This window comes from Papaver somniferum, chromosome 7, assembly GCF_003573695.1.
Source record: "Papaver somniferum cultivar HN1 chromosome 7, ASM357369v1, whole genome shotgun sequence".
NCBI classification, from domain to species: domain Eukaryota; kingdom Viridiplantae; phylum Streptophyta; class Magnoliopsida; order Ranunculales; family Papaveraceae; genus Papaver; species Papaver somniferum.
The window spans coordinates 28,057,087-28,201,265 of NC_039364.1; the positions used below are offsets into that span (position 1 = coordinate 28,057,087).

General features: G+C 37.2%; 5 protein-coding genes, 2 long non-coding RNA genes and 3 pseudogenes across 7 annotated transcripts in view; 3 read left to right on the forward strand and 7 right to left on the reverse strand.

Annotated features, from left to right (window-relative positions):
• Window positions 1-472, forward strand: part of LOC113294430 — a 1,590-nt gene extending 1,118 nt beyond the window's left edge. The window contains exon 2 of the mRNA XM_026542826.1: window positions 1-472. This exon is cut by the window's left edge and continues 428 nt beyond it. Within this exon, the coding sequence (XP_026398611.1) occupies window positions 1-472 (472 nt within the window).
• Window positions 473-39,006: 38,534 nt separating this feature from the next.
• Window positions 39,007-42,226, forward strand: LOC113296804 (putative SWI/SNF-related matrix-associated actin-dependent regulator of chromatin subfamily A member 3-like 1). The gene is made up of 3 exons (XM_026545151.1): window positions 39,007-40,270; window positions 40,831-41,113; window positions 41,286-42,226. Exons 1-3 carry the CDS (start codon window positions 39,290-39,292, stop codon window positions 41,612-41,614), a joined length of 1,593 nt encoding a protein of 530 aa, XP_026400936.1. The 5' UTR covers window positions 39,007-39,289; the 3' UTR covers window positions 41,615-42,226.
• Window positions 42,227-42,525: 299 nt separating this feature from the next.
• On the forward strand, window positions 42,526-50,057 carry LOC113300623 (protein arginine methyltransferase NDUFAF7 homolog, mitochondrial-like). Its single transcript, XM_026549828.1, has 14 exons — window positions 42,526-42,808; window positions 42,902-42,975; window positions 43,070-43,181; window positions 44,839-44,921; window positions 45,934-45,999; window positions 46,311-46,411; window positions 46,970-47,088; window positions 47,905-47,945; window positions 48,173-48,261; window positions 48,348-48,528; window positions 48,604-48,720; window positions 49,252-49,296; window positions 49,560-49,688; window positions 49,774-50,057. The coding sequence occupies exons 1-14, from the start codon at window positions 42,733-42,735 to the stop codon at window positions 49,906-49,908; spliced, it is 1,368 nt and encodes a 455-aa protein (XP_026405613.1). The 5' UTR covers window positions 42,526-42,732; the 3' UTR covers window positions 49,909-50,057.
• Window positions 50,058-50,694: 637 nt separating this feature from the next.
• On the reverse strand, window positions 50,695-51,779 carry LOC113293476. The gene is made up of 4 exons (XR_003332324.1): window positions 51,598-51,779; window positions 51,406-51,504; window positions 51,065-51,317; window positions 50,695-50,974 (listed from the first exon to the last, which is right to left on the reverse strand). It is a non-coding gene; the product is annotated as an uncharacterized LOC113293476 (long non-coding RNA).
• An 18,588-nt stretch (window positions 51,780-70,367) lies between these two features.
• Window positions 70,368-71,821, reverse strand: LOC113294431 (annotated as a pseudogene).
• Window positions 71,822-73,414: 1,593 nt separating this feature from the next.
• Window positions 73,415-74,585, reverse strand: LOC113300624 (annotated as a pseudogene).
• An 87-nt stretch (window positions 74,586-74,672) lies between these two features.
• LOC113300625 lies at window positions 74,673-75,629 on the reverse strand. The gene is made up of 3 exons (XR_003335855.1): window positions 75,581-75,629; window positions 75,163-75,213; window positions 74,673-74,731 (listed from the first exon to the last, which is right to left on the reverse strand). It is a non-coding gene; the product is annotated as an uncharacterized LOC113300625 (long non-coding RNA).
• A 2,459-nt stretch (window positions 75,630-78,088) lies between these two features.
• Window positions 78,089-81,127, reverse strand: LOC113296805 (LEAF RUST 10 DISEASE-RESISTANCE LOCUS RECEPTOR-LIKE PROTEIN KINASE-like 2.5). Its single transcript, XM_026545152.1, has 3 exons — window positions 80,255-81,127; window positions 79,837-79,887; window positions 78,089-79,408 (listed from the first exon to the last, which is right to left on the reverse strand). The coding sequence occupies exons 1-3, from the start codon at window positions 81,036-81,038 to the stop codon at window positions 78,237-78,239; spliced, it is 2,007 nt and encodes a 668-aa protein (XP_026400937.1). The 5' UTR covers window positions 81,039-81,127; the 3' UTR covers window positions 78,089-78,236.
• Window positions 81,128-91,214: 10,087 nt separating this feature from the next.
• On the reverse strand, window positions 91,215-98,355 carry LOC113294433 (annotated as a pseudogene).
• Window positions 98,356-135,359: 37,004 nt separating this feature from the next.
• On the reverse strand, window positions 135,360-137,734 carry LOC113296806 (transcription factor FAMA-like). The gene is made up of 4 exons (XM_026545153.1): window positions 137,518-137,734; window positions 136,548-137,408; window positions 135,882-136,340; window positions 135,360-135,763 (listed from the first exon to the last, which is right to left on the reverse strand). The coding sequence occupies exons 1-4, from the start codon at window positions 137,542-137,544 to the stop codon at window positions 135,680-135,682; spliced, it is 1,431 nt and encodes a 476-aa protein (XP_026400938.1). The 5' UTR covers window positions 137,545-137,734; the 3' UTR covers window positions 135,360-135,679.
• Between the last annotated feature and the right edge of the window lie 6,445 nt (window positions 137,735-144,179).

Sequence of the window (144,179 nt, forward strand, 5' to 3'; positions counted from 1 at the left end):
GTCTCTAACATCACAGATTGGAAAAAGGATGAGAAAACAGTTCGAAGACTACTGCGAGCTGTACAAAATCGATGGGGTAAAAATAGACGATCATGATCAATGGATGGATGCACCAATAACTTTCGAGGCATACGATGTGGAGGAAGACATGGAGGATCACAATGATCCTTTGGTCCTCACACTGCCCGTAGCAGGGTGCAACATCAAGAAAATTCTCATTGACGGAGGAAGTTCAGTCAATGTCTTGTTTTATGATACGTTCAAACGGATGGAGTTAAGCGATGAGCCGCTGATATCTTCGTACCACACTATTTATGGATTCAATGGGGCTCCCACGAAACCGTTGGGGGACATTTTTTTGCAAATAAATGCGGGACCAATGAAGATAAACACCCGTTTCAAAGTAGTAGACGCTCCTTCCCCCTACAATGCTATCATCGGAAGAAGATGCGTGCACAACTCAAAGGGATAGCATCGACTTATCATCAATGCCTTTTAGATTCCCATCACTCGAAGGGGTAATGGAGATCAAGGGTGACCAGGTTACTGCTCGGGAATGCCAAGTTATGCATAACCAGCTCAATAACGAGCTAGATGAGCAACAAAAATCCCGTAGAAGCCGGAACAAAGAATTTGCTAAGGAAAAAGCAATTGATCTTTACCTCGAAGGAATCTCAAGAAAAAGCCTGACGAAGGGGGGACACGTTCAATGCGTTGAGACAAGTACCTCAGCGGCCAAGGCGGTTGAGGAGCCTACCAAATAGTAATCAAAGAATGTCCCTCTCCTAGGGGAACCAAAGCCTACGTTTACGTCTTTGAAACCCGCTAATAAATCAACATAGGGACAGAGGAAGATCCTAAGATGATCAAGATTGGTACTTAAGTGGACAAGGAAAGAGAACTAGCCCTAACCAGACTACTCATAGAATACGCGGATGTCTTTGCGTGGAAATTAGGAGATATGCCAGGAATAGATCCAAAGATAATTCAACATGAGCTCCGTATAAAACCTGGCACAGCTCCTTTCGGGAAGAAGGTGCGCAAAATATCCACGGAGTATCATCAACACATTGAGAAAGAGCTCCGTAAGTTGCTAGAAGCAGGATTCATCAAGGAAGTGAAATACTCCACATGGATTTCGAACATGGTCATCGTTCCGAAGAAAAACGGAGGGGTGAGAATTTGCATCGGCTTCACCAACCTCAACAAGGCATGCCCTAAGGACAGTTATCCGCTCCCTAGCATCGACCAACTGGTCGAAGCTGTGGAAGGATACGAAGAACTGTCCTTCATGGATGGTTACTCAGGATACAACCAGGTTTTCCTGGCAGAAGAAGATCAACAACACACAACATTCTACACCCCTCACGGCTTCTATTGTTACACAAGGATGCCCTTCGGACTGAGAAATGCAGGGGCAACATATCAGAGGATGGTTGACGCTATCTTCAAACCATGGATATGGAATACGCTGGAGGTCTATGTAGATGATATGTTGGTCAAAAGTAAGCTACGCAAGGACCATCACCAGGACTTGAGAGACATCTTCGAGGCCCTGAGGAAACACAACATGAAAGTAAACCCAGAGAAGTGTACATTCGGTGTTACTTCAGGGAAATTCCTTGGGTACCTAGTAAAAAAATGGGGCATCGAAGTCGATCCGACCAAAATCCAAGCCATCTTGGAAATGACATCCCCGAAGAACTTGAAAGAAGTCCAAAAACTCAATGGATCCCTAGCAGCGCTAGGGAGGTTCATCTCAAGATCGTCAGATAAATGCAAACATTTTTTTCAACATCCTCAAGAAGGGATGCAAATTCGAGTGGACCCCTGAATGTGAAGAAGCTTTCCAAAAAATTAAGGAGTACCTGGCCACGATCCCCATTCTCTAGAAGCCGGATCCTGACGAAGTATTGGATCTTTATATAGTTGCGACCGAAGATGCGGTCAGCGCAATGCTAGTTAAAACTAACACGAAGATTGAGCAGCCAATTTACTATGTTAGAAAGACCCTTAACCCGGCGGAACAGAATTACACGAAGATCGAGCATCTCATTTTGGCATTAGTATGGACAACCCAAAAGTTGAGAACCTATTTTTTGACCCATTATGTTCGTGTCCCCTGCAAAGCTCCATTAGAAGCTATTCTCAAGAGCGCTGGGAAAGTTGGAAGGATAACAAAATGGAACACACATCTTGATCAATTCAACATAATCCATCAGATCCAACATTCTCAGAAATCTCAAGTCTTGGCAGATTTACTAGCGGACTTACCTATGGGCAATGACGAGGAAGTCCAAGGCATGCCAGAAATCGAAGATGGAAAAGACCCAGTCGATATTCTGGAACCTACAAACCGAAGGCAATAGGAAGTCTTCGTCGACGGATCCAGAAATCGGGAAGGTGATGGCATAGGCATCGTAATCACCACCCCCACCGGAGAAAGGATCGTCCATGCGCCGATACTAGAGTTCAAGGGGCATATCAATAACATCGTTGAATACGAGGCTGTGGTACATGCTCTTCGTTTAATAATAGAAATGGGCTTAACCGAAGTACGCTTGACAAGTGACTCACAGCTGGTCATACGGCAAATCGGGCTAGAATACAATGTCTACGATGAAACCCTTTCAGAGTATATGGCGCTAGTCCAGACACTGGCAGCCCAGATACCGAACATCAAATTTTGGCACCTATACAGAAAGGAACTCAGACATGCCGATGCCTTGGCATACATATCATCTATGTTAAAAGATGAGAGTGTGAAAGCAATCAAAGTATCCAGGGTATACGAACCTTCCATCATCCCTCAGCAATCCCTCGCTACACATCGCAAGGACGACATTAGGGAGGACATTGTTGAGGATGATGTAGGGGAGGATATTGCCGACGATTTCATGGAAGATGACATCGTAAAAAAAGCAAACGAGGATGAGGATTTTACCAAGGAAAAAGATTGGAGATCTGAGATTCATCTCTACCTTAAAGAAGGTACTCTACCTACAGATCTGAAACAAGCCAGGAAGATACAAGCCAAGGAAGGGAGATATGACCTCCGCGACGGGGCCTTATATAAAAATCTTTCCTTGTGCCATTACTACGATGCGTGTCAAGACAAGAAGGGCACCTTATTCTAAAAGAGATCCATTACGGAGATGCAGGGAATCATAGAGGAATGAGATCGTTATCGGACAAGGCGAAAATGCAGGGGTATTACTGGACGCACATGATAAGAGATGCAGCTAGGATGGCCAGAAGATGTGAATAATGTCAACGGTTTGCCAAAAGGATCCATGCTCCCGCAACAAAGTTGAATTCTGTAGACAGTCCATGGCCTTTCTCCAAATGGAGAATAGACATCGTTGGACCCCTGATCGAAGGGTCAGGGAAAAGACGATTCTTAATTGTAGCCACGGACTACTTCAGCAAGTGGGTGGAGACCAAGGCTCTGGATAGAATCCGTGACTCAGACGTGTTCACTTTCATCTTCCAAAATATCATTTGCAGGTTTGGTATTCCAGCGGAAATTGTCTCCGACAATGGCAAGCAATTACAAGGAAAAAAAATAGACATGCTTTTCGATACCTTCAAAATCAGGAAGAACAAATCAACACCAATCTATCCCCAGAGCAACGGGCAGGCCGAAGCCACAAACAATACTATCACCCCCATCCTCAAGAAACAATTGGATAACACAAGAAACGCTTGTGCGAACAACTACACAATGTCTTATGGGCCTACCGAACCACGCGTCGGTCCGCCAACGGTGAATCTCCATTCCTCCTTACCTATGGGGCCGAAGTGGTCATACCAACGGAAATCCTTATGCCAAACACGAAGACCGAGGCATGGGAAAAGAACCTCACCACGGATATGATGTTAGAAAGGCTAGATGACTTGGAGGAAAGAAGGGAAGCAGCGTTATAAAGGATGGAAAACTACCAGCAAAAGTTAGCAAGGGAATACAATAAGAATGTTAAGCTTAGAAATTTTTTAGAAGGGCAGTATGTGCTGAGAACTATACCCCAATACCAGCGAGAGAAGAAGTGGGGTAAACTAGCACCAATGTGGGGAGGACCATTTGTTATACATGACATCGCAGGAAACGGGTCATACTACCTGCGTAACCTTAAAGAAAAAGTCCTCAGACACCCTTGGAATGCTAAATATCTCAAGCCATACTATCCATAATGCAGCGAAGCTCTGCACCTGCGTGAAGAGTACCGGAAGAAGAAAGCAGTGCATCCGCTCGACATATTTCTATCTCCGGACGAGGAGTAGCAGCCCTTGATCTATCAATCAAAACAATCCAACTTTTTGAAAAATCTATCCACTGGGGAAAGTATTCACTTACAATCTCTCAGGACCCCCTATAAGTGTTTATAAGTGTAAGACCATGGGGGAGGCATCCAGCAGAAAGAGATACCCAACAAATTTTAAGGCAGCGGTTCAGCGGAATGGGTGTTTGTAAATATTTCAATAAACCACCACATATCCGGGGACGCTGCCTCGACCCCCACCGTCTGGGAATCCTCTGGCCCAGGATTAGCCAGCGGGGGATTGGTCCCAAGATGATCACGAAGGTGCACACCTTTGGCATCGCAATCAAACACTTTTATCAGTTAAATTTAACTAAGCATCTAAAATAATAACTGACCTAATGTTGCAGGTAGGAGGGAAATTGTAAATATACCAAAAAATGGTGATTTATTTCATAAAAGTTGATTACAAGATCGAGGAAAACACAAGAAAACAATATTATATCCAAAAAATGGCCTGAAGCCAAGTAATCAATAAAGATCAACTTACTATAACAAAAGAGAAAGAAATTTATTTTCCCTTAGATGACTCAGCGTGGTCAGTGGGATTCTTCTTCTGAGACGAAGGAACACTCCCACCCGAAGAAGGACCATAGGAGAAAGTCAAAGGTTCGGGCATGGAGCCACGGGGATAGTTCTTGACAATATTATGATCCCTTAGGAGGTCTTGCTCGACCCGTGTCAAAACCTTGTTTACCTCCTCAGCCAACTGACAGCGAGCCTTATGACCAATAACAGTAGCCTGAAGCTCAGATTGGGACAATGAAGAAGTCAACCGAGCCACTTCCTTAGTTGCCTCCGTTGCCGCTTCCTCACGAGATCCAGCTAAACCTTTGTAATACGATGTCTGGCTCTCCTGCTGCACTAGGGAAGATTGAGCCTTTTCAAGCTTTGCATTTGCAGCGAGAAGCTGTCCTTTGAGCTCTACACAAGGAAGGAACACATCATATAAGGAATTAGAGATACAAATTTACACACCAAAAAATAAACATATACCTCCGACTCTAGCCGAAGCTTCCTCTAAATCATAAACAACAACGTCGCGGCCTTCATCAAGAAAATCGAACTCATCGGATATTTTCTTATAATCCAATTGAAGATTTGAGAGAGTATATTGGCTCTCATCTAACTCTACCTGCTTCATAGAATCCTGGTGACGAAGGTGGTTAACTTCATCATCCACTTTTTCTATCCCTTTAGTAAGCCTATACATATTCATCTCGAGATTCCTCTCGGACTCGACCATACGGGCAACGTCCGCACGAGAAGCAGTCAAAGCATTGCTAGGAGCATGAGCTTCGGCCCTAGCATCGTCTCTCTCTCGAACGAGATGTTGTATATAATTAGTAACCTCAGGACCATGTGAAGAGTGAGCTTGATGTAACTCCCTTTCTAACTGCTCTACCCTGGCCGCCAAGCTAGAAGTATGTTCAATTGCCTCACGAAGATTCCCACGAAGGGTAATAAGACTATTTTGCATATCAATAAATTGGGTTCTCTTAGCCCGCAACCCAGCTAACAACTTGTTATGCTCGTCGGCACGAGCATTCCACTTGGTGGCTTCACTCTTGATTTTCTCCACTAACCCCTTGATAAGAGAGGCTTGCCGGACTCTCTCCTTCCGAAGCCACATCAACTCTCGATTGTCACCCGCTGGAGATAGGGTGGGACTCGGACAGAACACCAAGAAGACTAAGGAAGAAGACGAAGATAAGGTAGCAAAGAAAAACAAACCTTTAACTAACGAAGAGCCCTTGCGAGCTTCCTCCAACTCGCTGCGAACGAGGGCCAAGTCCGTTCGAATCTGCTCTTCCTTAGCGCACAGTTGCTCTTTCCCTTTCAATATGTCCTTCAAATCCTGAATCTCTTTATCCTTAGAAGAGATGAGAGACTCAGCGGTGCTCAACTCCTTTTCCCGATGACGAACTTGGCCTCAAGCTTAAGGGCCTTGGCCCTGAAAAACTGGTACATAGTGTAGTTGCAATGCTCACTCCTCATCATCTGATTAAGCAAAGAATGAGCATAAAGTAGAATTCAGATCTTATGCTCACGAAACATAATGGTGATCAATCAGAAATCCAGAGAACATACCTCGAGTACTCGCTGCTGAGGAAAACCATATTGATAGCCATCAACAATGGCCATCATCTCACCAACCGTAGAAGGAGGATCGACCAAAAAATTCGAAGAAGAACCTCTTAAATCCTTGTCCCACACTTCTGCAACTCGCGCTTCAGGAGTCATCTGCATCATATGACGGGTAAAGGCATCAGATTTTTTCTCACCGGGAACCAACGGTGCAGGGTGGGGCACGAACATCAGCTTTCTCTTCATCATCCAATCAAGGACGACATCGTCACCCTCAGACGTCAGCAACTTAGGAAATTCCTCTGAGGATGATTCGATAATAGTACCATAGATGACAACTCATTTTCCGGTATCAGGATTCTTCATAGATTCAGAAGTCTTCCGAACCTCCTTCTTCCTGTTAGCAAGAGCTTATGCATCTTCACCCTCAAAGTTGTCTTCCTCCCCAACGGTCTTGTCACCCTCACCAACGGGGTCATCACCAACCCCGCCACCGAGGAAATACCAATCATCATTGGGAGAAAGAAGAGAGAAATATTTTTCCAAACTCATGGCAGCGCCCATGTCAACCAGGCCACCCGAAGAGTAAATCTTTCCAAAAGAGAATTCTTGGGCGGATACATGCATTGAAGACTGAGGACCCGCTCCATCATTTCCTTGACTAACAAGAGGGGGGGGGGGACCAGGGCTCCACCAGGGGAAACTTCTTGCTGCACACCTCCCCCAGCGGCAACCTCATATTCTTTAGCACCATCGCCAGGAATAACTTCTTTTTCAGTAGAACCCTCACCAACATGCTTGGGCTCTTCATGCTCATGGGGGGAAGTGTCGGTACGCTCTTCATCATCGGATAAATCCTCCTCCATGAATTCTTCGTTCACTGGACTGTTCACCTCATCGGGCATTACCGGATCTTCAGCAACAACAGTAGAGGATTGAACGGGTCCAAGCTTTTTCTTGTTTGTTGCCTAAAAATCGATATGAAGTTAGTCCGATGAGTTTTTCTCCTCACTTTTACTAAAATGTCAAATTCAACAGAAAAGGGGCAAATACACGGCCTAACAATAAACCATACCTTGACGGCAGCGGAACTCTTCAGAGGAAGAGCAACATCAGAACTCTTCTCCTCATCCATATCAACAACGTCGCAGGCATATTCAAAGTTCATGCCCTCAAAGTTTAATCGCCACGGGAATAAATCACCATAGCGAGAGGGAAGAGTTTCACGAGCTTTGCTACCAACAACGGGATGCCAATCACGCGGACCAGGTATCCAACCATAAGCCCAAGGACCAATAACCTCAATGACGGTAGCATGCCACTCATAATCATGATCACGTTGAATCCTCTCACGATTAGGAAAAAGCCTCCGCTGGCCTGACCTTTCGGTACCAGGAACGTATTTCAGCTTGGTACCATACACTTCGCTTAAAAGACCAACACCACAACTAGGTGTCATAATGGTACGACGAACCACACTCCAAGGCTTGAGGTTCCTCCCATTAACATAATCTCTGAAGCAGCTATTAAAGTTCTCAAGAGTATACCATCCCCGCTCAGCCGAGTTAGGAACGTAGCAAGTCATCGTTGTTTTCCCCTTACTACGGAGATAACACTCCTTGAGTGCACGAAGATAATTCCCAGTCATCTGCACCACGGAACGACAGTGTGTAGAAGAAGTAGAACCCTAACGATTAGCCAAGGCGTTGTAGTAGAAATAATATCCAGATTTATACAAAGGCAACATCAACCCAGCCTTGATGGCCCCCACCGTAGTAAGCAGATGATACTCATCGTACTTATAGCTCGATATCATCTCAAAAGTAAGATCATCATCAGAAGCATAAAATCTAACATCAAAGTATTCAAGCTCGTGCTTCGCTTTAAAGGCCTCGAGATCTATGTGCTTGAAAGTTACCTTCTTTTTGGAAACGGAGATGCTCCGTATTAAGGGAAGGGCCTCGGAATCCTTGTCTTGATTTGGAGAAGACCCCTGCGGGGGACTTAAGTCCGAAGCTTTTTTCTTGAAAGGCGGGCTCTTGGATGGACCAATATTTGAAGAACCTCCTTTAATGGTCTTCCCTCTCATCGAAACGGCCAGAGGAGGGGGAGGCATCGTATCAGGAGCAACTGAGCGAAGAGGTTGGATATTCAGTGGCGGCTCAGCGGGATGATGAGAAGTAGGTGGCGCTGCTGTAGACCCGGCCCGTTGGGTAGCCACTGGACGACTAACAGTGTACCTTGACCCTTGAGGGCCCCTCGCTTAATCCCCCTTCTTAACAGAAGGAGTTCTAGAACTTGGGGAAGAAGAGGTCCTCTGGGCGCGAAGATCTGGATGCAAAGACCTAGCTGGACCTCCTCCGGGCGGAGATATATCTGGGTCCCTAGGAGGAGTCCTATGAGGGCTCGGCGGCGGAGTCTGGTAGGGAGCCCGGTGATGATCATCCATGTCTACAAAGGGGCACAGAAACAACACGAAAGTCAAAACGAAAGAAACCATAAGAATCAAAAAATGAACTTTGCAGGTTTTGTAAGCTCATCATGAACATCATTTGAAAACCCTAAAAGAAAACATCCAGCGGAGAACCCTAGACTGGTTACAAACATAAGAAGTAAGTTCAAAGAGCGAGAAGTTTGTAGGTTTAGTGATGAACAACAGGGGCAAGTATATATACTTTCATATATTTGTTCTTCATCACAAAACCAAGAACGCAGTAGCAGAAAAGCAAGACAGACACAATTGAAAGAAAAGGATAAAACCATGTATCTGCGGTTCAAGCCGACAGAGGCGAGTGATGAAAACAACGACAAGCAGACAAAACTTTGGAAGATCCTAGGATAATCTGTCTCTAGCAGCACCAGCAGTAAAGAACTAGAGAATAAAAGGAAAGAATAGAAGAAGATGATGAAAAGTCGGGAGTTAAAGACTGGCAGGAGAAAGGGAGAGAATGTGAATTTATATCAAAATTAACATTCTCTCCCCCTTTTATAGCACCAGGAGTATTGAAACCAACCCACGAATCGAGAAGAAGTTATTACAATGACGTGGGGAATGTGCCATAAAATCCAGGAGAAGTTATTGAAGAGAGATGGGAAGATTATGACGACAGTTATCTTCTAACTTTGACTAAACCCCACAATTAGAAGAAAATGGGCAAATTGTATACACATAATCCATCTCTCGACACGTGTCAAAATATCTACACGTGGAAGACATGCGGATCACTATATCAAGGGGCACTGAAGTTACGAACCCCCGAGAAGTAGGGAAGAATGCCCTAAAGTTTGCTTTACCCGATCTCGAGGAGAACCCGAAATCGACGGTGGGGATTAAACAGACTGACACGGGGGTGATAGGGCCTGCAGACAGCTGATTGTCGCATGCATACGACCCAACCACCCACATTAAATGCCCTAACCATAGGATACGTGTCAAGTTATCTGAGAAAGAGAAGGCATCGATCCAGCGGTATCAACAACAGTCGCTGAGGGCATCGGTTCGGAACGAAGATACCAGCGGGATTGACACAGAGAACAAGAAGATAAGGTTTCAACGGTCTCTGACAAGGGACCCCGCATATTTCCCTATAAATAACCTTCTCCACTAAGAGAGAAGGGGTACCGATTTGTAATAGAAAATAGAGAATTAGGAGAGAGAGAGGAAGAGTAAGTATGTTTTCCATTTCCTCAGTCATCGTATTTCACTTAAAGCCAATCGACTACATTTGTAACTCTTCAACACATAGTGAAACTCAACACCCCGTGGATGTAGGCCTTAGTACTGAACCACGTACATCTCTGTGTTATTTACATTTCAATACCATATTTATGTTTTATTACTTCAATCTAGCTTTGTCTTGCTTAGTGATCTTATAGGATGAATGATCTAACTCTATTCCGACTAGACAATGACGAGTCCGAAGACTCTGAGTCGACGAGTCATCGTATCTATGCTATTAATAACCATCATATTGTGTGTATCGCCTCTTATTTATGATTGCGAACATTGTTTGTGGATACATGGATGTCGTCGTGAATTATATGTTCACACCAATAATCAGATCAAATTTTTGGTAACCAACATCCAGATCATCCCTTGAGAAATCAATTTTTCTTAGTAACTATTCAATTATTCACATTCGATTACATGAATTAAAATTGCAGAGAAAGATAGATCTGATTTTTCTTAGTAACTACTGAATTAGTCACATACGATTACATAAATTACAATTCTTTTTATACATTTATAAAAATAAATTAATCTAATTTTTAGATATCATGAATACTCCGAAGTGAAAAAAAAAATCAATCCAACAGTTTTGGTCCGTAGTTGCAGAGAAAAATGGAAGCGGGGATATAGAGAGTTGTTTCGATATCACTGAGAAATTAAGAATCTTTGCACTAGAAACACGTGTTTGGCTATTTTGATTTTGAAAAGCCAAAATTTTTACTCCATGGACACGTTGGCCAAAATTTCTACTCCATGGACACACGTGTTCTACTAAATGGCCAAAATTTCGATGTCACGTGTTTGGAGAAGATAGACTGATGCTCCGGGCTCCGACGGCCTATTTGAACTTTCTTCCAGTGAACGTCTGCGTACATCTTTTAGATGCAAGTTTTATTTTTGTTTTTTGTTGAAGCGATGTTAGATGCAAGTTGTACGCACATAACATTTTTTTTTGTTTTCTTATTATACTCGGTTCATTATACTCTCATCATTCTGCCTACAGTTGTTATTTGCCTAAATAAGATCTTATTGGTCCATGTAAGATTTATGTTTTATTAGGCTTTTTTTTTCATGACTAGTTAAAATTAGTTTCTTCCGAACTTTTATGAACTAAACAAATTAACAAGAAACTTTTTTCTTCAAAAATTCTTCAAACACATTTGCTGGAAAAGAAAAGCAAAATAATTGCATCTATCTTCGGGGATTACAAATTTTCTTTTCATATTTCATTGCAATGGTGTTTCCTTTTTCTTCGGTTGGCCCTCCCATCGTGGTAGCGGTATTCTAGTATATCAGCTATCATCATACATACAAATATTGATCATCATTTATTCTTCAGTGATAGCTATTAGGATAATTGACCTCATAACCAAAGTTGGATTTAACCAATAAATCCAGAATTCTTATTAGATCAAGAATCAAACTTCCATATTCCTTCTTATGTTCTAAAGATGTTAAACTCATGATTTAACATTATAAATAAAATCATAAATAAAATAAAAAATCCAGAAAAGGAAAGCAATTAGATATAATTTTTGTCACATCAAACATGCTGTTTCACCCAAAATCCTAACCTAACCACTCAAATAAAACCAATAAATGAAACGGAGACGAAAAATGAAAAACCCATACCAAAATTGACTGACTACTATAAACAATTAAAATCAATCGAAAAAACCCAGATCCACGTATCTAAACCTTACAGAAACCCTTATTGGAGAAATTGAAATCAGATAAAATAATCATCTGTGTATACCTTTAATCATTTTAACTGTTACGACATAACCATAGGGATCACCTCGAATAATATCAAGATAATTGACATCACCACCCAACCAATTGAAGATAAGTTGTTCACTACAAAACCCTCAAAATTTAAATTGAAGATATTAGATGGTTGTGACAATCATAAACCAAGTATTATGAGAAAGTTGAAGAAGAAATTAGGGGTTTCGCATACCATTCACCTTAAAAGAAGAAGACGACCTAGAATGGATCTCTTAGAAGAAGAGATTGATTTGGTTTACTAGATTGTAGTAGATGCAACGGTTTATAGAGAATCATGGATAGAGAATCATTTATGTTCTTTAATGATTTCAGTAGATGTCTAGGGTTTGTTCTTTGATGGTTTCATCAGGCGATAAAATGAGAAGAGAACAGAGGAACGAGAGAATGGACAGAAGATAAGGGTACTCGAGAAACAAGGCATGGTTGTCTTGACTCTCTTGATATTTGTTCCCATAGAAAACCCTGACCCTCGCAGTCGTTACATAAATCCATCTAAAAAGACTTCCGCTGAAGCCCGTTATTTTAAGAAAGCCCATGGGAAGACGTATTTTCAAGGCCCAGGCAGACTCAAAAATCTCATTTTCCACTAGTGTCCTCTCCATGCTTCTTCTGGTGTCTTGTTATTCAAACTATTTGTAGGACATCTGTTAAGTAGATACACTGCTGTATCAACTGCATAACCCCAGAAATTCTTTGGTAAATCTTTTGTTCTTCTTATAGTTCTTGCCATCTCCATTATGGTTCTGTTCTTTCTTTCAGCTACACCATTCTGTTGAGGTGTATATCTTGCTGTTAGCTGATGTAGAATACCATGTCCTTCCATAAAACTGTCAACAACAGTATATTCTGTCCCTCTATCAGTTCTTCATATCTTGATGCTCTTACCAATATGTTTCTCAACATAAGCTTTGAAACTTTTAAAAGCTTTAAAAGCATCACTCTTTTGTTTAAGTAAATAAACCCATGCTTTTCTACTAAAATCATCAATGAAAGTTATAAAGTAATTGTTACCTCCATGTGATGTAACTTCAATAGGACACACAAGTCACTATGAATAATCTCCAACTATTGGTCAGCTCTTCTAGCTTTGTTAACTGGAAATGGATCTCTGTGCTGCTTGCCAAAGATGCAGTTTTCACACCTTGATTCTGGTACCTCAATAAAAGGTAAGCCTGACACCATCTCCTTCTTTGCTAAAGTTTGTAAACTGTTAAAGTTCACATGTCCCATTCTCTTGTGCCATAACCAAGTATCATTAGAAACACTACTACTGTAACAACTTTCCTTTTGATGTTCAATATTCAAAGGAAATAATCTGAATCTAGTCATCTCCACTCTTGCTATCAATCTTCTTCTTCTATCTCTGATAAAACAAACACCATTAAAGATATTCATACCATATCCTCTTTCAGACAATTGTCCCATGCTCAACAAGTTTTGATGTAATCCTGGTACATAGAATACATCCATGATATAAGTCTTCACTCCATTCTTGAGAACAATCCCAATTCTCCCTTTTCCCATAACTGGAATGGTAGAATTATTACCAAACTTCACTGTGGATCTTATAGATTCATCTAGACTCTCAAATAAGTCTTTTCTTCCACACATGTGGTTACTGCAACCAGTATCTAAATACCACTTATGTTGAGGCTGTTCTTCAGGTGTATGACAAGCCAACAACATATTTTCTTTCTTTTTTTCTTCTTCTTCTTCTTCTTCTTCTTCTTCTTCTTCTTGGCTTTATGCAATATTAGCTTTGAAATTTGCCTTATAGTTGTTATCTGTTATATTTCTTGGTTTTTTACATTCAACAGAAAAATGTCCAAAAATTCCACAGTTATAACATTGAACCTTTGATCTATCAACTGGTTTTATTCCTTGATAACCCTCTGTGTTAGATCTCCCTCCATTATTATATCTTCCTTGAAAACCTCCAGCATTAAGTTTTCCTTGATTGCTTCTCCAGTTTACTTGACTTTGAAGTGCTTCTTCAACTTGTTTTGGAGCAACTGTTTTCTCCAACAATCTTTGTTCATAAGCTTGTAAAGAACCCAATAACTCATTAAGAGTCATAGTTGCAGCAGTGTTACACTCTTCTATAGCAGTTACTTTTGCTTCATACTTCTCAGATAAGCTTCTTAATATCTTTTCAACAATTGCTGAATCTTCTACAGTATCACCATTGGCTTATTGACAAGATTCAATGTCCTTGAGAAAAAATCTGATATTGCTTCAGTAGTTTCCATCTGCAACAGTTCATATTTTTTTTTTCTAACCTTCTTGACCTTGTCAGATCCTGTGTAATAGCTTATCAAACCATCACATGCTGTTTTAGCTTGCTTAATATATATATAAATTTTTCCATGAGAGATTCATGAATGATGAAGAATATATGTAGCTTTAGAATTCGTCTTTCTGTTTTCAGTTAATAGAGTTTGGGCAGCTCCTTCAAGTACAACTCCTTCTGCTAGTTCTACATAACCATCCTTCACAATATCCCAAACCTCTTGGAATATGAATATATTATCCATATGAAACCTCCAGTGTTCAAAGTTTTTACCTTCAAACACCGGCACCTTGATTGAACTTAAACTTGTCATCTTCTTCAATTTAACTTCTCATACCCACAGTCCTAGTTACTGATACCAGTGCTCTGATACCAGATGTAAAAAATATGATATCAAAGACTTAATGAAAAACTCACAGAGTTAACTGAAATAAAACTCTCTCTTCTATTGTATTCGATTCATGGCTCAACAACCTATTTATATGAATAACATACTTAACTTTCAAGCAATAAAGACTTCTAAAAATAACCAAACTCTAACAAATAAACTTTTAGACAATTCTTACGTAAACCGATTCAATTACCAATAAAACTTGCAACTCAAGTTTACTTCACGGACACCGTACCATTGGATCAACAATACATGTTGATCCATTCACTTTGAATCAACTACAACAGTTGATCCATACCATTTTTCCTTATTGGATCAACAACACTTGTTGATCCACTCGTAATTGTCAACTCTTACAGTTGATCCATATCAACTGTATCAACAACACTTGTTGATCCCTCTTGTCTTCTTCTCAGTATCTTGGTTTATTCTTCAACAAGAGTTCAGACTTCGCAGCTGTTTCCAGGCATTTTCGTAAATATTTTTCAGTAAGAGATATCCAATGTTTACAAGTCGCAAAGCTAAGTCATCTACTTAGCAAACTTTGTTATTCCTGATTCTGTATACAAAACATCAAGGTGGTGGCTTAAGTTTTCATCAATCCAAGGTCTTCGGGAAGTTCGGAAAGAGAACTACAACCATGTAGTATCAACTTCTGCAGCTTATACAGACTATCGATTGATTCTTCATGCAATACGTCTAATTTCTGACATCTCGAGAGGTTCGGGATGAGAAACAACTATACCAGGGTGCCTAGCTGTATTAGAACTACTAGAATGGATGTGAAAGTGAGAGTCAGAGCAACACTTAAATATCTCAATGCATAATGATGAGAGGACTTTGAGTTTTATTATCAAAAACTTTTAAGCAACGAGCTTTCCGAAGCTGCCACATTGTAGCTGCCACCAGATTAGTGTTATAAGAATGTTGAAAGGAGACATATGAGTTGTAGTTTATCCAGGTACGCATCCATTGCTGAAGATTATTGACAGGTTGAAGATGGTGCAGAAAGTACTCCGAAGTGGCGAACGGAACTGCGCTTGCATAAATACACTTGATAAATTGATGAGTAGTGGTTTCATACGAAGTACCACACGTAAACTTATTTGAGCCTTCAGAATATTTAAACACAATAGAACCCACACTTAATGTCATGAGATATTTTCCAGAGAAATTGCTGTAGTTTGTACGGCGAAGGCATATGCCAAAGTTTGAGACAAATTTTTTGATGCTCAATAGAGATGTACTGAACCTATGACACATTTTCTAAATGAGCTTCAAATAAGTGGAACCAACAAGAAGTTACCTATTGTGGTAATTGAATATTTGTCTCTACTTTTGATGGTCTATACAAATATCCTTATCACACAATAAATATGTCCCTCTTCATCACTAAGCCCATCAGGGGTCCAATAAGGTTATTATTTCTTTCAAATTTGCCCTCTTATCTATTGTTTTTATCTAGGTCTATCCCTACTTACTTCTTCTTCTTCATTTAGCAGTGAACCCTCCATTGCTCCACCACCACCAGCAGCATCTCCATCGTCACCACCTCTGCAAATTCTCTTACCTTAGGCGCCGACAATCGAGATGTATCAGAAACATATGAAACCTTCTTCTTCTTCTATAATAGATTTTTAAAATCATACCCAAAGAAAACGAGATCTGATTTTTTAGGTTTTGAAATCAAGTTTTGAACAACGTTTGCGAACGATTTGGTGGTTCGATTCGATTAAGAAATGGGGATCTGAGAGCTGCTGCGATAAAATAGATTTCAAAATGGATATTGTGTGTGAATCAATAGGATATGTTGGAGATAATGAACTTGTTGTTGCTGAGAAGCAATGGGTGTGTTCGAATCTGAAGTTATTGATGCTTCTAATGGATTAATTGTGATTAAAATGAATAGATGAATGTGTAGGAATTACAGGGAATATAGAATTATGAAGAGAGAAGTAAGGATGATAATGGTAGCGGCGGTGGTGGTTCTGGTGGCAACGGTGGTGGTGGTTTGAATTGGTGTTGAAGCTTCATTGAAAACAGTGACTGTTGCTGCTATGGATTATAAATGGTGGTTGATGGTTTTGTTGGTGGATCTGAAACTGCAGCTGGTGAAATGATAGCATTTTTCCATCAGCATGGATAAACATCCATTGTTGATCCAACTAAAATGGATAAACTTGTACTGTTGATCCAACTGCAATGGATAAACTTCTACCGTTGATCCAACTGAAATGTATCAATTTCAGTTTTATGCCATTTAATGTTGATCCATCATCATGGATAAACATCCAATGTTGATCCAACTAAAATGGGTAAACTACTGTCGTTGATACAAAATTATCTGAACCGACGGTATCGGCGGAGACGGTGGCGGTGGTTGCTGCTATGGATTATTAATGGTGGTCGATGGTTTTGTTGGTGGATCTGAAACTGCATCTGATGAAATGGTAGAATTTTTCCATCAGCATGGATAAACATCCATTGTTGATCCAACTAAAATGGATAAACTTCTACTGTTGATCCAACTGCAATGGATAAACTTCTACTGTTGATCCAACTGCAATGGATAAACTTCTACTGTGAAATGTATCAATTTCATTTTTATGCCACTTACTGTAAATCCATCATCATGGATAAACATCCACTGTTGATCCAACTGAAATGGATAAACATCCATTGTTGATCCAACTGAAATGGATCAACTACTGATGTTGATACAAAAATATCTGAACCAGTGGTGGTGGCGGCGACGACAGTGGTGGTGGTGGCGGCGACGACGGCGGACTAGTGGTGGTGGCGGCGACGGACTAGTGGTGGTGGAGGACTGTTGATGGTGTAATGGTGGTGGTGAAGGAGTGGTGGTGGAATATTGGTGGTGGTGGCGGTTGGTAGGTGGTGGTTGTTGAACGGTGGTGGTGGAATGGTAGTTGAATGTTGGTGGTGGTGGTGTTAGTGGTGGTGGTGAAGTGGTATAAGAAGAAATTTGTTCCATTTTGAAATAAAAAAAAATATTACATGGGTGAGGGTATTAAGGTAATGTAATATTAAATAGATAAGGTTATAAAAAAGTAGGGACATATTTATTGTTGAATAAGGATATATTTGTTGGGTTTGAAAAGGAATGACATATAATTAATATACCCTTACCTATTCTGGTGAGGGACCACTATAAAGAGTCAGAAGTATTAGGAATTATAGTTGCACATGAAGAATATGGTGTATCTGATCTGGGCCGAAGTGTAGCTGCAAACTAAACTGATCCCAAGTATTACAAACAACCCAATGATGCTGTCATGTTTTTATAAACTGTCAATTGCCCACATTCCAGATATAAAATTGTTTGAAGATTTCCAAACCTTTGAGGATGCTCCTCCAAATCCAAGTCCCATGATTCTTAAGAGGATCAGAAAGAAGTTCTTTATTATGGAAATAGCGAGCTCGAATTCATATGGATGTCGGATCACTGAGTAATCGCCAAGCTAATTTAGCTAAAAGTGCAAGATTAAAAAGTCGAGGATTCTTAGAACCAAGGACTTAAAGTCTTTTGGTTAAACATAATGAATTCCAGGACTTGTAACTCGACTGTTTAGATGTTTTTTCTTATCCCACCAATAATTGCTTCGAAGTCTGTTCAGTTGAGTAAGTATAGTTTGAGGCATTAAGAAGATTGCTCTGCCAGCCCTGTGTTTTGGATACAATGTGTGAGAAGCATTCAATATTGTATCTAGATTTGAATAATCTTCTAACTCCTAATATATTCTCCAATGTTTTCAGGTAATTCTAAGTTGTTGTTTTTTTGTTGGAAAAAGAGATGATGAATATTTGCAAGACACAAAACAAAGTAGCTGAACTAGGCCTACTTGGTAATTCTTATATACAGAACATCAAGGTGCCTTTGAGTTTTTCATCAATCCAAGGTATGCAAGATATTCAGGAAGAGAAGCGCAATTTTGTAATATCAACATCTTCAGTTTATATACATGGAAGCAGGTAAACTCTGAATCCATGAACCACTCAAATATAACACACGCAAAATCTTACTACTCTGGATATTCCAACAATCACCCATTTCCATGCAATTTACTTGATGAAAAGACGAGGGTACCCAAATATACCTCAATCTAAAACTTTTCCTATCTATAAGTCTTTTCTCCGAAAATAATTGTATATGGACGAGTCGAGGCAATACAACTAATCGGTTCACACTTCGTGTGGTCGTCTATGGATATGAGATCGAGACAATACAACAACGAAGTATGTTTACTTGATAAAAAGATTCGAACTTAACCAAACACAATAGGATTACTTATCAAGTAAATAGGAATTAACGTTTGTGTATTTTACTTCTAATTATAATAAAAACAATTATAATTGCGGAAATAGAAAAGTAAAAGACACATCAAGATTTTGTTAACGAGGAAACCGCAGATGCATAAAAATCCCGGGACCTTGTCTAGAATTGAACACTCTCATTATTAATCCGCTATACAAAATCAAACCAACTTCGTATAGTTGAGACCAAGCAACTAAACCTATAGTTCACCTAGTTCCGTCTGTATTCCCACACCTTCAACTTATGAATAAGTCACGTACTTGGAACAATTCTTTTGGTTTGTATTCCAAACATTAAAGGAACAACAAATATGTTTGGTAGCAACTCTTTTCAACCAAGTGATGTGAGTTCGACAAAGGCTCTTCTGTTTATCTCAATAAACTCCTTCGTCAGGTTCTTAGATCCATCTTATGATCAACTACCGAAGTAATTGTTAAGATTTTGAAATCAATACTTTTAATCACAAAGAATTGTATTGATGTCGATCTACACAACTAATCAATCTAATCTACCACAAGGATAAACCGATTATAGTTGGATCCTCTATACCGAAACAAGTATTGCACACACCAAAGATTATTAAACCCAAATTAGAAATCTTCAATATCTTCTTTGTCTTCAAATCTTCTTAGATCTTCAATAAACACCTGCACACAACAACTTGGATCTCTTGTGATCAACCACGCACAGAACAGAGTCTGTTAACAATGGATTACCACAAGACGTCTTTAGATCTATTAACAGTATAAAGATCCTTGTCGAAACTTCGATCTAGTTTGAGTGAATCTTATATCAGAAGAGAAGATTCTCAAGCATAAACAAACTAGGTACAATCAATGTTCAACCACCGTTAGTCAATCAAATCAATCGAAAACACAAGATAAACTGCAATTATCTAGTTTCCCACCAACGGTACTAATAGAGCTTCTCAATCCCAAAGAAGACTTTAATCTGAGCGGCCATAAGAGATTTCGCCTAATTAGGTTACTCTCCTCTCCGAATAGGCGGCTTCACCAGTTACAACACAACCGAGGAAGTTTGTTGTCACGAAGGATTAGTTTGCTCGAAATGCAAACTTTCATATTTATAAACAAGGAAGTTTGGACACCAAGGAATTTCAAAAATCGAAAATATTCTCAAGATATGTAATAGATTCCAAATTAGGTTTCCATAATTCCTGGAAATGCTCTGTCCAAAATATTGACCGAAATCTCTTTGGAAAATCTCCAACTAGTAAATGCACATTACTAATTCTCATTGTCCTAAAATAAAATTAAAAACCTTAAATAAAAGATTCTTAACTTATTTATGTTTCGATTCTGGGATTTTCTTCCTTTAGCTATTAAGGAATAACTTTGAACAATTAAAGATTACCGTTATTGCACATGTTCAAAGTATGTCGACATCCTTACTTTGTAAGTCCTCTTTCATACTTACAACCTTGAAACCGATTTGCCACACTTCCAAACAAGTATAGAATTAGTTCATCCGACTTTCAAGAACTACGTGATTGATCAAGAACATTCAATCACAAATCATGGGTTCACGGTACTACCAAAACAAGTTTCGGTTCTACCTCCATGTGAGTACTATGCATAGTCACACTAGCTTTCCAAAAATACGATTGACTAGGTACTAGGATCGGTTCCCCACATATATATATGGTATCTAAATTGTACGTGTTGCACATGTCCATAGGATCGGTTCCCCTTTGCCAAAAAACATGTTGCACATGTCCGTAGAATCGGGTCCTCTTTCTGCTAAAAACTTGTTGCACCTCATACAAGGATCGATTCCCCTTTGTGATGTTTTGCACCTCTTACTAGGATCGGTTCCCCTTTACCTAGAGTCGGTCATACACAAAATCACAAACTCGATCATACCATCTCAGGTGATTACATAAGATCGGTTTCACTAATAAAAGTCACACCAATACAAAAGTCAGGCCTTTGTGAATAGTTTTACCAAGAACATAAACAAGTCATGAGCGGTTATACTAATCACACATACTGGTTGTTCACAAGATATGCAATGAATAACAATACCAATAACGCCTGGCGATTTCCTTTTCGATTCACAAAACAAGTTCATGAATTTACTTCCTTAAAACACATGTAAAACATTGTTTCCTAGGATGAAATCCTCACCTCATACCCATACATAATCACAATATCATTTAAACGATTATGTCGATGTCTTATCTACAAAGTTTAATGGTTAAGCAATAAACCTCGTATTGTATTCCTTAATACTATGTCTAACTAGAGTATTCATGATTCGAAGTTTTGTTTTAAATATGCACGACTTGAAAGATACGTTAGGGAATGAAACAGTTCAAGTCAAATATCACTAACCTCAAGTGGAAGGATGATGTTGTCGTTGTAGTTTCTTACTTCTTCACTTCTTCAAGTCTTCGCAATACTTGTAATGTCTCATATCCTAATACTTTCAAGCTAACCTATACGAAGTTGACTCTAGTACATAATCAAGCGACTCTTTAAATGAGTTTTGATTCACTAAAATATGACAACCAAACTTGACATACCAACGCTTGGTGGGTTCAACCGAGCTATGCTCTAACACTTGCATTAGTCACAATATAAACAACACCCATTACAAAAAATGCTCTAAAAATGTAAATGGGAGATTTCAGTATCCATTCAATTGAAACATTACCTCCTATAATCCATAAATATATTCTCATTTTTAACTAAAACATCAAAACATTGAATCAATTGATAGATAAATGGAATAACTACCTCTTCTGCCATTAATTACTTCCTCTTATTCTTTAAGAGTTTTACTCCATGAACCAAATTCAACCCATAGAATTCTCTCATTCTGTTTTTTATACCTTCTGGATCTTCCTGTCCAACCTAACTTGATACAATTTTCTAATGGAAATCGTAAAAACGCCTTATCACAAATTCCCCAGTGGTTCATGATATTTACTGTCATTAATGGAGGATCTAAGGAGCTTCATAATGGAAAAATCCAGAATTAAGACGAAGGAGAATGATACAGTGTAACGCCAAGTATACTAGATAATCAGATTTCGTCTTTGAATCGTTGGATCATATGCACAGATAACATCAGAGCTGAACAAGAACCAATTGATAATCCGGTCTTATATTCCCGAAGAACAACCTAGAGTTATCAATCACCTCACAACAATCTTAATCGTATGGAAGCGAAACAAGATGTTGTGGAATCACAAACGATGAGACGTAGATGTTTGTGATTAATTTTTATATCTAGCCTATCGGAGATATCAATCTCAAGCCAATCAATATGATTGTACTTGTACGATAGAAGATGCAAGATCAGATCACAAAACTACGATAAAGTAGTATCGGTCTGGCTTCACAATCCCAATGAAGTCTTTAAGTCGTTAATCTGGTTTTAGAAGAAGAAAACCAAAGGTTAAAGGAGAACCGACTCTAGCACGCAAAGTAGTATCACACGTAAGGTGTGGGGATTAGTTTTGCATTGATGCTAGATGTCCCCTTATATAGTCTTTCAAATCAGGGTTTGCCATTAAGTTACCTTGGTAACAAAGCAATCAATATCCACCGTTAGATGAAAACCTGATTTAGATTCAAGCTAATATTTCTCAACCGTTATATCGAAAACTTAGCTTGTTATACACAATTGAAATGCACGCTTCTAGGTTTGTTAACCATACCCAAACGTATGCACTTGTTGGTTCAATAATAGTTAACCAAAAGGTTAGCTATATGAGCATTTCATATTAACCATGTTCTTCTTCACCATAACTAGTTCACATGACTCAAATGAACTAGTTAGAGAGTTGTTCAATTGTAAGGAATTCTTATGTAACTACACAAGATACAATTGAAGCAAAGATGATTTGATTCACTCGACTCGGTTCATGAACTTTTATAGCCACGGTTTGCAAACTGCATTCCTTAGTCTTTTTAAGTTTAAGTTCAGAAATCATCTTCATATATATATCCTTCTTAAGTTCGCAAACTTGGTTCGCGGACTTAAGTTACCGGGAAGAGTTTACAAACTCCAGCAGAAATTCTCGGGATGAGAACTTCGCCGGTTCGCGGACTGAGTCCGCGGACTTAGCTTCACGCACTAGTTTGTCAACTCCAGCAGAAATTCTCGGGTTTGAGAACTTCGGCAGTTCGCGGACTGAGTTCGCGGACTTGGCTCACGTTATTCTTCCGGTTCTCTTTATCAACAAAGTTCGCAAACTTTGGTTCAAGGAATAGGACTTATACATAAATGTGTTTCCACAAAAATGCTTATGTCCACATTGGTTATGTAATCTAAACTATCATTACAATCATTGAAACATTCTTCGTCAAAGAAATTTTTAAAGTGATTAAAACATATCATGACTTTCGTCACTAGGTAAAGATAAACTTGGTCGAAGCAAAAAGCTTACCAACACATATTTCGAGATATAGATAGGCGAGGTATACTCGGCTCGAAATACCAACTGTGTATAATCAAAGTATATATATAGTATACGACTTTTTGTCTCAAGAAGTAGGAGATAGAATAGATAGACTTTTGAGTGATAGATAAGTTCAAGTCTTCACATACCTTTTTGTCGAGAAGTTCCACTGGTTCCTTGAGTAGTTCTTCTTCTTGTATGATGAATCTCCATGAAGTCCTTGAGCTCAACTACAATTTATATCCTAGTCCGAGACTTAGCTATAATAGACTAGAAATCAAGACTTATAGTTTTGATCACTAACATTGAAAAACATACTTGCGATAGAAACGCATGCGAGTTCGACCGAGCAATGCTCTAACAGAATCCTAACGAAATTTTCGAAAGAGACATTTCTTGACGAAAAGAAAGCAAAAATATCAACTTGTTATTTAGATGCAATCATAAAGTCGAAGCTAAATGCATTCATCAAGTAGTTTATAAAGATAGAAGATAACCCCTATAATATTCCACAAACGCACTCCCCACAAAGATATGGCAATTAAGCGCAAGTTCAAAAGAACTCCCCCCCCCCCCCTTAAATGTCATTCCCGAAAGAATAACAAGAGCGACCTTAATTTCGAAAGAAAAGAAGGATTTATTTGGACATAACAAATCACATACAAGTATGAATTTGAGTCCAAAAAGTTCAATTAAATTAACCACAAGAGAACCCGTGATTAATTTAATCGACAAATGCTCAAACATAAGTGAACTTATGGAGACTTAAAAATACAATTAGATTAACCACAAGAGAACCCATAATTAATCTAATTGAAATACACAACCAAACTAATCAAAAAAGTAATCGATTTAATTGGTCATGATCGACATAAGAAAACTTACGGAGCAACAATTAAATAACCAAACAAGATGATTAACTTAGTTGAAAATGCTCGACATAAAGTACCTCACGGAACAACAACATAACTAATCAAAAATAATCAACTTGGTTGTTTAATTCTCAACATAAGACACTTTACGGAGCCTCACATTAATACATAAAATATGGATCAGGGAAGATCAATTACTGCGGAATACAAAAGGATTCATTCTATTTTCCATCACTATTTGCACAATGACATACAATAGACATAATCCTTGTAAACACAAGATTTTAACCTATCTTCCATCAATAATTGACAATATAGGCTTAATTTTTGTATTTGTCAAAAGTCCATTCATTCTTTTATCAATACATGCATATCGACTTACGGAAGACTTTAATTTTGAAAAGATATGGGATTATCAAGTTCACGGACGTAAACACACACATCCCATAACAATATTTCAATATATAAAACCATAAAGATTAATACTATAAAAATCATCTTCCAAACAAATTTAGAATTTAAACCAATAAATCTAAAAACATGAAGATGAAAACGTTGGACATAGCTATGTGTAATCACAATAATGGTTATTCCAAACACTAGTTATTCTTCTAATAAAAACAGAAAATAGAAGATTTAATAGGCAATAAGACCTTTGAAGGATTCTTTATTGTCCTCGAACTCCTTGTCGTCAACAACCATTGGGACATAAGGTTCATTAAGGTAGGAGTTTATATCAATAAACCTTCTCGGCTGATGTTGTCGAACCAGGGCCTTTTGAATCTCATGAGTCTTATACACAAAAGCCTTTATTTGTTGAATCTCCTTTCACATCTCCTTCAACTCTTCAATAACACCACAAAACTTCTGAGAGTTTGAAGGAACAACTCTTGGCTTCCTCACATTCCTTCTTTTTATTTTCAAGGTAGGAGATAAAGGAGATTTTTCTTTTTCTTTCATGATTGATGGATTAACAATCACATTAACATCTTTTCCATCAGAAGACATCATGCTTGGAGTATCCATAACGTATAGGTTTGTGAGATGAAATCACAAATTGAACTCAACAAGTAGTCTTGAGACAAAAAGAGGTTTTCAGGAAGGAAAATGAATGTAGGGTTTCGAAACCTTTAAACAGGTTCGTACACGTCCAACTCACAACCCTATAAAGAGTCGAATTGTCGATAATAACCCTCCTTTGTTGATAGACAGGGACGAACAAAAACTAAGAAAAAGAAAGAAAACTTTTCCTAAAGCCCGAGAGGTACAAAATCATTTTCTCTTTTGATCAGGCACATGAGACAAGATTTTCAAATCAACACAATCAAGTTGCGTTGCGGTGAACAACAATTTGTCCACCATTTTCCTCTTGAGAGGAATCCTCAGACTTATGTCAATCAAACCGACTCGACCATACTTTCTTCTCTAATGGTCTTGGTTTATCCTTGGAAACTAACTTCTTAGACGAAGATAACATCCTACATACCTCAGCGGTCTTCTGAGCAAGTTTAAGCTTCCTTGCTAAATGATTTTCTCTTCGTTGAAGTTTGTTGACATGCCTCAATTGGTGTTTGTACTTGTAATACCTTGAAAGTTCATGACTCTTTAAATAACAATACGAGCACGTCAAACTAGGATAAAAGTCAGGCTTCTGAGATGTGCACACAGCTAGACACATGGTGGAACCTGAAACATTACAAATAGAGTTTCCAAGAATTGGGCCAATTTTTTCTTCAAGATTAGTTGGGTTCTCTTATGAAAGAATATCAAGATTGATGTATATATTGCTACAATTATCAAAATCAATATTTACACCAAGAAGTGCAACACTTGATTTCTTGTCTTCATTAGAATCATAGTTGTCAGACATTTCATCAAGAGTTGCCGCAAGACCTTTGTTCCCACTGTATTTTCTATAATTTGGACACTCGTTTGCAAAATGACCAAATCCTTTACACTTAAAGCACTGAGGCATATCCTCCTCATCAGTTTCATCTGTTTCCCTGTTTTTAGGAGGAATACGATTATGAGGTTTAACTGATGCCTTAGGCTTATCTCTGGAGAACTGTTTACTTCTCTTCAACAGAAGATCCATAAATTGTCTTGTGATCTTCGAGACTGACTTGTCAAGATCTTCATCTGATGAATCTATCTCAGAGTGCTCATCTTCAGAGATATACACTTTTTTACTCTTATCAAGTAATTTAGTGTCCTTGTGTGCTTTGAGCACAACATCCTTGGTTTTGGATGAATGTTCGTGATCAAAGATCTTAAGCTTCCCAACCAGCGTATTTCTGGAAAGATTATCAAGGTTATTTCCCTCAACGATGGCATGCTTCTTAGAATCGTATCTAGATGGCAGTGATCTGAGAATTTTCATCACAATGTCCTTTTCAGGAATAGTCTTACCCAATGCAAATGATGCATTAACAATTTCAGACACTTTGTGATTAAATTCATCAAATGTTTCCGGAAATAACTTGACGCAGAAACAAGCGCCCTAGCATAGGCACAGGCATTGGAAGCAACAATCAACTTTGCCAGCAAGTATAATTATCTACTAATAATAATCGAGAAGGACAATCTAGCCATAAATGATAAGGCAAACGGAGTTGAGTCCAAGCCTAAGAAGATGACTAGAAAGAAGATCATGTCAATGAATGAACCAATTTACAAGGAAGTTAGGTATCTTGTCGAGGAGCTTAATCTACTAAAGAAGGACAATGTTCAAGTTGTACCTAACTATTTCTTATCAGAAACAACTGTATATTTCTTGATAGAGATCCTACAAGTTTTAGTTTCATAATAGAAAATCCATAACTGTTAGTTTTTTTTTTATGTGTGTTTCTGGTATGTTTCTTGATAGAGAATCTATACAAGTTTTAACTTCTCAATAAAGAATCTACAAATGTTAGTTTCTTTTATGTTTCTGGTATGTTTATTGATGGAGATGTTATAAGTTTAGTTTCTTAATATAGATTCTAATCTAATTTTCCAGGATTTGTGTTTGTTGTTGTATTGAATTCTTAGTTGATATAAGATTTTTTTTTATTAAGTTGATATTAGAAATAGTTGTAATTCGTGTACATGTTTTTGAGTTTTCATTCAGGATTTTTATTTTGTGTTTTCTTGAATTGAATCGGTAATATTTTTATAATCTGAAAAAGCAGGGGTACAACAACCACACCCAACAATCCGATTAGCAATATTTATGGACAAACTCCAATATACTTTCTAGAGAATCAACTAGACAGTCAGACTCAATCTAGATAAAATTATATCAAAGAGTTTATATCTCAATCTCTCGATTTGATCTTTACTCAAGAAAATAGAAATCTGCGAGTCTTTATCAAAGAAAGATAACTTGGATGGTATCAAATACCAATATCCAAGTGTCAATCAATTTAAATCAACAACCAAAAGGTCGGATATTCTAATTGATTGAACAACGCACAACCTGTGATATTTCAATTATATAACAAAATGTAATGTGGAAAATAAATAAATAGACACCAGAATTTTGTTAACGAGGAAACCACAAATGCAGAAAAACCCAGGGACCTAGTCCAGATTGAACACACACTGTATTAAGCCGCTACAGACACTAGCCTACTCCAAATTAACTTCGGTCTGGACTGTAGTTGAACCCCAATCAATCTCACACTGATCCAAGGTACAGTTATGCTCCTACGCCTCTGATCCCAGCAGGATTCTACGTACTTGATTCCCTTAGATGATCTCACCCACAACTAAGAGTTGCTACGACCCAAAGTTGAAGACTTTAATAAACAAATCTGTATCACACAGAAAAGTCTACGGTAATAGATAAATCCGTCTCCCACGAATATACCTACGAGTTTTGTTCCGTCTTTTGATAAATCAAGGTGAACAAGAACCAATCAATAAACCGGTCTTATATTTCCGAAGAACAACCTAGTATTATTGATCACCTCACAATAATCTTAATCGACGCAGCGAAAAAAGATATTGTGGAATCACAAACGATGAGACAAAGTGTTTGTGATTACTTTTCTATCTTTCCTATCGGAGATATAAAATCTCAAGCCAATTATTTCAATTGTACTCGTATGATAGAAACAGTAAGATCAGATCACACAACTACAAGAAAAGTAGTATCGGTCTGGCTTCACAATCCCAATTAAGTCTTTAAGTCGTTAACCAGGTTTAGAAGAAGAAACCAAAGGTTAATGGAGAATCGACTCTAGCTATGCAACTAATATCACACGTGAGGTGTGGGGATTAGGTTTCCCCGTTGCTAGAGTTCTCCCTTATATAGTTTTCAAATCAGGGTTTGCAATCAATGTTAGCTTGGTAACAAAGCATTCAATATTCACCGTTAGATGAAAACCTGATTAGATTCAAGCTAATATTTCTCAACCTTTGGATCGAAAACTTAGCTTGTTACACACAAATGAAATGTCCAATTTTGGGTTTACGAACCGTTCCCAAACATTAACATTTGTTGGTTCAACAATAGTTATACAAATAGTTAGTCATATGATTACTTTCATATCAACCATATTCTTCTTCACCATAACTAGTTCAAATGACTCAAATGAACTAGTTAGAGAGTTGTTCAATTTCTTAGATCTTATGTAACTACACAAGACACAATCGAAACAAAAACGGTTTGATTCACTCGAACCGTTTCATGAACTTTATAGCCATGGTTTGCAAAAGCATTCCTTAGTTTAAATAAACATGAGTTCAAGAACAACCGGTTTTAGATATAACCTGCTCAAGTTCGCGGACTTAAGCTCATGGAAGGAGTTCACAAACTCCAGCAGAAATTCTCGGGTCGAGAACTTCCGCCAGTTCGCGGACTTAGTTCGTGGACTTGGCTCACGCCACTTCCATTTCTCTTGATCAACAAAGTTCGCAAACTTTGGTTCAAGGAATAAGGACTTATACATATATTTGTTTCCACAACAATGCTTATATCCTACCAATAGTTATGAATCTAAACTCTCATTTCAATCATTGAAACATTCTCAGAGGACGGATATAGCCGTTATTCACATACCATTTTTTGTCAGAGAAATTTTCAAAGTGATTGAAACATAACATGACTTTCGTCACTAGGTAAAGATGAATTCGGATAAAGCGAAAGCTTACCAACACATATTTCGAGAAATAGATAGGCGAGATAAACTCGTCTCGAAATAAAAAATGTGCATAATGAAAGTCTATATATCAAAACGACTTTTGTCTCAAGAGTAGGAGATAAAATAGATACACTTTTGAGTGACAGATAAGTTCAAGTCTCCACATACCTTTTAGTCAATGAAGATCCACCAGTTCCTTGAGTAGTCCTTCATCTTGTATGATGATTGCCATGGAGTTCTTGAGCTCAACTACACTTTCTATCCTAGTCCGAGACCTTTAGCTATGTACGCTAGAAATCAAGACTTATAGTTTTGATCACTAACATTGACAAACATGCTTGAGATAGCAACGCATGCGAGTTCGACCGAGCAATGATCTAACATAATCGTTGGTTTCTCGACTTTGGTTTTGATTCTAATGAAACTATTGTTAGTTAATTAATTATCTACTTTCAATTTGTTAAAGAAAGAATCAGTAGCTGATGTTAAACATATTATTTAGTGTTGGTGTTTGGCGACCCGAATATTTATTTTGTTCCTTTGTATTGAATAAATACCTAAATGTTTTTACATGTGTCAAACCACTATACTAACTATTGAAAAACTTGTAGATCATCATTAACTTAATTATGAAATTTGCGCCATGTATTAAAAATACGATAATTATTTATTTGTACAAGATATATACAAATTGATGGAAAATCAATTACTTTTGGTATTACAAAAATAAATAAATTTGTTGATATATACTACACCAAACCAAAATAAAACAATAAAACCAGTAGGTCGCATGGTGTAGCATGCCATAAGCTCCACTTTCATTATTACCTTACCCAGACTTGTGGTTGTGGTGAACCGTTTTTGTTTTGGTACACTATTATGTTTTTTGTCTTCCATTCTCTGCAATATTATTGTGTATTAATTCAACTGTTAAAGTAGTCCTTTTTTTATTGATGTGAAATTCTATCGGAAATGACGAGCGTATCCAAATACACCACGTTATTCGTTTCAACCTATAAGTCGGATATCAAGTGTGATCGTCTACGTACAAAGTCGAGACAATACAACAACTTGATATTCACTTGACAATAGTTACGGTACAAGACCGATTGACTATAGGATCAAAGTCAAGTGATTAGGATTAACATACAAGTGTATTTAATTTAAAATATATAATAAACAAGTATAATTGCGGAAAATAAAAGTAAATGACATAGCAAGATATTGTTAACGAGAAAACCGCAAATGCAGAAAAACCCCGGGACCTAATCCAGTTTTGAATACTCTCAGAATTAAGCCGCTACACACAAAGTACAATGCCAACTTCATATATTAGAGACCAAGTAAACTACCCCTAGTTACTTAGTTCCTTCAGTATCCTTGAGTCCACAACCTACTAGTCACGCACGAGAATCCCAAGACAGAAAATCACTATCTTGAGTTACTTTATCGATGTAAAGTCTTAAGCACTCAACTCCTTTTGATCGTCTTACAAATAGTAAAGGAACTAAGTTGTTTGGTAACTACTCCAATAATCTTCTAGAAAAAGATTCGTTGAGTTTGACAAAGGCTTTTCCATTCAAACTAGTAAACTCATTTGTTGAGTAAGATCAATCCAAATCTATTTTTCACATCAGGTTCTAATTATCCATATAACTTAGACCTTTAAATTTTAAACAAGACAAGTACTAGGTTAGTTAACTAGCATTTCTTGTTAAGCCATTCGATTAGACTTGAATAACCTTTAACCTCCACTTTGATAAGTCTAACTAAGACAAACTTAGTTTCTCTTATCCGGAATCGAATTGGACTAAACAATCCATCCCGTAAACCTTTTTCTTTCGTTAAGCCATAAACAATTCATACAAACTAAATAAAACAACTTGCATAATTATTCACCTCAACCGGAAGCAATTGAAACAACATAGACATTATAGCACCTTAATTGCACCGAAATTTTGTAAGCCTAAACAATTGATACCACACAATAAAGCAAGATAACAATAGTTTTTCTTAACCGGAACCAATTGGATCACACACACATCCATACACACATCATGGAATAAAACATCAATTGTACCGAAATTTTGTTAAGCAAAAGCAATAAATATATGAAATAAAAATCAGGCTTTTCTTAAACAGGAAAACAAGTAATTAACAACGTTATTACCTCAAATTTCGCATCCTCTTCTCCAATATGTTTGCATCTTCTTCCAGGGAGAATTGATATCGAAATATCATTATGTTTTCATCCTTATGCAAAACAAAAGAATAACAACAACCAACGTTTACCAGAGAAAGGTTGAAAACCGTTTTTTGATTATTGCAAGCAAAAGTTGAAAACCACCGAAACACATATGCTTTTATGCTAAACCAAAACCGATTCAACATATTGTGACTTTTTCACATATTGTTTCTACCAGAACCCCTCATGATCCTTTGATAAAGCCTAACAACATGGGATAGAACTTAATCCTGCTAAATCAAAAAGTCACCCAAACCATAAGGGTTCACAACATTATGAGATCGAATATCAAGGTTAGAAAACCGAAATCAAATATCCCATAAACCCAAATGCAATACACCATAAATATTCAATAAAGAATTAAGTATTGAAATTACCTCTATCTTGTAGGGAATTGAATTGCGAAAACAACGCAAAAAGAATGAGGTCATTCCGAGTTCGGACGAAGAAGTTATGGGAAAAACAGTTTTACACTTCTTCGTATGGGGACCTCTCACTAGGATCGGTTCCTCCCATTACACCTGTCACTAGGATCGGTACCCCAAGTGTTACTTGTGACGGATCACAACACTAAACTGTTTTTGACATAACTTTTGCTTACGATGTCCGAATTCAGTGATTTTTGGCTCGTTTTAACCATAAAACAAGAGCTACACATATATGATCAGTAGATATCAACATCATAAACTCACAATTACCGTTTATATCAAAACCTCAAATATAGATAGAGAAAGTATGATTATAGAAGAAAATAAATCTCCTAAAGATGTTAATTAGTCATATAATAACCGAGAGATCATGTGCTCAGTTTCATGTGCTTCCTCACCTTTCAAAAAATTGAGCACCAAGGTGAGTATGCACATTCTAACACAACTAGGTTGTGTTGAGTTGATCCTTGTCTTGTTTGTCACGAGTGACTAAGACAGAATCATCATTCTTGACCTCTTGCTTGGTTTGTTTTCTCTTGTTCCATCTCTTGTTTTTCTTCTTTTACTTGTGAGGAAGAGTGTCATTATCACAATCTTTACTAGTGCAAGAGATTTCAGATATAATGTCTTTCTTTAGTCTTTCAAGAAAACTCTTGTCATTATTGTCACCAACAATTAACAATTGAGAGTCATTCTTGTGACTAACTTTTGGTCCCTTCTTGGCTATGTAGGACTTGGGACCCATTTAGAGTTGGGTTTCGCATGAGCAGCTTTATCCTTCATATCATTAGGACGATTGTCCTTTTGAATACTTTGCGAAACATCCTTTCTCCAATTTGGAACATCAGATCTTGTCTTTGCATTTACAAAGTTATCTGTCTTTTTATATTCGGGTATTTTGTGAGATGACCTTGTCGAGCGATATGAAAAATTTGAACTATCATTATAATAATTCTTTTGCGTAAACTTAGGACAATAACGATCTGAGTTCTTATGAGGAGAAAACTTAGCCAATTCGTTTGATACAAAAATAAAGTGCGTCTTGCATCTTACGAACTTTGCATCCCCATTGCAAGTGTCCTTTATTACCACAATAATAACAATGCTTAGTATAAATATACAAAGTATGAGTTTTGATGTTACCTTTTTGTGGATCCTCTTGCATTGGAGCTCGACGAGTTTTCTTCTTCTTCTTCTTCTTCTTGTCTTTGTTCAACGTTGTTGCTTTCTTGACATTAGCAGAAATGCCTTCTTTCATTACTGCTAGTTGAACATTGTTCTTAGGCTTGACAGACTTTTATTCTTTACTAGAAATATGAGCATCTTTGTCATCAGTGGAAGCCTCTGGTTTAGAAGAATTTGTAGCTTTAACAAATTTTACCTCTTTGTTAATATTTGAAGCATCTATTCCCTTATATCCCAATCCTCGTGTATCACGATGATTTCTACTTTCTTTTAACATTGAAGTTAAATTGTTTGTGCTATCATTGAACTTTTTCAAGTTCAAATTTTCTTCTTCCAACGTCTTGATTTTATCAAGAGCACCAGCTAGATCAGCCTCAAGGTGTTTTTCTCGTGAAAGATATACACCTTCTTTCTCTTCAAAACTCTTTTGTTGAGAGTTAATCCTTGCATCAGACTCAACAAGTTTTTCTTCTAACAAGTGATTTTTTGTAAGAGCAACATCACGCTATTTCTCTAACAATTTTGTTTGAGAGAGACTAACACTGGCTTTTTCTTCAAGACCCTGTATTTGTCGAGAATTAAACATTTCTTCTGATTCGGCACGTTTCTTTTCCGACAAAAACAGTTCTCTTCGAAGATTTTCACATTCTAATTTCTTAGAATTTAGATCGTTTGGACGATCTTTAAGAAGATAATCACTGGTGCGGTAACCAATATAATATCCTTGAAAAACCTTCCTCAGTTTCTTGTTCTCACAACAAAGAGGAGTCATAAAACCAATAAAATCCGAAGTTCTCAGTTTTTCATTTTTCAAAGAATCCAGCAGTTTAGAGTATTATGAGATATCCTCTTCTACTTCTTGTTCAAAATCTGAGTCATCATCATCGGAAATTTCATCTAACCTTCTTGTAGACGTATTTTCCAGTCATCATCGGTTTCTATATTATTAACAAGATTAACTTGTCTAGTAGAATCTCTACTGATGATATCTTCAAATATTGATACGTAGATGCCATCATCAAGTGTTAATTCAAAATTCTTGATTCTTTCTTTACGTTAACTGAATCATTCATTAGATTCAATTTCTTATAGGTTGGATCGCACCAAACACAGATTGTTAGATCTTTTCGTGTTTTTCCGGCACTGATACCAATTCAAAAGGCGAGGGTACCCAAATATACCTCAAGCTAAAACTTTTCCTACCTATAACTCCTTTATATGAAAGTGATTTTCTATGGACCAAGTCGAGACAATGCAACTAATCGGTTCACACTTCGTGTGATCGTCTATGGATACGAGATCGAGACAATACAAAAACGAAATATGTTTACTTGATAAAAAGGTTCGGACTTAACCAAACACAATAGGATTGCTTATCAAGTAAATAGGAATTAACGTTTGTGTAATTTACTTTAATTACAAGAAAATAATTATAATGCGAAAAATAAAAGTAAATGACACAGCAAGATTTTGTTAACGAGGAAACCGCAAATGCAGAAAAACCCCGGGACCTTGTCCAGAATTGAATACTCTCAGGATTAAGCCGCTACACAAAATTAAACCAACTTCGTATAATTGAGACCAAACAACTAAACCTATAGTTAACATAGTTCCATCTGTATTCCCACGCCTCCAACTTATGAATAAGTCACGTACTTGGAACAAATCCTTTGGTTCGTATTCCAAATAGTAAAGGAACAACAAATTTGTTTGGTAGCAACTCTTTTCAACCAAGTGATATGAGTTCGACAAAGGCTCTTCTGTTTATCTCAAATAAACTCCTTCGTCAGGTTCTTAGATCTATCTTATTCTGAACTACCAAAGGTAATTGTTAAGATTTTGCAATCAATACTTTTAATCACAAAGAATTGTATTGATGTCGATCTACACAACTAATCAATCCAATCTACCACAAGGATAAACCGATTATAGTTGGATCCTCTTATACTGAAACAAGTATTGTGCACACCAAAGATTATGAAACACAAATCAGAAATATTCAATATCTTCTTTGTCTTTAAATATTCTTAGATCTTCAATAAACACATGCACACAACAACTTGAATCTCTTGTGATCAATCACGCATAAAACAGAGTCTGTTAACAATGGATTATCACAAGACGTCCTTAGATCTAAAAACATTCTAAAGATCCATGTCGAAACTTCAATCTAGTTTGAGTGAATCTTATATCAGAAGAGAAGATTCTCAAGCATAAACAAACTAGGTGCAATCAAAGTTCAACCACCGTTAGTCAATCAAATCAATCGAAAACACGGGATAAACCGCAATTATCTAGTTTCCCACCAACGGTACTAATAGAGCTTCTCAATCCCGATGACTTTAAACTGAGCGGTCGTAAGAGATTTCACCTAATTAGGTTACTATCCTCTCCGAATAGGCGGCTACACCGGTAACAACACAACCGAGAAAGTTTGCTATCACGAAGGATTAGTTTGCTAGAAATGCAAACTTCAAGTATTTATAGACAAGGAAGTTTGGACACCAAGGAATTTCCATAACCGAAAATATTCTCAAAATATACAATATATTCCAAATTCGGTTTCCATAATTCCTAGAAATGCCCTGTCCAGAATATTGACCAAAAATCTCTAACTAGTAAATGCACATTACTAATTCTCATTTTCCTAAAATAAAATTAAAAACCTTAAATAAAAGATTCTTAACTTATTTATCTTTCGATTCTGGGATTTCCTTCCTTTAACTATTAAGGAATAACTTTGAACAATAAAAGATAAACATTATTGTACGTGTTCAAAGTATGTCGACATCCTTACTTGGTTCATCTGACTTTCAAGAACTATGTGATTGATCAAGAACACTCAATCACAAATCATGGGTTTAACGGTTCTACCAAAACAAGTTTCGGTTCTACCTCCATGTGAGTACTGTGCATAGTCACACTAACTTTCCAAAATTCGGTTGACTAGGTACTAAGATCGGTTCCCCACATATATATGGTATCTAACTTATATGTGTTGCACATGTCCATAGGATCAGTTTCCCTTTGCCTAAAAACGTGTTGCACATGTCCATAGGATCGGTTCCCCTTTCTGCTACAAACTTGCTGCACCTCATACAAAGATCAATACCCCTTTGTGATGTGTTGCACCTCTTACTAGGATCGGTTCCCCTTTACCCAGATTCGGTCATACACAAATCACAAACTCGATCATACATCTCAGGTGATTACTTAAGATCAGTTTCACTAATAAAAGTCATACCAATACATAAGTCAGGACTTTGTGAATAGTTTTACCAAGAACACAAACAAGTCATGAGCGGTTATACCAAATCATACATATTGGTTGTTCACAAGATATGCAATGAATAACAATACCAATAACGCCTGGCGATTTCCTTTTCGATTCATAAACAAGTTTATGAACTTACTTCCTTAAAACACATGTAGAATATTGTTTCCTAGGATGAAATCCTCACCTCATACACATACATAATCACAATAGCATTTAAACGATTATGACTATGTCTTATGTACAAAGTTTAATGGTTAAGAAATAAACTTCATATTGTATTCCTTAATACTATGTCTATCTAGAGTATTCATGCTTCGCAGTTTTGTTTTCAATATGCACGACTTGAAAGATACGTTAGGGAATGAAACAGTTCAAGTCAAATATCACTAACCTCAAGCGGAAAGATGATGTTGTCGTTGTAGCTTCTTACTTCTTCACTTCTTCAAGTCTTCACAATACTTGTAATGTCTCATATCCTAAAACTTTCAAGCTAACCTATACGAAGTTGACTCTAGTACATAATCAAGCGACTCTTAAAATGAGTTTTGATTCACTAAAATATGACAACCAAACTTGACATATCAACGCTTGGTGGGTTCAACCGAGCAATGCTCTAACACAAATATACTCAATTTCTTAAGTGGTATAGCTTTAAGGAGTGCGGCACAACTGTACTATGATTTTGTAAGTAGTGCAGATCAATTGTACTATGATTTTGTAAGAAATGCATATCAACTATACTCTAAATTTTAAGCAGTGCAGATCAATTATACTCCGATCTTTTAAGCGGTAGTGCAAATCACCTATACTCTGACTTTTATTCAGCATAACTGTACTTTAAAATTTTGATAGAAACGTAGGAACTGCTTTAAAACAAAGGGTTCATGTAAGGGTTTCATGATGAGTATTAAGTATAAATCAACAAAACTATGATTTAGTAACAACTAGCTGCAGTCAATTATCTTAAAATCATAAACATCTTAATTTCCTGAATTGAACATATACAACTATTAGTATATGGTATATGTACATTAGGGTTATAAAAGAAATTTACCTTATATCTATGAAAATCAAAATATGATGTTGAATATATGAAGAACAAAAAAATACATTTGTACTGGATAATTTAGGACAAAAATCGAACTTCCGAATCAATAGTGTTGCACTACTATACCAGCAACATCAAAAGAGATACATCTAACATTATTGACAATTTAAATTACGGATGTTTTTCCAGTATATGATATCTGCACTATATTTGAATGTGCGAAATCAAACTACATGGTAACAAAAATGAAATAAACAACATAAATACAACACCGAATTGGTTTTTCAGTATAGTATATATGCATATATGTTTTTACTACCATATATGTTCTATGCCGATGGATTTTTGATTTCTAGGTCTATATAACCAATTGTTTTTTCAGTATAGTGAATCCGCACTGTCAGATCATGACAGAAACTAGCACAACATGTTAGAAAAACAAAATAAAATATTAAACATATGTTTTTACCAGTATATATGTTCTATACTATTGGGTTGTTGATGTCTAGGTCTAAAGTAACAATGAATTTTTCAGTATAGTGAATCTGCACTATCGGATAATAGTGTACGAAACTAATTGCGTGTTATTTCTGATGGTTTTCAAGTATAAAATATGTTTTTCTTCGTTACAAGGATATGTCTTGTTGGATTGAAAAATAAAAATGGAAAATAGAAAGTGAAAAAATCATATCTTATTTTGCGATGTAATTCTTCTCTTTTGCTGTTGTTGATTCTTCGAAATCATCTTCTACCGATTCATAGTAGAATTACTTCTTCTTTCGTAAAATTTTGATGATTCTTTTTCTTGTTACCTTTTAATGGAGATTTCACAGAAAATCAAGGATTTTCAGTGAGTTTTTAGTTGATTAAGTATGGGAATTATTAGACATGGATTTCTTCCGTTTATGTTGATGATCATAAGATTTTTGTGACGATTTTCAGAGTTTTGTTCACTGTTTAATAAGCGGAGGCGAGATTTAGTTTTTGGTGGGAGAGAGAAGGAGATCGAGTGATACTAGGGCCACATGAAACCGTGTGTAGACACACACATTTGGAAGCAAGGAGTATTTTTAGTCAGTTCCTTGTTTTAAACAAATACGAACCTCCGGTTAAAACGTAAAATATGCACAGACCCTAGGAAAATCAACTTTATGGGCTTAGGACCAATTAAGAAATTTCCCATTAATCAACAAGTACGCTAAAAAATACTATCTCCGTTTCTTAAAAAAAAAGAATTTCACTTTTTCATTTTATACCAAATTATTAAAAAAATGAAAGTATCTCTTTTTTAGAAACGGGGAGTAATAACGATTGGATCTCCGCGAATCTACCCATCGATCCAATGGATATCGGATTTGGGACGAATGCCAAACCAAATTTGGAATATGTCAGACTGCTGATGGGTCAAGTCCAAGGGATCCCATCCGCTGCTCACCCCATGGAAAGGGAAAGGGTTCTATTTTCAAGCGAACCCTCACCTATATGTTCATGATTTATCCTTTGAACTTTGTGAATCTGGTGATACACCGAAAGAGAGAGCATCGTTTTGGATTTGTTTTTTCTTCTAGTTGTTTCTGTCATGTCGGACTTTTCGCGAACTGTTTCATTTCCTAGATTCAGTAACTTACGCCAATGGCAGAGGGAAGAAAGGCGAAGAGCTCGTCCAGAAAAGATAAAATTTGGAGTTTTTGAGAGTATTTGAGATCCCAGGAGATCAAAAATACAAGTTGGGAAGCAATGGAACCATCCAAGAAAATTATCAAGACAGATCTATATACCCATCAAAAACAAGGGTTAGGTTGGTTACATCATAGAGAGAATTCAGAAGAATTGCAGCCTTTCTGGGTAGAAGAAGAGATTAATGAACAGGGAATAATTTTGTACAGGGATTTGTTGGATAACACAAAAACGCAAATTAGACCAACATTGAAAGGTGGGGTTTTTGCAGATGACATGGGTCTTGGTAAGACTTTAACATTATTATCTCTTATAGCTACTGATTATACTTCTTATACAAAATGTAATTTATCTCCATCACTGGCTAACACAAGTAATAGAGTTGTAAATAATGAAAATCTGGAAGTAGAAGAGAGTGATGAGCTAAGATCATGTCTCTTTGTGGGCGGAAAGAGGTCTATTGAAGGAGAACAAAGTAATGAAACACATAAGAAACCTAGAATAGCTGCCGAGTCTTCTGAAACCTTAGGCAAAAATTGTCTTAGCAATTTAGGGAATTCTAAGAGAACAACATTGGTTGTTTGTCCTCCGGCCGTTCTTTCAACATGGATGAGACAGTTGGATGAGCACACAGAACCTGGTGCATTGAAATTGTTTGTCTACAATCGAACACCGTATGGTAGTGATAATAATCATAAGGTTGAAGAACTTCACAAGTATGATGTCGTTTTGACCACTTACGATACCGTGGTAGCTGAGAAGTGTTATTTAGATTCAGCTCTGATATATATGAATTGGTTTAGAGTTATTTTGGATGATGCACATGTACTTAGAAGATGGAATTTCAAGGATCAAAAGCTTCTTAGTTTAAGAGCTAAGTGTAGGTGGGTGGTTATGGGTATGCCCATCGTCAGCAGCTCAATTGATTTGCATTTCGCCATGGCCTTTCTGGGGTTCTATCCATTTTCAGTCAAGTACCATTGGCAAAGTCTGGTGCAAAACCCTTTGAGTAGAGGAAAGATTGGGCTCTCACATCTACAGGTACAAATTCTTAACTCTCGCTTTCCTACCCCTTTTATTCTTTCTGAAATCTGGAGCAGTTAGCAACTTAGCATCTAAGGTTGTTCTTCTACCTTCAAGTTTTGAGAACTTCAACTGGATTGAAATATTTCTCGGAGCAATAAGCTATCGGTTACCAGAATGGCTTTCTGTAGGTGTGTGCATTCCTTGTGGATTAGGCAGTGCGTTTCAGGGGTTTGTTGCACATTACAGTAAGTCCTATGAATACTGTACAAAATGTCAGCATAAGAACACATAATGTACATTCTTCAATCACAGTCTTTGGTCACTTTTATATAAATGAATTTAAGATTCTGCTTGACTCTGAGTATCGAAAACGCGCAAGGTGCAAAAAAATACAAGTGTATTTGTAAGTTAAGCTCCGCTTAATGTCCTGTAAATGTTGCACGACAAGAATGAGATAAACATGCCTTAGTGTTGTAGGACGTTGAAATGAACTCTTGATTCTAAATTTCGTAAGCTGCCAGGATCTCAGTCATTTGTTGTTATTTAACTAAGTAATTTTGTGTAATATTTTGTAGGACTTGGTGACAAACATTTCGTTGAGAAGATTGAAAGCTGACTGTCTGGTCAAATTGCCTCCGAAAGCTGTTGAGACTGTTTTTCTGGAGCTTTCTGATGAAGAACGAGTGAAGTATGACCAAAAGGAATTGGATTCCAAGGAAGTGGTTCAAACTTACATCCGTCATGGCCGTGCTGTTGCCCAGTATTCAAGTATACTCGCCACTGTACAAAGGCTTCGCGAACTGTGTAATGGTGTAGCCTCGTGCACTTCAGAACTGCCAATGTCCGTCAACATTGAAGGTACAACTAGTCTCCCAACACTTCTTTTTGATTTAGACTAATCATGATTTTTACTAATTTAAGAAATCACATCCTCCATTTTGAACACAAAAACATGGGAACCAACTATTTTATTTTTCTAGTTACGCTTGCTGTTTGGCTTGGCTAATTAAGTGGGAAATTGGTGTTGCAGATGTATCCAAAAACCCAGAACTGCTAGAAAAGTTGTTCTGGAAACTACGAGAAGATTACCTTGATTGTCCAATTTGCATCTCTCCACTATTGAATATTGTCATTACATGCTGTGGACACATCTTTTGCAAAAAATGTATATTGAAAGCCCTCGGCATAAGAATAAATGTTGCCCCATGTGCCGTCACCGTCTTTCTGAATCAGACCTTTACTCTTCCCCATCAGAAGTGCCTTTTACTAATGAAGATAATGAAAATACTAATATGGATGTGTCTTTGCTCGGAGGAAGTGGGAGTATTACGTGCTCCTCCAAAGTGCGTGCTTTGCTGAACCTCCTGGTTGCAACTAGCAATGAGAATCCTTCAGCAAAGTCTGTGGTATTCTCACAATTTAGAAAAATGCTGCTCTTACTCGTAGAGCCACTTAGGTCTGCTGGTTTTGGGGTATTGAGATTGGATAGCACGACAACTGTGAAGAGAAGGGACAATGTGATTAAAAATTCACAAACCAAGATTCAAATTCACCTACTGTGCTTCTGGTAGAATTTAAATCTTCGGAAACCGGGATAGACTTGTCAGTTGCATCCAGGGCGTACTTGTTGGAGCCATGGCTGAACCCTGCAGTTGAAGAACAAGCTATGGACCGGCTTCATCGGATTGGACAAGAAGACATGAAGATTGTAAAACTGATAACTAGAAATACCATTGAAGAGAGGATATTGCAGCTGCACAAGTGGAAGAAGAATTTAGAAATCGAGAGGGGTTCAACAAATAATACACTGAATCAGAAGCAAATACATAATGAAGAATTCCGGATCATTATGGGACTCTGACAACAATGTATTCTGAGAGCTTACTTGGTTTTTATTGGTCTGTAGTAAAGTGCTTACCTCGAATGTTTTCTTTTTCTTTTTTGCAACTTATATTTGAATTGATTCTTGAACCCATGGACTAGGAAAGTCGAAACTCGAAAGCACCCACATAATATCAAGACTTTATAGGGTGATCCTCAAAAGTTGTTTTTGGACTTTTAGAAGTTGAAATTAGAAGTCACTTTTCGACTTTTAGAAGTTGAAAAATCAGAAGTCAGTTTGACAATAATTTTTCGAAACAACCTCTAAAAACAGAAAAAATCAATTTTTTGTGAAGCAAAATAGTTCTGCTTCTATCCAAGATATGAGCCTGAAGTTGCGACTGAACATTCAGATTAAACAATTCTTTTGTTGCTTCGTTTCATTTGCATCATTGGATGTAAGCTTCCATAAGCTCTGTCCTGCCTTAGCCACAAGGCATAAGGTCAAGGTTAAGGTTGTCAAATACCCACCATCTCTTTAGAGTTTAGACCAATTCTCCTTTTGAACTCTTCATTTTTCCCCTGCTACTGAAAGGATCATCGACTATTGCCAAGATCAAGACCTCTTCACTGAGAGTGAAAGAAGCAATACGACGATGTCATTTCAAATTCACTCCATCAGGAAACTTCCTTTCTTCTTCTTCTTCTTCACTTCAAGATCGTCGCCTAAAGGTAGTAACTAAACTAAAACCCTAATCACTCACTATTAAAATTCTCTAAAACCCTTGTTTCTTATTATTTCTTCTTTCTCTTTGCTCTAAGCAGTTAGTTCGAGGATTTCTCCATCTTCTTCAGCTTTCTTCTCTACCAGCATTGTTGGAGCAGAAGACCCTATTCTTGTATGATTTCTCTCATTTTGAATTTTGATTACTTTCATCTTATGGGTTAGTAAATGGTGAATGCTAATCGTCTGTTTAAATTTTGTTTTTGTAGGTTAGAGATTATATTCATTCAGCTCTCTACGATCCAAACTATGGGTATTTCTCTAAAAGATCGGGTTCTGTTGGAATGCTCGAAACAAGCATCAAATTCAATAAACTTGAAGGTACTTTGCTCACCGAACCCCTAAAAACATAAAATGGTTAGATGTCTAGACGGATCCATTAAGGAAGAATCATTTGAATTAACAGTGTCCTGTGAATAATGAGTATTTCCTACTTAATTGGTTTCCAGCATGCTGTGTATCAGTCATTTAAGTTAGAGCTTGCCATGGGATTGTTAGATAGTTGAAATTGAGATTCAGATGAGTTTTTCCATTTGTTTTTCGTAAAGCTAAATATAAGCCATGATTGTGTACTGTTCTCTTAACTAGTTTGGCGACTCTAAACTGGATAAATTTTGACATCATACCAGTTGAAATTAGTTCCATTATGGTATAAGTATCATATGTATGTAGGAAATTCTATCCGATATCTTCCTGTGTGTTGTGTTGTAATAAGTCACATTATTTGAGGAACCATGAATCTGTAGTTTGCACTTAGGTTCAACGTAGGCTCAAAAGGTCAAAGGTTCTTCTTTCTTAAAGGAACAAGGCTCTTGCCGATCTCAGTAACTCTATGGGGAGTTGGAGACAGATGGTAATCTGCATAAGTCTAAACAGTCCACGTGCTAAGAATTGTGATAAATTCAGAAAAGGCCTTGACATATGTGATCTAGTAGGTCGACTTGATATATGAATGGTGTAATTGTACTTACTGTTAGCATCAATGATTTTCTTTGTTTTGCTTATGCATCTGTTCTGGACTCTAGCAAACGCACTCATCAGTCAGTATCTTAAGCGTACTTTATATGGTTCCGGAATTAATGGTAATCACTGTGTCTAACAGAACCTGCGGTGTGTCGTTCGCCTTTGATTGCCATTCTACTTAGTTAGCTTGTGCAGTTTACAGCTAGGGCTAGTCAAGTTTAGGTAAAGGCAATAACTAACTCCACCTGCATTACTTCTTAATCTCTTAACATAGGCGTACGGAGGTATATGGGAATTTTATACTTCTTTCATCAAGTTCACCTGTTGAAGCGTATTATTGTCCCCTATTAGTGTGATCAAATTTGATGTAAAACGAATTACAGAACACTTAGAGAAGGTGTAAAGCATCATTATCACTATCACTAGATGAGCACTGGGAGTAGACATAGAATCTGTAGGAATCTGAAGGGATGTCAGTAAACCTGAGGTAACTTATTGGAAATCAGGGAATTATTTGTTGCCATATGCTTTGGCACCGTTCTAGGGCTTACCTGTGGTTCTATTTGCTGTATTCTACTTCATTTAGGTTTCACTGGCTAGCAGTATTACAAGATGAAGATGGTTGGCTGGACAAAGGGTTCATGCTCCCTCTGCTCTATTCAACTGGTCCTATATATAAGGAGAACACTTAAAATAGGAAATCGTTTAACCTTCTCAGAGGTAATTACGTATATATTAACCTTAAATCAAGCACTTCTTCACTATGTCTTTAAAAGTTTTGAGAGTCTTGTACATAACTGTCTAGGGTCAACAGTCAAAGATAAGTTCTTGTTGTGTTCCTTTTTTAGTGATAGTAGTTTTTGTGGACCTAGTAATAATTTGTAAAAGAATGTTGCCCCTTCCCTCCCAGCCTTGGTTTTGTTCAAAGTTATCTTTTTCTACGTGCAGGAAAGAGAAAGTTCGGTGGCTAAATTTTAGATAGTGGTGTGATTGTTTGTTCATTAACATATTTCAGGCAGGAGGGCTTACTTGCGGCACTTGGATAAGATTTACAAGCAGAGTGATATATCATGGTTTACTCCAGTGGAGCTCTTTAAGGTGATATTTTGTAACTTCTGTTAACAGTTGAATCATTATGATATTTTCTTACGTAGACCCTCTAGGTTTTCTTTGTATTGCTGAATATTTAATCTCGCAGCCCTTAACTTTTCTTTTTGTATTTGTCACTACATCAACGATTTGGTTTACTTTGGTCCACTATGGTAATGTTACATCAGTCATGGTATGCCATTTTCACATCGACCGACTAGCGAACTAAGTTGTAGTTTCTCCACTTTTTGATGCAAGTTTAAATTCCCTTCTCTAGTTGAATGGCGTGGTGATGACCATATAGCTATAAGCTAAATGTTTATGAGTTACAAAGGAAGTTGAAGAACACAATTCTCAAATACTGGTAGCTTTTGATAAATTTTTTTTTGTTGTTGTTGTTGGATTGATTGTTAAACTATTCATCTAACTACACAATGGTAGTTATTAAGTGCTACATTATTAGGGCTAGAAAGGACAAAAACTACCGAACTATTGTAGTTGAAGAAAGTTCTGTTTTAAGCAAAACTACAGATACTAACAAATCATAGATATTCCCATTCAAAGGTATCTATCTGCTCAGTTGATCACTGCCTTAATTTGAAAGGACAAAAATAATTTTGCTACACCAAGAGATGATAAATATAGCTCAAAAGTCTGAAGTGCTGGCAATTGAAGTAACCATACAGATAAGACACTGTTGATGCTTTTCCAGACATAAAATTTTTAGTTCTAAAAGGACAAAAAGGAAGTGTTGTACCACCAGCAGATGGTAAATCTAGAAAAATGCTGAAATATGTGTGCAAATGCAACACCTACTGATTCCCTTCCAAAATCTCATTGAAATGTTATATTGAGGTCATACATATCATGTGGGTTAGTTTCTGAATTGCATATGATATAACAATCTACATCATGCATTAAAATATTTTGTTTCACTGTCAAACTGAGGTACGTTGATGTCTCTTGTATTATCTACTTAAGGGGATACATGAAGGAAATTAATAATTGTTGTTTCTTGTAGCCCTGGTATGCTCATGGAATTGCTGAAGCCATTATGAGAACGGCTAATCTTTCAGTTCCACTAAAAGTAAGCTCTTTTAAACTGATCCTGTCAATTTTGAAACTTTTAGTTCCAATTCATGTTTATCTTTGTCATATGCTTGTTAGATTTATGAAATATTGGAACTCTTAAGTAACCAAAATTGTTAGATTTCAATGATTCCGTAGCTATATCTGCAGTTAAATTTCTTGTCTGTTTGTCATGGATCTTAATTATGTTTTCTGCTCTCAAATTTGGTTGATCATAAGCTTCATGCCAGATCTATGTTTTGTTATTATTCCATTTCCTTGACAGGTTAATGCAAAACTAAGATTTTTCTTTATATTATTTGGAATTAGATATATGAAATCGGAGGTGGATCAGGAAGCTGTGCAAAGAACATAATGGATTACATTATGCTGAATGCCCCGTCAAGAGTTTATAATAGCATGACATACATGTACGTGTATTCAGTTTATCTTATCCATTTTTCAAGAGACTGATATGGCTTTTATGGTAGTACTCTTAAGCTTGAACATTGCTGTGTATAAGTGTATTTGAACTTTCAATCATCTTGCGTTTTCCCGAGCATGAAAGTATAAATTAACTTATGGTTTTGGATTAAGAGAGATTAAAGAAGTAGTTGAGCTCTAACTTTTACAGTGGGTACACAATATTTTTCCAATAATGGTTTGTGTGCTTCACTGGAGTTACTAAGAAAGTAGTGATTCGGCTTTTCAAAATACGAAAATGGTTCAGGCTACTTCTTTTGTAGTTAAATTACAAATTTTCTGATGATAATAAAAACAACAAAACTGTTTGCTGAATCAGTATTTAACTCAAATCTTGTTCAGACATTTATTCTGCCATTACAACTAGTTGGTATTCGTTTAATTTATTTTATGCATCTCTAGCAGCCTTTTCCTTAAATTTGCTATGTGAGAATCCAATATTACTATCTTCCTGTACCTGCGGTTCCCTCACAATTTTACTAAAGCGGGTTCTTGTTTGAGCTTAGCTCAGTAGAAATTAGTTCTTCATTGGCCAAGAAGCAACTAGAAACTGTTGGGGAGGTTCGTAGTCACTTATCAAAGTATCGAGTTGAATGTCGTGATGCTGCAGACCGAAGTGGATGGGGTATGTTAAATTTAACTCAAATACTTGATCCATGGTTCATTTTTATTGAGCAATTCTTCTTTTCTGGTGGAAAGAGATTTTATGTGTAACTTCCATATTGGTAACAAGTAAGCGAATTCACGTGGCTTAATTGAAGATGAACCTGTGCCTTCTGAATCTCTGATACTTCAAATATATAAGCACTTGAAATAACATAATTTCTCTCCTCAGATATTTGATGATATGTAAGACTATTACTTTGTTCGTCCTCTTGGCAATTTATTTTTGGAAGGCAATAAAGAAAACAGTGCTTGGTTCATATGCTGGTCAGAATGTGTGTCCCAAGGCACACTAGTTTAAGTACATTGTATGTCATAGTTATTCTCGTTTCTGTTCCATCATTCATATCCATTCTGTTCCTGGCATTTCAAAATTACTCGTCAATTTCAATAGATACTTATGTTGGTATTTGCTGTTAAAAGTTTAGGCCTTAGTAGAGTCAGCGCAACACCCATTCCTAACCTGCAATCTTTTAGGGCAACACTTGCTGATAGACACGAGACCAGCACGTGACCATAAGGCTCCCTGTTATAACAAAAACTTGACTATTAGGGGTACGAGTTTGTGCTTTATCTAGTACTTGTGAATTCCCAAAAGACAGTAATTTCCGAAGGAAGAAAACTTTCATCGGCTTGAGAAAGTATTTTATTTGCCATCGACTTCACCCTCTAATTACCACCTGTCATACGAGCATATCTATGCGTAATCATAAATTTAAAATATTTGTTGTATGTATTTTGGTAACTAATAATGGATTATTCGATTTCTTTTAAACAGGGGATGCGGACCTGCAGCCTTGTTGGGTGATAATGCTTGAGGTTTATACTATCTTCTATTGTGCACACTCTTATGATGCATCAATAAGCTTTCATTTCTAATCCTCACCCTTTTAAGTTCTGGTTGCATATCAACTTTTTTCTGGTCCCTCTCATAGGTTACACATGAAACTAAACGTAGCAAATAACAAGCTTAAATTTGAATATTTTCTTTGTAGGTTGCATATCAACTTTTATTTACTGATAGCAATTTTTGTTTTTAATTGTAGGTGCTTGATAATCTTCCTCACGATCTTGTATATTCGGAAAATCAAGTTTCGCCATGGCAGGAAGTATGGCTCCAGAAGCAACGAGACAGGTGAGAGAAATGAATATGTTGCAGGAGAAAAGGCTATTTTAAATATTCTATTTTTAACTGTACATTTTGTCGCTGATTCACTGTAGCTCGAATATCTCTGAGATCTATAAGCCACTACAAGATCAACTGATCAAGAGTTGTATTGATATAATTGATCTGGAGAAGGACCACACTACTGGGGGATCCAGAGGGATCACAGCAGCAAGAAATATTTGGTCTAAAGCTTTCCCAAAACCCCGAAGATCTTGGTTGCCAACTGGCTGTATGGTAAGAAAAACTCTGGAACAGTGCCATTGACTTTAAAACACTCAGATACTTATGGCGGAGCTTTTGAAAATGCAGCAACTTTTAGAGGTTTTGCATGGGGCACTACCGAAGATGTCTTTGATTGCTTCTGATTTCAGTTACCTTCCTGATGTCAGAATACCTGGCGAAAGAGCTCCTTTGGTTTCTACCAAGGTATTCTCTAATATCTGGGCAAAGCATTCAATTGTTTCAGTGCAGTTCCGTTTTTTTTGTCCTTATTCCAAGTAAGAAAGCACTTCAATTATTGATTACTCGATAGCTTAAATTTTTTTGTGAGACATCTTGGTGGGCGATTCTTACCAATATACCCCTTCAGTGGTATCTTCAGCTTGATTATGTTGATAAGGCCATGTTTCGTTAAAATGGTTTGCAGATAGCGAAATCCAAAATAACCATCGAGAATCCCTTCACCTTTTTTTCTTTTTCTTTTTTGGTATTGTTTACTTATCATAAGGTGAAGTATTTAGTAAGTGCGCGTAAATCTAAGACATCATAATTTAGTAAAGAACGAGTCATTTCTAGCGCACATCATACAACTTAATGGGTCAGCACATGTATAAGATGATTTACTGACCACGATAGAGCAGTTTTTCAATAGATGTCTCTGCAAAAATATCCAGTTCTTATTTATCAATTATATTTCTTTACAAATAAGGCTAACCCTTTTCCCTTCGAATTCTGCAGAAAGACGGTAGCAGTACGGATTATAACAGCTATTTAGATGCAAAGGTTTGTTTCACCGTTCTTTCCTACTCAAGTGTCTCTTTTACTTCCTGGTAGCTCTTAACATTTTCCAGCGAGGAATGCATAATTCTTTTGGGGAAAAATAAACAATAGAATCGTGCGATTTCCTTCAAAAAATGAGCTCAATATTGAGTTGGAGCACTTTGTATTTTGTTGAAGTTCTTATTTCCTCTTTCTTTTATTATCTGTCAAAATCTCCTCCAAATTGTGAACTAAGTAATAAAGCTTCAAGGTTTTTTTATTTGTAGGGTGATGCTGACATCTTTTTCCCAACGGATTTCTGGCTTTTGGAACGGATGGACCATTATTGTTCTGGCTGGAAGCCTGATGTAAAAGATCAAGCCTCTAAGAAAGGAAAGAAAAGAAGAACAATCACTGTAAGTCTTCGAAGATAATTCTAATTTTAGGGAGATTGGATTCTTCTAAACACATTGTAGTTCTAACATGTTTTGTTGAATGTAGCTTGGTACAGATCAATTTATGGAGGAATTCGGCCTCCCCACAAAGACAAGGACCAAAGATGGATATAACCCACTTCTAGACGATTTCACTAATACCAAGTTTTATATCAGTGTGCCAACACACAATACAAAATGAAGTCCTGCCTTTCCTACTGGAAATTTTTGGATCACAAAGCCAGAATTTATATTTACCTTTTAATAAAAATATTTTTCATTTAACACACAAGTTTCCACTTTCCATAAAATAACAAATAGTTAGTCTCTTTTTTTATTCTTTATCGTTCACAAAATAATGATCAGAGTTCACTTTATCATATTTTATTGATAATTAATCCATGATCATTACAGGGTAGGACTACATCACGTGCTGATATTCATCATCATTAAGCCATAATCATCTTCATGTTCTACAACTTTCCTGTCAGATGCAAGTACCTCTAAAAGAAGTTCCGTAGTTGACCTTAGTCTTGATAATAATCGATGGAGTTTTCCCCGTGGATATTCTTCTTTTCTTAAGTTTCGTAATTCCTTACCTAGTTAGCAATACGGGACGGCATACATAAGGGAATTATACGGATTCGGATAGATCGGATTCGGTCAAAAATCCGGTCAACGGTTCGTTATTCGGACATTAGTTCGGAACGGCATACGTACGTGCATATTCGTTTTATAAATGTGTGTTCGGCACTTAAAATTCGGCTTACATATATGATAGATTGATAAGTATTATGACCTTATTACGAGACTAATTTATTTGTATATGATTTATAAGATGGAAAAAAACATTTTAGCGTGATTATTTAACAAGAAGTAAACAATTTAATCGCATAAATGTATTATGAAACGAGTTTATAGACTTTTAACAAAAATCAACACATAAAACACTGGTTAAACAACTATCGATAGGAAATTTTAACTGCATAATTGTATTTAAATATAAAGTATATACAAAATCAAACAAAAACCAATCAACAGAACTCTGGTCAGAGAGTTACCTATGGGAGTTCTAGTTTGGAAATATCAATCGGATTTGGTCAGTTCGGATACGTTCGTGAATCATTCGTGAGGTCTATATAATCCGAAAACTAGGTTCGGAGTTCAAATAATTCGGAAATATCATTCGGATTCGGTCAGTTCGGATACGTTCACGAATCATTCGGGAATGATTCGTAGAATTATAACTAGGATTCCTTACTCATCATCTGTTACAACAAACAATAAGTTAAATGAAAATTTAGAAGCCAAATCAGTTAGATAAATTAAATAACTAAAAATAACCAAAAATAATATACCTCGTATAATTTCATCTTTGAGGTCAAATCAGAAGAAGTGTTCATGAATCCCATCCACTCATCTGGCACCCGAACTCCCATGTCTTGTAGATAAACTTCATATGCTTTTTCTTCAAGTTCGGAGATTTTAATAATTTTGGTCATGGTATGTTTTGTTAGTCGATCCAACTGCTTCCAAATCATCCACTCTTTGAATTCTTTAGGACATTCATATTCAGAAGAATGACAGACATCGTATAAATCACATTGATATCTGTTTCAAAAGAAATGTCAAGGGTATAAGAATTACTCAAGGAAAATTCATATAAAGAAATGATTTTTTTTTTTTTAAATAAACTCACCTCGCCTATCCAGTTATACAATCTGTTACGTTTAAGCTCAATTATGTAATCTTTAGCTTCAATGGACGTCATTTCCTCAGTTAATTTCGCAAGAGCTAACTACAAAGCAAAAACACGAATACTAATTATAACCAGATAATAACACCACAACCAGATAAGAAAATAATTATCATTACCGTATTATTTATTTACCTTGCTCAACTCTAGATCTTCAGATATTTCATTTTCTGTTGAATAACAACAATAATCGAGTTTCCTTTTTGTATTTTCTGAGAATTGGCTCAAGAAACAGAATTTCTCTTCCACTTGGAAAGTTTCTCAATAATCTACAAGCATACGCATTGTCATCATCTTACCTGAGTGAGAAATTTTTGTTTTAGGTGATTAATAATGTGTTTTGCTACATACGACTTGTTTCCTATTTATACGGAAATCACATTCCTAATATAGCTCTAATTATCCGAAAATAAGAAATTCCAAAAATAAACAATTTCCTTAAATTAAACGACAATAACCATTCCTGAAATTAAATAAAGGAAAATAGGCGGAGGGCCGGCTAGATCCGGTGGCATGACCAGCTGTGAGGCCCACCCCTCACAGACGGTTCCTATTTTACAAATTTGTAGGTAATTATAGTGGCAGGTTCACATACATTCGTTGCAAGCACACTGAAAATCCAAAATGGCCCTGGTTTTCTCGATTGTTAACCTTCATACTGTATTTACCTTTTTGTTACCTTGGATGTGCAGCACACTGAATGGTATAATCAAGATATATGTTCATATTTATTTTTTTCCTTCAAATTTTTTGTTTAGACATGTTTCCACCCATATGCCTTGGCATAATGAGTTCAAAATCAGTCATCAATTCTTTACCGTGCAACTTACATCACCTCCCGATACGTAATCGATCAAGAATACCTAGAGTCAGTACTGCTTTGTAGAGGTGATTAAGAGAACACAAAGAAAAGAATAATAACAGAAAGTAAATAACACGATTGTTGTTGCTAACTTCTTCTTCTTCTACTGCTTTGAAAGAAAAACTCTATTACAAACCATAATAATGACCGCACTCTCTCTCTCTCTCGTTTTTCTCTAACTTTCTAGCCTACAAATCTCCTCATTTTATAGGAGTGTAAACTTGTTGAAAAAGAAAATAAAGATATGAGTAATATATCTTACAACCCATAGGTGTGCGGCCCAAAACAGATGTCTTTTGGTTTTCCCATCTCCATGTATATACATGTAATATATCCATGTAACCTAAGATCTCTAATTAATAGAAATCCTTCTCTTCCTCGCCTCTTTGCTTTTCCCAATGATTATACTTCAAAACGTTATCATGCACGAAGCTATACCGCAGAGCTAGATTGAATCGATTTTTTTTAGTGGATTATTGGACATCAATTGTCGTCAAGCTAATGAAATCGCTAGAATCAAATCAGATAAGTTGGATCTATTTATTTCCCCTTGTTTTTGATTTTTGCATACCCAATCTGATTGGAATTATTAAATTTGTGTTTGCATATCGAATTTGATTGGGATTATTATTGAATTTGGGTTGAAAATGGATCTAATCATGCGTCATCCGTGGGTGAAAATTGATTTGAATATGTGATGTAGCATAATCAGGAATTACTTTGATTAATTAGTAATCTAATCTTTTGTAAATTTGGGATTGATTTGATTAATATATTTAGCCCCTGATCTTTAGTCGTTTTTAAATTTGGGATTGCTTTGGATAATGTTCAGTCCCTGATCTTTAGTCGTTTTTAAATTTGGGATTGCTTTGATAATGTTCAGTCCCTGATCTTTAATTTCAGTCATCGGTTTTTGTAATATGGGTTTGGGATGCGGATCTAGATTTGTCTCTTCGCGTTTCCGTGAAGAAGAAAAGCCGCGCAAGTCAACCCAGTCCGATCCGGTAAACTCGCCCAGACGAGTCGAACCGGTCCCTGTCCAGCCGAGTCCAGTCCCTGCCTTGAGCCTGTCCTTCTCCAGCAATGGTTTTAGGTTTCAGGGCATGCGCGACCAATGATGTTCCGGTTCTGTCTATATACGGTGGGAACCAAAGTGTAAGTTTGAGGTATGTCACTATAATTATAATGGCTTCCAGATTGAGTACTTTCTAGACTTATTTATTTATTTTTAATACATGTCTGGTTTTGTTTATTTTTGTCTTAAGATAAGTCTATATCATTTAAACGGTCAATTTAAACTATGACTGTTGATCTCAATCATTAAGAATTTTGGTCTTAATGCTATTTGTTCTCTTGAATATGATATTGGCTATAGTTGAATGGTGTATTTTGTTTAATTGGTTGTACCGACTCAATTCCAATGTATTTATTTGGGGTTTAGAAGTACTTGAGCTCCATTATTGTGTACTTGATATTTTCTTCCCAAATTTGAAATGTTCCGTGGGATGCAATCCACTAGATCGACTATTAAGAGTCGGTATTTTCAAAAGATACGTTGCAAATAAAATCACATGTATTCCAATTTTTGTGGAAGAACTCACAAAAGATGATATGAATCAGAAAATTTCAATTTATATACTTCATCTATAATACTAACGAACCGGTATATGTTGAAGTATGACGACAAGAGAATTAATTATTTTTAGTAATATACTCAACCTAAAGTAAGTGGTTGACATTTGTAGTGAGATTCTCTTGGCCTATTGAGATAAAGAAATTTCTCAAATAAAGCTAAATGTAGCAAAATTGAAAATGAAAAGTACCACGAAGTAATAAGGGTTAGACGTAATGACTCATATAAAGCGTGTGAAAAGGGACTAATATATCATGAGATAAAAATGTATTTTTTTCCCAGCAGTAATGACACCAAAGTATAGGTATCAATTGAACATGGGATCAGCTAAAACGTAATGCTAGCTCCCATCATAAATAAAAGAGTTGGAAATTCACCTGGTCATAGTTGTTGGTATATACAACGTAATGTGTACGTGTATCATAGTAGCAACCAATTTTCACATCAACTTTAATGGCAACAAGAATTTTGCCTCGCCAATTGACTATCTTATCGAGCGCAGCACTGCTCATTTTTTTCAAGATAGAACAAAGGCGTCGCAAAATCTCTAGATGTACCAAGAGATAATCACACCTTATTAAATTCCCAAGTAATCCGTGCAAATGGATATCATGTGGAACATCAAAATGATGAGAATGTAATTGATTGCATCTTTTCTAGTCTCTAATATATTTGAAAGAAAATATATTTTAGAGAAATGAATGAGTCAATCTAGTGCAATATAATTCACTATGATATTTGGATTATCGAATCCATATTGATTCTGACGATGAAATGTTGGAAACTGACTCATACAGGCTTTGGGTATAACCATAAAGAAACTTTGGTTGTGACATGATGATTGTTTTGAAAGAACTCATACAAATATCACTTTATTTGAGTGAACGAAAATGGGAAAAAGATTGACAGAATGCAAAGTGACGGCATATCTCGCAATAAGTGTTCTCTAAATTACTAGATGCACAACCCCCCTTCCCATTATGCTTTTAGGTAAGAAAGTATGTCACTCATTTTTACAAAGTCTTCAGTAAAACAGGATCGAGACCATCCTAAGATTCAAATGGTAAAAATTCCATATTACAAATAAAACAAGGTGAAATTTAGAAAAATATTCATGCAGAATGCGGACCATAAAAGTGACTTATGGCTGTGGTGAATGTTTTGACATTTTGGACTAGTTACAGTTCCCAAGAAATTTGCGTTTGGAAAACTACTAGCACATATTTTACATGTAAGGGCTCACCACCCCTTGTAAATGCGAGTGAATGTACATCAAAAGGACTTGATGGTTATTGCATGTTTAATAGGATCAATGAAGAGCATCCTATACCCCATGGTCTCGCAAAGGCTATCATTAAAGGTTACAGATGGTGCCTAAGGCATGGTTATGCGTACAAACCTACCTTTAATTGCTCGGGGAATATGCAATATTAACGCTTCTTTACTTAATTCATTTTAGAACCCAATATTAGTCAACCTTTTATGCGTACCAGTTGGTAACTGGATATAAGCCTGACATTTTGTGTTCTTACGCATTTTTGGTTGCACTATATATGTGCTCTTACGACTCCACGTCGTACTATGATGGGTCATCAAAATGATTAAGTGATTATTTTGGACAAGAATTTCCAACAATTATCCGCATTTTAAAACCTTTGGCAGGAGATCTCTTACCACTAGATTTATCGGTTGTCATTTTAATGAGACAGTTTTCCCGTCGTTAGTGGGAGATAAGAAGAAGTATTTTCTTAGGGAACAACAGGAATTGTCGTGGTGTGTTCCCACTGTGTCTCATATTGATTCTTGTACTCTACAAATGTAAATGTGAACTGACAAAGAATAATCGAATTTCAGAATGTACAATGATGTCGCTAAAGTGATGAGATCACACATACCAGCTGCAAACCTACCTACAAGGTTACGAATCCCAAATAAGGGATATACACCATAGACTAAGGTGTTGCAACTACACTTAGTGGAAGTGTGCTTGAGGCCATGACTCCATAAAGGAAGATGGAGAGACCACCAGGTTCGATCAATGCTCACCTACAATGGAAGTAGATGAGTAAGGCACAACCTAGTTTGTATCATTAATGAAATCATCTCATTTGATTGTCTCTGAATATGTCCATGAATCAAACTGGAGGACGCTCCGAAGTTTTAAATGATTCTAGAGAACAATGAAATCCCGACAGATTATGAGAATGCACATGAGTCAATGGAAGGATCATGCGTGCACAATGATGATATAATACATAAATAGTTGCTCCAGAAGTAGAGCACAATGAGATTGAACGATGCTTTATTTTTATTAATTTCAAATAAGTATCATATTTGGTCTACACAATCCAGGTAGAACTTAGTTCTTTGGCAAATATAGAGGTACTTGGAGTGGTAGTGATAACCAACCAAGTGTAAAGCCTATTGGACATACATAATTAATTTGTCATAAAGCATAATGAGAAGAAATTAGTCAAGTACAAATACTTTCCTTGTGGCGCGAGGTTTCTCACAAAGCCCTGGAATTGTTCTCTTGTAATGAACGTTATAGAGTTCCGCTACTTAATTAGCTTGGTAATTTCAAAAGGACCTGAAATGCAGCATATGTATGTGGTTGTTACGTATCTCTGAAAGAATCAAGAGATATAAGATATTTACAAAAGTACTTGTTAGAATTTTGTTTCCCGAATCAAGTAACTCTAAACCACAGAGTGCGTTTACAATTAGATGGAATGTTCACTTATAGATTGAAGCAATCAGGCGGATGTGGTATACCCGTCTAAGTGACTATTTGATTGGGAAGGGATAAACAAGTAAGGTTTCGTGCCATGCGTATTAAATAAGTTCCTGATTCAGAATTATATCTATCTATGTCGACGGTATAGACATGATAAGTACTCTTAATGGAAAATAGATCTTACAAGCTATTTAAAATCTGAATTTGAGATGAAAATCCTAGAAAATCTCGATCTTATCTATGTTCTAAAGTAGAAGACCGAGCTTGTGGTATATTATTCCACCAGTTTGCATATGTCCATTGTCAGGCAATTTAACAAGGACGTGCATGCTGCTAGCACTCCCATGATTAGTCGAGTTTCAAATGTACGTAAATGACCAATTCGTCTAAAGGAAGATGACGAAATTGGGTCGGGAGATGAAATTTCCTTATCTAAGTATAATAGACGCATTATTATACTTAGCATAATGTACTCGACCAAATGTTACATCCTCAATGAACTTGTTAGCTATATATAGCTCAGCGCCAACGCAACGTCATTTGAATGCTTAAAAGTAACCATTGACATAATTTTGTTTTATCCATGCAAAGACATAAAAAAGGAATGCTAACGAAAGTGCAATCCAAAAATTGTTGATTATGAAGGAACAATAATCTCTTCTCCAAAGAAAGTAATCAGGGGGAGATACTGTATAATTTTCTAAGTCATTACCGATATTCAGTTTCGAAAAGTACATGACTAAATGAACTGTCTGGAACAACTCTGAAAGTAATCAGGTGGAGATGCCGACATCAGGGGGAGGATCCAAGGATATGATGTCAACATATTTCACTTCGAAATTGAAGTTGTGTTGTACTCGTTTTCCCTTCGATCGAGAATAGTTTTTCCCAAAGGGTTTTGTTACTCGACAAGGTTTTTAGCGAGACAACACTAAAAGCATCAAGTATGTTGAACGTTGAAGACATAAAGATCGCGTTGATATTACTGAAATATCTGAATCAAAGAAATGAAACGCGATAGTCTGTTAAGCAACGTAACTTCTAGAATCAACAACAAGGTCTGAACATTCAAGTCACCAAAGTAAAGTGTGATAAACTTCTTCTCACTGCATTAGACTAATGAAAATTGTCTGACATCAAGGGGAGCATCTAATAGTGTGTTGAACTATTTTCCTTCACCGAGGTTGCTTTTTCCTTCAGGGTTTTGTTACTCGACAACGTTTTAATGAGACAACAACAAACACCGGGAATGTAATTTCCCAGCTAAGGCTATTATCTTTCCCACGAGGATTTTCTGCCTTGGGAGTTGTGAAGCAACTATTCAACTTCAACGGAGCAAAGTGATCATCTGCAACAGATCACCTTTACTTGCATCTGTCACGTTGCACTCTTTTCCCTTTGTCAAAGGTTTTGTCCCACTGGGTTTTCCTTGCCAAGGTTTTAATGAGGCAACGTATACACATCCAACTATGTTATAAGTTTACTTAATATTTTACTCTTTTTCTTTAGTTCAGGTTCTGTCCCTCTGGGTTTTTCTTGACGAAGTTTTAACGAGGCCATTAACTTAGACTTGTCGGTATTTGAAGATACTATTGCATGTGACGAACTACATGTAAAGTACGAGATAACATTTGAAGTACTACATGTGAATAGTTTTACCAAGGTTTTATCCCACTGGGTTTTTTCCTTTCCAAAGTCTTAATGAGGAGATTTATTTCAGCACAAGTTATCAAGGAGAAGAAAACATTTGAAGAACTATATTCGAAGCACTTTATATGAAACACTGTATACCGATTCTATTGGACCGCACAAGGGGGAGTGTTGTTGGGCTTACAACCCATAGGTGTGCGGCCCAAAACAGATGTCTTTTGGTTTTCCCATCTCCATGTATATACATGTAATATATCCATGTAACCTAAGATCTCTAATTGATAGAAATCCTTCTATTCCTTGCCTCTTTGCTTTTCCCAATGATTATACTGAAAAAAGATATGAGTTTTACAACTCATCTAAACTAGGAATCCTAATCTAAGTAAGGAAACCTCATCTAAACTAGGAATCCTAATCTAAGTAAGGAAACCTCAAACTTCTAGGCTAAGTTAACAAACTTCCACCTCTTCTAGTATTTTTCAGATACTCTCTTAGCCGCAATATGGCTCACTTACCTAGGCTAATGATTAGCCTCATCTGACAGTCTTTAGCTGTCTCTCTGCTTCTGTTTATTTACTTGTATGAATATAATCTTTACACTACTTAAGTTCTGTGCATATAATCTGCACATCCAACTATCTAGCTGTTGATATAGCTCTGTGAAGATAATCTTCACGTCACTCTTCTAGCCTTAACATGGCTCAACTTCTGTTACGATACTCCTGTATCATGACTCCCCATTTTAGGAAGCTGGAACTCAGGTGTAAGCTGTGAACTGAAGATGGGGAAACTCAATATCCCCCTGTTCCTTGTTGAACCACCTTGATTTACTTGGCACTTTTCCTGTACGTCCCACGCGAAACATTACACAGTCTCCTCTTTTGGTAGGCGTCACCTTTGCTTCAATAATACAATCTTCTTCAAGAACTTCTTCTCGTTCTATCCACAAGTCTTATACTAAAACATGTACTTTACTTATCTCCTCAATAAATCTTTGAGCTCTAGTGTCTTCTTCTTTAATTCGCACTTGGTTATAACCAGATTCGAGATCAAGTTTGGTGAAGAATATTACATCTCCATGCTCAACACCTCTCTTGGATGGTGTAATAACTTCTTCTTGGAATAGATCCACGAACTTCTTCTTTAGAGAACTTGATTCACTTTGTTGCCTGGTGGAAAGTGCAGTATGTAATACCACTTTCTTTTCCTCTTTGATCACATGCCTGATTAATAAAGAGAACTTCCCACAAGCGTTGATCAATCTCTTGACTTGGTTAGCGGTAACCAGTTTCGTGGGTAAATGGGTTTTACTAGCCTGAATCCGAAAATCGTTTCCATCTTTCTTGAACAAATATACACTCTCCCTATGATAGAGAACAGCGTCACGCTCCCACAAATATGGATTTCCAAAAATAACTTGAGCTACATCCAATGGCACAACATCACAAACAATCTCATCAATGAACTTGTCAGTGATACCAAATTTGAATTGACACTGCATTGATACCTTAAGTTCAGAATCCTTCTGTATCCATCCCAATGGGTAGGGTTTTGGATGTGGAGCTGTTGATAATCCCATTTGGTCCACCAACTTTTCTGAAATTAAGTTATTTTGGCTTCCAGAATCGATGATAGCCTCGACGATGCTTTGTTTTACTTGAATCTTGACATGGAACAATTCTTCATGTAGATTCACTTGTTCTGCGTCTGTTAGCTTGGTCATCAACAAAGGCTTTGGGTCTGGTTGATCTATTTCAGATATTGTTTCGGTATCCACAACTTCTGTAATCATAGTGTTCTTCTTAAAACTTCTTTGTCCTTCAGCCTCACGCAATTTCTTTGGTTTGAGATGAGGATAAAGAGTCCAAACAGTGTCTTTTATGTGACCTTTCTCCTGCAATGCTCACACACCTTTTCTTCTTGTTCAGCTAATAGAGACTTGTTCTTATTCGTCTCAACCCTTCTTTGAGTCATATCTTCCCCTCTCGAAACAAGTCTATTGTTGTCTGATCCTACAGCACCTTTAACCTTCTGTCCAATGGCCACAACTTTGTTTATAGCATCTTCAATGTCTTGTACACTGAAAAGTTTCAACTCCCTTCGTATATAGTCAAGCAGTCCACCATTGTACTTTCAAAAAGTCTCATCACTGGTCATATCTACATCCAAAGTCAGAGCTTGATTGTAGAATTCTGTAGTATAGTCTTGAACACTTTGTTGATATCGTTGTCGAAGATGCTACCACTTATACCATCTTTCATCCAGATAGCCCACAGGATAAAAGTGTTTCCTCATGAGAGTCTTAAATTGTTGTCAAGTCATGTTCTCGGTAATATACCTCTTCTTATAAGCTTTCCACCATGTTGAGGCATGGTTTGACAACTTCGGACTTGCAAAACTGATTTTGTGTGACTCAACAAGTTGGTGTACTCTGAAGTATGTTTCCAACTTATCTAGCCATCCATCAAGCTTTTCAGCATCCACGACTCCATCATAGTTAGATATCTCGAGCTTGAATTCAATTTTCAATCCTCCATATGGATTTTTATTTATTATATCATCTTCTCCTTCTTCAGATGAGCTTTCTTCATCATCTTCCTTTAATCCTTCTTCTCTATTTTTATATTTTGACTTGACAATACTTTCTTTTATGAACACAACAAGGGTATCTGCTAAATCTTGTACCTTACGTTCAATTTTAGCATACTTGTCCTCATCTGTTAGTTTAGTATCCTTATCTTCTTCACTTACCATCTTGGTTTTAGTACTTCCTCTAGGTTTTCTTTTGTCTGGTAGAATAACAGTTGCTTTCCCTGATCGCGTATATTGTTCACGTGTTAAGACCATGCCCCACAACTAGCCCTAGAAGTCAGAACATGGCTCTGGTACCGCTTGATACGTAATCGATCAAGGGTACCTAGAGTCAGTACTGCTTTGCAGAGGTGATTAAGAGAACACAAAAAAAAGAATAATAATAGAAAGTAAATAACACGATTGTTTTTGCTAACTTCTTCTTCTTCTACTGCTTTGAAAGAAAAACTCTATTACAAACCATAATAATGGCCGCACTCTCTCTCGTTTTTCTCTAAATTTCTAGACTACAAATATCCTCCTTTTATAGGAGTGTAAACTTGTTGAAAAAGAAAATAAACATATGAGTTTTATAACTCATCTAAACTAGGAATCCTATTCTAAGTAAGAAAACCTCATCTAAACTAGGAATCCTAATCTAAGTAAGGAAACCTCAAACTTCTAGGCTAAGTTAACAAACTTCCACCTCTTCTAGTACCTTCAAGATACTCTCTTAGCCGCAATATGACTCACTTACCTAGGATAATAATTAGCCTCATCTGACAGTCTTTAGCTGTCTCTCTGCTTCTGTTTATTTGCTTGTGTGAATATAATCTTTACACTACTTAAGTTCTGTGCATATAATCTGCACATCCAACTATCTAGCTGTTGATATAGCTCTGTGAAGATAATCTTCACGTCACTCTTCTAGCATTAACATGGCTCAACTTCTGTTACGATACTCCTGTATCATGGCTCCCCATTTTAGGAAGCTGGAACTCCGGTGTAAGCTGTGAACTGAAGATGGGGAAACTCAATATCCCCCCTGTTCCTTGTTGAACCACCTTACTTTACTTGGCACTTTTCCTGTACGTCCCACGCGAAACATTACACAGTCTCCTCTTTTGGTAGGCGTCACCTTTGCTTCAATAATACAATCTTCTTCAAGAACTTCTTCTCGTTCTATCCACAAGTCTTATACTAAAACATGTACTTTACTTATCTCCTCAATAAATCTTTGAGCTCTAGTGTCTTCTTCTTTAATTCGCACTTGGTTATAACCAGATTCGAGATCAAGTTTGGTGAAGAATATTACATCTCCATGCTCAACACCTCTCTTGGATGGTGTAATAACTTCTTCTTGGAATAGATCCACGAACTTCTTCTTTAGAGAACTTGATTCACTTTGTTGCCTGGTGGAAAGTGCAGTATGTAATACCACTTTCTTTTCCTCTTTGATCACATGCCTGATTAATAAAGAGAACTTCCCACAAGCGTTGATCAATCTCTTGACTTGGTTAGCGGTAACCAGTTTCGTGGGTAAATGGGTTTTACTAGCCTGAATCCGAAAATCGTTTCCATCTTTCTTGAACAAATATACACGCTCCCTATGATAGAGAACAGCGTCACGCTCCCACAAATATGGATTTCCAAAAATAACTTGAGTTACATCCAATGGCACAACATCACAAACAATATCATCAATGAACTTGTCAGTGATACCAAATTTTAATTGACACTGCATTGATACCTTAAGTTCAGTATCCTTCTGTATCCATCCCAATGGGTAGGTTTTGGATGTGGAGCTGTTGATAATCCCATTTGGTCCACCAACTTTTCTGAAATTAAGTTCTTTTGGCTTCCAGAATCGATGATAGCCTCGACGATGCTTTGTTTTACTTGAATATTGACATGGAACAATTCTTCATGTAGATTCACTTGTTCTGCGTCTGTTAGCTTGGTCATCAACAAAGGCTTTGGGTCTGGTTGAACTATTTCAGATATTGTTTCGGTATCCACAACTTCTGTAATCATAGTGTTCTTCTTAAAACTTCTTTGTCCTTCAGCCTCACGCAATTTATTTGGTTTGAGATGAGGATAAAGAGTCCAAACAGTGTCTTTTATGTGACCTTTCTCCTGCAATGCTCACACACCTTTTCTTCTTGTTCAGCTAATAGAGACTTGTTCTTATTCTTCTCAACCCTTCTTTGAGTCATATCTTCCCCTCTCGAAACAAGTCTATTGTTGTCTGATCCTGCAGCACCTTTAACCTTCTGTCCAATGGCCACAACTTTGTTTATAGCATCTTCAATGTCTTGTACACTGAAAAGTTTCAACTCCCTTCGTATATAGTCAAGCAGTCCACCATTGTACTTTCAAAAAGTCTCATCACTGGTCATATCTACATCCAAAGTCAGATCTTGATTGTAGAATTCTGTAGTGTAGTCTTGAACACTTTGTTGATATCGTTGTGGAAGATGCTGCCACTTATACCATCTTTCATCCAGATATCCCACAGGATAAAAGTGTTTCCTCATGAGAGTCTTAAATTTTTGCCAAGTCATGTTCTCGGTAATATACCTCTTCTTATAAGCTTTCCACCATGTTGAGGCATGGTTTGACAACTTCAGACTTGCAAAACTGATTTTTTGTGACTCAACATGTTGGTGTACTCTGAAGTATGTTTCCAACTTATCTAGCCATCCATCAAGCTTTTCAGCATCCACGACTCCATCATAGTCAGATATCTCGAGCTTGAATTCAATTTTCAATCCCCCACATGGATTTTTATTTATTATATCATCTTCTCCTTCTTCAGATGAGATTTCTTCATCATCTTCCTTTAATCCTTATTCTCTATTTTTAGATTTTGACTTGACAGTACTTTCTTTTATGAACACAACAAGGGTATCTGCTAAATCTTGTACCTTACGTTCAAGTTTAGCATACTTGTCCTCATCTGTTAGTTTAGTATCCTTATCTTCTTCAGTTCTCATCTTGGTTTTAGTAATTCCTCTAGGTTTTCTTGTGTCTGGTAGAATAACAGTTGCTTCCCCTGATCACGTATATTGTTCACGTGTTAAGACCATGCCCCACAACTAGCCCTAGAGGTCAGAACATGGCTCTGGTACCACTTGATACTTAATCGATCAAGGGTACCTAGAGTCAGTACTGCTTTGCAGAGGTGATTAAGAGAACACAAAAAAAAGAATAATAATAGAAAGTAAATAACACGATTGTTTTTGCTAACTTCTTCTTCTTCTACTGCTTTGAAAGAAAAACGCTATTACAAACCATAATAATGGTCGTACTCTCTCTCGTTTTTCTCTAAATTTCTAGACTACAAATATCCTCCTTTTATAGGAGTGTAAACTTGTTGAAAAAGAAAATAAAGATATGAGTTTTACAAATCATCTAAACTAGGAATCCTAATCTAAGTAAGGAAACCTCATCTAAACTAGGAATCCTAATCTAAGTAAGGAAACCTCAAACTTCTAGGCTAAGTTAACAAACTTCCACCTCTTCTAGTACCTTCAAGATACTCTCTTAGCCGCAATATGGCTCACTTACCTAGGCTAATAATTAGCCTCATCTGACAGTCTTTAGCTGTCTCTCTGCTTCTGTTTATTTACTTGTGTGAATATAATCTTCACACTACTTAAGTTCTGTGCATATAATCTGCACATCCAACTATCTAGCTGTTGATATAGCTCTGTGAAGATAATCTTCACGTCACTCTTCTAGCCTTAAAATGGCTCAACTTCTGTTACGATACTCCTGTATCATGGCTCCCCATTTTAGGAAGATGGAACTTCGGTGTAAGCTGTGAACTGAAGTTGGGAAAACTCAATATCCCCCTGTTTTTGTTGAACACCTTACTTTACTTGACACTTTCCTGTACGTCCCACGCGAAACATTACACAGTCTCCTCTTTTGGTAGGCGTCACCTTTGCTTCAATAATACAATCTTCTTCAAGAACTTCTTCTCGTTCTATCCACAAGTCTTATACTAAAACATGTACTTTACTTATCTCCTCAATAAATCTTTGAGCTCTAATGTCTTCTTCTTTAATTCGCAATTGTTATAACCAGATTCGAGATCAAGTTTGGTGAAGAATATTGCATCTCCATGCTCAACACCTCTCTTGGGTGGTATAATGACTTCTTCTTGAAACAGATCCACGAACTTCTTCTTTAGAGAACTTGATTCACTTTGTTTCCTGGTGGAAAGTACAGTATGTAATACCACTTTCTTTTCCTCTTTGATCACATGCCTGATTAATAAAGAGAACTTCCCACAAGCATTGATCAATCTCTTGACTTGGTTAGTGGTAACCAGTTTCGTGGGTAAATGGGTTTTACTAGCCTGAATCCGAAAATCTTTTCCATCTTTCTTGAAAAAATATACACACTCTCTATGATAGAGAACAACGTCACGTTCCCACAAATATGGATTTCCAAAAATAACTTGAGCTACATCCAATGACACAACATCACAGACAATCTCATCAATGAACTTGCCAGTGATAGCAAATTTGAATCGACACTGCATTGATACCTGAAGTTTAGTATCCTTCTGTATCCATCCCAATGGGTAGGGTTTTGGATGTGGAGCTGTTGATAATCCCATTTGGTCCACCAACTTTTCTGAAATTAAGTTCTTTTGGCTTCCAGAATCGATGATAGCCTCGACGATGCTTTGTTTTACTTGAATATTGACATGGAACAATTATTCATGTAGATTCACTTGTTCTGCGTCTGTTAGCTTGGTCATCAACAAAGGCTTTGGGTCTGGTTGATCTATTTCAGATATTGTTTCGGTATCCACAACTTCTGTAATCATATTGTTCTTCTTAAAACTTCTTTGTCCTTCAGCCTCACGCAATTTCTTTGGTTTGAGATGAGGATAAAGAGTCCAAACAGTGTCTTTTATGTGACCTTTCTCCTGCAATGCTCACACACCTTTTCTTCTTGTTCAGCTAATAGAGACTTGTTCTTATTCGTCTCAACCCTTCTTCGACTCATATCTTCCCCTCTCGAAACAAGTTTATTGTTGTCTGATCCTGCAACACCTTTAACCTTCTGTCCAATGGCCACAACTTTGTTTATAGCATCTTCATTGTCTTGTACACTGAAAAGTTTCAAATCCCTTCGTATATAGTCAAGCAGTTCACCATTGTACTTTCAAAAAGTCTCATCACTGGTCATATCTACATCCAAAGTCAGAGCTTGATTATAGAATTCTGTAGTGTAGTCTTGAACACTTTGTTGATATCGTTGTGGAAGATGCTGCCACTTATACCATCTTTCATCCAGATATCCCACAGGATAAAAGTGTTTCCTCATGAGAGTCTTAAATTGTTGCCAAGTCATGTTCTCGGTAATATACCTCTTCTTATAAGCTTTCCACCATGTTGAGGCATGGTTTGACAACTTCAGACTTGCAAAACTGATTTTTTGTGACTCAACATGTTGGTGTACTCTGAAGTATGTTTCCAACTTATCTAGCCATCCATCAAGCTTTTCAGCATCCACGACTCCATCATAGTCAGATATCTCGAGCTTGAATTCAATTTTCAATCCCCCACATGGATTTTTATTTATTATATCATCTTCTCCTTCTTCAGATGAGCTTTCTTCATCATCTTCCTTTAATCCTTATTCTCTATTTTTAGATTTTGACTTGACAGTACTTGCTTTTATGAACACAACAAGGGTATCTGCTAAATCTTGCACCTTACGTTCAAGTTTAGCATACTTGTCCTCATCTGTTAGTTTAGTATCCTTATCTTCTTCAGTTCTCATCTTGGTTTTAGTAATTCCTCTAGGTTTTCTTGTGTCTGGTAGAATAACAGTTGCTTCCCCTGATCACGTATATTGTTCACGTGTTAAGACCATGCCCCACAACTAGCCCTAGAGGTCAGAACATGGCTCTGGTACCACTTGATACTTAATCGATCAAGGGTACCTAGAGTCAGTACTGCTTTGCAGAGGTGATTAAGAGAACACAAAAAAAAGAATAATAATAGAAAGTAAATAACACGATTGTTTTTGCTAACTTCTTCTTCTTCTACTGCTTTGAAAGAAAAACGCTATTACAAACCATAATAATGGCCGTACTCTCTCTCGTTTTTCTCTAAATTTCTAGACTACAAATATCCTCCTTTTATAGGAGTGTAAACTTGTTGAAAAAGAAAATAAAGATATGAGTTTTACAAATCATCTAAACTAGGAATCCTAATCTAAGTAAGGAAACCTCATCTAAACTAGGAATCCTAATCTAAGTAAGGAAACCTCAAACTTCTAGGCTAAGTTAACAAACTTCCACCTCTTCTAGTACCTTCAAGATACTCTCTTAGCCGCAATATGGCTCACTTACCTAGGCTAATAATTAGCCTCATCTGACAGTCTTTAGCTGTCTCTCTGCTTCTGTTTATTTACTTGTGTGAATATAATCTTCACACTACTTAAGTTCTGTGCATATAATCTGCACATCCAACTATCTAGCTGTTGATATAGCTCTGTGAAGATAATCTTCACGTCACTCTTCTAGCCTTAAAATGGCTCAACTTCTGTTACGATACTCCTGTATCATGGCTCCCCATTTTAGGAAGATGGAACTTCGGTGTAAGCTGTGAACTGAAGTTCGGGAAACTCAATATCCCCCTGTTTATTGTTGAAGCACCTTACTTTACTTGACACTTGTCCTGTACGTCCCACGCGAAACATTACACAGTCTCCTCTTTTGGTAGGCGTCACCTTTGCTTCAATAATACAATCTTCTTCAAAAACTTCTTCTCGTTCTATCCACAAGTCTTATACTAAAACATGTACTTTACTTATCTCCTCAATAAATCTTTGAGATCTAATGTCTTCTTCTTTAATTCGCAATTTGTTATAACCAGATTCGAGATCAAGTTTGGTGAAGAATATTGCATCTCCATGCTCAACACCTCTCTTGGGTGGTATAATGACTTCTTCTTGAAACAGATCCACGAACTTCTTCTTTAGAGAACTTGATTCACTTTGTTTCCTGGTGGAAAATACAGTATGTAATACCACTTTCTTTTCCTCTTTGATCACATGCCTGATTAATAAAGAGAACTTCCCACAAGCATTGATCAATCTCTTGACTTGGTTAGTGGTAACCAGTTTCGTGGGTAAATGGGTTTTACTAGCCTGAATCCGAAAATCTTTTCCATCTTTCTTGAAAAAATATACACACTCTCTATGATAGAGAACAACGTCACGTTCCCACAAATATGGATTTCCAAAAATAACTTGAGCTACATCCAATGACACAACATCACAGACAATCTCATCAATGAACTTGCCAGTGATAGCAAATTTGAATCGACAATGCATTGATACCCGAAGTTTAGTATCCTTCTGTATCCATCCCAATGGGTAGGGTTTTGGATGTGGAGTTGTTGATAATCCCATTTGGTCCACCGACTTTTCTGAAATTAAGTTCTTTTGGCTTCCAGAATCGATGATAGCCTCGACGATGCTTTGTTTTACTTGAATCTTGACATGGAACAATTATTCATGTAGATTCACTTGTTCTGCGTCTGTTAGCTTGGTCATCAACAAAGGCTTTGGGTCTGGTTGATCTATTTCAGATATTGTTTCGGTATCCACAACTTCTGTAATCATAGTGTTCTTCTTAAAACTTCTTTGTCCTTCAGCCTCACGCAATTTCTTTGGTTTGAGATGAGGATAAAGAGTCCAAACAGTGTCTTTTATGTGACCTTTCTCCTGCAATGCTCACACACCTTTTCTTCTTGTTCAGCTAATTGAGACTTGTTCTTATTCGTCTCAACCCTTCTTTGAGTCATATCTTCCCCTCTCGAAACAAGTCTATTGTTGTCTGATCCTGCAACAACTTTAACCTTCTGTTCAATGGCCACAACTTTGTTTATAGCATCTTCAATGTCTTGTACACTGAAAAGTTTCAACTCCCTTCGTATATAATCAAGCAGTCCACCATTGTACTTTCAAAAAGTCTCATCACTGGTCATATCTATACCCAAAGTCAGAGCTTGATTATAGAATTCTGTAGTGTAGTCTTGAACACTTTGTTGATATCGTTGTGGAAGATGCTGCCACTTATACCATCTTTCATCCAGATAGCCCACAGGATAAAAGTGTTTCCTCATGAGAGTCTTAAATTGTTGCCAAGTCATGTTCTCGGTAATATACCTCTTCTTATAAGCTTTCCACCATGTTGAGGCATGGTTTGACAACTTCAGACTTGCAAAACTGAGTTTTTGTGACTCAACAAGTTGGTGTACTCTGAAGTATGTTTCCAACTTATCTAGCCATCCATCAAGCTTTTCAGCATCCACGACTCCATTATAGTCAGATATCTCGAGCTTGAATTCAATTTTCAATCCCCCACATGGATTTTTATTTATTATATCATCTTCTCCTTCTTCAGATGAGCTTTCTTCATCATCTTCCTTTAATCCTTCTTCTCTATTTTTAGATTTTGACTTGACTACTTGCTTTTATGAACACAACAAGGGTATCTGCTAAATCTTGTACCTTACGTTCAAGTTTAGCATACTTGTCCTCATCTGTTAGTTTAGTATCCTTATCTTCTTCACTTCTCATCTTGGTTTTAGTACTTCCTCTACGTTTTCTTGTGTCTGGTAGAATAACAGTTGCTTCCCCTGATCGCGTATATTTTTGACGTGTTAAGACCATGCACCACAACTAACCCTAGAAGTCAGAAACTGGCTCTGATACCGCTTGATACGTAATCGATCAAGGGTAGCTAGAGTCAGTACTGCTTTGCAGAGGTGATTAAGAGAACACAAAGAAAAGAATACTAATAGAAATTAAATAACACGATTGTTGTTGCTAACTTCTTCTTCTTCTACTGCTTTGAAAGAAAAACTCTATTACAAACCATAATAATGGCCGCACTCTCTCTCGTTTTTCTCTAACTTTCTATCCTACAAATCTCCTCCTTTTATAGGAGGGTAAACTTGTTGAAAAAGAAAATAAAGATATGAGTTTTACAACTCATCTAAACTAGGAATCCTAATCTAAGTAAGGAAACCTCATCTATACTAGGAATCCTAATCTAAGTAAGGAAACCTCAAACTTCTAGGCTAAGTTAACAAACTTCCACCTCTTCTAGTACCTTCAAGATACTCTATTAGTCGCAATATGGCTCACTTACCTAGGCTAATGATTAGCCTCATATGACAGTCTTTAGCTGTCTGTCTGCTTCTGTTTATTCACTTGTGTGAATATAATCTTCACACTACTTAAGTTCTGTGCATATAATCTGCGCATTCAACTATCTAGCTGTTGATATAGCTCTGTGAAGATAATCTTCACGTCACTCTTTTAGCCTTAACATGGCTCAACTTCTGCTACGATACTCCTGTATCACCTCCACGAAAAATGAAGTGCAACAGCCACTGTACTAATGTAGTGTGTTATAATGTCGAGATGGTTGAGGAAGAAATTAATAGCTGCTGCAAATTTGGAGGAGACGAAAGGAAAAGTTTCGGTGGGATCTCTAAGGCTTCCATACTTCCTTCCAACATTTACAGCACTTTACTCATTGATGGACGACTCAATGGATTCATTTGTATGCACCACAAACCTGCTATGATCATCTTTTTTGTAGCATCCTCTCATTCTTCGGTCAGTATCCCATCAAGACCAAGATCTTGGTCCTGAATAAGATGGTCGTAAATCCAGCCTGGAAAATATAGTTGCGAAGAATGGTCCATCCCCACTTTCGCATCAAAGTTCTTTCTACTCCCGACCATTTCTAGCACCATCATTCCATAGCTGTACACGCCTGACTTGTTAGAAATGCCCCCAAAGTTTCTACTGAATACTTCTGGAGCTATGTAACCAGCTGTCCCTCTAGCTCCCAACATTGATATGATGCTCTCTTTTTGATGACACAACCTGGCTAGTCCAAAATCCGATATCTTTGGACGAAACTCCTCATCCAAGAGAATGTTATGAGGTTTTATATCGAAGTGTAGAATTCGTGTTGTACAACCACGGTCTAAGTACTCAAGTCCACGAGCAATTCCAATCGCAACTTGGTACAATAACTCCCATCCTATAGTAGAACCTGATTATGATGATGTTAGATCTTTGTTGTAAATGAATTTGTCAAGTGAACCATTAGGCATAAACTCATATATGAGAGCTCTTTTGTCATGCTTATCAGAACTAAATCCTAGTAGAGTAACAATGTTAACATGATAAGTCCTACTAATGCTTGCAACCTCATTGATGAATTCTTCTCCACTGTTATCCCTATTTGGTTTGCTGAGTAGAACCTTCACCGCAACCTGACGACCATCATGAAGCACTCCTTTGAATACAGAACCATATCCTCCTTCACCAAGCTTTTCTTTAAAGGAGTTTGTCATTTTCTTGACATCCATATAACTATATCTCTTTGGATCCAAGGATCCATGAGTTTTCAAAAAGGCCTCAACATTTTGGTCATTCTTATTTAGGACTTTCCAAAACCTTAAGGGATTATTTTTCAAGCAAATGGCAATAGATACACACAGTACCGATGAAGCAAATGCGGCTCCTACACCTGTAAATGAAAGATGGCATCAAAATAAAAGAGTTGTTCGAAGCTACAACCAGTTCATCCATGAGTTGATACTATGAATACTTATTAAGAGCTTTTAACTGCCTTTAAACTTCTGAGCTGCACCTACATAGCCATGGAAAACAAGATTGGTTCCAGACGTTGCTAAAATTACACAATATCAAGTAAAAAAAGCCCTTCCATTTTGCACTACAAGTTTTTGCGCAATGCATCAAGTTAAGTAAATCAATCTACAGAAGGAGATGGTAACAACATGCATTATATGCAGGAAAAAACAACAACAAAAAGAATCATACCCATTTTTGTTACATGGGAACATGATATTATAAATTAGATAAATTTATAGTTACCATTTATGCAGGTTCTCTGATGAGATCCATTGAGACAGAAACATACAAATTTAGTATTTTCAGAACCGCAACGTCCACCGCTTCTTTGGCATTCATTGCAGTCACTTACTGATGAGTTCCATGTCAAAATAAAACCCTTTTTAATCAAGTCAGAGTACTGCTTTTCCATCAAAGTATTTAAACTCGTTCCTTCGTCCATCTCAATAGGAACATTAACTAAGGACTCACACTTCTTTGAACTAGAATTCACAAATTCAAATCCCCCTTCTTCATGGATGATTGTTGCATAAGAACTAAGATTCTTATATGAATTTTTCGTACAAGTGATAGGAAATACGAAGTATTCTTCAGGAACAAAACTACAGTTATAGAAGAAGTGTAGATCAATGTGGTAATCACTAAATGAGAAAGGCGATCCGACAACGGTGAAATTCTGATGAGGAATTGGACAACTTGGTTCATTAAATATTCCAGCAGCATTAGTCACTAAAAGCGACTGGTTTTCTTAAGAGATGTTGCGTATAAGGTAATCTTCGCCGGATAAATGAAGAATAGGAATTTTGTCATCAGTAAAAGAAACCTGAAATCCAGGGTGACCACAGTATGATTCTTGTTCACCATTAATCTAAAACGGATAGCTTATGGTTAGATTGGCTCCACAATTTTGGGTTCACAAGCTCTGAATGTTGTATTTTCTCCTAAAACAGTTTCTAGTAAGATAAAGAAAATGATAGTATCGAGTAAGACTGGGAAGAAGAATTCAAAATTCAACATTTTTAATTTAATTCAAAATTGAGCTAAGGAGATGTTACTGAAGGAAATTAGAGAAAACATGATTCACGGTAACAAGAAAAGAGATGGCTTGCCTTGCTGGTAGTAGTGATCATCTTCAATCTTGAGCCAGAACCTCCACTGGGCATGACGGGATATAATGAAAAGACTAGTCGTGGTTCACATTAGCAAGTTCCACATCCACCTTCTCTTTTCGAGCTATCCAACTTTGACTTCTGTAAGTTGACTTACACTGATGTTTAAATTGACTGAGAAATAAGTTGCAAGACTTGTATTATTACTCCTCACAAACCACATGTTTTTCATCTTTTTCTTCTAGAAACACACCCATTGAAAATTTGGGATGAACCCACTCAGGAGTTTTCCTTCAAAATCGATACAGATTACCTACTGGAGACTTTTGTATCACAAAACCAGTGTTTGTAATTTTACTTTTTTGGCAAAAATATTTTCCGTTTCACACACAAGTTTCCATACAGTAGGTATTCTCTCTGTCTTTTTTTTTTCAAAATTCTTTATTGCTCTCAAACTAACAATCAGATTGAGTTTATTTTATCTTATTTTGTTTTCACATGATGTCTAAAACATAAAATTTGCACCAGACAGTACCCAAAGAACAAAGAAGAATTAGAAGAGGAGAGTGAAGATGGAACACGTAAACCATCTTCTTTTTTTTTGGTATCTTTCGCTCTTACCTTTTTTCTGCAAATCCAAAATGGTCCTGATTTTCTCAATGCAACGCGCTGAATGATAAAATCAATTATATATGCTCATATTTACTTTTTTAGTTCAAATTCTTGTTTAGACATAACGAGTTTCAAAATCAGTTATAAAATTCTTTACCATGCAACTTACATCACCTCCACGAAAAATGAAGTGCAACAACCACTGTTCTGTTATGATATCGAGATGGTTGAGGAAGAAATTGATGGTTGCTGCAAATTCGGAGGAGAAGAAAGGAAAGGTTTTGGTGGGATCTCTAAGGCTTCGACATTTCCTTCCATCATTTCCAACACTTTACTCATTGAAGGTCGATTCAGGGGATTCGTTTGTATGCACCACAAACCTACTACAATCATTTTTTTGGTAGCGTCCTCTCTTTTTTCGCTCATTACCCAATGAAGACCAAGATCTTGGTCCTGAGTAAGACGATCATGAATCTAGTCTGGAAAATACAGTTGTGAAGAATGGTTCATCCCCACTTTGACATCAAAGTTCTTTATACTCCCGACCACTTCTAGCACCATCATTCCATAGCTATACACATCTGACTTGCGAGAAATACCACCAAAGTTTCTACTGAACACTTCTGGAGCTATGTAACCAGCAGTCCCTCTAGCTCCCAACATAGATATGATACTCTCCTTTTGAGGACAAAGCTTTGCTAGTCCAAAATCCGCTATCTTTGGAGAAAACTCTTCATCTAAGAGAATGTTATGAGGTTTTATGTCAAAATGTAGAATTCGTGTGGTACAACCACGGTGTAAGTACTCAAGTCCACGAGCAATTCCAATTGCAACTTGGTATAATATTTCCCATCCTACGATAAGACCACTTGGTTCTGATGATGCTAGATCTTTGCCGTAAATGAATCTGTCAAGTGAACCATTAGGCATAAATTCATATATAAGAGCTTTTTGGTTATGCTTACCATAACAAAAACCTAGTAGCGTAACAATGTTAACATGAGAAGTCCTACTAATGCTTGCAACCTCATTGATGAAGTCTTCTCCATTGTCATCCCTATTTGGTTTGCTGACTAGAACCTTCACAGCAACCAGACGACCATCATGAAGCCTTCCTTTGAAGACAGAACCACAGCCTCCTTCTCCAAGCTTTTCTTTGAAGGAATTAGTCATTTTCTTGACATCCATATAGCTATATCTCTTTGGAGCTAAGGATCCATGAGTTTTTAAGAAGGCCTCAACGTTTTGGTCATTCTTATTTATGACCCTCCAAAATCTCGGGGATGATAAATCATTATCAAACGAGGGCTCCTTTTTCAAACATTGGATTAGCTTTATAGTAGATAGACACAATACCACTGCACCAAATGCGGCCATTACACCTGTAAATGAAAGGTGACGTTGCAAGTTACAATCAGTTTAGTTCATCTTCATGTTTCAAAAAAAAAAAAGTTTAGTTCATCCATGAGATCAATGTCATGATTAATACACGATATGGATTCATACTACAGAACATAACGAACAATATTTTTATAAATCAGGCTTGATGTTTCAGCAAGCATTCTTGAAATCCCTAGTCAAACAAAGAGGGGTGTTGTGCATATATACCCTACAAATATCTCTTGTATATTTGAATTCCCAAATGCAGCAATCAGCATAGTCATGAAAAACACAGGATCACCCCGCCATTACATTAGTTGTATTAAATCCAACCACTCTGCTGGCTTTCAACTCGTCATCTTTCAGCTAGAAGAGAATACTATGGGAGTTTAAAGATCAATAAGGATTACTAATATTTTCTGGTTATGCATACCTATAATGATCTTGCTCTTCCTTCGAGTAGACCCCAGATAAATCGCTGCACCTGCATAGCCGCATGGAAAACAACATGACTTACTACAATTGCTCTCAGCGAGAAAAAATTTCACGCGTTGCATTAAGCTAAATTAATCAATCTACCAAAAGGAGATGGGAACAAGTAATTAACAAGATGCATTTTACGAAGAAAATAAAAACAAAAAGAACTGCACGCTTTTAAATAATACTAATAACTAGAAAAAGTAGTAAAGAAGAACGAGTTGGATCGGCCTTCTGCCTTAATTTTGTTCGGGGCCTTTGGGCTATAAAAGGTCAAACTTTGAATTATTGGTCAATTTTCATTGCATATAGGAAAAGCGAACAAAAAGAACCATACACATTTCTATTACATGGGATCATAAATTTATAGTTACCATTTATGCATCTGTTCTGAGGAGATCCATCACAGAAACATACAAAGGTGGTATTTTCAAAACCGCAACGTCCACCCCTTCTTTGGCATGCAGTGCAGTCAGTACTTACTGATGAATTCCATGTCAAAACAAAACCCTCTTTCACCAAGTCAGAGTACTTCTTTGTGATCAAAGAATCTAAACTCATTCCTTCCTCCATATCTATAGGAACACTAACTAAGGACGCTGGATTCCAAGTTGTTGTCAATAGACTTGGTTATTCCAACTACTAGCAAGGCTGTGTGCACTTGCTATCCTTCACATTGGGCTAAGCCTAAATTCTCCTCCAAACCTAATCTTACTCTTTTGCTACCCCTATTAACTCTGACTTTCCACAATTGTGCCTGCATTTAATTATTCGACTCCCATACATAAACAACATAAGTTACTATTCTCTCATTAAAATAAGGCCAAGTCATGAAAAAAAATCAGAGTTAACAGAGCATTATAGCCTAAAATAACAAAGTAAAAAACACTCCCGTAAAATTGGTAGGTGATATAAAAATAGTCTCCATATATTGCTCACCAAGACAATGCCAACATCATTTAGGGTTACACGAATGTTACTCTATCCAATTTCAAAGTGAAACTCAAACAAAGATTAACTGGCCAGTTTAGTTTAAAGTATGTAATCAGGGATCTCATCCTCCTACATGCAGCTGCAACAAAGGCTGATCATGGATTTCCGTCTCCTCAATAATCTGCTCCATTATCTTTGTATCTTCTTCCCCTATTTCTTTCAGTGAAACTAAGGTGTTCTTGTGAGGGAATACTACCAAAATCCGTTCCTTAAAATCAAAAAGGATTTTCAACAAGGTGATGGTAACAACATGCATTATATGCAGGAAAAAACAACAACAAAAAGAATCATACCCATTTTTGTTACATGGGAACAAGAAATTATAAATTAGATAAATTTATAGTTACCATTTATGCAGCTTCTCTGATGAGATCCATTGAGATAGAAACATACAAATTTAGTATTTTCAGAACCGCAACGTCCACCGCTTCTTTGGCATTCATTGCAGTCACTTACTGATGAGTTCCATGTCAAAATAAAACCCTTTTTAATCAAGTCAGAGTACTGCTTTTCCATCAAAGTATTTAAACTCGTTCCTTCGTCCATCTCAATAGGAACATTAACTAAGGACTCACACTTCTTTGAACTAGAATTCACAAATTCAAATCCCCCTTCTTCATGGATGATTGTTGCATAAGAACTAAGATTCTTATATGAATTTTTCGTACAAGTGATAGGAAATACGAAGTATTCTTCAGGAACCAAACTACAGTTACAGAAGAAGTGCAGATCAATGTGGTAATCACTAAATGAGAAAGGCGATCCGACAACGGTGAAATTCTGATGAGGAATTGGACAACTTGGTTCATTAAAAATTGCAGCAGCGTTAGTCACTAAAAGCGACTGGTTTTCGTAAGAGATGTTGCGTATAAGGTAATATTCCTCGGATAAATGAAGAATAGGAATTTTGTCATCAGTACAAGAAACATGAAAGCCAGGGTGACCACAGTATGATTCTTGTTCACCATTAATCCAAAACGAATAGCTTATGGTTAGATTGGCTCCACAAGTTTTAGGTTCACAAGCTCTGAATGTTGTATTTTCTCCTAAAACAGTTTCTAGTAAGATAAATAAAATGATAGTATCGAGTAAGACTGGGAAGAAGAATTCAAAATTCAACATGTTTAATTTAATTCAAAATTGAGCTAAGGAGATGTTAATGAAGGAAATTAGAGAAAACATGATTCATGGTAAAAAGAAAAGAGATGGCTTGCCTTGCTGGTAGTAGTGATCATCTTCAATCTTGAGCCAGAACCTCCACTGGGCATGACGGGATATAATGAAAAGACTAGTCGTGGTTCACATTAGCAAATTCCACAGCCACCTTCTCTTTTCGAGCTATCCAACTTTGACTTCTGTAAGTTGACTTACACTGATGTTTAAATTGACTGAGAAATAAGTTGCAAGACTTGTATTATTACTCCTCACAAACCACATGTTTTTCATCTTTTGCTTCTAGAAACACACCCATTGAAAATTTGGGATGAACCCACTCAGGAGTTTTCCTTCAAAATCGATACAGATTACCTACTGGAGACTTTTGTATCACAAAACCAGTGTTTGTAGTTTTACTTTTTTGGCAAAAATATTTTCCGTTTCACACACAAGTTTCCATACAGTAGGTATTCTCTCTCTCTTTTTTTTTTATTTAAATTCTTTATTGCTCTCAAACTAACAATCAGATTGAGTTCATTTTATCTTATTTTGTTTTCAGATGATGTCTAAAACATAAAATTTGCACCAGACAGTACCCAAGGAACAAAGAAGAATCAGAAGAGGAGAGTGAAGATGGAACACGTAAACCATCTTCTTTTTTTTGGTATCTTTCGCTCTAACCTTTTTTCTGCAAATCCAAAATGGTCCTGATTTTCTCAATGCAACGCACTGAATGATAAAATCAATTATACATGCTCATATTTACTTTTTTAGTTCAAATTCTTGTTTAGACATAACGAGTTTCAAAATCAGTTATAAAATTCTTTACCATGCAACTTACATCACCTCCACGAAAAATGAAGTGCAACAACCACTGTTCTGTTATGATATTGAGATGGTTGAGGAAGAAATTGATGGTTGCTGCAAATTCGGAGGAGTAGAAAGGAAAGGTTTTGGTGGGATCTCTAAGGCTTCGACATTTCCTTCCAGCATTTCCAACACTTTACTCATTGAAGGTCGATTCAGGGGATTCGTTTGTATGCACCACAAACCTACTACAATCATTTTTTTGGTAGCGTCCTCTCTTTCTTTGGTCATTACCCCATGAAGACCAAGATCTTGGTCCTGAATAAGACGATCATAAATCCAGTCTGGAAAATAAAGTTGTGAAGAATGGTTCATCCCCACTTTGACATCAAAGTTCTTTCTACTCCCGACCACTTCTAGCACCATCATTCCATAGCTATACACATCTGACTTGTGAGAAATACCACCAAAGTTTCTACTGAACACTTCTGGAGCTATGTAACCAGCAGTCCCTCTAGCACCCAACATAGATATGATACTCTCCTTTTGAGGACAAAGCTTTGCTAGTCCAAAATCCGCTATCTTTGGAGAAAACTCTTCATCTAAGAGAATGTTATGAGGTTTTATGTCAAAATGTAGAATTCGTGTGGTACAACCACGGTGTAAGTACTCAAGTCCACGAGCAATTCCAATTGCAAATTGGTATAATATTTCCCATCCTACGATAAGACCACTTGGTTCTGATGATGCTAGATCTTTGCCGTAAATGAATCTGTCAAGTGAACCATTAGGCATAAATTCATATATAAGAGCTTTTTGGTTATGCTTACCATAACAAAAACCTAGTAGCGTAACAATGTTAACATGAGAAGTCCTACTAATGCTTGCAACCTCATTGATGAAGTCTTCTCCATTGTCATCCCTATTTGGTTTGCTGACTAGAACCTTCACAGCAACCAGACGACCATCATGAAGCCTTCCTTTGAAGACAGAACCACAGCCTCCTTCTCCAAGCTTTTCTTTGAAGGAATTAGTCATTTTCTTGACATCCATATAGCTATATCTCTTTGGAGCTAAGGATCCATGAGTTCTTAAGAAGGCCTCAATGTTTTGGTCATTCTTATTTATGACCCTCCAAAATCTCGGGGATGATAAATCATTATCAAACGAGGGCTCCTTTTTCAAGCATTGGATTAGCTTTATAGTAGATAGACACAATACCACTGCACCAAATGCGGCCATTACACCTATAAATGAAAGGTGACGTTGCAAGTTGCAATCAGTTTGGTTCATCTTCATGTTTCAAAAAAAAAGTTTAGTTCATCCATGAGATCAATGTCATGATTAATACACGATATGGATTCATACTACAGAACATAACGAACAATATTTTTATAAATCAGGCTTGATGTTTCGGTAAGCATTCTTGAAATCCCTAGTCAAACAAAGAGGGGTGTTGTGCATATATACCCTACAAATATCTCTTGTATATTTTAATTCCCAGATGCAGCAATCAGCATAGTCATGAAAAACACAGGATCACCCCGCCATTATATTAGTTGTATTAAATCCAACCACTCTGCTAGCTTTCAACTCGTCATCTTTCATCTAGAAGAGAATACTATGGGAGTTTAAAGCTCAATAAGGATTACTAATATTTTCTGGTTATGCATACCTATAATGATCTTGCTCTTCCTTCGAGTAGACCCCAGATAAATCGCTGCACCTGCATAGCCGCATGGAAAACACCATGACTTACTACAATTGCTCTCAGCGAGAAAAAATTTCACGCGATGCATTAAGCTAAATTAATCAATCTACCAAAAGGAGATGGGAATAAGTAATTAACAAGATGCATTTTACGAAGAAAATAAAAACAAAAAGAACTGCACGCTTTTAAATAATACTAATAACTAGAAAAAGTAGTAAAGAATAACGAGTTGGATCGGCCTTCTGCCTTAATTTTGTTTGGGGCCTTTGGGCTATAGAAGGTCAAACTTTGAATTATTAGTCAATTTTCATTGCATATAGGAAAAGCGAATAAAAAGAACCATACACATTTCTATTACATGGGATCATAAATTTATAGTTACCATTTATGCATCTGTTCTGAGGAGATCCATCACAGAAACATACAAAGGTAGTATTTTCAAAACCGCAACGTCCACCCCTTCTTTGGCATGCAGTGCAGTCAGTACTTACTGATGAATTCCATGTCAAAACAAAACCCTCTTTCACCAAGTCAGAGTACTGCTTTGTCATCAAAGAATCTAAACTCATTCCTTCCTCCATATCTATAGGAACACTAACTAAGGACTCACAATTCTCAGAGCTAGAGTTCATAAATTTTTTCCCCTCTTGTCCACGGATGATTGTTGCATAAGAAGAAAGACTCTCATTTGAACCTTTTGCACAAGTGATTGGAAATACAGAATAATTGGTAGGAACCAAACTACAGTTGTAGAAGAAATATAGATCAATATGATAGGTACTGAGCAAGAAAGGTGAGCCGACGACGGTGAAGTTCCGATGAGGAATTGGACAATTTGGTTCATCATAAATTGCAGCAGCATTTGTCAGTATAAGCGACTGGTTTTTGTAAAAAATGTTGTGTATAAGGTAATCTTCATCGGATATATGAAGAATAGGAATTTTTCCTTCGGTGCAAGATATCTGAAATTCAGGGTGACCACAATATGATTCATGTTCACCATTTATCCAAAATGGATAGCTTATGGTTATATTGGCTCCACAATTTTTGGGTTCACAAGCTCTGAATGTTGTGTTTTGAGTACTATTTTCTCCTAAAACAGTTTCTAGTAAGATAATGAAAATGATGATATCAAGTAAGACTGGAAAGAAGAATTCATTCGACATATTTTGATAAAGGAAGAACTAAAACAACATAGGGAGAATATACGTATATATTGAGTGGTCTTAAAGAGAGCAGTGGAAAGATAATGTAAAACATGAGGAAGTGGTCTAACATTTATACAAGTTACTGGCAAAACCGTGTTGGGTGACGGAGGGAAATAGGGACTTGATTCCGAGTTTTGGTAAGACTAGGTTTGGTTTATTGATATTATTTTCATGTGTTGTGTGGTCAAACATGTGATGGTCATATACTCATATAGATTTTTCTTTTTAATTTCTAATTGGCTCGCTGCTGTGAACTGATGCATAGCCAATAAACATACATCGCGTATGTGGTATAGATATGAAAAACAATAATAATAATATTGTGGTTAATCCCAATCAAAAATATTTTATAACTGCATAGACACTACAATACCACTAAAAATTCCTGGCTTGATTGGGTACACGCAAATTAATTGGGTATACCAAATGATACAAAATAAGGTCATTTTGAACTAAAACACAAAGCCCCTTATCCACATATTTACAAAAAAGGGCTAATGTACCCTTGATTAATTAACACTAATAAATGTGATTAGGATAATTAATTTAATTAGTTAATTAGTTGATTAAAAATTTGAAATTAGGTTTTATTTTAGATCGAACTCATGGATGTGGGTAGACTTTTGAATTTTTTTTTTTTTTTAAGAATTCTACTTGTAACGGAAATGAAATCGTACTACCCAAACACTTATAAATATGGGATTGTAGAGCCGTTTGGCGATTTTATACTCAAAATTATAGAAGGAATCAACAATTTCAGTTCTGAAAGTATGAAAAGTTGGCAAGGTCTACGGATGAAGAACATGCCGACTATATCCGGCCGGCAAGGTCTGCGGATGAAGAACATGCCGACAACTTATCGCCGGCAAGGTCGATAAAAAAAATACCCTGCCGACTATAGGAGTTTTGACATACAAAGAAGGTGTTACAAATGCATGATTAGTCGACAAGGTATTAATTTCATAACCTGCCGACTAAAATATAAGCGGCAAGGTATAGAGATGGATATCTTGCCGACCCTGTAACTGCTAATTTCAGAGATGAAAAGTCGGTATGGTATTCAACATTATACCCTGCTGACTATATTATAGTCGGCAAGGTCGACAAAAAATACCTTGCCGACTTTTGGTTCGTTTTGATTCTTCGTTTTTTTTTTTTTTGATTGCACATGTATAGTTAGAGTGTAGAAGAAAGATTTTGATTGTTTTTTAATATGTTTTGGTCTGCATGGTTTTTTAGTATGTGCAATTTGGTTTTTTAACACCTTTTAGACACCCCTTAGCACAATAGTTTGGATAGGAATAAAATGGGTATACCCCAATTAATCTGGGTATACCCCAATCTCGCCAGGTAAAAATTCAATGAAAGTGCAAAGACAAGAAATAACATATATATAATATTTTTTTGATAGCTTGGTACAAGGGTCCCTGTACTACTCCTAAATTCCATTCATTTAGGTATTTTAGCAATTACAAGGGTTCAAACTCTAACCTTCGCAGTGTGAAGGAGCATGAGAACCATCAGTCCACTTGATCGTTCTCAAGAAATAACAAATGTCAAACTGCCCGTGGCCACCTTAACGCCCATACACCCGGACTTTTCCCATTCGAATTTACCCCCGCATGCCACTTTAGTTTATTGGAAGACTCTTTTTAAAGTTACCATACTATGCCTCTACTAATTTTTTTTTTTCTTTTCTTTTTTTGTGAAAAGAGCCGCCGTGGCATATTATTAAAAATCTAATTAGGTACAACATCGATGGAGGGAAGCCCAGCAACAAGCTGAACCCCAACACCCTTTTGAATGGAAATACCTAATCTATAAAAAAGAGAATTGCCAATCTTATAGTTAAGGTCATAATTAGCTATGAAATTTCTCAACCTCTTCAAAAAAACAACCATGTCTTCACCAAGTTCACCCAAAGTAGTAAAAGCAAGCACTCCAAAACCATAACCATGAACTGAGCAATTATCCAAATACTTGGTGTGCTTACGCGAGATAGCATCAGAAATGACAACTCCCGGAGTAAACACGCGACCGTTGTTACCAGCAAAAGGTAAAACACCTGTAACATCGAAGCAAACATCTTGACCATTTTCCCAGTTGTAGAAGATAATATCAGCGGGCCTTAGAGCCTTTGCATCGTCAGATAAAAAGCCAAAATTAACTTCCTTCCTAGCCGCAACCCCTTCCTTGTAATATATATCGGAGAGGACATCTCCGACAAAGCGATTAACTTCATCGTCAGATAAAAAGCCAAGATTAACTTTTTTTTTTTTTTTTAAAAGGGCAATATATTAAAAGTTAATGTTCATTAAAGCGATGAGCATTAGACAAAAACAAAATATAAGTTAGTTGTTACTTGTAACAGCTTCCCAATTACATAGAAGAGTACTTAAAGAAAAACCTTCAAAAAGCTTAGTATTTAAAGACCAGTTGAAAATAGTACATTTGATCGAAACTATTAGCTGGTTGAAACTCCTTTTCTTGTTATTATAAAGCCTGCAGTTCCACTCCATCCAAATGTTCCACCAAATTGCAAAAGGAAGAATTCCCCAAATCTTTTCTTATCATTAATTTTGCTACTCTTCTTATTTGACCACTCCCAAATGTTGGTCTTGATACTTTTTGAAAACACTCAATTTTCTCCAAAACTTTCCAAGAAGTACTGCCAAACTTTCTTAGTCTCCGGACAGTGTAGGAAAAGATGATTATGGGTTTCCTGTTCGACATCACACAATAAGAAAATGCTAGAGTTTACCTTACCCGCTTTCAATAAGTAATCCAGAGTTGGTGCTCCTTGGTAAAAAATACACCACACTAGAAACGACACCTTCAATGGAATCTTGGGATTCCAGACCTGTCTATAAGGAAAATCCAAAAACCCATCGACATCCAGCGAAGCATAACAATTGGCCACCAAAAAATCAGCAGCAAAATTCCACTTTCTAGAGTCATCTTCTACACTGTTGTGTAAAGTTGTTGTAAAATTTTCCAGAACCTGAAGCATCATAACTACTTCACCTAATTCATGTTCTCTTAGGTTTCTCTTAAAATAAAAATTCCAAGCCCCTTGATCAGAGATCATATCCCTAGCAGTAGCACTTTTTTTTCTAGAGAGCTTGAATAGGGTTGGAAATCTTTCCTTGAGAGTATTCTCCCCTATCCAGATGTCAAACCAGAATAAAATACTAGAACCATTGTTTAAAGTGAGTGTAGTATTATCCATAACATAGTTCTTGGACTTAAAAATTCCAGCCCACAAACTATGATCAGCATACTTAAAATAAGAATTAGGGAAAAAAGAATTTTGGTTACCTCTAAACTTCTCATGAATGATTTGTCTCCACAAAACATCTTTCTCTTTACCGTATCTCCAGATCCACTTGCAGTGTAAAGATTTATTTACTAACTTGATCTTCTTAATACCAAGTCCACCACGCGGTTTAGGTACCTTTGCCTTGGACCAGCCCACCCAACTTCGTCTCTTTGTAGATGTCGAAGAACCACGGAGAAAGTTTCTCATAATATTCTCAATCTCCTTCACCACAGACATAGGAATCTGAAACATATTAAGATAGTAAGTCGGAAGAATGGATATAACACTGTTAATCGATATTAATATTTGTCCCTTAGAAATATATTTTCTCTTCCAAGTACTAAGCCTTTGTTGGCACTTCTGAATAATCACATCACATATAACCTTGTTCATTGACTTACTGCCTAGTGGTATGCCTAAGTAATTAATAGGAAAATCTACCAATTGGCAGCCCAGAGCATTAACACAGTCTAAGCCATTATGATCACCTGTACCGGCAATAACATTTTTTCTAAAATTCACTATCAAGTCGGTTACTAACTGAAAGTCAAATAAATTTTTCTTCAAAACAACAATTTGATCTTCCAAGTTGTCTAGAAAGACCATTAAGTCATCCGCGAACTGTAGGTGATTAACAACTGTCCCATTATCCGCAACTTGAAAACCCGAAATAAGATCCAAATAAGCAACCTTTTAATCATTTTAAAGAGGATTTCAGCAATCACAATAAATAAGAATGGGGATATCAGACCGCCTTGCCTAATACCCTTTTGATTGTTGAATAACTGCGTAGCCTCACTATTAATCAAAACAACAAATCTAGCATTAGGAATACACCATTTTTTAGTGAGGGGAAATCGAGAGAGCATGATTCATGGTAACAACAAGAAAATAGTAGGAGTGATCATCTGAGTCAAAAATTCGGCAGTTGTTCTTGTACTTGTTTTACTTCGGGGTAGCCGTCTAGCAGGATATAATAAAAAGACTAGTTAGTGGTACACATTTGCAAGTACATAACTGACCAATTTTTCTTTTTGATCTTTTTTGAGCTTATCTTAGGACTGAAAATTGAGCTGCAAGACTATTCGGTAATATACTGACGGGAAGGATGAAAATTTTAACAGGCGGCCAAGTGCCAGTATGACCCGTAGGGTCCAAGAGATCCCATGGGAATCAATGGTCCGTCATTGAAAGATCATTTGTCACTCAAACTAAGCAGCTGCTTCAGTAACTCCAGCTTATTTAACCTTAACTAACTTTTCAATTTTCACAGCTTTCGTCCAAGCAGCAGTAGTTATTTTTAATTTAACATTAGGGGGAATTAGGAGATCATCTATTAAAAATTATGGTTTTTGTACCGAACTAGTACAAGTGATGAATGAATTACTTGGTAGCAAGCTACCTTCTCTCTGAAAACCAGAGCCTAGTTTATCTTCCAAAGGAAAATATGATTTTTCATTAATTAGGTTCTTTTTTACATGGTCATTGGTTTTTAAACACCCACTCCTGGCTGACTTACGCCAGAATTACATCAAATACAGACTCAGAACTCTAGGAAATAACCTAGCTACTCATTCTTATTCTAACAAATTAAGCCCAACAGTAATACAAAGTCTAAAAGCAAATATTAGTCCATGTATCCCAATTCAAAATCCCAATACGCTGAGGAGTATATGACATTGCCTCCCCCATTTAAGCATCCTTGTCCTCAAAGATGAAATCTGGGAATTGAGCTTGCATATGTGATGTGTCCTCCCATGTTTCATCTTCAGAGGTGGAGTTAGACCACTGGATCAAGACCTGAGGTACTGACAAGCCACCACTGAGTGTAAGGAGAGCCTCTGGTTCAATAACATAATGTCCATTGTGATGAACTAGTGGTAGTTGAGGCAATGTTGCTGCAATAAGACTAATCTTCTTCTTTAGTTGTGAGACATGAAATATAAGATGTATGCGAGAACCCATTGGCAGCTTTAACTTGTAAGCAACAACACCAATGCGCCGAAGAACCTCAAATGGCCCAAAATATTTGGAAGAGAGCTTGAAGTTCTTCTTAATAGCAACTGAAGTCTGTCGATAGGGTTGACGTTTCAGAAACACCATATCACCCACTACAAATTCCCTGTCTGACCTTTTTTTGTCGGTGAAGAACTTCATTATGCTCTGAGCTTTAAAGAGATCATTCTTGAGCAGTTGGAGCATAATATCCCTCTCCTGTAAGTAATCCTCAACAGTAGCCACAGAAGTAGGAGTATGAATTGGAAATACCAAATGGGGACCCATATAATGCTTGGAAAGGAGACATTTTGAGGCTGGTATGATAATTGGTGTTAAACCATATTCTGCTAAGGCCAACCACTGAACCCAATGCTTAGGCTGTGAACCTGACATGCATCGTAAATATTGTTCTACATATGCGTTTGTTCTTTCAGTTTGACCATCAATCTGAAGATGGTAAGATGAGCTCAGTTTCAGTGTAGTACCTAGAGATTTAAACAAGGCTTGCCAGAACTAACTTATGAAAATTTTGTCTCTGTAAGTTACAATAGTAGTAGGTAAACCATGCAGTTTAAAAATATTGGAGAGGAATTTCTTAGCAACTGTGATGGCAGTGAAAGGGTGGCTAAGTGGGATAAAATGGCTATACTTGGTTAGGCGATCTACTATCAAAATGACATTTTTTTGAAAGGACATAGGCAAACCTTTGATGAAATCCAAAGAGATCTCCTTCCAAGCTGTATCATGAATTGAAAGAGGTTGTAGAAGACCTTCAGGAAAAGATTGTTCGCCTTTGTTGCATTGGCAGATGTCGCAGATGGAGACAAACTGGATGATGTCTTTCTTCATGAGAGGCCAAAAGAAATGTTCTTTTGCTCTGTTGTAAGTACCTACAATGCCAAAATGGCCACCCACTGCAGAGGAGTTTACTGAATGTAGAATAGAGGATAGAATGTCATTACCTGACCCAATATATAACCTTCTTTTGAACCTCAACATTCCTTGTTGGTAAGTATAATGATATAGTGTTGGAGAGATAAATAGCTTCTGAATGAGCTGTTGTGCTACATCATCTGAATCATAGCTGAAGATAATATCAACAGTCCATTGGGGTTGAGATACAGACAAAGCAGAATAAGAAGTATGGGGCAACCTGGAAAGTGCATCAACAACCTTATTGTCCCGACTCTTCTTATACCTGATGACATAGTTGAAACCCATTAGCTTGACTATCCATTTCTGTTGTAGTGCTGAGGAGAGTTTCTGTTCCATCAGGTACTTCAAACTTTGGTGATCTGTGTTAATGGAAAATTGGCCGTGACTGAGATAGTATTTCCACTTCTGAACTTCCATTACAATGGCCAAGAATTCCTTCTCGTATGTAGATAATGCAAATGCTTTTGGTCCCATAGGCCTACTGAAAAATGCAATGGGTATGTTATCTTGTAGAAGCACAACACCTACACCTCTTGAGCATGCATCAGTCTCCAAGGTGAAAGTTTTGTTGAAATCAGGTAAAGCCAAAAATGGTGCTTGAGTCATGGCTGACTTGATAGAAGAAAATGCTACAATTGCATCATCAGTCCAAATGAATGAGTCATTTTTCAACATCTCTGTGAGTGGTTTACAGATATTTCCATACCATTTGATAAATTTACAATAAAATCCATTCAGTCCTAAAAGCCCTCGTAGTTGCTTCAAGTTTTGTGGTTGAGGCCAACTGAACATAGCAACAACCTTATCAGGATCTGCAGCTACCCCACTACCAGTGATCAAGTATCCCAAGTACTCTAGTTGAGGCTGAGCAAAAGTGCATTTGGATAAATTAGCGTATAAGGAATGTTTGCGTAGCAAGGAAAAAACTAGATGAAGGTGCTTCAGATGATCTGCAAGAAATGAGCTGTAGACAAGAATATCGTCGAAGAATACCAGAACAAACTTGCGAAGAAATGGCTGAAATACTTCATTCATCAATGCCTGGAATGTTGCAGGCGCATTTGTAAGGCCGAAAGGCATGACTCGAAACTCGTAATGTCCATGATGAGTGTGAAATGCAGTCTTGGGGATATCTGGTGGGTATATTAATATCTGATGGTAACCCGATAGTGAATCAATTTTTGTAAAAATGGTAGCACCATGCAAGTCATCTAACAGTTCATCAATTAAGGGAATATGGAACTTATCCTTCACTATCATGTCATTGAGCTTACGATAATCAACGCAGAATCTCCACGTACCATCTTTCTTCTTCACCAAAATGATTAATGATGCAAAGGGGATATGACTCTTTTGGATGAGCCATGTAGAAAACATTTCTTGTACTAGCTGTTCAACTACAACTTTATGAATAAAAGGACACTTTTATGGCCTTCGCGAAGTAGGTATTTAATTAGGTTTAAGTGAGATTTTATGATCCAATGGACGAGAAAGTGGCAGTTGGGTAGGCTTAGAAAAAACATCAGTAAATGAGTCTATTAAAGTAGAAACTTCACTAGGAACTGGATGTACTGGAGTAGCATTAATGTGAAAAAAATTGACCAATCAAAGCTGGTGCTTTACTCTTGATGAATTTTTTAAAGGCAATAGCAGTGAGAATACTGAGAGAAGGTTTAGAAGAGCTTCCTCGCAATGTAATTTGACACCCATCATGTAAAAAGGAAATTGTGAGTTTAGTAAAGGTAAAGAGTACATCACCTAGTTGTCGCAACCAATCTGCCCCAAGCATCATGTCACAACCACCGAGAGGAAGAGCATGTAATTCAGCAGAAAAATTGTACCCCTGCATTTCCCACTGAAGGTTGATACATATACCTTTGCTGATGTTGTTATCCCCATTTGCAACAGTCACAAGCATATGATCTGTTGGTGAAATATGTACACCAAGCTTGTCTTCAATGTAAGAATCGATGAAGCTATGAGTACTACCTGTGTCGATCAAAACCATTATAGGGTGATTATTGAGATGTCCCGAAATACGAATAGTGTCATGTACATAATGGCCTGTCAGGGCATGCAATGAAATCTCCATAGTGGTGTCAGAACTAGAGGGAGAATCTGTCATAGGCTCATCAGGTGATGCATCACTTTGATCATTAGGTCCTCCTCATTAGAAACAAGCATAAATAATCGTTGAGTCTTGAAAATGTGGCTAGCTCTGTAGAATTCATCACAGTTATAACAGAGGCTTTTATCTCTGTGAATTTTCATTTGTTGAGGGGTAAGTTTCTTGATAGGTGGAAGTAGGGGGTCAGTTTTAGTAGGTATAGGGGGATGAGTAATGATAGGGGTTGTAGAAGAAGTAGAAGATTTATGAAAATTGGGCTAGGGAGACAAAAATTATTTGGTTGTGGAAGGGTTCTGAGGAATGAAAATGGGTGAAGGAAATAATGGCCGAGAAGGGTTTTTAACCGGTTTAGTAGAGTTAACAAGTGAAGCTTGTTGCATCCTGGCCAAGTAGAAAGCACGAGAAGTATCCTCTGGCTTAAACATTTGAAATATAGTGCAAATTTCATCCTTCAAACCACTAATAAAACTCAGAGCATAGAAAGACTCAGGCAATGTTGGATTATTGGCTATATAAGCTTTAAAGTGTTCAAATCTATCATAATAATCTTCAACTGTAGTAGTCTGAGACAACTTGTTAAAACTACCAACATAATTATCATTTGCTACATCCTCAAATCTAACACACATATCATGAACATATGTGTCCCAAGACATATTATGCTTACCCTGTTGATAATTTAAGAACCATGGATCCACTTTAGAATCAAAATGGATTGCAGCCATATCAACTCGGTCTGAATCGAAAAAATTATGAAAATAAAAATATCTTTCACATTTTTGAGCCCAACCCCTTGGACTAGTTCCATCAAATCGTGGAAAATCAACCTTGGGTGTTCGAGAAAACTTGCTAGGAGGAGTAGATTTGATCACCTCATGATTCCTTTAGCTCCCTTTGTTGAATCTTCTTTAGAACCAGAAGGTGAACCAGGATCCATAGTTGCATACGATTATTCCTCAGGTGAAGGATAAGAAGGGTCTGTAAGGCTTTGAAGATACGTTCGAAATTAGCATTCGCTCTAGCCTCAACAGTAGCACGAGCAGCTGATTCTTCAGTAAGAACCTTCAATTGTTCACGAATTGCTAGGATTGCAGCAGAATTTTCTTGAGAAATTGAGTGAACATCTTTAATAGTATGTTTCTCTCCCAACGTCATGATTCAGGTCCCAGAATGGAGTCTGATACCAATTGTACTGAACTAGTACAAGAGATGAATGAATTACTTAGTAGCAAGCTACCTTCTCTCTGAAAACCAGATCCTAGTTTATCTTCTAAAGGAAAATAAGGTTTTTCATTCATTAGGTTCTTTTTTACATAATCGTTGGTCTTTAAACATCCACTCCTGGCTGACTTAATCCTACACCAGGATTACACCAAATACAAACTCAGAACTCTAGGAAATAACCTAACTACTCATTCTTATTCTAACAAATTACGCCCAACAATAATACAAAGTCTAAAAGCAAATATTGGTCCATGTATCCCAATTCACAGGCCCAATACGCTGAGGAGTACATGATAGTTTTGATGATAGTTAATGTCACCTCATGAAACAATCTGAATTATGCTGCCTTGGAAATGAAGCACAGTGAACGGCATAACTAAGACCCTATTTAAGTATTTAATTTTTTTAGTCGCAATTTCTTAGACACATTTCCATCCATAATCTTCAAAATGAGTCATAAATTATTTACCATGTTACATCAACAGTATAGCCTATGAAAAACGAAGTGCAACACTGTACTAATGTAGTGTTATGATGTCGAGATGGTTAAGGAAGAAATTGATTGCTGCTGCAAATTTGGAGGAGAAGAAAGAAAAGGTTTGGGTGGAATCTCTAAGGCTTCGATACTTCCTTCCAACATTTCCAACACTTCACTCATTGAAGGACGATTCAGTGGATTCGTTTGTATGCACCACAAACCAACTATGATCATCTTTTTTGTAGCATCCTCCCTTTATTCAGTCAGTATACCATCAAGACCCAGATCTTGGTCCTGAATAAGACGATCATAAATCCAGTCTAGAAAATACATTTGTGAAGAATGGTCCATCCCCACTTTCACATCAAAGTTTTTTCTACTCCCAACCATTTCTAACACCATCATTCCATAGTCGTACACGTCTGATTTGTTAGAATTGCCCCCAAAGTTTCTACTGAACACTTCTGGAGCTATGTAACCAGCAGTCCCTCTAACTCCCAACACAGACATGCAAGTGCTATCCTTAAAAGGACAACGCTTGGCTAGTCCAAAATCCGATATCTTCGGACGAAACTCCTCATCCAAGAGAATGTTATGAGGTTTTATGTCGAAATGTAGAATTTTAGTGGTACAACCACGGTGTAAGTACTCGAGTCCACGAGAAATTCCAATTGCAACGTGGAATAATATTTCTCATCCTACAGTAAGACCTGATTCCGGTGATGCATTTTTGCCATAAATGAATTTTTCAAGTGAACCATTAGGCATAAATTCATATATAAGAGCTCTTTTGTTGTTCTTATCATAAGAAAATGTAAGATAATTTCTTATACGATGATTATCTCTATTGGGTCCATGTGATAATCTGGTTATGTTTAGGATATTGCTAAATATCTAATCCATGGTTTATATAAGGAGTTAGTATCCTATTTATGCTCTTCCTTGATGGACGGTCGAGATCTAATGTTTAATATTAAAACCCTAGGAACTTGGTCCTCTCTCTACCTAAGAAAGGGAAACAATAACCATTACTATTGTATCCAAGGATTTTACTCATTACGGCTAAGGTCAATAGAGAGAAACCATGACCTCCACAAGGTATTACCGCTGCTACAAAGATGATCGGTATCGTAACACGGATTAGCGCTACCAGGTATTCTCCATTAACAATTCTTGCATATTTTATCGTGTGATTATCGTGAAGTTCAGCGATCCTAAATTACGTTTCTATAAATTAAATCTTATAGTTGGCATCTATAGCTTGTGTTTAGGACTCATGATCGCCCGTTATTGTATGCAATAATAATATCGGCGAAAATAAAATAAAATTTTGGTTTGATCTTTTATTTTATTTTTATGTGATCCTAATCATTCTTATGGAATTGCATTCATTTTCTCATCTAATTATCATGACCCATAGCATACTCACATATCAAGTTTCTGTGTGATTTTCCATTACCTCGTCAAAATCCTGTGTGATTTTTCATTATCTCATCAAAATCAAGTCAGTTGAGAATTATGGTATACTACATAATTTAAGATCCTGTGGCCATTATTACTTATGATTTCTTATATATTTTATATTATCTCTCTCATGATTTTGGAAGAAAATACATTTCTACATTAATGACCTACTTAATTTTGGAGAAAAATATATTTTAATTTAATACTAATGTCCTACCCTTTATTTTATGTAAATAAATTAACATTTTTTGCTTAATGAGTTTATTTTTGGCCTGATGATTTTATTTTGGCATGTAAACAATAGAAAAAACCATTGTAAGAATATTATTTTTAAATAATGGCATAGAATGAGCATATGAGGTAATAATGATGATAAATGAAATGGAAGAATGTCGACATCATGTAGTCATAAACATGCATAATTGTGTTCTACTAAAGTCCATATATTATAATTGTCTTGTATGTTAAAGGGAGGTAAATTGGAGATATGATATAAATGAGAAAATATTTATTAGGCATTATATCTTTATGGCATGAATCAATAAGTGCTCTAAAGCAAATGAAGATAAACATGATATTTTCATCACGTGAATGGTTATTAAGACATTAAAAATTGGAAACATTAATATTTTATTGTGGGCATGTATACGTGTTAGTTAATATTAAGATAATGAGACAATATTAATTTTTAAAACTAATGAAACCAATTTTTATTGTAAATTAATTTACGCTTCCGCTTTATCGAAACAATAAAACGATTTTTTTTATCGAGTTTCATTATAAATTTTATGATCAAAACCATTTTTCCACACCATTAAATTTGTGTGTGGATTATGATATGGTTTGTGTGCTTGTGCTTTATGGTATGAGTTTTTCTCCCAATGATGATTTTTTTTTTGTCGAATGAGATTGTTGTCCTTAAGATCATTATGTCAAGACTCTTTAGTTATCACCACAGTGATACTAGAGTGTTTTATCTTAGCAATAATAAAAGGTTTATTGTAAGCACGAATATGCCAAACCATAAAGCAAGGTTCAACAATTATTATAATAATGACATTATTTTTGAGTCGTTTGGCAATCACCACAATGATGTCAAATAATTTCCAGTCATAATTGTTATAATGTCAAGTGCTTGTCAAGTGCTTATAAAATTATTTTGCTTAAATATATTAGAACAACAATTACCCACAGGTAATTTGAGTTCACATGTTTAAGAAAATTATTGAAGAATATGATCTTTATTTGATCATATATTATGGATATGAATCATTTTATGCTTTAACGAGTGTCTAATGTTATTTCTCGTTTTGACTATACTTTGACATAAAAATAAAGATCATGATTAAGAAAATGGGTCATAATTTTTCATTATTTCGTATAAAATTCATAAAAGAAAATTTACTTAAATCAAAGCATTTTCAAGTTGAGTAACCCATAATGGATTTTCATATTTTAAATGCGCAATCAAATATGTTACTGTAAGTCTAAAGCTCGGTGCATTTTTTAAAGAAGAAATAAAGAATTATTGTTTTTTGGGTTATTTCTTATATTTGTGAAAATCATTATCTACACTATAACATTAATCATAAGAATTTAACTAGAGATGCATCAAAGAACTTTTTTCAACGAAATTTTATTATTGAATTATACCTATAGACTTGCTTAATGCTCGATTTTGGTTTATGAAGGTTTATCACGTTTGGATATTTTTTTTTAATTAAAGGGTGTTGGACATTTTCACAGATTATATATGACATGCTTTTTGAATAAATGCTTACGATTAATGTTTCAGGGTTACTCATAATTGTTTATAATCTACTAATTTTATGATCAGATCAAGGATGTCCACATCATTGATTAGGACCATGCAATGTCACAAGAAAAGATAGTGTGATATTTGCAATTGTACATATTTGCTGGATTGTTTAGTTATCACCACAGTGATACTAAACTCTTATCTTGTAAGTATTGTATATTTTGAGTCCTTTTAGTTTGATTTAACGATTAGAACAATGCTGCTCACAAGTAGTTTTGGTTCACATGTTTAAACAAGCATTAAGTTTATCTAAATGTTTCATATACATGTAAAATAATAGCTACCCACAGGTGATTATTATCCCGATGTATTAGGTTGAACATTAGAATTATTTGAGTTTGTTAATACATGATAGAACGAGATTCTCCCACAGGTGATTCTAGTTGTGGTATTAAACAAACATAATATTGTGTGTATGAGAAGGTAAAATATGTACTAATGTTTTTCATGTCTCACATTGTTCCTTGATAAGGTTTTATCCATAGGAGAATCTTATTGAAGGTATGAAACTATTGCAATCTTAATTGTCATTTATCTCTATTATAAATTTCAGCTTTTGTTCTTATTAATTTTTGATTATGATTATTTTATAGACTCTTGATGGTCCATTTTTTGGAAGATAAATTTTTTTATCACCTGATGATTTTTCGCGTTACTGTGTACATCTGTCAATTGTATTATGAATCTCAATCCGTGGATGTTTTATCGAACATTCATCATTGAAATTGAGAGGCAATTATAGAGAAAGTGAAAATCATAAAGTCTGATAAAGGTGGTGAATATTTTGAAAGGTATGACAAAACAGGATAATATCCTAAATCTTTTACATAGTATCTCCAAAAGTTTGGATTTGTTGCTCAATACACAAGGCCAACTTATCCTTGGCATAATGGTGTATAACAAAAGTCAAAATCATACTTTTATGAAAATGGTTAGAAGCATGATGAGTTACGCATGATGACCACATATCAGTGAATGTATGTTCTTTCAACAACTGTGTAATTTAAATAGATTTCCGAGTAAAGCAGTTTCAAAGACACACTTTGGACTAGAATGGCTGGAAACCTAGTTTAAATCACATTTAAGTTATGGTTGTTCAGTTGGAAGTGAGAGCTTACATTCCAAAGAATGAAAACTGGATTTGGAAACTATTATTGGTTCATTGGTTTTCCTAAATAATCCAAATGGTATTCTTTAACGTTCTAACCGTAGTATGAGACTTATTGAAACCGAAAACATAAATTCGTTAATGATGGCATAATCAGTGGGAGTACGTGGATATATCTGTTCAAGAAATCATGATAATGATCCCTTTATTTAAGATTTCTACACATATTGTGAATCTTCTCATTATCAGAATGTTAGATAATGAAAGACCACAAATTACTGATCCAATACTCCATAATATAACTACTATCAATAAAGAAATTTTTTGATAACAACATGAACCAGCATTAAGAAGGTCTCAACAGAGATTGAAAGAAAGTTATTCATGTTGTTTCAGTGATTTTCTTACAAGAATTTATTACATTTTGATATGGAATGGCAAAGACTCGGTTTTAGGATCACAAATATTAGGTGTAATAATTTTGATTAATGGATTGATGCTATGTGAGCAAAAATCATTGGTTGAAAGTCAAGTCTCGGGTATTGTTTAATTGCTCGAAAGACACAAATCAGTTGTATGAAAGTGGGTTTCTGACCTAATACGACTTTAATAGCAATTTTAAACGGTATAAAGCAAGATTTATTGCCAAAGATTTTACTCTGAAACGATGCATTAATTATAAATAAGTTTTTCTCTCGTGTCAAAGAAAGACTTATTCAAAATTATCATAGTATTATTAGTAGCTCAGTATGACCTAAGAGTTGCATTAATTAAATGTGAAAATAGCCTTTATTAATGATAAATTTTTGTCTACAAATTTTAGAAATCAAAGTATGAAATTTAAGCAGCCTCCCATAATGGTGTATGAAATTCAACAAAACTATAAATGTTTCAAGTTTTGGATGAAATTATTACAGATTTATGCATATACCTCAAGATCAGTGGGAGAATTTCATACTCTTGGTCTTGTTTACTACCTACGAGTAGTAATCTTGACTTTATGCACATCTCTATATTTTTTGAAATAAAGGATATCAATGAAGCTTACCATGTGATAGTAATATCATATGGATTACTAAACCTCTCATATAAGGCATATATAGAATATTCAAAGAATTTTGAGATAATAACATATATTTAACAGATTTTATTTCATGTTGGATAGAAGATATAAATTTAATCTTCATTACTTCTTAATTCTGATATGAAAGTTATAACAAGTTGTTGATATGTTAACTAAATGCCTTAAGAATCGAAGAAAAAATTACGGGAAAGATATCAAGAATTTTGAGATACTATCTTAATTTTTATGTCTTATAATTAGTCAGTAAACCCAACTAAAGTTGATTGGGTTTTCAGACTTCATTTTTGTGGATGTATGGATTTTATAAATGGAGAATCCATTAATGCTAGTCCCACAATTGAGTTTGAATATTTATGACTGCGAGACTTAGAGACTTAAGGTTTGTCTCTACATTGCTGAAATTTATCGTCTTAGCTTCGCAGCATCAAAGCATGATATGTATACGAAGGGAGCAAAACACATGAACCTTGAGTATATATGCGTGAATTAGGAAATTCAGAAACAATGGTTGTTCATTTATCGCTTAAGCACAATTGCATTCGGCCATGCACTTAATGAATAATTACCTTTTAAGACCTCTTAAGAAAAGATTAAAATCTCAAGTCTGTGGGAGTAATTGCTTATTGAACTCAGCTAATTTATGTGCTTACTTTTGGACACTTATTGAGCTCTTATTAATGTTATTCTGAATTATTTTTGTATCCATGTTTAGTATACATTTATGTGAATGGATGAATGTTAACAGAAATCGTCTTTCTCAAAGACATCACTAAACCATTATGATACTTCTATTTAAGGCCTAGTTGAGCAATGTACTCATGTTGTGGTACATGGAAGGGAACATGTTGATAACAAGACAATGTGCAACCGCTATGACCCGCATGAATAGCTTATTTGATCAAGGTATTACATTAACCACTAAAGTTATTATTTAGCAATTACGCGCGCCTTATGTTTCCTGCAATTAACCATTTATAGATTATCACATGGACCAGTGGGAGAATGTAAGATAATTTCTTATACGATGATTATCTCTATTGGGCCCATGTGAGAATCTGGTTATATTTAGGATATTGCTAAATATCTAATCCATGGTTTATATAAGGAGTTAGTATCCTATTTATGCTCTTCCTTGATGGACGGTCGAGATCTAATATTTAATACTAAAACCCTAGGAACTGGGTCCTCTCTCTACCTATGAAAGGGAAACAATAACCATTACTATTGTATCCAAGGATTTTACTCATTACAGCTAAGGTCAAGAGAGGGAAACCATGACCTCCACAAGGTATTACCGCTGCTACAAAGATGATCGGTATCGTAACACGGATTAGCGCTACCAGGTATTCTCCATTAACCATTCTTTCATATTTTATCGTGTGATTATCATGAATTTCAACGATCCTAAATTACGTTTCTATAAATTAAATCTTATAGAAAATCCCAGTAGAGTAACAATATTAGCATGAGAAGTCCTACTAATGCTTGCAACCTCATTGATGAAGTCTTCACCAATTTTATCCATATTTGGTTTTCCAAGTGAAACCTTCACCGCAATAGGACAACCATCATGAAGCCTTCCTTTGAAGACAGAACCATACCCTCATTCTCCAAGCTCTTCTTCGAAGTAGTTAGTCATTTTCTCGACATCCATATAACTATATCTCTTTGGAGCTAAAGATCCATGAGTTTTTAGGAAAGCCTCAACATTTTGATCATTCTTATTTATGATGACATTCCAAAACCTTGGGGGTTTCTTTTTAAAGCAATGGGTTAGCATGACAATAGATAGAACCAATACCACCGCAGCGAATGCGGCCCCTGCACCTATAAATGAAAGGTGATGTTAAATAAATGAGTTGTTCAGAGATATAACCAGTTTATCCATGAGATCAATCCTATGAATACCTATTAAGATCATTTTCCTTTTTCTATTAGACTTTGGAGCTGCACCTGCATAGCCATGGAAAATAAGATTAGTCCCGGGCACTGTTAAAGTTTTACCACTACAATTTTTGTTTCCGCACAATGCACTTGTTACCAACTTACCATAATATATGCAGATTTTCAGATGAAACCCATCAAGACAAAAACATTCAAAGTTAGTATTCTCAAAACCGCAAAGTCCACCGCTTCGTTGGCATGCATTGCAGTCAGTACTTACTGATGAATTCCATGTCAAAACAAAACCCGCTTTTAGCAAGGACTCACACTTCTCTGAACTAGAATTCACAATTTTGAATTCCTCTTGTTTACGGATGATTGTTGCATAAGAAGTAAGACTCTTATTTGAATTTTCCGCACAAGTGATAGGATATACAAAATATTCGGTAGGAATCAAACTACATTTATAGAAGAAATATAGATCAATATGGTGTGGGTTGATTGAAAAAGGAGAACCAACAATGGTGAAGTTTCGACAAGGAATTGGACAACTTGGTTCATCATAAAATGCAGCAGCATTAGTCACTAAAAGCGACTGGTTTGCGTAAGAGATGTCGCGTATAAGGTGTGAACACAAAGATCATTGTCATCTGAGTATTCACAAATAATGCGCGCAGACTCATGACAATACAGTAAATAAGCTGCGCCTGAGGGGAATGAATTGGTTATGTCGAATCCTTGACTAATAGTTCTTATACTCTTCCTCGTATTATCAACTACAATCATTGTTATTAGCTCGCACAATAAGATAAATAATGGATGAAGTATAAAATGTACGAACATTATATACCATAATATCGAATCGAACATATAAAGTATAAATGCAGGAATATAGATGAAACGATTAACTTATATGATTCATCACTCAGATCCCTGTCTACGGGTTTGGGTTTTTCATTATATGTATGAAGGTTACAGAAATAGTCGAATGACTTTGAGATCAACATAAGCCTGCGTAGCAGGAGGAACTTCACTTACACTTACTCCATCTCTCTGTCTCTCTCCTATTCTCCTCTCAATGATTTTTCGGATCCCCCCTTCACTTGGGAGAGAGGGGTATTTATAGGGAGGTTACGTGGGGTCCACTTCTGAAGCCCGTTATAACCTTATACTCTTGTATCTTGTGCCACTCACGCAGAAGTCTTCGTGTTCTCGGCTGCATCTGCGTGTTCTGTCTGGATACGCAGTGTTATCTGCGCTTCCTACACAGGCTGACTGACACGTATGCTGTTTGAGGGTATTTAATGCGGGTAGTTGAGATGTCTGTCCGCGGTAGACAGCTGTCCTCTGCCCCTGTCTTGTCTGCGTCATTCTGACTATCCCCAGTCATAGATCTTAGATCTTTCTAGGGATAGGTTAAAGTGACTCTTGGCTGTCCACGTGTGATATCATATCTTGATGCTCTTAGCCGCATGTCTTCCACGTGTGTCTTTGTGGACACGTGGCGGAAGATGAAATGTGTACCTAAAATTTCCCCCTTTTCCTCCTACTGGGTGGTTAGTCGAAGTGGGAAGAAAAAATGTGTTACTTTCTTCATCTTCTCTTTATTATTTTCCTAGTTTTTAGGGCACGTTCCCCACTATTTGTAATAACTTCTTCTTGGGTAGTGGAAAAACGTATTACTCTCTTCATCTTCTCTTTATTATTTTCCTAGATTTTAGGGCACATTCCCCTCTATTTGCAATAACTTCTTCTTGGGTAGTGGGGCGGTTTTATTTCTCTTTGCATATATATATATGAGAAGGAATTTGAAAATTCTCTAATCATAGATTTCATTCCTTCTCTTTCCTCAGAACTTTTATTCTTTGTTTTCTGCTTTTGTATCCTTGTTATTAACTGCTGCTGCTGCTACTGTTGCTCCTCAAAGTTTTCTGCTGCTGTTGTTTGTTGTTCCTCAAGGTTTTCTGCTGCTGCTGCTGTTGTTCGTCGAGGTTTTCTGCTGCTGCTACTGTTCGTCGAGGCTTTCTACTGCTGCTGCTGTTCGTCGAGGCTTTCTGCTTGATTTTTTGTTTATAGGTAGGTGGTTTTACTGATTATCTTTTGATGAAAAATATATTCGTTTGCTATATGTGTTTATGATGAAGAACATATATATAAATGTGTGTATGATTGCCACTGTTCGTCATTACAAACAGTAATGATTTCTTTCTTTGTATATGCTTGCCCCTATTTGTTATTTCCCCTTTTATTTAGGGTTTGTTCTTATTTTCCATCTGGTTCATGATTATGAAGAACTTGATGAAATTGGGTTTTTTGATTTTTGTTTTGTCTTCGCGGAAATCTGAAACTTGTTTGTGTACTACGCGGACATGGCTGACCGTCCGCGGGTTTCTTATCAAACTCCACCACCGAGTCCGCGTAGATCTCCTCCGCGTAGAGATCCTGATGTTTTTCCGCCTGGTGGAGGTTCGTCTAAGTCTTCCCAAGGTGATGCCCGCATTCATAGGGTTTCGTCTTCTTCTGGTCAGAGGCACTTATCTTCTAAGAGGGGTGAGTCGCAGAGAGGGAATACGCAGAAGAGGGACCGGCCAAAAGAGGCTCCTAGCTCCCGGTATGCTATTTCTCGTCCCTTAGTTAATCCGCGTGATGATCCCAAGAGAACGCGGGATGTCCTACCTCTTCGGTCAGTGGCGCCTCCTTCCGCGTCTCATCAACATCATCTACCTCCCCCTCCAGTGTCTCAACCCAAAGGGAGTTCTTCGAAAGAAGTGGTTTTGAAGACTGATGTATCTAAGGTTCATCCTAAGAGGAAAGCTTCCGATAGAAACCCTTCGAAGGGTTCTGCACCTGATCCTGTGGAGGAGGAAGATATTTCTTAGGAAATACGTAGCGTCGCTGTTGGGGAGAAGAAAGTGACCTTCAAACATATTGATCTGGAGGTTTTTAAGGAAAAGCATGGTCTTCAGCTATTCGATGTTCGTTTTTACGCTGCTGATGATGATATTACTTATGAGATGATATCGACATATAAGTTTGATGAATTTCATCTGCTGACCATGGTGGGGGCCTTTGAAGCGGGTCTTATGTTGCCTTTGTACAAGTCTGGGGATTCTTTTTATTATGATGTGCTGGCTGGTCGAGAGGGTTCTTCGAAGAACACACACTGTCGCTCTATTTCCCAACTTCATGGGAATTATCTTCGTGCACTGAGGGAGTGTTATATTCGGAGCAAAGGAGAGACAATGATGACCCTTTATGTTCCCAATCCTGAGTAAAGGTAGTGGTATACGCCAGAGAATTTTAACAAGTCTTTTGGTGACTATGTTAACAGTAGGAATGGTAAACCGTGGAGTGTGAGTTTTCGTAATATTGCCGCTCTTCGTGGTGAGATCCGCCTTCTGAGTGAAGTAAGTGGTTCTAAGGTGAAGTACGTCCCGGGTACAGAGAATTCTACTAACAAACTGGTGTTTCCTACTCGTGAGCGGATCAAGCGTGATCATGACTATGAATGGCACACGACTGTTATTGAGGTTGTTGGTCCTTGGGCTTGGGGGTGGGTTCCAGGTCCGCAAGGATGGCGTCCTACCGCAGATAGCCATATACGTGAGGCTCCTCCTGCTCGTTATGGGAATTTCCGTCCTTGGCATTTGAATTTTGAGGGAATGAATTTCCAATATGCCCTCGATGTTGTTGATGGAGATGACGAAGAGAGTTCCGATGCTGATCTTCAGACGAAGAATGCTGCGGTTGTCAAGGTAAGATTTCCATATGCCTTGTCCTTCTTTAGTTGAGGCAGTTTTAGTTCTTTTCAAAGTCGGGGATTTTTATTCTTATGTGCCTTGTCTTTTTAGGCGACGAAGAAGAGGAGGATAAATCCCAAGCAGTCCACCACCACAACAATCGAGGAGGCGGAGGTTCATGAAGAAGTTAACAGTCCTGTGACTGAGCTTAGAGAGGATGAAGATATGTCTGATATGGAAGAGCATACTGATACATCCCCTCCAGGTCATGATGATGAAGAATTTGTTGAAGGTAATACTACCACTGGTGGCAGCGGTATTGATGGTGAAATTAATCCCGCAGGTTGTCATGATGCTGGTGTCGAAGCTAATCCCACGGGTTGCAGTGATGCTGGTGATGATAACATTGACCTTGGTGATCAGGGTGTTGGTGGTGAAATACCCGCTACGTCTCAGGAGTTTTCCTTTGGTCGGATTTATTCTGCGGAGAATAGTTTTGACATAAACGCTGCCCTGGGCCTGGCTTCTGAGTTCAACCTGCTTTCCCCAAACGATGATTGGGATGTGCTTGGTAACTCTAGCAAGGCGGATGGAAAGGGCAAGAGAGTCGTGGATGCTAGTGATGTTCCAGAGGGGAACGATGCTAGAGACCTTCCAGATTTGGATGCGGGAGTAGCCTCGAACTCTTCGGGTGCTAAGTTCACGGGCATGAGTAAGGCCTCGGTTGGGTCTTCTGGAGATGATTTTCCTCAGTGATTGATCCTTGAGGGTGATGATGCTATCTTAGCTTGGTTTAAAAAGAAGAACTTGATGTTCGTACCCAATCCAGCTCCTGTGGTGGAGGGTGAGAAGAAATCTGATGCCTATACCCGTAAGATGATGCAATTGTCTCCCAAGGACCAGGTTGCAGAAGCTTGGGATAAGAATCTTCGGGCCTTGGAGGATGCTCTAGTGGTCGACTCTCCCTCGACTGTCGCTGATATGATGGCCTTGGATGATGGGTATCAGTATGGATTTCCCCAACAACGGATGTTAGAAGTGAGTTCTCTTATCATTTCGCCTTGTATCAATTTTTAGCAATTTTTAGAGTCAGGGTGTTCTAATCTTCTGATTCACAGATGATGAGGAGTGAGCATTGTAACCACATGTTGTACCAGTTTTTTAAGGATAAATCCCTTAAGTTGGAGTCTAAGCTTCGTCTTGGGGAAGAGGAGCTTACTGCGGCTGAGACTGTCATCGCTGATAGGGATAGGGAGATAGGTGATTTGAAGAATCTCCTCAAGGCTAAGGATAAACAAGGCAAGGAGGAGGAGAAGCTTTGCTTGGATCTTGCTATGGCTCGTAGTGAGTTGGAAGAGGCCAAGAAGAATTCTTCGGCTGTTACAAGTTTGATTATCTGTTCTCTCTTCCTTGTTGTTGTCCTTTACTGTAACTAGTGTTTTGTCTGAGTCTCCCTCCCCCACCCTATCTTCAGTGGGTGGAGTTCCTGAGTTAGTATGGCTTCGGAAAGAGCGGCAACGTCAGAAATCTCGCATCGCAGAGTTGGTAGAGAAGATAAAGAGCGAGGCTGATAAGTGGAATGATCGTGCCGATGAACATAATGCTCTGGCAGAGGAGTGGCGGGGAAGACAAGTCCAAATGTTTGATATGCAGAACAAATATAACAATGATCGTCATTTGTTTAATGGAACGTTGTTGTGGACGCGTGATAATCTTCGTGAATCCCGAGAACAGGTCTCATCTTTAGAAGCTAAAATCAATCTCTTGGAAGAAGAATTGCGTCAATCTCGTTCTTCTCAGTCTTATGATGTTAGAGATTACATTCAGCGTCTTGCTAGGGAGAGAGATGACGCTAGGGCTGAGGCTGGTGCTCTTAGCAAAGCTTTAGCTGCATCTAGGGCTGATGTGGTACGCCAAGCTGAGTCTGAGAGAAATCTTGAAGTAAATATGTATCGGCTCAACAAGGGTCTGGAGGGTTTAAACAATGAGGTCAACCATCTTCGTCACTTGGATTCAATGAAACAGGTAGAATTAGATGCGAGTCAGTACGCCCTTTCAACCCTTCAAGCGGATTATAAGAGTTGTCAGATGAGTATGATTTTCTTGATGAAGCCCGTGATGCTGTTGTTAACGAATATGAAATAGCTTCAGCGAGAGTCGAAGGTATATGCTTATATTATCGAGTTTGATTCTGTAATTTCCTGGACCTAACCATCTGCATTTTTCTTTTCCTTGCAAAGCTCCAGGAACAGCTTCGCACTGCAAATGAAGAGCTGGCGAAAGCTCAATCTAAATTAGTGCATCAGGAAAGCCAGATTAATTATCACAAAGTTTTAGCTACAGCAAGAGACGAGGCTGCCCAAGCCGCTTCGAAGGAAGTGAGTCGCCTTTCCTTGTTGTTGTCAAAAGCTGATATGATGAATACTGTTATTGCGTACAAGGCTCGATGTCAACTAGTGGAAGAGACTAACAACATTCTGGATAGCATCGAGTATGATCTTAAGACCGAGCATGGCCTTATCAAGGGCTATCCGCGCCGTGAGAAACCCCCGCCTCCTACATCTGGTTCTTCAGGGCCTTCCTCGGGTGGGAGCGTACCTTCAACACAGAAGGGGAAGATTGCTAAACCCGCTGGTGGGGTTGAACCATCCAAGTAGATTATTGTAGAAAGTTGATCTTTGTTGATTATAAGGCTTCTTGAGATTCCTTTTGTATTTTCTTGTTCCCGCGTATCATTGCCAAGCCTGTAATCAACTTTTAATGAATTGATCATTGTTTTAATTTTTATCTGTGTTCTCCGACTTATTTTTAAGTATTGTTATGGTTAATTTGGAATATAACTGAATGTAATCAAGTATAGCGAAGTGTTTGAGTGCGAACCCGAAGATATGTGTATCTTCGTGAACGTCTTGAGACCTGTCACCCCGCTGGCTAATCCTGGGCCAGAGAATTCCCAGACGGTGGGGGTCGGGGCAGCATTCTAGGATATGAGTTGTTTGGAATGTACATTCATTCCGTCAACCCGCTGCCATAAGATTGGTTGGGTACCTCTTTCTGCTGGATGCCTTCCCCATGGTCCTACACTTATAGACGCTGATAGGGGAGTCCCGAGAGATTATAGGTGATTACTTTTCCCAAGTAAAATAGAACAACAATTAACACAAGTGTTTACGTGGTTCGACAGCAGAGTGTCTACGTCCACGGATGAAAGAGGGTTAAAGTGTCTATTCAGTTTGTTGAGTTATATTTAGAAGAATTCCATTGATGGAACCTCTGAGGTAGTAAATAGCAAAAAAAAAAAAAAAGGAGGATGAAGTATTGACGCGGAGGTCATTTCTCTGTATTTACAGGTGTAGGGTTCTCGTGAGGTGTTGTATTTACACGCGGTCGTCTTGTTACTATGTTGCTCCATGTATTTTGACTATTTTTTGCCAAAAGTTTTCTTGATTGATGGGTTGAAGTTTGTTATTCCTTTCTCAGAGATAGAAACATGTCGATCGCAAGCGTCGTTTTCTTCTTCTGGCGCTCTTCACGCAGATGCAGGTCTGCGTTACTTTCTACGGGTAATATGGCTTGAGATATTTTGCATTCCATGGGTGTCTGAGGATCTCCCTTTTTAGGTTGCGCAGATAATAAGATCCATTTCCTGCAACATCATGTATGACGAAGGGTCCCCCCCAAGTTGGTGCTAATTTTCCCCGCTTCTTTTCTCGTTGGTATTGGGGAATGGTCCTCAGCACATACTTCCCTTCTACGAAATTTCTAAGCTTAACCCTCTTATTATACTCCCTTGCTAGTTTCTTTTGATAGTTTTACATTTTTTGTAGTGATGCCTCCCTCCTCTCTTCCAGATCATCCAACTTTTCCAACATCATGTCCGCTGTGAGGTTCTTCTCCCATGCTTCAGTTTTCGTAGTTGGCATGATTATTTATGTTGGGATAATAGCTTCGGCTCCATAGGTGAGTAAGAATGGGGACTCTCCCGTGGCTGATCTTCGAGTTGTCCTATAAGCCCACAAAATGTTGTGTATTTGCTCACACCAACGCTTCTTGTATTCGTCCAACTGCTTTTTGAGGATGAGTGCGAGGGTTTTGTTTGTGGCTTCTGCCTGACCATTGCTTTGAGGGTAAATTGGTGTTGACTTGTTCTTTCGAATTTTGAAAGTATCGAAGAGTAAGTCGATGTTTTTTCCCAGGAATTGTTTGCCATTGTCAGATACAATCTCAGCTGGTATGCCAAACCTGCAAATGATATTTTGAAAGATGAATGTGAAGACATCTGCGTCTCGGATCCTTTCCAGGGCTTTAGCCTCGACCCATTTGCTGAAATAGTCCGTGGCCACTATCAAAAATCTTCTCTTGCCTGATCCTTTGATTAGGGGACCCACGATGTCTATGCCCCATTTTGAGAATGGCCAAGGGCTGTCTACTGGGTTCAACATTGTTGCGAGTGCGTGGATTTTTTTGGCGAAACGCTGGCATTCTTCGCATCTTCGTGACATTCTTGCAGCGTCTCGTATCATTGTTGGCCAGTAATATCCTTGAGTTTTCGCCTTATCTGCTAGGGATCTCATTCCGCTGTGATTGCCTGCGTCGCCGCGGTGTATGTCTTTCAAAATCAAATGTCCTTCGGATCTGGATAGGCAGCGTAATAATGGTCCGAGAAAAGATTTTTTGTACAAAATTTCTTTTCTCAGATCATATCTTCCTTCCTCTGACTATATTTTTTTGGCTTGCTTTAGATCCAAGGGTAGTATTCCTTCTTTTAGGAAAAGATGAATTTCAGATCTCCAATCTTCTTCGCTACTGAAGTCTTCATCTTGGTCTGCCTTAGTCATGATGTCGTCTTCTTGGAAATCATCCGCGATGAATTCTCCCGCGTCATCATCTGCAATATCTTCTTCTGCGTTGTTCCCTTGTTGTACAACGCAGATTCTTGAATATCAATTGAAGGTTCGTAAATCCTGGTTACTTTGATTGCTTTGACGTCCTCGTTTCTGAGCATTGATGATATGTAGGCCAGGGCGTCCGCGTGCCTGAGCTCCTTCCTTGCCAGGTGTCGTAATTTGATGTTTGGAATTTGTGATGCCAGTGTTTGCACCAATTCCATGTATGCTGATAATGTTCTATCATAAACATTATATTGCAACCCTATTTGTCGGATGACCAGCTGTGAATCGCTTGTCAGACGCACATCAGTTATGCCCATTTCTATTATCAACTGAAGGGCATGCACCACTGCTTCATATTCAACTATGTTGTTGGTATGCCCCTTGAATTCTAACCTGAAAGTATGTATGATCCTGTCTCCTGTTGGGCTGGTGATTACGATGCCTATCCCGCCCCTTCTTTATTTTTCAACCCATCTACGAAGACTTCCCATTTCCTAGGATTTTTTGGTTCCAATATGTCTATAAGGTCTTTACCTTCATCCATTTCTGGTAGTCCTGCTGCCTTTCGTCCTTCGACGATGACTTCTTCGCAGTTATCCAACGGTAAGTCCACTAGGAAATCTGCTAATACTTGTGACTTATGAGAGTGTTGTAGCTCATGGGTGATATTGAATTGATCTAGGTGAGTATTCCATTTTGCAATTCTGCCTACTTTCCCTGCGTTTTTAAGGACTGCTTCTAGCGGAGCTTTGCATGGGACGCGGACGTAGTGAGTTAAAAAGTAAGTTCTGAGTTTCAGGGTTGCTCATACTAATGCCAAGATGAGCTGCTCGATCTTCGTGTAGTTCCTTTCTGCTGCGTTCAAAGTCTTGCTGATGTAATAGATTGGCTGCTTTATCTTCGTGTTGGTTTTAACCAATAGTGCGCTGACTGCATATTCTGTTGCTCCTATGTATAATGCCAAAACTTCATCATGGTCTGGTTTTTGTAGGATATGGATCTCATCCAGGTATTCTTTGATATTTCGAAAAGCTTCCTCGCACTCTGCCGTCCATTCGAATTTGCTTCCTTTTTGAGAATGTTAAAAAAGTGCTTACATCTATCCGAGGACCTGGATATGAACCTCCCCAGCGCAGCCAGTGAACCATTGAGTTTCTGAACCTCTTTTAAATTCTTTGGGGATGTCATTCTTACAATGGCTTCAATTTTAGCGGGATCAACTTCAATGCTCCTCTTCGTCACCAAATATCCGAGGAACTTTCCGGAAGTGACACCAAAAGTGCACTTTTCTGGGTTTACCTTCATGTTGTGCACTCTCATTGCTTGGAAAATATCTTTTAGGTCTTGGTGATGATCTTTGCGCAGCTTGCTTTTAACGAGCATATCATCCACATATACTTTCAGTGTACTTCCAATCCACGGTTTGAAAATTGCATCCACCATTCTTTGGTAGGTTGCCCCTGCGTTTCGCAGTCCAAAGGGCATTCTTACGTAGCAATAGAGGTCGTGTGGTGTATAGAATGATGTATGTTGCTGATCTTCTTCTGCTAGGAATAATTGATTGTACCCAGAGTATTCATCCATGAATGACATTTCTTCGTATCCTTCAACTGCCTCGACAAGTTGGTCAATGCTTGGAAGTGGATAGCTATCTTTAGGGCAAGCCTTATTGAGGTTGGTGAAGTCGATGCATATCCTTACTCCGCCATTTTTCTTCGGTACGATGACCATGTTAGAGATCCATGTTGGGTACTTAACTTCTTTGATGAATACTGCGTCCAGTAGTTTGCGGAGTTCCACTTCAACTGCTCGATGGTATTCTGGAGCTACTTTTCGCACCTTATGCCTAAAAGGGTGGGTACCTGGTTTTATTCGGAGTTCGTGATGAACTAATTTTGTGGCTCTCCGTCTTCTTTTGTCGCGGAGGTGCTTGCTTCTGCGCTGCCAGTGGTGCTTACTTTCAGAAGGCTTTTTCCGGAGATTTCTTCCAGATATGTATCTATGGTTATCTCCTTATTTTTGGCTCTTCGGGACTGGTGCTTTTCTTCCCGCTCATTATTGATCTGATTCTGTAAGGTCTGACATTCCCGCGCAGTTACTTGGTCTCCTTTAATTTCCATGACTCCCAGAGGTGTTTGGAATCTGAGATATTGATGGTAGGTTGCAGCTACTCCCTTGAGCTTGTGAACCCATCTTCTTCCGATGATGGCATTGTAGGTTGAAGGTGTATCTACGACGCTGAATCGAGTATCCACTTTCATGGGCCCTGCGTATACTTGTAAGACAATGTCCCCTAGGGGCTTTGTAGCTGCGCCGTTGAATCCATAGATGGTGTAGTAAGATGAGAGCAGTTGCTCGTCGTTGAGTTCCATACGTTTGAACGTGCCATAGAACATGACGTTGACTAAGCTTCCTCCATCGATGAGAAGTTTCTTGACATTGCACCCTGCTATTGGGAGTGTGAGGACTAGAGGATCATTATGGTCTTCCATGTCTTCTTCCACATCGTCTGCATCGAAAGTCATGGGCGCGTCCATCCATTGTTCGTGCTCGTTTACCTCTTTCCCATCGATCTTATAAAGCTCACAATAATATTCGAATTTTTTTCTCAGTCTCTTCCCAATCTGGGCGGTTAGGGATGGTCCTTGAATCTCTGAACATGAAATCGTGTTGAGGGTGTGGTTGCTTTCTGGTAATTGAACCTGCTTTCCTCTCTTGGTTCTATCTTCGTTATCAATCTTCTGTATATATTGCTTCAGGTCTCCTGCGTCGATTAGTTTTTGAATCATTATCTTGAGATTTTTGCACTTTTCTGTTTGATGACCGTTGAAACAGTGGTATTCACAGTATTCCTTGGATTTTTCTGACCTTGGAGGATGCTTTCCCTTGGACCATGGCCAATCGAAGTTCTCCCTCCCTTTGATCTCTCACAGGATGCGCGAATAACTGGTATTCATCTTGGTATAGACTTGATCTTCAAATTTTCGATCATCTCTTCGTCTATCATCCCTTCGTTCTTTCCTTTCTTCGTTGGGACGTTCTTCTGTGATTCCTCTTTTGGACCCGCTGGCTTGATCCACGGGATTTGTGCGTGTGGGACGTTGAGTATGAGCTCTGGGATTTTCACGCTGAATTTCTTCTAACCTTGCATGCTTTTCTATGATTATCTGGAGATCTCCTTCGGTGGTAGGGATGGTTCCGTGGATCTCGACAAATAAAGGACTCATCTTGTCCATCCCCCATTTGTAGCAGTTGATACTAACCACGGGATCTACGTTGCCAATAACTTGGCAAATCTTGTGCTATCTATCAGTATATTCTCTGATGGTCTCTTTGTATTTCATCTCCAGCGAGAATAGCTTGTCCATGCCGGTATTGATAACCTTGTTGTACATGTATGTTGCTAGAAATTTTTCTGTGAGTTGGTCGTAGAAGTCGATGGAGTTTGATGGAAAGTTATCAAACCATGACAACGTGGACCCTTTTAAACTTGATGGGAAGTATCTGCACAGTATGGAGTCTTCGTTATCCCAACGGGCCATCATTCGATTATAATATCGAAGATGAGCCGCAGGATCAGTTGATCCGTCATAGCAATCGAAAGCATGAACCGAACACTTCTGCGGTCTGGAAGCCCTGGCCAAGTGTGGCGTCAGAGGGGTAGTGTTTGCTTCCTTCATCACTTGCTCTAGCCTTCCGCCTCCTTTCCTAGTCTTTATCTCCTTGATTTCTGCCAGCATTTCAGCACGCAGATTTTCCATTGCGATCTGGTGCTCTTCATGAATGGTAGATTTTGATTGTAGGAGGGTGGTACCGTCGTAGTAGTCCGAGTTCTCAGGATTGTAATCATGGTATGATCTTTGGCTGCTCCTTGCTCCTCTTCGATTCAATGGAAGTGGGTTGTTTGCGATCACCATTCTTCTATCTTGATTAGGTGCTACGACCTTGGAGTTAGCTTCGTCGCATTGGTTTTCTACCTCTGCGCTATGAATGATTCTTTCCTTGAGTGTTTGGTTCTCTTGTGCTAATATCTCCACAGCATTTGCGTATGCCTTCTGGTTCTTCCTTAATTCTGTCAGCTCGGCCATCATCTGAGCGGAATGATTTGACCCTTGATTTGGTGTTCCTGCCCGCAATTGCTCATCAGCGGCTATGGTTTGTTCCTCATCCACGATCTGTATTACTGGTTATGGTGGGTCTAACCGTGCACCTTGGGACCCCAGCGGTTGTTGTGAGAGTTGACCTGCTATTAGAAGCGGTTGCTTGGCTGGAAAAGCTATGTTATGTTCGTTGGTTAAGGGCATCCCATAGAGGGGCTGTTGTATTCCTGACTCTGCCACGACTTCCTGATGTTCCTGTAGTTGAGCATTGGTTACTCTGGGAGCTCCAACTTTGGATCCTCCAGCTCTTGAAGCTCCTGCTTTGGCTGCCGCGGCATTTACTTCGTTTGCTGCGATGATGTTGGCATTAATGGGGGCCGTGCTTTCAGCATTATCCTGCGCCTTATCCGTTGCCTTTAGCTTTTCACCTCTCTGCTTACTCCTAGTCACCACTGGGGTTGTCCTTGGCATATCTTTTGAAGAAGCTTTTGCCTTCCCGACATCTTTGCTTCTCTCCATCTTTTAATATTTTCCTGAAAGAGAGAGAAAAATCACGAAGAAAATGGACCCCACGTGATATCTATTAGCGTTTTGAGTTCTCAAAGGTGTAAAATCTTGAAAATACTTAAGGCGCCCATCTATGTAGATGACCGCAGATCTGTTCGAAGTTTTGATTTTCAAAGACGTGAAAACTTAGAAAATGCATGAAGAATCAGATCTACTTAGATAAACGCGGATCTGTTCATAATTTTGATTTTCAAAGACGTGAAAACTTAGAAAATGCATGAAGAATCAGATCTACTTAGATAAATGCGGATCTGTCCATAATTTTGATTTTCAAAGACGTGAAAACTTAGAAAATGCATGAAGAATCAGATCTACTTAGATAAACGCGGATCTGTTCATAATTTTGATTTTCAAAGACGTGAAAACTTAGAAAATGCATGAAGAATCAGATCTACTTAGATAAACGCGGATCTGTTCAAAATTTTGGTTTTTGAAATCATGAACGGAAAAAACCGTAGTGTTCCATGCATCGTTATTTTCAGAAAACGAAGCCTGAAACAAGTCACATGAGAAGATAAATCTTTTACCGGGATGAAGATCCCTGTTTCTAGCGCCAGATTGTGAACACAAAGATCATTGTCATCTGAGTATTCACAAATAATGCGCTCAGACTCATGACAATACAGTAAATAAGATGCGCCTGAGGGGAATGAATTGGTTATGTCGAATCCTTGACTCAGAGTTCTAATACTCTTCCTCGTCTCATCAACTACAATCATTGTTCTTAGCTCGCACAATAAGATAAATAATGGATGAAGTATAAAATGTACGAACATGATATATCATAAGTATCGAATCGAACATATAAAGTATAAATGCAGGAATATAGATGAAACGATTAACTTATATGATTCATCAATCAGATCTCTGTCTGCGGGTTTGGGTTTTTCATTATATGTATGAAGGTTACAGAAATAGTCGAATGACTTTGAGATCAACATAAGCCTGCGTAGCAGGAGGAACTTCACTTACACTTAATCTATCTCTCTGTCTCTCTCCTATTCTCCTCTCAATGATTTTCCGGATCCCCCCTTCACTTGGGAGAGAGGGGTATTTATAGGGAGGTTACGTGGGGTCCACTTATGAAGCCCGTTATAACCTTATCCTCTTGTGTCTTGTGCCACTCACGCAGAAGTCTTCGTGTTCTCGGTTGCATCTGCGTGTTCTATCTGGATACGCAGTGTTATCTGCGCTTCCTACACAGGCTAACTGACACGTATGCTGTTTGAGGGTATTTAATGCGGGTAGTTGAGATGTCTGTCCGCGGTAGACAGCTGTCCTCTGTCCCTGTCTTGTCTGCGTCAGTCTGACTATCCCCAGCCGTAGATCTTAGATCTTTCTATGGATAGGTTAAAGTGACTCTTGGCTGTCCACGTGTGATATCATATCTTGATGCTCTTAGCCGCATGTCCTCCCCGTGTGTCTTTGTGGACACGTGGCGGAAGATGTAATGTGTACCTACTTATGGTTAGATTGGCTCAACAGTTTTTAGGTTCACAATCTCTGAATGCTGTGTTTTGAGTACTGTTTTCCCCTAAAACAGTTTCTAGTAAGATAATGAAAATGATGATATCAAGTAAGACTGGAAAGAAGAATACATTCGACATGTTTTGATCAAAATGGAAAGGAAGAACTGGAACAACATAGGGGGAATACCTTTTCTTACATATTATTATTATGGTTTTAAAGAGAGCAAAGGAAAAATGAAAATGGAAAGTACGAGGAAGTGGTCATTGTTGAATTTTCTTATGCTACTTTTTGTTTGGTTGTTGGTATACTGTACATACAATCAAGCTACTGACAAAACCGTGCTGGAGTAAGGGGAATGAATACACTAAGGACTTCACAATCAAAGGGATCGCATGTTGGAACTTGGAAGGAATATATTGAGCTAAAACGATGTTAATGAACGAAAATGGAGAGAGCATGATTCATAATCAAGCTTGTTATAGGGGAGGCATGATTTATTAGAGGGGCGGCATTGTGATAGTAATGTCCATTTAGTTGGTTAGTGGATGTCTTAAAGGGGATGTAAATTGACTAGATTACCCTTTTCACCTTAAATCAACCAAAATCAAATCAATTTTTTTAAACCTAATGAATCAGAAAAAATCAAATCAGTTTTTTTTCATCATCTTCTTCATCTTCTCGTCTCCTCCATCAACCGTAACCTCCATTAAAACCGAAAATTTCATCGTCTTCGATTAATCGACGATTCGAAAAATGTTTGGAAAAACCCAGTTAGGGTTTAGTTTATCGTGTTGGATTTAAGTTAATTTTGTATCAAAAATTTGGGTTTTGTATGAAAATTGAAATTGAAATTTCTGGTTGCATGTGAGTTACGGTTGGTAATAACTCAAATACGAACCGTAATTGTAGATTGGGTTGATGTTACAGTTGGTTTTAACTCAAATACCAACCGTAAGTTCTTAGTTTTGAGAAATATGTTCAGTTACGGTTTGTATTTGCATCATATTTATCAACCATAATTGAGTTACGGTTTGTTACTCAAACAACCATACCAACCGTAAATAATCCTGTGTCTTAAGAATTTATCAAATAATGATTTACGGTTCAAAAGTTAAGTTGACACACCAACCGTAAGGTAGTTACGGTTGGTCTCGATTCGTTAGTTACCAACCGTAATTTAGTTACGGTTGTTGTCCAAATTTAATTACCAACCGTAACTGGTTTTACAATTGGATCTTCCCCAAATTTAACCAGTTACGGTTGGTATTCGATAACTTACGAACCGTAACTAAGAGTTACGGTTGGTCACGAGCAAAATTGCAACCGTAAGTTCTTCTGAAAATTTAAAAGTTTTGATTTTGTTACGTACTTTAGATAATTTTAAGCGAGAAAAAGCTAATGGGAACTAATTTAGAAGTATACCGGGTCACTGGAATCACTCATTTTGGTTGAGTGAATCAAAATCTAGGGTGTCACAAATATCACAAAAGTTTTTCTTTTTCTTCTCCTCTAAACTTTTTTCTTTTTAACTCTAAAAATCTGATTTTGTTTTGATTTTGAGTTAATATAAGTGAAATTAATCATTAACACTAAACTTGATTATCATCACTAAACTAGGTTATCAATAATGAGGGTTAATTTGTCATTTTCAATTTTTTTTGATAAGGAACACCTTGAATGATCAAGTAATGACCTTTTTTGTCCTATTAGAATGCCGCCCCTCTAATAAAACATGCCACTCCTATAATAAGATTGTTCATAATGGTAACAAGAAAAGAGATGGCCTGCTGGTAGCAGTGAACATCTTCAACCGTGAGCCAGAACCTCCACTGGTGTTCTTGTGCTTGTTTTCTTTCCTTAAGCATGACGGGACATAAAGAAAAGGCTACTCGTGGTTCATATTAATTTGCAAGTTCCACCACTTTCTCTTTTTGAGCTATCCAACTTTGACTTCTGTTAGTTGTATTAGACTGATGACTAAATGACTGAGAAATAAGTTGCAAGACTTGACATATTGGGTAATATTTGTCCTCACAAACCATAACTCTTTAATCAACGATGTATTCAGCAGAGCATCGATCCATTCATTTTATTCTTCTAGAAGCACGCAGTTTGGGACGAAGCCACTGACTCAGTTTTTGTTTCAAAGGTGGAAAAACGTGTCCGGCTTCAATACACAAGTTTTTTTTTTTTTCTCTAAGAAACAAACTTTCCATTGACAAAGAAGAAAGTTACAGGCATACACAATCTGTTCCCTTTCAAGGTAGTTCAAAAAAGGAGGACATGAAACCCAAATTGGTTTAACATATAACTTCCTAACCCGCCGTGCAAGCCGGTCTGCAAACTTATTCATAGCACGCTTAATATATACAAGCTTAAAAACAGAACTACTAGAGAGAAGGCAGCAACAATCTTGAAGAATATCACTGCATCTCCATCCGGCCGAGTGACTGACTCCATTCACAAAATCTACCACTTGCAGACAGTCACTAACAAGAAGAACTTTGGACAATTTCAGCTCCACTGCCCAGGATACAGCCAAAAACAGCGCCATTGCTTCAGCACTAACTGCATCAGGAGCAAGCCCAAAGTTCGATTTACAAGAAATTATTCTTCCTGAAGCATCACATAAAATCAAACCAGTTCCCATGTTAAAGTTTTTATAAGAGCCATCAATGAATAAAATATGATCAACCTCAGAAGTGGGAGTTTTAGTATCCACACGAAAAACAGTCGCAAGGGGAGGATGGATATAAGTATTCAACATTCTTTTAATGTTGAGGATAACTCTGTCAAGATTTATCTCAACCTTCTGAAAGGCTACTTCACATCGCAACTTCCATATACACACATAATAATTGCACCTACACTAGGCCAGCCAATAGGGAAAGGTGACTGACCTAGCCTTATATCAAACCATTTTAGAAAGTAATCATCAGGCCACAGAAAGTCAAAAGATATCAAATGTTTAAGAGATAAAGCAAACCAGATGTGAGACGCCACAGGAAAATGGAAAAAGAGATGAAGGACAGTTTCAGAATCATCGTTGCAGAGAGGACATGATTGATCAATAATGTTGTTATAAGCATTCATAATAGCATTAACTGGCAACATGCTAGCAAAAACCTTCCAAATAAAGAACTTAACTTTTGGAAGACAGTTCAACGACCAAACTTTAGACCAAAAATAAGACTCTTCAGCTGTAGCAAACTCATTTGTATACACTTTATAAGCAAACTTAATTGTAAAATTACCATATTTAGTGTGTGCCCACATAACCTCATCCTCATGAGAAGTATTCAGGCGAATCGAACGAATTTTGATAACATCTTCAGGACAAAACAAGGAATTCAGAATATCTAGATTCCATGTATTATGATAAGGGTCTATAACCTCACTAACAAAAGTGTAATCATTATAATTAGGATCACTAGATAAAGGAGGAGCAGAAGAATATGGTAACCATATAGAAGTCCAAATTCTAGTAGAGATGCCATTGTTGATTTTATAAACAATATTGGATTTTAGAAAGCTTAGACTATTTACAATTCCTTTCCAAATCCAGGAGGAGGTGTTAGCAGCCTTATCTATTTCTAATAAGTTTTGATTAGGAAAATATTTATCTTTTAGAAATTTTGAAATCAAGTGACCAGGGAACTGAGTAATTCTCCATGCAATTTTTGATATAAAGACCCTATTCAGAGCATAAGAATTCCTTATACCCATACCACCACATTTTTTAGATTTACCAATGTCAGTCCAAGATCGAAAATAAACAGCCTTATGGGGATCTTTCTTAGCCCACCAAAAAGTTCTCTGAATGGAGTCAAACTTTGAAGTAAGCTTCTTAGGAAGGGGGAAACATGACATATGATACACGGCAAGGCTTGATAAAACATGTTGAGGGACAACAGTTCTACCAGCACCATTGAGATTAGTTTTCTTCATATTACCAAGTCTAGCATATAACTTATCAATAAGAAATTTAAAGAATTTAGTCTTGTCTCTATTAACAAACAGGGGGGTTCCTAAGTATTTTTCTGTGCTTGATAGAAATTTTATGCCTAAGGATCTAGATAGAATTTTGATGTGTTTGTGATGCATATTTGCACTTGTAAAAAAACATGACTTTTCCAGATTGATAGCCTGACCCGAAGCTTTGGCAAACTTATTTAAAATATGCAAAAGATTTTTTGCATACAGTAAAGATGCTTTAGAGAAAAGCATACAGTCGTCTGCAAAGAAAAGATGCGAGATAGAAGGGCTATTGGCTCTAAGTTTAAAACCTTGAATAAGTTTATCCGATTCTGCTTTTAATAACATCTGAGACAAGACTTCCATACAAAGGATAAAAATATAGGGAGAAAGACAATCTCCTTGTCTGATTCCTCTACAAGGAGTGAAAAATTCTCCCGGAGAACCATTTTTAAGAATCGAATATCAGACTGTACTGACGCATTGAAGCATCAGTTGGCACCAATCATTTGAAAAACCAAGTTTTTGAAAAACAGCAATGATAAATGGCCATTATAATCTGTCGAAAGATTTCGACAGATAGAGCTTAATAGCCATATAACCCTTTTTAGTTCTTTTTTATATTCTTTTAAAAGAGTGCAGAATCTCATGACTTATTATGATGTTATCCTGAATTTGCCTATTAGACACAAAAGCTGACTGAAAAGGGGAAATAAGCGAATCTAGCAGAGGTTTGAGCCTATTGGTTAAGATCTTAGAGATAATTTTGTAAACTGAGTTTACTAAACTTATAGGCCTAAAGTCATTAGGCGAAGAAGGATTGGAAACTTCAGAAATTAAGGTTATAAAAGTGTAGTTCAACTGTTTCAGAAAGAACTTAGTTTGAATTTTTTTTGAATGTTCTCAATTACCTGAACAGAAACTATATCCCAATTGTTGCGGAAAAAACCTGCGGGGAAACCATCTGGGCCAGGAGAGTTCCATGGCTCCATAATTTTGATGGTAGACAATATTTCCTCTGGTGTAGGGATAGCTACAAGAGACTGGTTTACTTCATTAGTAATGATTGGCTTAACATCTTTTAAAACTTCTTGAATATCAACAGAGCAAGGTTGAGAAGAGTGATAAACCTTTTTAAAGTGAGCTTCAAACAGTGTAACAATTTGTTCTCTAAACTCCAACCAATTACCTTGTTCATCCTTAACTGTGTGGATGGTATTATACATATTTCTGAGTTTGACAGAATTATGAAAGAATTGAGTGTTCTTGTCATAATGGACAAAGTAATTAATCCTAGATTTTGCTTATAAAAAGAGTTTTCAATCTCATACCAAAAGTCAAGCTGCTTTGAGTAATTTAAGATAAAATTACCAATATCTGGAGTAAATGGTAAAGATTGGAACTTTTCTATTTTAGCATTGAGCTTATATATAGTATTTTTAATGTGACCGAAAGAGTTGACATTCCATTTGCTAAGATCAAATTTGACATTGCTGAGTTTTCTAGCTACAAAAAAACTAGAAGAACCCTTAACTCTCTTGGACCAAGAGGAGGACAGTACATCTTTAAAATCAGGACTCAGTTGCCAGCACTTGAAGAATTTATAGGGGATGTAATGCTTTCTTTCAAAATGAAAACAATTAGCAAGAATAGGACTGTAGTCTGAATAAACTCTACCCGAATTAGTGACTCTAGTCTGAGGCAGAAGGAACACCCATTTGTCATTCATAAACCCTCTATCAAGCTTTTCAAAGATCAACTCAACAAGATTTTTAAACCTTCTATTACACCAGGTAAACGGATTTCCAAAAGAAAAGATTTCATTAAAGTTAAGATCTATCATCTTTTCTCTAATGAAATCAGGCACTAGAGAGTTAGCCGCAATACCACCTTGTTTTTCAGAATCATGCATAATAAAATTGAAATCTCCTAACAACATCCATGGTCGGTGAATATCATCACTAATACCCTCTAAAACATTCCATTGCGCTTTATACCAGCAATATTCAGAGAACCATAAAAAAAAGAAATCAGACAGTTTTTTATTCTTGGAGTAATATCACAAACTATATGGATCATGTTAAGAGACGAATGAATAACCTCAATATTAGACTTCTCAAAAAAAAAAACCAGCGCAAGTCCACCTGATTTGCCAGTTGGGGGAATGAAAAACCACGAGTCGAAAGGAAGATGATGACTATATTTTTTCACAGTGTCATTATCTACCATAGTTTCAATAAGACAAATTACATCAAAATGAAATTTCCTAAATAAACTAGAGATATGCAGCCATTTCTTATCTGAACAACATCCATTCATTTTCCAACTTAAAAATTTCATGTTTAACTAGGAGGGATTAAAAGGAAAACAGGTGACAACAACAAGCAAAGACAATGAAGCAACTAGAGAGTAAAAAAAGAGTTTGGGTTGCAGCAAACAAAAGGATAAATGCGAAAGATAACAGGAAATGAATGAGTACTTACAAGGTTATGAGATGAGGAGGAATCAACATCCATAGCAAGGGGGTCCATCATCATGAGATCGATATCTTTGTTAAATTCTTCTTCAGCAACAACTGGTTCCGGTGGAAGCATAGATAACGACATGGGCTCAAGAATAACATCCTCCTTAAGATCACTGATCTGATTATTAGGGTTTCCAAAGTCGCATTCTAAGTTTGCACTCATAAATATTTCAGATGAGTAGTTCATTTCAGAAGCAGCGTTAAAAGCAAAACCAGAAGAAGTAAAGACAACTTGTGAAAATGAGGTACAAGATGCAGACCAGAAAACATTTGTCTCGTGAGAACCATTACTAGATGAGACTCCTAAACTTCCCACATTGAAAGAGGTATCTGTGGGAGGATTATAATGAGGCAAAGAACTAATAGCAGGCCAATGAGTTAGTAACTTCAATGAGGCAGATGATGAAAAAGAGGTAGTGCTAATGGATTCCGTTTCAAAGGAAGTCCTAGGCCTTTTTACTTTCCTATCATGGACAAGACCATCCGGTCCAAAAGTGAGGTTATCAAAGGGGGATACATTGAAGCTATTGTTGCCAATACTAGGAGTAATGGGTGCAGAAGGTGTGACCTTATTTATAGGTTCTTTGATAGTTAAAGAGAAACTGCAGGCAATACATAAGACATAGCAGGGACTAGAAAAAGATGAACCTCTGTTGCCAAGAGCACTAACTGGCTTCAAACTAACCGAGAAATCAGTAGGTCTGGAGGAACCATTTGATACAACTCCAGCAGGGAGAGCATTGGAGGGACCTGATGCACCAGAGCTTTCTCCCTTCTTCGACTGCATTCTTGTGACAGCAACATGGGTAGCACGTGGAGAGGGAGTAGGCAGAGCACGAACATAAATGTTGGATCGTATTTCCTTACACAGAATGTCATCATGATAAAGAACAAAACATTCCTTGCACATAAGATAAGGAAGCTTAGGATAAAATGTTGTCATGATATAGGTTCGCTTAGATGTATTGACGACCATATTTTTGGTAAGAGGGGTATTAAGAGGTATTATAACCTTTGCATCGAAATAATTCCCAGCAGCTGATTCAGCAGAATCAAAGGTGCCAATTTCATCCAAAACTTCTCTTGCCTTTCCTCTGTTGACCAAATCTGAAGGAATGGAAATCTGCACAGGCATTAGAGTTTTGTCCCAGACAAGATCAAAAATAGACTCTACTTCACCAAGAGGATGGAAAACAAACAGTTGACCAAACAAGAGTGTAGGTCTAGCATCAAAAGCAATATCCATATCCCGTATTTTCTTGAACAAGACCACAAAAAGGTTTTGAATACCCGTCCCCTGAACATATGGCTTAGCACGCTTAAAATCAGAAGATGGAACAATCCAGATTTTGTTGAGGTTGTGCTTAACTGAGGTTTTGTGGTAGTAGTTGTTTTTGTTGCAAATGAGAGCAGTAAACCTAAACGGAAATTCTTCTACATCCTCATCTAAGTCCAAGACTCTAACTTGAGCAGCAGGGATAACCATGAAAAAGACTACAAAAGAAATGAAATACAATGTATGTTTTGCAGAACTGGTAATGGGTGTGAGAAGAAAATGAGAGAAACCTTAGAATAAATAGGAAGAAAATCATATAAGTAAGCTGGGATTATATAGGGAATGAAAGTTTCCAGACATGCAGTAAAGAGAAAATTGCATGCTTGTAGTAATGTTATAGACAAGTCAATCAATATGGAATTAACCATTGAGAACTGAAAACTGAAAAGCTAGGTAGACTTAATGATCAAAACTTATATTCTCAACAGAGAATAATAACTCTGCTAAGAATATATGCCAAGTGTAGAAAAAATTCTGATCAGGCCGCCCATTACTGAGAGAGTTCTTGGGTTAAGTTAATTAATCACTTAATTTTTAACTAAATAAATTTAATAATGAGGCATTAAGAATCAAAACACTGCTTTTGAGGGAAAAAAAAGTAGAAAATTATCTTCAACAAGAAACCCAGACTGATTAATGATGAAGATTCCCATATACCTCTCAACCAAATCATCATGATGAAAGTTGATTTATCTCATAGATTTATTCCCGAGAAGATAAAAAGAAGAAAATATTCAAGAATTAAAATCTCATAATCTAATCCCTACTCAAAGTAGGATCTCAATATCTCAAAAATACTTAGAATGACTTCTTATCAAAGCTCAGAGTGAAGTATCGATGAATAGCAGTAGCAAAGCAAACTTTATTGAAACCTAGAGCCATAGACCAGGAAGGAGTGTTATTGAGAGTTACCCAACACATAAAGAGAACAACTTCAAAACCATTTCTGTAGATTTATCAAATCTCATGATGATGTTCCTCAGTTTGCTATGGATGCACCTCCATCAGCTCATAACCTAGAATAAAGAGAGAAAAAAGAAGAAATCAGAAAACAAGACAAATTAAGATAGAATAGTAGAACTAGTAAGAAACTAAATCAGTATTCAAAATAATCAGCCATGATTTTAATCTAAGTAATAAATCAGAAGGAGAACATGAAAGAATCGAATTATGTCAAAATTAGTTTTAGGGGAAACACAATTTCAACAAATTTCCTAAAAGATGTCAACTGAAATAGATAAAAATTATATGAAAACAGAACAAAATTTTGTAAGGAACATGATTAAATTGATGGATTTAAGTTTAGCTTTCTCTATTGATCATGAATTCGAAGGAAAAAAATCCAGGTTGACTAAGTCAACGTCGCAGGAAAAATCGCCACAGAATCGCCTTCAGTTCGTCAAGGATAAAAAACTCGCAATGACAATCTCTTCCTACCCTTCAATACACAAGCTAGATATGCCTTTTAAGTGAGTGAAGTTACTTTCGAGTCCATACATATTTCTCAAACGGCACAGCCAGGGAAATTCACGAGAGTCATCACGATGGTGTTGGGCTGGTCACTCCTATGGCCCAACAGTGATGTATCCCTTAGAGGAGCTAGAAGCTTCCTAATTAGGCTAGGAAAAGGAAACGAGATTTGTATGAATCTCTTGTTCGTGAAATAAAAAAGTTGTGACCAATTAGAGAGGTGTTTGCTGCCGTGAGAAAAACGAGAGGAAAGAGAAAAGGGAGAGCTACCATAGTTGTGTCCTGGTAATGATGTGAGAGAGGTTGAAAAGGAAGGGTGTTCTTGTGAAGGACCGGTTTGGTTGGTGAAGATTTATCCACCACATCCTACATCTTTTCAAAGGGTTTCTAGGGTTTGTTCAAATCTTAATAGTAGTAAGTTTCTCATCTTCCTTGTTTTGTTATTGGTTGTATCTACCTAATTAGATTATCCATCGTTAGCGGTGTTAGCGGTGAGTGAGTAGAGAAAGAGGGCATTGTTATCCAAGTGTTATATGAAGTCGTGTGAAATCGAAGTCGTTGTAATCCATTATCTATCATAGTGGTAGTTTGTCCGTAATTGTTTACTCTTCGTATTGAAGAGGATTTTCCACGTTAATTTTTGGTGTTGTGTGATTGGTATTATTTTCGTCGTACTTGGATATTGCGTATTATTGCTTGTGTAAGTTTCATATTGTGCATAGCATGCCGGATAATTAATTTCCCCAATAAATGGTCCATAAAGCTTTTGGGCCTATCGATAAATTATCGTCAACTTACATACATTATAGTACTCGATCTTCCTTCCCGATCATCCTTTAATCATATGGAGTTTGGTTATCTTTAACCATAATGTTTTACGTGTTCGTAAACCAAAATTTTGTGGGTATCATGGTCATATCATTCTCATTTTGACCGAAGCCTTAAAATAAGGGGTTCTTAATAAAATGTCCAAGTTTAAAAAGAACCCATATTCGGTGATACACTCAAAAATTAGTGGATACTAACAAAAAAACATTAAACATTATGAAGTAATTTAAAACCTGGCTTGATTGGGGTATACCCAAATTAATTGGGGTATAGCTAATGAGACAAAATCCAAGGCATTTTGAAGTAAAAGAAGCCACCCCTTAACCTTATATTTTCTAAATGACTAATATGTCCTTGTTTAATTAACACTAAAAATTCTGATTAGGTTAATTAATTGAGTTTAGATTAAAATTTTGAAATTATGAATTCAGTAAATTAAACCTTTAATCTGTCTTCTGAGTTCGATTTCGATCAAAAAATTTGGTTTTGAAAATGTGAATGGTCGGCAAGGTCGACATTTGAATAAGGTGCCGGATACGCTTCGCCGGCATGGTCGACGTTTGAATAACATGCCGACCAATTACATCCGGCATGGTCCTTGGATGAAGAAAATTCCGACCCTTTTTAGGCCGGAACGGTCTTTGAATGAAGAATACGCCGACTATCTTGGGCCAGCAATCTTTGAATGAAGAATAGCCAACATGCACATAATTTATAACACTGTCGGCTGACCTGTAGTCGGCATGATAAGGATTTATAACCTTGCCAACTTGTACTTATACCAAATAGAAAACAAAATATTGGAAGATGTAATTCACTTTATTCATGCAATTTTGGTTACTACATTGATTGAAACATAAAGTACAACTCCTTGTCGACGGAAAAACGAATGCACTTAGCATGTGCATCAAGCCTTTGAACCCCTAGGGGACCCTAGTGGACGTGTTATAGTCTCGTGAGGGTTTACATAGAAATCTACCCAAAAACCATCAAGCTTCGTTGGAGGAATCCCATTCATCTCCGACCTCCATGAAGTCCGGGGAATACTCCGAGATTTTGGATATCATGAATTGATAGCTTGCATCGAATGCGAATACTTCCCCCTTTTCCTCCAAGTAGCGCGCTTTCATGGCTTCATGCTACAAAAACAAAACACAAACTTACTTTGTTAGTGGTGTTTAGCAGGAAGATCAAACAACATGGATTACGTAAGATAAACCACAAATATACTTACAAATTGTTAAATGGACAAGCTGAATTGGGAAGCGTTAAAAATTCGAGGTTGGAGAGCTAAAAAAGCAAGTATCGCATTTTCGATGACTTGGTGCCTATCATGGACTTGTTGAACACTTCTTCCATTCGGATTCCCAAACTCTTTCCTAAATTTGTTGTGTAGCCTAGCCCAAAAGGTTACAGCATCCACCCTTACGGAGGACTCATGTCTAACTCGAGTTTCCGAGTACCACGCTTTGGTGATTGCCAAATTTTCGTATGAATCAAATGAAGCCATTGTTATATGTATAGAGCTATTGGGTGAGTTAGATGGAGTGTATTTATAGGATGGTGGCCAAATTTGTCCGTTATAGTCCCCAAGTACAAGTCAATCAATGAAATTGTACTTGCAAAAAATTTGAATTTTGAATTCGACGGCGAGGTTTGTTTTCCCCAGTACGCCGACTTAAACAGGCCGGCAGGGTGAAAATTTTGTTACCATGCCGACCTTATGACTTTTAGGCATCAGGAGAACATTTTCTTCTGTGTATTCGCCGGCAATGTATTTTGACATTTGCATGCCGGAATGGTAAAAAATTTCTTACATGCCGACCTTATGACTTTTAGGCATCAGGAGAACATGCAATTTTCTGTTTAATCGTCGGAACGGTATTTGGTCCCTAGCGTGCCGGCTTTGATTTGGTCGGCAAGGAACATATTTTTTAACCATGTAGGCCCTGGTGTGCAAATAATTTCTGGTGTCAGGACCGACAGTCTGACAGTTCACAACCTTGTCGTCCCTGGTGTGGTCGGCACTGTAACTTAAAAAAAGCATGCCGACATAAGTATTGAAACTTTACATAGCTAAACAAACCATTCATTCAACAACTAGAAATCCAACACTTTTTGTCCAAAATACGAAAATATGTCCCATAAACCTTAAAAAAAAACATCTGTCCAACCGTTAACCTTAACATTTGTCCATCACAACATAAAGATATAAGCTAGAGACTGCATTCATTCACAACCACGACCACGACCCCGTCCACGACCACTGACCCATTTAGGAGCACCACCACTACTACTACCTTCACCACCACTACCACTACGAGCCCTCTTTTTGTCAGCATTCATCTTGGCTTGTGCTTCCCTCCTGGGTTTTTCTTCCCTCTTTACTTCAACATCATCTCGCTTGAATAATTCATAGGCATCCTCATTGTCAATATTGAAAGCATAGTCAATGTGCTTGCTTTGCTCTTCAATCGACAAAGGTTCTCCTCTGTATTTCGCGCAACACAACACCTTCACAAAGCTCTTCAAATGCTCATTCTATTTTCAATTAAACAAAAAACAATTAATATAATGATTCGATAATGTAATCTTAAAACAGTAAGAGAAACTCTAAAATACTTACAAAAAACTTAAGACTTGTTACTGGGTCTTTTGATGCCATCTTCCTCTTACGAGCCAATTCTTCAGCAGTCATTTATCTAATCACAGTAGGACGAACCCAACCCAAGTACCACGTCATGTATTTCTCAATAGCTTCATGACCGGTGGTCACCTCGTCCAAAAGACTCACATTGATTTTACGGGTACCTCTTCTTGCGTCCCAATGTTCTTTAACTAGCGGTGGAGCGTAAGAGACGTTAAGAATTTTTTGGGACGTGGTGCAGTCAGCCATTGACACAGTAAAGAACGACTTTTCTTCATCGAAATGAGGTTCTTCTTGGACGTAACCCAATTATCGCATTACCCGATGTGGATCGTACATTGAATACCCACCATCCACAGTCATTAAGGGTCCATAGTATAATGCAACTTCATCTATCCTTTGGATTAAACCTTGATTTCTAGCATCTCGATACGTATCAAATAACACATCATCCGCAGTCAATTTGTCGATGACGATTTGGAGTTTGATAAGATTTTGTGGCATTTCCTTATCTTGAGTACCCTTAAAACTGTACCTTTGCGCTCTTGGCTTATCAACCGCAACATTCGCATCCACTTTGATGTAGGAGTTGGCTTTTACCAAAGAAGGGAAGTGCTCATATATCCAAACCTATACAAACACAAAGTTTAGTAAGAATCTTATCTTACGAGAATTTTGCAAATATAAATGATTTAGACAATAAAATTACCTGGAAGAGACATGTGTTTCCGTTAACTTGCGCAGTGAGTGCCCTAGAACCCTTTGTAAACTCATTGTTCAAGAAGGCGACCACCGCAGTACCCCAAGAATACTCATGCATCTTATCTAAGGGATCCAATGGTTGAATATAACTGGCGTCGACCAAGCTTCCGGAACTGTCGAGGAAGCTACATTTGCCCATGACATATATAAAATAACCTGATACGGTAGCATTGATTCGCACCGGGTTCACCCTTCCTTCCTTATCAAAGATTTTCTTGGTGTCAAATAACGTGTCCCTCAACTTCTTCAGATTAAACTTCTTGCTTAGACGACCATCCTTCTTCTCAAGTATAGACTCCGTCTCAATCTGATTCAAACCGAATAATTTATGGCTCAATTTGTAAATATCCTTGAAAGAAAAATCATCATCGAATCCCTCACTGACTGCTTTTACCTCAACCTCGAGGCCTAGAATTTGATGAGCATCATCGGGAGTTATCGCCATCTCACCGAATGGGAATAACATTGTATCAGTCTCTCCGTAGAACCTCTCGCAGAATGCAGATACAATAACTCTATCATGCTCAATATTCAAACTCTCCACCGCAGGCCACAACCCGGAGTTCTTGACAATCACTTTCACCTCCTCACATTCATCCTCAAGATTCCAAGTCTTAGTCACTGAACATGAAGTTTGGCGCCTCATGAGACGGAAGACATGCTTGTGATCCTAAATACCAAAAAAACAAAATGAAAAGAAATACAAACACTTGACGCAAATTTAAGATAGATATACACTTGAATAAAAAACAAAGACGGATTGATATTACTTACGATAGTATTATGGATCGTACATGTCCATGAGTCTTTGTATCCAAAAAGAACATCTCCACCATCTCTTGGGGTCCCCCTTGGAAGCTCACCTTCTTTCAGTGTAAGCATCAAGTGAGGGGGAGGCATGTGGGAATTAGATGGTTTAGTGATCATCCTCTTCTTCTTTCCGGTTTCAGTTGAAGTTGCAGCTTCGGTTTGTTGAACAATAGCTAGAGTTTGTTCTCCATCTCCATCTCCATCTCCTTATCCTTCTCCTTCTTCTTACACTGCCTCTTCAACAATTTCATCTTCGATATCCTTATCTTTATCTCCATTACCATCATCATCATCACCTCCTCCAACATTAGGCATTTCTTGATCACCATCATCATCATCATTGTTACCTCCTCCAGCAGCCGGAGTGCTTTCATCAACATCATCATCATCACCTCTTCTACCATATGGAATTGATTGGTCTTCATCTTGAGTCTCGTCTGAATCACTGGGTTCCGATGGTGGTTCAGAATCATTCGGTACACGGATCAAAAGCGTTCCCGGCACAACGTAGGCCCCTCTATGTGTTGAAGTCAAGAGTTTTTCACCAACACGAGGAGGTCTTGAAGGAGGACTACGAGCTTTCAGAGCTTTATTCTTTGCCTTTTGCAACCTGAACAAGAAAGATTAAGAAAAAAATACATAAGTCGGCAGGGTCGACAAATAAAACCTTGCCGGCTACACAAAAGTCGGGATGGTCGACTAAATAATGCATTCTGGCTAAACAGAGGTCGGCAGGGTAATATTCACATAACCTGCCGGCTAATAACAAATATGAACACATTGTATATAAGGATTTTCCACAAAACCAGTCGGCAAGGTCCATTACCCACACATTTCCGGCTAACACACAACCGACATGGTTTTATCCAAATATCATTCTGACTTTTAAAATTCAAGGCATCATGAGACAAAAAAAAAACGAAATATAACTGACAAGGTAAAAATATATAACCAACCCGGCTTAAAAAAAAAAGGCCGCCGGCAGGGTCTTAGTTTGAATAACTTGCCGACCCTGCAAGTACCAGTTACAGGTATTCAACAGCCGGCAAGATCTTCAACCTAAGAGCCTGCCGGCCAAACCCTAAATATGAAAAGTCGGCAAGGTCGATAACATAATATCTTGCCAGCGTCGCAACTGCCAATTCACAATTTCGATTTTTCTGACCTAATTTGACATGCAAACATGAAATTGAAGTACTAGAGTGAGTTTAAGTATGCCCTTACTTTCTTAATCGCGTCATTTCTCGTGTTTCAGCGGCTACGAATTCTTCTTCTTCAACCGTTTTTTTCTTCACTTTCTTTTGAACCAAACTTGCAATTCCAGGGTTATACTCATTGGGTTTTTGATTAGCGTCTTTCATACGAGTACCTTTATGTCTTGGCGGATCCATTGTTGAAGATTAATTGGAGTTTTCGAATCGACGATTTCGATGAATTAATCGACGAGTTTCGAGTTTTGATGGAGAGGAAGAAGAAAGCCGGTATGGTTGTGGAGGAGAAGAAGAAGAGAAGAAGGAAGATGAAATGAAAATAATAAAACTGATTTAGGATAATAAGATTATAAAGGGTAAGGGTATTTTTGTAACTTACCCATTAGGACTCCCCCTAAAATCTTTAAAAAGAGTCCACTTAAAATTGGGTATATCCCAATTAATCTGGGTATACCCCAATCAAGCCAGATTTAAAAACCTTTTGTCAAAATTATCTCAGACGACATTGTATTGTTTTTCTATGGTACGCCGATTGTCGGGTCGGCAGTGCTATTATTTATTTATTTTTACGAGAGTGCCGACTGGATGTGGGCAAAGTTAGTTTCCTCACTGGTTCCACTCTCCATCGGCAAAAGGTAAAAATATTGCATATTTAGCTGACTAATGAGCAGAGAAATTTAGGCGATCACACTTTAAACTAGAATCAAGAGAGACAGTTGGATCTATTATATAACAAGATTCCATCAACTGAGGATTGAATCTCAGAACACAAAATTTCATCTGATTAAGAGCACCATCACCATCCAAATAACATTCTCTTAACATATTCCTTACTTCATTGTCGCTTAATCCCTGTAAACCTAATCAGCTGAATTTCTTTTCTAATTTTCAAAATAAATTAAACCCCTATCCTGATCCATTAATAATTTAAACCTATTGTATAATTCTCCAATAAACCTTCTCCTCCTAATTTATCATCCATGGTTGGCAAATAATTTTGGAAATCAACAGTATTTGCTCCTGCCATTTAAAGAAGAAGAAGAGAAATCGGAAGTTGTGAGATTGAAGGGATACATGAAATGATTTATGGTTTTTTTCATCAGGGTAAAGGAAATTATTAACATTCCATCTAAAAAAGAATACCCCTTATCCAAAATCCACCCACATGTAACCTTGAGTGTCCTCCAATTTGTGAATATATCCCTTAACGTGGTTCTTTAAAAATCTCATTAATAAGAAGTCCATAATTTTTTTGAATTTTAATAAAATGCTCAAAGTTTGACCCTTTACGTCCCGTTTTTTTTAAAGAACGACTAGCAGTCGTTAGTGTATACGTGGCCGTAATTCACCCCTGGTAAAACACATTAAACATTATGATTAAGATCAACTTGAGTCAGCCCATGACTCTGAGAGGAACCCTAATTGGAATTGTTTATCTTCTTCCTAGAACCGAAACATGTTCTTCCAAACATAAACTAAGAATCAACAACATCAAGAAATCTAATCAACCAAATATATATAAAAACAAGAATAATGAAATCGTAATTACTTCATTTTGATAATCAGAATTCACTTATGTTTAAAGATGCACTCAACATCAGTTCTAGTAAATTGTGAGAAATATGTCTTAAAATCACATAGAAGAATATACACTATGGTCCGGGTACCGATAGTGTATGTAACGATAGTTCTCGGCAAATATGCCTTTTGAATTTATAAGCAATATATCGTGTTCATTTAAACACTTAAGATTTAAATCATAATGCACAATACAAGTGTTTTAGTGATCAGTGATGTCTTAGAGGTATTTATCAGAGTTTTAGTAATGCTAAACATATTTAGAAAAATAGTCTATAAGCATCTGCAAATTCGTGCTGGGTAGGTATGCGAAATGGTACGCATACCCATGACGAGTTCGTGAATTCAGGGACCAACAGTGCGCGTACTAGGTACTATACTGCTTTGTTGTTCACGAACTCAGATCAATACAGTACGTCCACTAGCTACATGTATTCATTTGCCAATTCAAAACTCTTAAGATGCGTACTAGATAGGCACGTGTACCTAGATATTCCGAAACCTCAGATATCTATGGTATGCGTACTAGTTTCGTGTATCTTCCTTGAGTCCGGATTTCAGTAAGTTCTTGAAACTCTCTTTTGATATTTTGAGACATTCGCAAATTCCATGGATATGAAACATCGTTGCTTGGGAAATTTCCAAATGATCCATATGACACAAACATAGTTCTTGCACAATAAATTGTTTCGACCTAAGATTGCTAAGGACCTCTTAACATCCATTGCTTGAATCATATTTCAAGATGTTTAAGAAAACAAGCTTGACCCGAGATTTCTTGTTTGCAATATTTAATCCACCAGAAGTCATACATCATAGTCTCATATAAATAGAATGGTATTTTATGTGGGAAAATAAATTGGTTCAGTTTTAACATACCTATTGTTGAAGTTCTCTAAATGTCTTCGTTTGATCTTCAGTCTTCAATCTTCGAGGGTTACCCAGTAATGTGTGATACTCAACTACCAACCTATAAACCTATTATGAGATTTGACTTTAATAGATTAGAACTCAATATATAGTTTTGTACAACTAACATTGAAAACAAGCTTGAGATAGCAAAACTTGTGATTTCGACTAAGCAATGCTCTAACACCCACCACTGCTACTACCAGCAGTAACATCATTCGTTCTGATGTACCAACCATTGTTCTTAAGGAACTCATTTCTTCAATAAGTTCCTTATACTCCCTCCATCCCAATTTAATTGATGGTTTAGGTGATTTTACGCAGATTAAGAAAAATAAGAGAGAATAAAATTTTTTTTCCAAATACATCCCTTAATATTAATTTTTAAAATTTCCTAGTTTTTTGTTCCTTTTATCTAGTTTCTGATTTTCAATGCAGGGACAAATCAAGAAAAACTTGGGAAAATATGAAAATCTTCATCTATTTCTTGATTTAACACAAACTCAAAATCTTCAACTAAACCGGGATAGAGGGAGTATAATTATATGAACATGGCCTTGATAGTACTAATTTGGACCTCTAGATAAGGATGTTCTCTAGTTGCATCTTGCATTGAAATATGCATATTAGAAACAGTGTCCAATGCTTGAATAAGATTCATATCAATTGCACTGAAATTAACATCATTCTGATGGCGTATCTCTTCGCCAACTCTATCTTCCAAGTGTGATAATCGATCCATTGGGGTTTCCTCTGATTCTTCATACTAGTCATTGTGAACCAGCAGTTTAACCCATTGGGGTTTCCTCTGATTCTTCATACTAGTCATTGTGAACCAGCAGTTTAAGCGACCAAAATTGAGCAAAATAAGCGAAAATCTTCACTAAAACAGAGAAACATTTGCTCTAACACCCAGATTGTCGCACACGCAAATGCACCTTGTAATTTTTGGATCGAGTATGACCCGAAAGTATAGCGGTTCAGTGAACACAATACACCCTCTTATCCTTTATCCTTATAAGTTTGCACCAATGCAAATAACAATGCTCCTAACAGGTTGGCAACATAAAACTTAATTGATTTTCTCTTTTACCTTCAATTGTAGCCCAAACTACAAACATGGGTTTGTGCCATCATTAAAGCTTCACAGAAGGTGGAACACGTACAAACGTTAAGAACACACACAAAAGCTTTAAGACAACGTAATACTTTTCATTAACTTAGAGGAAAATTACAAAAATATTATCCAACCAATAGACTACTTGACTAAGCTTAAACTTACTCTACTGCAACAATAGTGCCTCTCTTATTCGAACACTAACTAACTATTGCAGAGGTTCTCCGGCGTATTTATAGCGTCATCAACTGATTGCACAACCTATAGACAAACATCTACGCAGTTGCCCTAACTGTCAATATGCTATTCTAACTGCCAACTATTAATTGTGTTGTAACCCCAATTGATGATACATCTATACATGGTGATTAGGCTTCGCCAAATAAGGCTATAAATATATTTCATAACCGTTGCAATACATCTTCTTATGATGCTCGTAACCGCCATCCTGAGCCTTGTTGCACCATTATGACGCTATATTTAATCTAGACATGCACTTAGCTCACTTGGGCATTGTCATATTAGAAAGTCACGCCATTCCATGCCTTACTCGTTGCATAGCTCACATTCATATGGTATGTGCATCACTTGCATTCTCTTGGCCGAGTAATATGCAACAATTTCGCGTTTGGCATCACCACTATTTAATATGCATTATCAAGGCCTTGGCCAAGCCTTGGACTAATGCCTAAATCATCGTGTGCTTTATATGGCATCCTTGATTCATTTCTTGAGCCGGGTTAACTCTGGATTACGGATATGCATCGTTGTCGCATCAGTTATGCCAAACGTTATCGGGATAACTCAGTCACAAGTCACACCCCCATACGGTGTCAATGTGAAGTGAAAATAACAAATGGGCTAGATGCTTAAATCTTTGTGAGCCCAGTAGCAGACTCATCATTTGTATCTGTAGGTGTCAATGTCGAAATGCTTTGATACAAAACTAACTGCTATCTCCAGTAAGGCAGGGCACTTTACCAATTTATCTTCTTCAATAAAAGGCAATCTGAAAATGTGGGAACCATAGATGCAAAGCCAGGGACAGTCACTCCACGTGCTGTAGTAGTCATTGCTTCAAAATGAGAGTTGTGGTTGTCATTTTGAGTTGCATGGGCAAGCATACATGCGCAACAAACGAAAACATACTCATAAGGTGGCTGATGAGTTCTTTAATTCCACTATTTTCAAGATTGGTAAGGGTGACAGAGTCCGTCTTTGGGAGGACCGGTGGTGTGTGCAAGGTCCGCTCGCGACTACTTTTCCAAGATTGTATGCTTTAGCTAATAGTAAGAACAAGACGTTGCAACAAGCTTTTGAGCCGGACGCATCAGGGTGTAATTGGTCTCTTAATTTAAATCGTAGAAGATTGTACGATGTGGAAATTGTGGAATTAACTAGCATCATCTCTATTTTAGATGCTGTCACTTTCCGTGCCGATGAAGAAGACGAATTGGTGTGGGTGGGAGATAATTCAGGTATTTTTTCGGTTAAATCTGCTTATGATAATGACGGGTTGATCAATAATAGCTCCTCCTTTCCTAGTAAGAAAGTCTGGTCTCGTGCTTGGCGACTGGATTTTTTCTTTGGCTGCTGGTGTTAAACAAGTTACCAACTATTGATAATCTGCTAAGGAGGAATATTGCGCTAACTGTACATGTTGATTTATCTCATCCTCTTTCTGTTCTCTTTGTAATACGACGATTGAATCCAATATGCACCTATTCTGGAATTGTCAATTCTCGGCTCGTGTTTGGAGTTACTTCTTTACTCATGCTGATTTGGTTAAGCCTTCGCCCGGGTCGATGATGGACATTTTCCATCATTGGAAGCGTTTTGCTTTAAATCCAGGTGGCAGGGAGCTTTGGAAACGCCTTCCCGCTAGTATATGTTGGAACCTGTGGATTGAAAGAAATGCGAGAATCTTCCATGGTAAAAAACGTAATGTGGAGGCGATTATAGTAGAGTCGAAAATCACATCTCTTCTTTGGGCTAGATGTCTCCCTTCCATGTCTGGTATTAATCTTCACGAAGCTATCTGTAATTGGAAAATGATGTTTTTTGATCCTCCTTAGCGTTGTTCTGTTTGGTTTTTTTTTTCTTGTTGTGTTTTCCCCCTTGTTTGGTGGCTTAGCTTCGTTGCAGCCGTGTACTCTTTGCCTTCCTCTTAATATATCTCTTTATTTACCGAGCAAAAAAAAAAAAAAAACATACCCATTCATTCAGATCCAACCAATATACGTCTCATATTTTATGGCAGTGACTGAACTGTTTTGTTTTCTTATGTGCGCTTATGCAAGTAATGACCAAGTAGGCAAGTAGCAGCATTTGTGAAGCTGATCTTCGACCACGGTGTGCATTCCAGGCACCATCATCTAGGTACGAGCTGGCTAAATCCAACTCCTAATTAACAAGATTCTATTGAAAGGTCCTACTCTCATGGCCGGCCTTGCCTGCCTGCCTGCTTGCCTGATAGGAACAATAGCAAAAGATAATCTGACAAGTCAACGCAGGGCCCTATGTTGACCTTCCAAAACCTTTCCCCACCTCTCGAATAAGTGTACTCGAAAAAAATCGAATTATTAAAAGTCAACCCACGTACAATATTCAGTCCCCCACACAATTTGTCCTCAAGAACTTATTAAAAAGAAAAAGACTACCATAAATCCTAACTTACATGATCCATCCAAATCTACTGGGACTAGTCCAGTTCAGTTGGACAGGAGGTTGACTTTTATCTTTGAGGACGGTAGATTCAGTTCCCACCCTAAAATTTGAGGAGTAGATATTCACCGACTTTTGCTTTTTATGAAATAAAACAAATTTCAATATCGTCCAACCTTAAATTCCTCTAATCGAAAAAGGCACATGATATCCAGACTCATGATACAAGATGAGACTTGAGACTATATAACTCATAATTATATTCAAGAGAGTATGATGCTGATCAGAGAGATGTGTAGTGAACCACAATGGCATTAATTCCCAAATGGGTTACAAATAATCTATGTATCAATATACTATCTCTGTTTGTGGTTATCTTTTGTTAAGTTATCATAATAGCAAGATAACCTCTTAGTCTTAGTTATCAAAGTACATAAAGAAAATCCTGAGTAGATGAAATGATGAATATTCTAGTTATAATTTATTTATTTTTATCAATTGGATCTATATAAATGGAGCATCATACTGGTAGACTGCTAGCTAGCTCTAGCTGTAGCTTAGGTACTTGCATGGATGAAATTAAATATCTGCTGAATTGATCCCGCAATATCCTCAGCTGTAAACCTAGTTTCACTCACAACCTGAAAAAAACATAAACATACAAAAAAATAATTAACATCCAATTAGTTTTCATCTGATCTCCATGGAGAAAAATAATGTCAAAATTATATATAAGATTATGTCATCGGTATGTATTACCTTAACGTTGAAAGAATAGAGGACAGTCTGCTCAATGGTAGTGACATTGGTATGAAGAATATCGAGTTCTAAATCTTCAAGTGCAGCTATGGTCTTTAAGAGTTGACCAGGTCTTCTCCTTGACAAAATCTTAACCATAGCATCCATACCTAACAGTTTCACTTCAACGTCAGCCAAGCAAGATTTATTTTCTGCTGTATCTTCATGGAGTTGTCCACCACCCATTTGTTCAACATCAATCGTGGCAGTCGCCAGCTTATTGATTTGGTCGTTTGACGAAAGAGGTAACTGAGGAAACATTGGTGGTGGTAATTGTTGTGCAGTAGTAGTACTAGGAGCCAGAGTTGTTGCATTATCACCATAGAGTCTTCGGCGTTTTTGTGATTCTAAACACTGAAGAAGTTGCTCTAGTTCTCTTACAAATTCAATGGCTCCACCAATAATGGATGCTTGATCACCCTGTCATTTAATCAAATTCTTGTTAGCAAATACAAATAATTAATGTTGCACAAGAAATTGGTGCCGCAAATCTTTTTTATATTAATGCGACGTTTAAAGTATGCCATGCATTTTCAAATTTCAAATGACTAAGATCTATAATCCTTTTGGGAACGTAGCTTTAAATCGGTCATGTCCTAATGTACGTGTGGAAATATATATACGTACCCTCTGCACATAAGAACCAGGCATGAGAGATCTTAAAACTCTTAGATGTCCATTCATCTGCTTTCTTCTGTTACGCTCAACTGCGATATGCGTCATTCTTTGGCTCTCAACTTCTTCACTTGTCTTTACAGATCTCGGCCTCTTACGTCTGTTTAATTTAGTGGTCACACCACCCATTTCAGTACCACTAGAATTCATCATGATATTTTCATGATTATGAGTATTATTCTCTTCAAGAAAGCCAAGTCGGTCATTCAACGAACTATTCTCGGAAAAAATAATCCGAGCTTCTTCATCTTCCTCTTCAAGATCATGAGCTACATGATCATCTCTTACTGGTAGAGGTGGAGTGGCCAATAAAAGATTATTCTGAACATCATCACCACCGTCATGAGTCTGTTGATCAAAGGATCTTTCACTCAAAACTGGGAACTTAAGGAAGTAAACAGGGTCAATCAAACCCATGTCTTTTCCTGCTCGATCTTCTACTTCTGAGATACCATCATTAGCATTAGCCGCTGCTGGTTCCATCATTTGTTTTTGATTTAAAGCCAACTTAGGTCCAAAATCAGCAAATTGCATGACTTCAGCAAAGCTCAATCTATCAAGAGAATATCCAGAAGATATCTGTTGTGGTGGTGGTGGTACTAATGGTTGAGTAATATTAGTATTACTATTATTAAACATGTAATCCACAACTTTTCCTTCACCCGTATTTTCTCCGTCTACCCGAACAGAAGATTGTTTCATGAGAGTCTGATGATGATTTTCTTGTTGCTGTTTGTGGCGGTGTAGGTGGTTTTGGTATAGAGAGTAATCTATCCCTGCGTAGTTGTTACCATTTAAGCCCGCCACACTCGTCTGCAAAAAAAAAAAAAAAAAAAAAGTAACGCAGCAGCTCTCAAATTAGCTAGTGATGATTTAATGAACTGTGTAATTGTCTACTATATAAAGAATTAAGAAAACTTACAGAGTAGTTATCTTCTTCCCTTTCCATTGTTACGTATATTGTGATGTGATAACAAAAGACCGATGATGATGCTCTCTACCAGCTGATTAAGGCAGAGAATAAAATGCAACAAAAGCTATAAAAAAAACCTGCAGAATCGATCATGCATGCTGGATTACTGCTTGAATATGTGATTGTTGTCTTGCTTATTAGAATTATAAGAGTGCTTTGGGGGTTATCTTATTTGTTATCTCTATATGTATATATACGACTGAGAGAGAGAGGGAGGAGCCTTCAGTATTAAATGAGAGGGTTATAAGAGAGATTAAATTCCACCTCACCTCAAATGCACCTCCTTTTTATTAATATTTTCACAGGTGAACCACAACGCTCCCTCTTTCTTTTTTGATTTTTGTAATTCCCAGTATTTCTTCTTACCTTTTGTAATCACATGTAATCTGTCTAGATCTCTCTTTGTAAAAGTCAATCCTCACATTCTCGGTGTGTAATTTGAAATAAGAACCAGATTTTTTTTACCGGGGAAATAAGGTTCACACGACCCATGGATAACCATATGCTGCCACCTCAAGCACATGCCTCTTTCCCAGACATCTGTTTTGCATGTACCAACTATACATTTTGGTGTGTGCTTTGCAGAAATAAACATTATAAACTTGTTTTTGTTACCCATATACTGGGCAAGTGCACAGTTTAAACAAAATACAAAGCATATACACATATTTGTCTATTAATCATTTACAAACTGAACGCAAACTATAGAAAAAACAAAGTTGTGTCTAGCAGCCTTTTAAATATCATAGCTGCTTTTTATGGTTTTGTTTGTCGGATCCATGGTTTCAACTGTTAGTGCAGGATCTCACCGAATATAATACAACCTCTCTTTCAGTTTTCATTTAGTTAAATCCCGTATTTCTTCTACTATAGTGTCATTTTTTATGAAACAGAGGAATAGTTAATATTTGTCTGAATGCTCAAGTTAAAGGTTACTTTTACGGTCCGCGGGTTATAATCCCAAAGGGGTTATAACCTATCTACAAAAAATCCATCCAAACAAAAGTGATACAAAAATCCCAAATATCATAAACTGTCTAAACTACCCTCCCCTAATTCAACCCAAAAGAAACTGAGAAAGAAAACGACCCACTAATTTATTACTTTACAACCTGCGTAACAGACAAAATTTCTTAAAACCTCCGCTCATGTATTCGTTCAAAAATCAATCCGCTCCTGTATTCGTTCAAAATCAATCTGCTCATCCCTAAGTCAAAATCGTTCAAAATCAATCTGTATTCGTCATCATCTTCTCGATTTTACCTTCTTCTCTTATTCTATGGTTGCGTACTTCAACCACTGCTACAAAATCTGACCTAATTTTTCAACCACAAATGGCGAAGAAACAAAATCAACAGGCGAAAAAGAAAGATGAAAAGCTAAAGAAAATAGCGAAACCATCTCCTAAAGGTAAGAAATCGAATTTGCTTTCAAGTTGATTTCGAGATTGAATTCAAAAGATTATTAGGTTTCATTTGATTTCTGGGTTGGTTTTCTGTTTGCTTTTAGGTTTCATTTCTTAGGTTAGGTTCTATTTTCATTTGGTTACATCGTTTCTTTGGTTTAGGTTTAGGTTTCAGTTTGTTTGATGTAACCAAATGAAAACAGATTTCAATTGTTTGTATATTTGATGCAACCAGATATTTTTTTTTTCTATTTGATGAAACCATATTTCATTTGTTGTTTATTTGATGAAACCAAAGTATAATCTGTTTTTTTTTTTATGAAACCATTCTGGGTTTCATCATTTTACAACCAATTGGTAAATTGGTTCCACCAATTGTTAATCTGTTACATCATAATAATATGGTCTTTTTGATGAAACCATTTTTGGTTTCATCACTTTTCATTTATTAGGTTTAGGTCTGCAAGAATGATGTAACAGATTTGCGATGAAACCAGATATCATTTTCTGTTTCTTAATGAAACCCAAAATTGGTTTCATCATTTTTAGTTATTGGTTTACTTCTAGAGTTGTTATTGGTTGTTGATTTGAATTCAAACTGTGGAGATTGGCGCTATGTTACGTAATTTATGGTTTCATACAAGTTTCAATTATGCTTATGGTTTCATCACTTTGTTCGTGCTTATGGTTTCATCATTACAAGTGTATGTCTTATGGTTTCATCATTATTATTTATTATTCTCTTATGGTTTAATTTTGGTTTCACAATAGGTAAAAAAAGAGATAAGGAACCATACAGGTGCTCATTGCATCATTTGCGCGAGCTAGCAGTGAAAATTAAGGCGTTGATAAAAAACAAGCAACTGCATTTGAAAGCTCTTAAATCATGTCCTTTCTGGTGTTTCTTTGAGCCGTTCTATGATGGCGTAATGAACAAAGATGAGCTCATCAAAAAGACAAATGCAGTAATAATGTTTTTAAGTACAATTGAAAACAGACTTGATGGTAAGCTCTCGTATTCTTTCAAATTAGCAAGATCAAGGAAAATGACTTTGCGGACAATTCCAGAACATTTTGCTGTGACTTTTGGTTTCCAAATGGTGAATTATGTAGAAGCAGACGACATTGATGAAGATCTGGTTAAAAAGGTTAACGTCTTTGTGGCTAATTATTTTGCTGGAAATAAAAAGACGAAAAAAACCGATATTGAAAAGCGTATGCTGGAAGCCGCAAATGATGAAACCAGAACGGATGACTTTGTCAAGTTTTTCGTAATGTTTCTGTTGGTTTAAGTATTTGTCCCTAACAAATGTGGGCAGACTCTCGCAGCAAAGTACTTGTATATGGTGTTTGATATGAACAAGGTGTGCTGGTCGGAAGTCTTCCATGACTATGTACTTGATTCGATAATGACAAACAGAACAGACGTAGAAAATGTTGTTGGTTGTGTAATATACCCTATGGTAAGTTAAGATTTGTTCTTTTTTTCATAAGTTAGGTATTTTTTTTTCAATATTGGTTGTTGAATAATAAGCGACTTGTTTTTGATGATTAATTTGAATATTGGTTGTTGTTGTTTTTTTGCAGTATTGGTTGGCAGAGATGACAAAGATCGCACAAAGAAAGCATGGGCTAGACAAGTATCCGAGGTTTGCTAGATGGAACCTTAGCAACATCTGTCAACAAGTATTATCTAACTTCAAGAATCTTGAAGAAAAAACAAAACTTTGGTCTAAGGTAAATATTTACTTAGAAGATTTACTTTTCTGATGGAACCAATTTTGGTTTCATTAAAAATTCTAGCTGAATTTTTGTTTCTTAGATAACTTCGAGGGTTTTATTTGATATTTTTGTTAGACAATATTCGAAATCTTCGAGGGTTTTATTAGATTATTGCTATGAGTTCTTACCATTACTTGTTACCATTAAAAATGCTTTGCTTGGTATGTCGTCTGTTTTATTTTAAACGAATTTTGGTAAATATTTTCTTGTTCAGATTTACTTTTTTGATGAAACCAGTTTTGGATTTATCAAATTTTTTAGCTGAAACCAATTTTTCTTGTGTACTGCAGGAGAATATTGGTCACCGAAAGGGATCATTCTTGCTTCAGTATGACGAATCAGAAATGCGCTTGGCTGATCCCGTAGATGAAGTGGAAATTGTTGTGCCAGATGAAGAAAATGAAGTGCCGGTTAAAGTGCAAGATGAAGAAAATGTTGGTGCTAGCAGTGAAGCTAACTCCTTCAAAGCCAAATACCAATTTGCGCGAGCATTGATTGAAAAGCTTAGGACCAATATTACATATGTTCTTTCTAAAGAAGAAGAATCACTGCTGGAAAAATATGATGCCGAGGACAGGGAACAACAACTGGTACAAAGATAGATTTGATTTTTCTTAGTAACAATTGAATTACTCGCATATATTACAATTTTCTTATACATTTCATCATTTCAAGTTAATGTTTGTTTGATGAATTGGCCAGTTCTTTTTATTCTTTCAGAAGTTTTTGATTTTTACAGCATTAGGTTTTGACACAGGAAGATGAAAAATAAAATAACTTAGGTATCTTAATATTGCAGGTGATAACAAGGGATGTTAACATGATAAATGAACAAGAATCTGAACAAGAGCAGGTCATATCTTCTTCGTCGAAGACAGTCACCGATGATGAACAAGAAGGAGATGGTACTGAGTTGACTCCAAATAATATCGAGGATATCAAGGTGGCAGAGCGGGTTGAATCTGAAATGGAGAAAGCTACTTCATCGATGCCAGTCACCAATGATGAACACGAAGGAGAGGGTACTGAGTTGACTCCAAATACCGTTGAGGATATCAAGGTGGCAGAGCGGGTTGAATCTGAAATGAGCAAAGCTTCTTCGTCGATGCCAGTCACCAATGATGAACAAGAAGGAGAGGGTACTGAGTTGACTCCAAATACCGTTGAGGATATCAAGGTGGCAGAGCGGGTGGAATCTGAAATGAGCAAAGCTTCTTCGTCGATGCCAGTCACCAATGATGAACAAGAAGGAGAGGGTACTGAGTTGACTCCAAATATCGTTGAGGATATCAAGGTGGCAGAGCGGGTGGAATCTGAAATGAGCAAAGCTTCTTCGTCGAAGTAAATTATTGAACAAGAAGAAAACGAAACTCAATTTGTAATTGATGAAGATGTTATCATGAAAATGGAATACGAATACAATAAGAAAGGTTGTTCGTCGTCAAAGCCAAATGTTGGAAGCGTATACTACTACCCAGCTGTAAAGATGGCGAATGATTTACTTGAGTTAGAGAATGAACAACCTGGATTTGATTTAGGACTGTCGCAGTGTGACAGTCAAGAGAAAGGACAGGGAGAACTCAGTGATGCGCAAAGGATGAGTAACATGGTTACAAGAATGAGGGAAGACAGAAGGAATTTGGTTCCACCTATCAGAATGCAGGATTACAACACCAGTGTGAAAAAAAAAAAAGGTTACATCTCGTAAGTGCAAGTAGAACAAGAAGGTGCAGGAAGTACAGGGGGTGAAGTTGAAACCAGTTGATAACTTGAAGATCTTGAAAGTACTCAACAGAAATGAGAAACCCCTCGTGACCACTTTTTTCAGAAAGAACAATGAAAGGTAACTGGGAAATAACTGATGTAACCAAGACTGGTTTCATCAAAATTTTGTTCCAAGTTATGCATTGTTTCTCCTTTTTTATCCATCATTGACTAGCTTTTTAAAAAATAAAATTAACAGGTCAACGGCGTGGGAGCATTTAAATCTTCAATTACATATATCGGGGAAGATGATGGATAATTTGATGAGAGAGGGTGACGTCGCAGGAGACATTATAGAGTTCTACATTTTGAAGCTGCAAAACAACATCAAAAAAAATGAGTTGAAACAAGATGGTTCTCCAAAGTACCAGAGAGCTGTGTTTCTAAGCACATTTGCCTATGTAAGTTTACTCCGAAATTCTTTAATGTAAATTTTTTGGCATAAAAAATAGTTGTGGAAAACAAAAAATGATGTTGTTTATATGGTTAATTTTGATGGAACAAAGTTTGGTTTCATCAAACTTGCATGTTGTAACTAATTAAGGAGCTTTTATGGTATTTTGTTTCAGACATGTCACTCATTAGGAAAGAAATGTGGTGCTGTAATAGAAGGCTTCATCGACAAAATGGATTATAGCGTGCGGTTTTTGTTCGTTCCGTTGCTGACATCACTTGGAGATGTAAACCATTGGACATTGCTTTCTTTTGATTTTGAAACCGGGGAATTTTATCACTACAACTCCTTGGCTTCCACGGGAGAGGAATGCAGAAAAAGTGCTGAAAGCATGAAACAACGTATAGTATCAGCATTTGCACAGCACGACGCAAAGCTCCCCTGTGATCAGCAGGCAAGTCAGCCAACAACATACTCTTTGCACAACCCTACATGTTGTGAACAAATAGGGTAAGTTATGTTTGGAAGTTTATAGTTCACATATGCATATGCTTGAAATCATTACATCACTTGTAACCGAATGCTTTACATATATACTAATATCAGAACACTCTCAGCTAGTCACTTTGTAACAATTGAGACATTGTTTTGGTTTTTCAGGAACGATTGTGGCCTGCATGTTTGCTATTACATGAAGAGCCTCTTGAAAGGAAACATGTCTACAGATGATATACGAGAAAAGGTGCATAATATGAGACCAAAGTTGGCGTTGAAGATACTCCTTGACAATATAGAATAATACTCGCATGTCGTGCCCGTCCTATTGAACATTCAGTTTTAGTTGAATTTTAAATTACTTTTGAAATGGTTATTGTAATGATGATACTCCTTGACATACAGTTCTCCTTGCAGATTCAAGTTTTAGTTGAAGTTTAAAGTACTTGTGAAATGGTTACAGTTTATATAAAAAACGATTTCGTGCTATTTCAGTTGTATTTCCTTAAAAGCTTATGTCTACAGAAATATGATGTCTCATTTTTATAAAAACTATCCATAAATGATGTGTCATATATTTGCGGCACCAATAAACAGTAGACAAAACATCATCTACTGTGTTGTCAAAAATATAGAAGAAAAAGTGACAGTAAAACAATGGTTCCACCAAAATAAGATGAAACCCTTTCTGGTTTCATCAAAAAAATGATGAAACCTGATTCGGTTACACCAAACTATAAAGGCCTGTAAAAATTCTGAAAAACTTAAACT

Bases quoted from the DNA above. Each gene is read 5' to 3' on its own strand.
- LOC113296804 (XM_026545151.1), top strand. From the start codon at position 39,290: ATGGAACCATCCAAGAAAATTATCAAGACAGATCTATATACCCATCAA. The intron at 40,271-40,830 runs GTACAAATTCTT...AATATTTTGTAG, and splicing joins TTGGGCTCTCACATCTACAG to GACTTGGTGACAAACATTTC. The intron at 41,114-41,285 runs GTACAACTAGTC...TTGGTGTTGCAG, and splicing joins AATGTCCGTCAACATTGAAG to ATGTATCCAAAAACCCAGAA.
- LOC113300623 (XM_026549828.1), top strand. From the start codon at position 42,733: ATGTCATTTCAAATTCACTCCATCAGGAAACTTCCTTTCTTCTTCTTC. The intron at 46,412-46,969 runs GTACGTGTATTC...GTTTGAGCTTAG, and splicing joins TATAATAGCATGACATACAT to CTCAGTAGAAATTAGTTCTT. The intron at 48,262-48,347 runs GTGAGAGAAATG...GATTCACTGTAG, and splicing joins CTCCAGAAGCAACGAGACAG to CTCGAATATCTCTGAGATCT.
- LOC113296805 (XM_026545152.1), bottom strand. From the start codon at position 81,038: ATGTCGAATGAATTCTTCTTTCCAGTCTTACTTGATATCATCATTTTC. The intron at 79,888-80,254 runs GTAACTATAAAT...GCGGCTATGCAG, and splicing joins TCAGAACAGATGCATAAATG to GTGCAGCGATTTATCTGGGG. The intron at 79,409-79,836 runs GTATGCATAACC...TTTCATTTATAG, and splicing joins GAAGAGCAAGATCATTATAG to GTGTAATGGCCGCATTTGGT.
- LOC113296806 (XM_026545153.1), bottom strand. From the start codon at position 137,544: ATGGAAAGGGAAGAAGATAACTACTCT. The intron at 136,341-136,547 runs GTACGTATATAT...ATTAAATGACAG, and splicing joins CTGGTTCTTATGTGCAGAGG to GGTGATCAAGCATCCATTAT. The intron at 135,764-135,881 runs GTAATACATACC...TGTTTTTTTCAG, and splicing joins TCTATTCTTTCAACGTTAAG to GTTGTGAGTGAAACTAGGTT.